The sequence below is a fragment of the Tiliqua scincoides genome, chromosome 1 (genome assembly GCF_035046505.1).
Source record: "Tiliqua scincoides isolate rTilSci1 chromosome 1, rTilSci1.hap2, whole genome shotgun sequence".
Taxonomy (NCBI): Eukaryota; Metazoa; Chordata; class Lepidosauria; order Squamata; family Scincidae; genus Tiliqua; species Tiliqua scincoides.
This window is the reverse complement of record NC_089821.1, coordinates 68,484,141-68,617,077: the sequence shown is the minus strand read 5'-3', so window position 1 is coordinate 68,617,077 and position 132,937 is coordinate 68,484,141. Positions and strand designations below refer to the sequence as shown.

Sequence of the window (132,937 nt, the reverse complement as noted above, 5' to 3'; positions counted from 1 at the left end):
CAGTGGCCCACCAGATGTCTCAGGGAGCACACAAGAGACCTGCATCCTGGTTTCCTGCCTTGCATCTGGCATTTAGCCTACTTCTAAAATAGGAGGTTGCACATCCCCATCAGGGCTTGTAACCTGTGATGGACTTTTCCTCCAGATATTTTCCAATCCCCTTTTAAAGACGTCCAGGCCAGATGCCATCAGCACAGCCTGTGGCAAGGAGTTCCACCGATTAATTACATGCTGGGTAAAGTGACATGCTGGGAAAATGTATCATATGCATTTTTTTCCACAGTCCAATTCTAAGCATGTCTCCTAAGAAAGAAATCCCAAAGACTTCAACTGGCCCGTCTCCCAAGTCAGTGGGGCCTATGACTGCACCCTGAGTCCCTCAAAAAGTGTGTGTGTGGGGGGGAGAGCAAAAAGCTACATTTTGGGGGGGGTACAGTCTACATTTCCCAGCGGGGATACAATAGGGGCATACAGCCCAAGCCTATGCATGTCTATTCAGGGGTAAGTCCACTTTTGTTCAATGGGCCTTACTCCCAGGAAAGGGTGGATCATAAGCAATCAGCTGCCTTGCTGGCTGTGCCCGTCTCCCTCACTGCTGCCCCGGAGTCCCGCTGGGTGGAGGGAGCTGCGGACCCGCCGCGGTGGGAGAGGGCGGCAGCAGGAGCCTCCCACCCGCTTCTCCAATGGGTTCCTTTGCCCGCCTCCTGCTCCTCCGGCGCTGGCCAACCGGGCGCCTGGGCTGGACGGGAGGGGAGCAGAGCTTCGGCCCGTACCAGCTCCGGCCCTCCACCGCCCAAGCGCTGGCGGCCTCTTGCGGTGGGGCGCAGGTTCTCGCTGCACCCATTCAAGGGCACCCTGGCCGGCCCTGCTGCTGCCTTCGGGCTTGAGAGGGTGGCACGAGTGTCCCCGTTTTGGCCCCTGCAGATCAGTGGCTTTGAAGCTTCCTGCCTTTCCATGCCAACCTCTCTGTCAAGGGAGTTTTCACGCCCGCCCTGCCCAATAGATTTTGGGGTGCAGGGGATATTCTAAGAGTCCAATCCTCTGCATGTCTACTCAGAACTAAGTCACATTATACGCAATGGGGCTTACTCCCAGGTAAGTGTGGATAGGATTGTGGCCACACTCAGTCCACCCATGCGCTGGGGAGGCCTGTTCCCATTGGCCTCTGTGCAGATGCACTAGACTGCTTGTTGAACAGAAGACAGCTGTCTTGGTCCAAGTCCAGTTAGCCTTTCATTTCCTACACCAGCTATTTTCAACCAGTGTGCCACAGGCACATTGTTGTGCCACAAATGGTCTACAGATGTGCCAAGGGGTCATTTATTAGGGTATGTGAGCCCCCCCCCAGCGCAGTGTGCCTGATCAATTGTCAAAAAACTGGTGGTGTGCCTTGCCAATTTTACCACCTTGTCAGTGGGCCATGAATAATAAAGGATGAAAATTGCTGGCCTACATGCACAGTTAGTGACTCTCCAGCATTGCAAATGGGGGTTTTCCAGCCTTTCCCTTCCTGGAGGTGCCAGAGATTGAACTCAGCACTTTCTGCCCACCAAGCATGTGTGTTCCTACTGACCCAGGGCCTCTCTATCCAATTTCAAGTAATATTTATATAACAGCAGTGTACATGGCACCTTACACTGAGGGTCCAATCCTATGCAACTTTCCAGCACTGGTGCAGCCACAATACAGCCCTGAGGTAAAGAAACAATCCCATACCTAGAGGAGGTCTCTGTGACTGCCTTGCCACCACAGGGTGCAGTGCACGCCCCATTGGCACAACTGCACCGACATTCAAAAATTGAATAGGATTGGGCCCTGAGTCAGGTCCCCAACTGAAGAGCTTACCCTCTTGCCCAGGAGTGTCAAAGATAAGGCCCACAGGCCACATGCAGCCCCCAGAAGTAATTATCTGCTCCCTATTATGTGGGTTCTCCCAGCATGATAATTGGGCTGTCTCATATCTTGAAAATAAGAACACGGTTTATGCATTTTCTCTTCTGTCATTTGCAGCTAATGAGTTTCTATGTGAGAGCAAAGTGCTTATTTCTTGCCATCTTCTGCTTAATGATGTCATTTTCTGCTTAATGATCTCACTTCCATCCCTTAGCAGGTACCATGACTGCTAACTTTGCCCTCTGTATGAAATTAGTAGGACACTGCTGATCTAGTCCAAAGAAAATGGAAGAAAAGGGGGGGGGGAGGAATGAGGCAGAGTAGACTGAGGAAGGGTGAGGGAGAGAGTAAAGATCAGCAGTAATGTCTTTTAGAAGTCGCTCATCTGTCAACTGCACTCCTCTTTGAGGAACCCAGTTTTAAAGCCATAGAGAGGAAGTGAAGGTCTAAGCTTGTGACAATAGAAGGCCAAGATTAATATTCTTGGCTGGATCAATACATGCACACACCCCTTCCACACCAAAAACTATATGCTTCTTTAAAAAAAAGTATCACAAGCTAGAGTATCAAGCTGCAAATGAGGCAGAAATAGAAGAGCCCTTGACAGGGAAGAGGCATTATACTGTCATCATGTGGTAACTTAAAGAACAACTTCTACCCAATTACCCTCATTACCAGCCTTGACTGTTAAGTGATTACCTTACTGTGAAATGCAGAGTCCACAGGGAAGTACCATATTCAGTCAGCACAGACTGTCAATCTTTGAAACATTTACCAAAGATGTATTTTTGCTTTTTATCAATAAAGTTCAATATGCTACTTTGTATGTAAGTGTTAACTGCTTTGGGTTTGAAAGCAGTCCCTCACCAGTGAACTGACAGCACAACTATTCCCAGGCTGTAGCCTCTTGGGTTCAGTCACAACTCTAGAGACAAAGAGTGTGCTGTTAATTGAATTCAGGCTGGTGGAACAGAATAAGCTTGCCTGGGAAAGCAGGCGGCAACAGAACTAGGATTGAGTTAGCAGGCCACTGGGTCAGAGCCTGTTATGTCTGAAACACTCAGCCTTCCTTGTTTCAGAAGAGGGCTAGTCCTCCCTCCAGACAAATCCCATTCCCCAAATCATGCATGCCGAAAGCAAGGAACTGTTGAGCATCAGGAACTCTTTGAAAGAAGGCCTTCTGCCACTACGTGGTCAAAGATGTTTAAACTTATGGTTTATCACACACTAATGTAGCTTTTACTAATTGGATCACAATGACTGAGTCAGTGAGACATTCAGCAGCTGTAGCGTCCCCACTTGAACCACAGATGAAGGAAACTTTTGAAGATACACACTCAAGATCGCTTCATAAAAACACATAATGATCACCTATGTGTCTTCAGGCGGGCTAGGAGTGAAGTCAGAGGACTAGTAATTTACTAAGAACTAGGAGCAAATTAATTCAGGATCCCATACTTTTTTCCAGGGGAAAATCACAAACATAGGGAAAATCATATTCATGCTGGGAAAGTGCTGCTTGCCTTCGCTTTAAGATTTCACTTACACTTTTGTAAATTGAAAGCCAAGAGCAAATTCAATCTCATCCTTAAAGCCCAAAGTGTAGTACCTTTGTTTACTGCTAGTGAAAATTCAGCTCTATCAGCCAAATTCTGTGAGCTTAGCAAGAGCAGAATTGTACAGAACAAGTTCTCTTTCAAATAATGCATACAGTGGACTCTCACTTTACAATGGTAACTGCTCCGGGGACACTACTACAGCATTTCTCAAACTGTGGGTCAGGGAATGCATACTAGCTGAAAATACAGGGAATGGATCTGTTGGACAGGGTGGGCTCCTGGTGTGAGAGAGACCTGGTGCTTTGCCCAGAATAGATGGGAAGATGGGATGTTGGAAAGGGGGGAGGGCTGTGTGGTTTGAGAAGGATCCAAGTCTGCATTCTACTTTGACTTCCAAACTGGAATGTTTGCATTCCAAGCTATGCAAAATAACAGCACAAGTGAGCTGTGTAATAGGACCTTTGCTGATCGAGGCTTAGGTTTGAAGCCAAATTGTTGATGTCACTTCTGGCAATGACATCACTTTGAAGTTAATGACATCACTTCTGGTGGGTTCCATCAGATTGTCATTCTAAAAAGGGGATGCTGGTGTAAAAAGTGACCACTGCACTACTGTATTGTGAAAATATTGTAATGTGAACCCAATAACATTGTTTTTTGGTAATTTGTTCCAAGACCTCAGACGATGGAAGTACCTGCCACAGAACTAAGCCATTTCTCTCTAAAAGGTGCCTAATGCATTTTATAGGCACCATAGTTATCAGTTTATATTGTACAGTAATTATAAAACACAAATTACAAGGCTGTCTCCTTTCCCCTATACACACAGCAACATTAAAAGCCTTGCTACCAGCTTAGACAATACCTAGAAGGCTTGTGCTTCCAGCATCATTCACATATGCCTATATCCTCCCTCCAGACACAGTCACAATGTTAAAAATACAGCTGTTGACTGAGATGCTATGAAATGCTTGCATGTGTCACTGATTGGATGTATCACCCACAAGATCCTGCTGACAGTAGGCTCACAATTGCCATAAAGTGGATAATTGCATAATGAACTTTGTTTTACTTTGTTTACAGAGAGTCCATTGTAAAGGTGAACTTATGCTTGTAAAGTGAGTGCCCACTGCACTTGATTTCATAAACCCCTGAAAAAATCCACATCAACCATTTTGGATCATGCTTTACATATTGGGTTAGATCAGGGGTTCCCAAACTTTTTAGCATCATGACCCTTTTTAAAATGACAGTTAGGAACCACTTAGCTTTATGAGGCTTAAAATAGTTTCATCTTACCAGCTGCTCAAGCCTCTGGTTTTTAATTCTTTTTTGTGGGGGGCTAGCTTCTAGAGCATTTGTTGAGCTCCACATTCATCAGATTGGGACCATGCTGGTGCCTTGCATTCCCTTGGCCTAGCCTTCTCATGAGTAAACACATGTTGCTTAGTTTCACTTTCCATAGGGCTCAATACATTTTCCTTATCAGCTGGGTGGCAGTCTTCCTTCTAGACCAGTGGTTCTCACTCCTTTAGCACTGGGCCCCACTTTTTAGAATGAGTATCTGTCAGGACCCACCAGAAGTGATGTTATGACTATAAGTGACATCATCAAGCAGGAAAATTGTTAACAATCCTCAGTTGCAATCCTACCCACACTTACCCAGGAGTAAGTTCCATTGACTATCATTGTTAAAAGCATCTTCATAGTAGCCTGTTAGACGTACAGGTCTGTGACATTTCCCCAAATTCGGTCACTTATGAGGGTAGCATCAAGTCTAATATATTAAAAATAAAATATTGAAATATATGGTGACCCACCTGAAATTGGCTCATGACCCACCTAGTGGGTTCCAGGCCCACAGTTTAAGAAAATGTTCTAGAGTGTTTTTGGGGCCTGCATTAATCAGATTGGGACCATTCTGGTGGCATTGCAATCCTCTCAGCTTGCTCTTCAAGGTGGACTGAGGCACGTTCACCTACTGATTAGTAATGCACGTGTACAACTCAGTTTCACTTTCCATAGGACTCAATAAATTTTCCTAGACAAGCTATCAGCTTGTCAGATTCCACAGCCACCAACAAGCAGGTTGTGGCTCACTGATGGATCCCAAAGCACACTTTCGGAAACACTGGGTTAGATACTAGGCCTAAAAATAGATACACAAGCAGCAAGTTTGACAATTTGATGGTCCAGTCATTCATTTGGAGATGTCATTCAAAAATTCATGTAGACAGATGAATTCAAGAAGAAAAAATTAAGGACTGAGTTGAGGTTATGTCATCTTCGGTGATCTCTCTAAAGCAGTCAGTTGCCAGGCCCATCTTGAGACGCTGAAGAATCTAAGTCAATGGCAGGCAGATATAACTAGGAAGAGCCCTTGCCTTCAAAGTATTACTGTGACATCAAACCAGATATCAAGACAGGCAGGGCAAGCAGAGATCAGAGTGTAGGTGGTTAGGGAATGGAGAGGAGTAGGGCTGTCAGGAAAGAGATCAAATAACTTATACAGCTGTACTGACCAGCCCTTTCGTAGTAAAGGTCACAACTGCAGGAAGAAGAATGACAGTCATCACCTACTGGTGGGCAGTAGGCAAAGCAACTGGGACTGGACTTGAATGGCAATTGCAGTTCTTAGTCCTTCCTTGCAAAGTTCCTCATCAAGACCTCCTAGAATTCTGGTCTTGGACATTTGAGTGGATGCTGTGCTATTTCCTTTCTTGCTGTTCTCTCTGTAGTTTGAGGAGCATGATCTTGGACATGAAAACAATGGTCTCTTGAAAGGGTCTTCAAATGGCCTCTGTACACTGCAGTAATGGGAGAAGTTACAATGGCCAAACCTCCCCAGGCCAAGGCTATTGCAGAAACTGGTGCTCAAAGCTAACACCTCTGGATATGTCTAAGAGGCAGGGCAATTGCAGAAGAGCACTGCATGAACTTCATTTCAATAAATAAAAGGTCTACCTCCTACCTTCTCCAATCAGTGTAGCTACAGAACAGACAAACTTCATTCGCTCGCCCTCCCATTTCACTATGAAGAGAGTAATAGTGGAATAGCTTGTCTGGCTGATGCTTTAGCTTTGTTAAATATACTTTTAAGAGTCAACAGTATTTCAGAAAGTGTATACAAACACTAAGTTCTTACAGAGCTCACCTCAATAGTCCTTGCAGGATTGTTGTAAAATCATCCATGTTATCTTCATGTGAATGGTTGGGCTGGGGTGCAGCCCTACTGAACTCATGTCTTAAGTATCTGAACCAGAAATTTCCATTGTTCATAATACTACACTGAAAAAAATTCAGTTTCAACCATTGATATACATGTACTGGAAACCAAGCTTTGCCACACACCCCTTATACCAACTCACTCTGAATTTTGATCCATAAAAATATTCTCAGTTTTTGGCAAACTGGCAAAGGTCCAAATTGGTGTTGTCAATCTAGTTGAACTAAAATCCAAGATTCAGGTATGTGCTTATCAATACAACCAAGCAATTGTCATCAATAGTTAACCTAGGAGGCCAATTCCTCAAACTTGTTCAGACTGGCATTCCCACATTTCCTTTCATACTGTTTGTTTCATGTCAGAACTAAATGTTAATAGAAATAACCATAGAAAGTTATAAGAATGTCAGGGAAACATCTATGAGATTGCAATACTTGAATCAATATTGCTCACTCACAAGTGAGAAAGATGTCTCCAAGTCTACTTTCCCTTTTAACAGTAAAGCACCAAGTCACTTTGGGGAGTGGCACAGCACTTTTGGGGAAGGATAATTATGGCCTTGATAAGGCAAATTTGCCTCTAATTAGGAAGGAATACTAAAAGCTCATGCCACAAGAGATATTTGTCTCCGAAGGTGCCACAAGATTCTTGCTTCTGCTACATCAGATTAACATGAATTTGGACTCTTCTTGAAGGTTGTACACAAAAAGCTTGCTAGGCAGGCCTAATCTATACATCAGTGCACCTCAAACAACCATAGACTGGACTTTCATTAGACCTTGAGAAATTACTCCTGAACCTGCATAATGGTAGAGCTTCATTAAGACAGAGCAGAGGCTGCCAAGTGAGGCCCTGAGAAAGAGGGTTTCTCTCTTCTCAGCATACCCATGCACTGTCTTCAAGGCCCTCCTTTCTCCTGTAATCTTTTTCAAGGTATCACTTCATGCCCTTCCAAATATCTTCCTCATTAGTGTTCTCTCACATGCACAGCATATGAACATAAACACATCTAGGCCAGCCCTGAGAAACTTGAGCTTTGTTCTTTACTAACATCCCATGTGGGGTCTCACCAAGGTGAAAACTGCAATTCCAACATTAGATTGCCTTGGTGTAGTACAGTTCATAGACTCTAAAATAGCTCTGAGTGAATGATAAGTTACATCTATGTAGGATATGCCATTATAGAGCAGGCAACCCTCCTATCCTTCCAATTTAGTCCAATAACACAGGCCAACACACATTTTGCTTCCTTAAAGGTTACACCAATTCCTGAGTATATTTGGGGTGCTGATTCCAAAAATGGCATCGGTTTTGCCCCATCACATCTAGTTTTGGAGACACAGCATAGCCTCTTTAGTGAATGGTTCAAGCAGCTTCCTCATGAGGAAGCCTACACCATGGCTTCCTCATGAGGAAGCTGCTTAAACCATTCACTAATGAGGCTATACTATATCTCCAAAACGAGACGCAATAGGGCAAAACAGATGCAATTTTTGGAATCAGCGCCCCAAATTCATATCAAACCACCATAAAGTTAGGAAAAAACTTTTCTGACCCTCAATTTTGTAGGCCTGTGTAATTTAAAGACATTTTATTGGGAAATAAGGTGGGTATCAGTAAAAAGTAGCAGGGTAGACTAGTACTAGTTAATACCCTGTCAACTTTATTTTTTTAGTTTCAAAGACACTGCTGCCCTTGAGTGAAGCTACAGGACAGAGCCAGCACAAAACCTGGCAGGAAAAGGAAAGGACCACAGCAGTGTGATAGGTTCAAGTGATGAGCCATGGTAGAAACTGGCAAGCTGTAGATAAACAGAAACTGTAGCTTGTCACATCTTAGGACTGGTTACTTTAAAGAAAACATGGCTGGACCAGTAAATATTTGACTGACTGGCACTCCTCTATGAACTCGAAGAACACCACAGATACATTAAGGGAAGATGTACAATTTTTTGCTGGTTATTTTGGCTGTTATTTTTTAATATAATTACTTTGTACTGTAATAGTAAGATGTAAACAGTTTAAAGAAACTCTCAGGCATTAAAGTAGCCTAGAAACAATACAAACATACACTTGCAACACAGAGGGCAGGGCTGGGACAGGAGCCACCAGTGACAATGCCCTGGCATTGTCCTGCCACCTGTTTTCAGATGCATCTCTCTTTCACGTGTCCTGGTGCAACACACATAGTGGACACATTCATCATAGATTGAAACTAGAATGCTCCCAAGTTCACAACACAGCTAGGAGCTAAAGGAAGCTTAAGAGTGGGTCTCAAGGGACACTTATCAATGTTCTGGTTTTCAGAGAGTGCGCTTGAATTCAGCAAACTATACTGTCAGGGTGGGGGGGGGTGTCTGAAGTCACTGGATAGGGAGATGATGAATAAGGCTTAATAGATGGCACTTCCCCTCAAAATAAACATACTGATGAACAGACTTAAAATCTCAAACTTGGGCAAACAATGGCAGCATACAACACTGATTGGGGGCAAAAAGATGGGATATAAAAGAAGCTTAATTACTGCTAAAACAAGCAAGAGAGTATTCTAACAGACAGAAGTAAACATAGGACATTGAGAAGCTTTTAAAAATGGAAGTTACATTCATCTAGAAAATCTGCACATTACAGCTAAGTTTTATGCTATAAATGAAATGTAATGTTTTAATGCTGCAGTGGTAGATACTGGAGTACATATAAAAGGCATCTCAAAAAATGTACAGATTTTAATGAGCTCTCATACATACATTGTAGAAATCTGCAGCACTTGAACATTCCAAGGGAAGCTATTGAAGGGATGTGTGGAACCATCCTAGAACACGTTGGTGGATCTCCATAGATCCCTTAATCAACAATAGCAGGGGTCCCTAGGCACCATTAGGAAATATTCTGAGCACTTAGTCTTATTACTTAATTGGGTCAAGAAACTGCTTTTGTGTACACCAAATGCATATATTTGGGTATATGCATTATAGTACTGTATAATACTATATACTGTATGACACTATAAAGTGTGCATATTTTATTGAGACACCTTGTACAGTAAATGATGCTATCCTAGGTAGAGTTGGGCCATTGCTCTCACTAGCTCAGAGGTTGTGGTTCACCTCAGGCACAGGCCTCTTCCATCCCTGTGACTCTCACTTATGCCATCTGATAAGACAAAGTCTCTCAAACCTGTCTTAACAGGGCATTGCATGCCATCTGCACAACTCAACAATAACCCCAACCCTTGATGTTTGCACCAGTCTCTCTGTGCTCACTTCCATTTCGATATAAATTAAACAGATGTTGTCAGAAGCAGCTTTTGATACATCATTCTTTTATGAAATACAGTAGATGTACACAAAATAGATGGCTTCTACTGATCTGTCTGTAAAGTAGCTATAGGTTGCTTGATATTTATAGAGGGAGAGAATTACAATTCTACAGATCTGAAGAGGGCAATGTCTCACATGATCCATGTTTTTCTTAATAGGTCAGCGTATTTCATGCTGCATTTCCTGCATCCAACCCAAAGCCCCTTGCCGAGTCAAGACATCTCAAAAGTGCCTCAATAACTGTTTGCTCGCTTCTTCAGTAAGCTGTACCAATTAGCAGTTTTTCCTACCAGGAGAAATCTTCACCGCCTCCATTTCCCTGATTTTCTGTTTTCAGCCAACAGCCTTCATATGCTTTTTTCTGCTCCGAGCTGGTTTTAACTTTCAAGATACTATATATTCCAGATTAGCTGTAATTAGAATTGCTAGATACTAATCACAATCCAGTTTTCCTAAATCCTTTTGAGTTTTCACATTTTGAAAATTGGGTCCTATCACTTTGGGGCACACTGATCTAACAGTTAGTTACCTTTGACCTAGCAGTAGATGCAGTGGAAACTAAGGAGAATGGACTAGTCCAGCAGTTCTCATCTTGGGTAGCTGAAGGGAATGATGTTTGAAAGATGATCAGGAGTTCCAACAAAAAAGCATAGAAATAGAATCTAAATTGCAATAGTATGTAGAGTATCTGCTATGTTGCCTTAGAAGGAAATAAACTGTTTCATGACAACTGTACATGGACAAACATGGCAATCTGGAGAGAGCCCAGGTAACCAGAGCTATGGCTTCCATCCTTAGTGGAAATCTAGCCACCTGCATCCTTCTATTGGAGAATTCTCAAGACTTTTACAAAAAAGGTACAAGCTTAGAGCCCCATACATACTTTTCAATGCAATATAAGCATGGCAGTGTGTATGGGAGATTCCACAATTCAGTACTCTCGATCTCAGGCTCCAGATTTCAGAGACACTCCTAGCCCTCGGAGCTCCAAAGATATGCTTCAAACTGCAAGGGGGTGGTGTCTTGCTAAACAAAAGCCAAAGGATAGATGAATAACATTTCAGAATCAGGCCACTGTCCCTTCGAGTTTGCAGAGGTGGAACTCAAGCACTTCCATGCACAGAATCTGGATTGCTTGAATGCAGAACTCAAATAGCCTGAAGCACACTCAGCCCTAGAAATTGGGAGGACGAATGCATGGAAAGAGGTTACCCCTTCTCTCTCATTCAGCCTGGGATCCCCTGCAATTTGAGCTCACATCACAATTAATATGCAGACCCACACTTTTTGCTTGAAATTTTTATTCCAAAATCCACCCCATGAAACAAAGTTTCCCTTCAGAGGCTGGTATCTTTTCTCTCCCCCCCCCTCATTCCTGTGGTAATATGTTGGAGGAAAGATTCTCTAAAACCATTATTGGCAAGTGATTAGAAAATGAAAAAACCCAACTAGCTCCCCCCCCTTTAGCCCCAAATACCCCCCCAACCCTAAACATGTCAACCGAGAGAGCGCAAGACTTTGTTTCTTTTACCCTTAATGCTTACATTTAATTTTAAAGCACAACATTGGAGATTGACTCTAAGTTAGCAACAAAAAATATATATTTACAATTTCTTCAAAAAAACACAAAAGAACAACCAAACCCTTTTAAACAATAGTGACTTTCTTAAGGGAGTTTTATTAGGGAGCAGGGTTTTTATTTTTAAATCACTAAGTGATTTTATATATAATTTCTCTTTCCTTTATGTCACCACTTGCCCTCGAAGGTGGTGGCCAGTTTAGGTAATGAAGTTTCACAATTTGCTTTTAAGTCTCTTAAGCCACAGTCTTTTAAGGGCCACGTTTGAGAAGGCTGTAGGACAGCAAAACCTAAACCCACAACTCTACCCTTCCCCAATCAGTCTGCTGCTTGTTTCATCCCCCTTGCTGTAGGACGAGATTCCTCCCAGACTAATGCTCCCAACATGTCAACTTGCTGCAGTTCAGCACTCCTTAGGTTGACCAATGCATATGGAGAGTTGTGAAGGTGCTCCCACTTTTAAAACAACAAAAACAAAAACAAAAACTACCCAGAGCCAAAAAAATCTCCCAGGTAGGAGTTATCTGGGCAGATGCACTTGAATCTCCTATTTATGGCTATTCTCACCTTCCTCTTTTGAAAGAAAAAAAACCAAACACAAAAACCCAAGAGATTGATTCTACATTTTTTTTTCCACAGGAGCCAACACAACAAGGCAGAAAATTTCCACTTCCAGGAGAAGATGATCAGTGGCCATTTTTGCAGGAAAAAATTCAAATTCGCAGCAAAGCTCCTGTGTACTGAGGCACTCTGGAACTCATCACACTAGCATTGTCCTCTTGGCAAAGAAGCCTGCTCCTTGTACAGAAGTGTGGGGGGACCTCTGGATTTCAATGGATCTAAATAGATATTCCCCCACTCCATCCCCAACAGTGTAGGGGAAGCTGCTCTTCCCTGAGGCTCAAGTGCCACAGCATTCAATGCAAATGGGCCAGGCAATTTGGAGAGATATAGGGTAGATTCCTCCCCCTCCCTTATTGCTTCAGAAGCAGCAAGGGTGCATTGGCCTTTCCTCCGATTCCATAATTACTCTCCTTCTTTCCCTTGCTGCACAGACACTGGAGAGCCCTCTTCTCCTGTGTGAGGCTCAGAGGGGGAGGAGGGGGTGAAGGGCAGTCTAATTTGTGCTATCACTATGGGGAAGAGAGCAGAGTGCAAAGTGTGCATTCAAACCCTGACAAGCTCAGACAGCTGGAAGGAGTGTCCAGTCACTCAGGCAGGGGGAAATAAAATAGGAATCCAAAATATTATCTTTCTAAAGTGCAAAAAGCTCTCTGCTGCCCAAGAGAGAAGTTCTTTGGACCGGCCATTCATTGCAAAGGAAGAGAGGCAGCTAATGGGGGCATTCACCCGTCTCCCAGCTCAAGAGCCAACAGCCATGCACCCCAAGATGTAGGCATTTCTTCTCCAGCCAGCACCGTCAAGAGGACTTGTTTCAGCAGACTACACAACTTGGGACAAGCAGAGAACATTTCCGCTGGTATGAAAAATCCCCTAGATGCCTTTCAAGCCTCAAGTTCTGCTGCAGCTTTCCTTCTACAAACACTGCCATCTTTTCAGATCAGGAAAGGTAGGACATACCAGCTTGACCTCCCTCTTGGAAAGATCTTGGACAAGAACATGGCTGCCTCCATATGAAAGCTCAGCCACTCCCTCATTAGCCTGGAGGTGCCTTGGAGGTTAACCCAAGGCAACACTGAGATCCCCTCACTATGCAAGTGACACTGCCTTCTGTGGGCACTACAGCCTCTGAGTAATCAGCACAAAGCAGTAGCTGCCCATACAGCTGCTGAAGGGCAAGAAAAAGGAAGCTTAGCTGTGGCAGGCAGAAGTTACTTCCAGCCCAATGACTCTCTTGGAACAATTTCACACCAGAACAGCAGGGGAACAGGGAACAAAAGTGCACTTGTTGTACACCCTCCATGTTCTACTATCCCCATAATCTGATGAGGAAGTGAAATCTGTTTTTTGTGGAATTTATAGAGGGGTGGAGAAGAGAAAGGAGCACACTCCCCCTGAAAATGCCGCTACAAAACAAAGTTGAGCATGTAGCTGCTAGGCAAGTAACCCACAAGAGCACCCAGCTAGCAGTCTTCTCTTGCTGCCACTTCCTCAAAACCTGACCTGCCTGGCGGGCTTTCAGGTCTGCACAAGTCCCTAGCGGGGAGGGACATTGCAGTCACAATCAGGCTAGCCTCTTCCCTGCCTGTAGAAGTGGGGGAAACGGGGGGAGGGTGTGCTCTCCAAGAGGGGATGTCTAGGATCTTTCCTTCTCTTCAGTCTGTCTGTGGCAAATCTCTAGCTGATTTTCTGAATCAGCTTTTCATCAGACAGGCAATAGAGGCTGTTGATTGACAGGTCTGAGATGTAGTGCTCACACGCCTTTCGGGTAATCTGCTTGCAACCTCGGAGGTCTATCAGGGTGACATTAGAGATGCGCCGCAAGAAGAGCAGAGACTGGTCTGTAAGTTTATTGCAGCCTGTGAAGAGGATGAGAGTATTATGATTTGCACAATGCACATTTCCACAAAAGGGTACAGAGCAGCGTAAGAGATACAGAAGCACTGGGGTTGGAAGACCCCCAGGAAAGGTCAAACAGGCTTTTAAAAACAACCACCAAAAAACTGTGAAGGTCTGCAAGAAAAGTCCAGGCTAGGAGCAGTCCAGTGCCAGACCAGAATGCTTCATTAGGAAATCAGTGTATAAATTTAATTTTCCTTAGGGTTTACAGGCTGAATCAAATGCTATGGTCAAAGTGTGGTCAAATGCTATGAAATCCAACACACAACAAAAGCACTTCAAGTTGATACGAGGGACAGAAAGATGGCAGCAATGACAGGTTATTTGAAACGGGACAAGTCTGACCCCTGAATTGATAAAGACATAGGAAAACAATCTCTGTGAATCAGGCAACAGTTAAGTAGTTACAGTAGTGGTTTTGCAACTGTGTGCTGCAGTGCCTCAGGATACCATGGCCAACTTACATGAGCACCACAAGATGCCCCAGCAGTCTCTTCTTCCAAATACTCCTGGGAACCACCATCTTGAATTGCATGATACAAGATGGCAATGCGCAGCAGAGCCAGTGGTTCACAAACTGTGGTCTGTGGCCCACCAGTGGGTTACAACCCAATTTTTGGCTGGTCATGAAACTAACAAGGCAGACTAGGTTATGTGCATCAAGGGTGAAACTGGCTGGGGTGTGGGGGAGCACTGCTGCCCAATCACCATTATAGCCCCAGAGTGACTGATAAAGTGAAACCTTTTTTAGGTGGGTCCCAAAGCTGAAGTTTGAGAACCACTGGTTTAGTATATTCAGATTTGAATACATGAAAGGAAGCACCCAGACCATTTTGCAAACTTCAGATACAAATAGAGGGAGAAAAACCTGCCACAGAAAGGAAGTGTCTCCCAAACAGCTGTGTGACTACTGGCTTCAAATTCTTCATCTATCTCTACTATGTTTAAAGCTGAAATTTAAGTGCTATATGGTGATGCCCATAAAGTGCTCTATCAATTTAGATACAATCCTCTTTCCTCTAGTAACAGAAAAACCCTAGGGAAGCAGAAGGCCATGAAGACTTTGCACCATTAGCAGACCACAACATGTCAGGAAACAGCCAGGTTGGTGAGATAGTGATTGGCCCAAGGTCACCAGGAGGCTTCATGGCTGAGTGGGGATTTGAACCTGGATCTTCCAGGTCTAAGTCCAGCTCCCAAACTATCTCTCAGTCTTACCTACCTCACAGGGTTACTGTGAGGACAAAAGGGGAGGAACCACATACACTACCGTGAGCTCCTTGGAGGAATGGTGCTATTAAAATGTAATAATCACAGGTGCCAGAAAGCTCCCAAGTGCACCCACCTGCCATGTTGATTTCAGTCAGTGAGTTTCGTGTGGAAGACCCCACAGCTGTTAGTAAGTTGGTTGACTGGTCTGTAAGGTGATTGCAGTGACTAAGGTCAAGTCGTGAGAGCAGAGGCATGTGGCGGATGATGAGCCGGAGTGTGGCATCAGTAATGTCCAGTCCAGCCAAACGGAAGTCTATCATGTTACGGAGTTTGCTGCGATTGTCTTGACCTGCAAAAAAATATGTGAACACATTGAAAGGGATACACTCTTCCTATATCAGAGCAAAGCAGGTAAGCATTACCTGCTCTAGCACAGTGGTCTTCAACCTTTTTCATGCCATGCTCCAATAAATAATGAGACTAGGGACCCCACTATCAATCCCACACCCCCTCCCAGGACTCTATTCACCACACCCGCTTCTGTTGTCACCCGCTTCCCATCTTTGTAATGCCCTCCCAGCACTGTTTTCTGGGACCAAATTTACATTAGAGAGAACAGAAGAATGTACCACGAAGCCTAACATTAGTGAAAGCTATTTTAGCAAAATGCTAAGAAGCAGGACTAGGACACAATTTCCTGGTCCCTGAAGGGGTACACCAGATGTCTCCCCCTTTACCTGGTAGTGCTCTAGTACAGTAGTCTTCAACCTATTTCATTCCCCTAAGTTGCCAGAACCCCACAACTGAGGCTTCATTATCCCATTTGGGTCCTGACTCCAAGGCTGAAGAACACTGCTCTAGTTTGCAATCTTCCCCTTTAGAGGCTTACATGACACCAAGCTGTACCTCGCACATGTCAAACCTGCCTGCCCATTCCCCACCTCACTGGAAGCAGACTGCTGGTATAAGGCAGACATACTGGGTTTATCTGATGGAGGTGTGAGCAAGTCCCGAATCTGAGGGTCCTTGATTCCTACTGCCCACCGAAGATCGAGGGTCCTGAGAAGCGGGCAGGTGGAGGTACTGAGGGCAGATACTGCTGACCAGGAGCAGCCTGCTAAGATGAGGTCTTTGAGGCCTGTAATATAGCAACAGATGTAAAGGGAAAACATTACAATCCTTCACTCCAGAATAATTCCTTTTCCATACTTTGTTTCTCCTTGCTTTAAGGCTTGTTTCATAGTTTTGTGGCACTGTAGTATTTTTTGCAATTTCATTGCCTTTTCATATTTTTATCTCTTGTTTTATCTATTTATGTAATTGCCTTGAGCTCCTCAAAGAGTGGGAAAGGCATGGTATTAGTTTTGCAATTACATAAAATACTCAGTTTACAATCCAACAGTAGAATCACCCCTACTATGTGCCCTTATGAAGAAAACACTCCAGTCAAAGGTTCTCAAACTGGGGTATTGCAACACCCCAGCCAGGGAACCCTGGCCACTGCCCCCTTAAGGCAGCGGTTTTCAAACTCTCAGGTAGAGTTTGAGCCTCTCTAAGTTCTTGTGGGGGCGGGGGGAGGCAGCAGGGGCAGGGGAAGGCAGAGGTACAATCCCCAGGATCGCGCCCAGGGATGTGGGGAGCCCTGCACAATCTTCTGTAGGACTCCCCACAGCTTCACAAGTGAAAGTGGAGCGATTACGCTCCACTTCTGCTTTAGTGGAGGTGGGGCGTGAGTGCTCCACTTTCGCTTTCAAAGCTGCTAGGAGCCCTGCAGAAAGTCTTGCAGGGCTCCCCATACCCCTAGGAGGCTGCAGAAGGTTTAGGTAAGTGGACACAAGCCCCTGCAGCCCCCCTGAGCAGCGCAATCCTGGGGATCACGCCACTGTCTCCTCCCTGCCTCCTGGCAGCCCCCACCCCTGAAGGGAAAACAGGCCAGGGTTCACAGGCTGGGGCTTGGCGAAGCCCCCAGTTTGTAAAGCCCTGCCTTAAGGGGGGGGCAGTGACACAATCGTGTTGCTGTGAAGGGGCGCAGGGGCTTGGCTGGACTTACCAGAGCCTCCTGGGACCGCAGGGAGTCCCACGCCAACTTCTGCAGGACCCCTGAAGGGCACTGACATTGAAAATATCGACCGCAACCATTTGTAGTTGCTATTACAAAACCCGAAGTGGGTCACGATCAATATTTTCAAAGAAAGCGCGCTTTCGGTGGCCCTGCAGAGGCTGGTGCGGGGCTCCCCGCACCCGAGAGGTTGCAGAAAGCTCTGCTAAGTCCAGTCAAGCCCCTGAGCCTTTTAGGGCTTTAAAGGTCATAACCAGCACCTTGAATTCAGCCCGGAAATGAATGGGCAGGCAGTGCAGCCGCTGGAGTAGCGGTGTGACAGAGTCAAACTGCCGACCCCCAGCAACTACCCGAGCCACCGCATTCTGCACTAGTTGTAGCTTCCAGACCGTCTTCAGGGAGCGCGTTACAATAATCTAATCTTGATGTCACTATGGCATGGGCCACCGTGGCCAGATCCGCCCGAGATGACCTCTCCCAGCAGTTTCATGTAGATGTTAAACAACATGGGGGACAATATAGAACCCTGTGGCACCCCATACCTCAAGGGCCAGGGTGCCGAGCAGGAGCCCCCCAATACCACCATCTGGGACCTGTTGGCCAAGAAGGACTGGAACCACTGCAAAACAGTGTCCCCGATCCCCGCCTCCGCCAACTGTCCCAGAAGGACACCATGGTCAAGGGTGTCAAAAGCCGCTGAGAGGTCCAAAAAAACTAGCAAGGATGCACTCGCTCTGTCCAGCCCTCGGCGTAGGTCATCCACGAAGGCAACCAAGGCTGTCTCCGTCCCGAAGCCAGGCCTCAAGCCAGATTAAGAGGGATCCAGATAATCTGCTTCATCCAGGATCCTCTGGAGCTGAGACGCCACCACCCGCTCCATCACTTTGCCCAGAAATGGGAGGTTCAAGACTGGCCGATAATTATCCAACATAGAGGGGTCCAGAGAGGGCTTTTTCAAGAGGGGGCGAACCACTGCTTGCTTTAATGCCAGGGGCATCACCCCCTCCCTCAAAGATGAATTTACTACCCTCTCTGTCCACTCGGCCAGTCCCTCCCAGGCGGATGGCCTCACACTCCAAAGGATCCTGTCCACATCCTCAGGTTCTACAAGCTGAAAAGAATCCCACAAAACAGGATTGACAGGTGCCACGGGGACACCACTAGACATTGTCAACATGGAGTCCAAGTCGTGGTGAATCCAAGCGATTTTATCCGCAAAGTGCCTGGCAAAGATGTTACAGCGAACCTCCATGTGGTCCTCCTGATCCACTGATGGGGTCTGATGGAGGAGAGCCCGCACCAAACGGAACAGTTCCGCTGGCCGGCTGTGTGGACATGATAGTGGCAGAGAAGAAGTGCTTCGCTGCCACTATTGCCACAGAGTAGGCCCTGTAGTGGGCCCTAGCCTGTGTCTGGTCGGATCTGTCACGAGTCTTCCTCCACCGTCGCTCAAGACGCCTACCCTGCTGCTTCATCATTCGAAGCTCCTTGGTAAACCAAGGAGCCACTTTGACTCTGTTGGCTGGGAGGTGCCGCTCAGGAGCACTCTCATCCACAGCCCTGGCCATCTCTGTGTTCCAGAGATCAACCAGAGCCTCAGGTGAGTCACTGGCCTTAGCAGCAGGAAAATCCCCCAGAGCCCTCAGGAAACCATTCGGATCCATCAGTCTATGAGGGCAAACCATACAATAAGGTCCTCTGCCTCTGCAGGGACAGGAGGCCGCAACAAGTCTAAACCTTACCAGGAAGTGATCTGTCCATGACAATGGAGTGATGTTGATCTCCTCCACATCCAGATCACCATCCCTTTGCCCAGACAAAAACACCAGGTCTAGCATGTGTCCAGTCTCATGGGCTGGGGTAGAGATCTTTTGTAACAAGCCCATGGTTGCCATGGCAGCCATGAAATCTGAGCTGCACCTACTTCTGGGGCCTTGGCATGCAATTGAAGTCCCCCACCACCAATAGGCGGGGGGCCTCCAATGCAACGTCCGAGATCAACCCATTCAGCTCAGGCAGGGAGACTGTTGGGCAGCAAGGTGGACAGTACACCAACAGAATCCTGATCCTGTCCCGCCCTTCCAACAAGACATATAGACACTCAAACCCAGTGAATTGCCAGACAGGGCTCCTGGCAAGAGAGATGGAATCCCGATAGACTATTTCGACCCCCCCCTCCCTGTCCCTGCAGTAGTGGCTGCTGCAGTACCTGGAAACCTGGATGACAAGGCTGGGAAAGATTCACTCCTCCCGCTTCATCCAACTAGGTCTCCGGAATACAAGCCAGATCAGCACCCTCACCCAGGATTAAATCCTGGATGAGACAGGTTTTATTGATGACTGATCTGGCATTTAAGGGCAGCAGTTTCAGACCCAGGGTACTACTGCCAAGGCCTCCAGTTGTCAGAGAGCTGGAGGGAAAACTGGAAAGAGGGACGATCTGTCTACGATGGACCCCCCCTTACCCTGGAACGGCCAGTCCTTGCCCCACCACCATATCTTCCATGGCCGATCACTCTGTTGATGGTGGCACTATTCTCCTCCCCATAGCTCCCCTTAGAAGATAAACACATAACTTACCGGCGAGGCCCGCCCTAAAAGCCACTATAACAATGCACCTGCTCAGATTAAAAATTTGACACTAGAAAAGTCCACACCCACAGTTAAAAGCCAGAGATTTGGAGGGGGGGAGGGCCCTAGTCTGCAAGGTCCAACAACCCACTCCCAAACCACCTCCCTTGTCCAATCCAGTCCCAATAGCAGTGCACCAAATCATTCCCCACCCCTCTCACAGAGGTGCAAACTCACCCACCTTCCAGCTCCTCTCTCTCACAGGGGTAGCCCTACTCATCTCTTACATCCTGCATCAGGACTTGAATATAAGACAAGGGAGGAGGGGGCACCAACTCATAACATTCCCCAAAAGGTGCAGTAAGGGTAAGAAGCTAAGGAGGACACTTAGTCACTGGACTCAGTAACCGCCAGGTTAAATTACTGCAATTAATTCTGTTTGGCGCTACTAACTGCAATCATTTCAGAAAGAAGCGGCTGACTTGTTATCTGGGCCCTGAGATTGGAACCCATTACTCCAATCCTTTACCAATGAGACTGGTTATCAACTTTTTTCTGGGTTCAATTCCAGGTGCTGGTTTTGACCTCTGAAATCCCAAATGGCCTAGGACCAGGTACCTTTAGAACTAAATCTGAGATGCAGCAGGTAGGCACAAGAGAGGGCTTTCTCAGTACAGTGGTCCCCCGCCATTTGCAGTTTTGGTATCCATGGGTTTGACCATCTGCAGATGGTGGAGAAACACTTCCACTCAGGAAACACTTCCATGATTCATTCTGATGCATGCCAGAGCAAGGGAGAGGGTTGTGGGCCTCGGTGCGACATGGAACTGGCTTCTTAGAGTGCTAAAGACTGCCTTGCAGCTGATGCAGTTTGCAGCGCTAAGGTAAGGTAAGCCTTAAAAAAACTTTTTAAACTGTTTTTAAGGGACCCCAGTATCCATGGATATTGGTATCTGGGGGGGAATGGGACTGGGTCAGTCCAGGATTGGATCCCCTGTGGATATTGAAGTGTCCAGATTATGGAGATCCCTCTCCTAAACAGGGGAGAGATGGTTATAAGTACAATGAACTCTATTCTCTCATGTTGTTTTAATTAACTTGCTGATGCAAGTTTATAATTTTATTAGTGTGTTTTGATGGTGGTGGTTCAATATTTTTAATTTTTAGTTTTTTATTTGTTTTATTACATGTACTGTAACCACTTTGAGTGGAATTTTATTAGAAAAAGGAGGGATATGTATCATAGTGATTTGATGTATGTGCCCATGTCATAGGACAGTTCCTGCGATATACAGTGAGCCTTTCCAAGAAGCTTAGTGTTTGTCAGACAAGGGGTAATCTAATTGTTGGCTAATCTCTAAACAATAGAAAGTTTGTGTATTTACTGAACAGCTTTAATGAACAGAATTTGGGTAGAGTTTGAATTAACTTAGGTGTGTTTAAATTGGACAGAATGGTGTACTCATCCACATTAGCAGACTCACTCACCTGGAAGTCTGTTGATAAGCCAGGTGAGCTGTTTTCTGGAAATATTGGTCCAGCTGAGGTCAAGGCTGACTGGTTGCCTCCTGATTATGCCACCCAGAGCTAGAGGTGTGATGGATTTGTACCTGCTCAAGTCAATTTTCGTCCACAATCTCCTGTCACCACACCTAACACACACAGTTCAAAAACAGAGTTAGACAGAGAATACTACTTCTTTTGTAGAAGAAAAATGATCAAACAAAAAGATCTCTCTTGGGGATGAACAAGTGACTGAGCAGTTGACAGACGGGTTTTGAACCCAACCTCTGAAACTGAGGTGCTGAAAAGAATAGAGAACATGTCCATCTGGAATAGGTAGTAGTAACTCTTATTCTCTTTTGTCCTGGGGTCTTTCGACTTACTTCTGGTTCTCTGTGTGCTTGTGCGAGAAATCTCCTACAGTATCTGCTATTCACAGACCACAAATCTTTTTCTATCTGCAAGAACCAGCTCAGGGCCATCTCTTCAGCTATTTCTCAGTTGCCTGCATGACTATGAAGGTTACTGAAGATTAGCGCTACTAACACTGTCACTGTCTATGAAGCTTTGTAGTGCTCAAATACAATTTTGCCCCTGCTAATTAGCCATTCTGTGTATTCCAAGGAAAAAGCTTGAAGGTAAGTACAGAGATGTTTTCAGATAGGAAGATGGAAGTACCTCATAAAAGATGGTGAAATAACTGTATTTGTAGGGCAAAGAAAACCAGATTCGATGTAGGGAAATGAGAATGTTTGCAAGCATTTACAACTAGTTCAATATTTGCTATCCTAAACTATAATTTTTTTTTGAGGAGAGAAGAACACAGCTTCTTTAACAATTTTACTGTCCTCCTTTGAGTCTTAGGATGCCCAGGAACCTTAGATAAGGAATTTCACAGGAGGGCAGAAGACCAGCACTAAGACAGTTTTGTGGGTCCACTTGCCACCTCAAATTTTTCAGTGGTAGAAAGGCAGAGTGAGTGTCTCCTGAAACTAGCCTTATCCATGCTTTTGTACTGAGGGAGGCATATTGCCCATACTGAACATAGGATCAAGTTGAAGGCTTATCATGCTATTTGCTACTAGCCCAGAAACGTATTCAAGATGCATCCTAGTTTTGGCATAGAAAGACTTAAAGCAACTGTCTGATCCATACGGTTGCTACCTAGTTGCCATCACATGCACAATTGCACCAAATTTTGCCAATGAAGAAGATTGTTCTGGCCAGCTAGGGTAGCAAGAGTCTTAGTACCACAATAATTAGACATTTAAAACCACAACGGTGTGTTCTGGCTTATATGCAAGGGTCCAATGGGATATATGCATTGTTCTTTGCTCCTTTGGAAGAGCCCATACTAGTTAAAAAAACCATGGGTACACATTGGTGGAATGGATGTTAGGACAAGTCTGCTTTACATATCCTTTGGTCATAAAGCTATCACATGAATGTGGGTATAAGCAGTTGGTGTTGCAAATATCTGACCAGCCCACCCCCCAAAAAACTTGCTCTTGTGTCAACTAAGGGAAATGGATTACTCCTGTAAAAATTACGCTAATGATTAATGTCCAGCTATTTCAGCATTCTGTTTCCAACAGTGACCAGACCGATGCATCTTAAAAGTTTAAAAGTAGAATAGGTTTATGATAGGCATCTAATGCTGGGGATAAACATGAATGTGGTACTCCCGAAGGTTTTTTTTTTTTTTTAACCACTATGAGCAATTCATCCCATTACAACTAATTACAAATGAAGTGAAGAACCACAAGATCTAGAACAGTGGATCCCAACCTGGGGTATGGGTACCCCCAGGGGTACTTGCCATGACCTTTATGGGTACTTGAAAAAGAATTGAATAATGGCAGAAAAAGGTAGGTCAGTTAGAATGCCTTGCGGGGCTGACATTAGAATGCCTTGCAGGGCTAACATGAGGTGTACAATTTATGGAAATGAGCTGCCAAGGGGTATGCAAATGAAAAAATGTTGGGAACCACTGGTCTAGAAAACAGAACTGTATTTGAGACTTGGGGGATTATAAAGCATTCTGAAAAATGGGAGTGCTGTAAAATAAGTGAGTATGACTCCGATAGCAACAGCAGGTACACACTTACCATTTGTACCAGGTTTTGCACACACGCATACATTCACAGAGCTCCTTGCGAGTGAGATAGCGGAAGACAGACATCCACACCTCCTTCTGCATCCAGATCTCCTCACCATCTGGTGCCCGACCTCCTTGGCCATTCAGTCTGGCTGCCCCACTCTCCTCCGCACTCTCATCTTCTTCCTCTGCGCTCTCATCCTCATCTTCTTCCTCAGCTGCCTCTTCATCTCCACTCCTCTGGGGTGTTCTAGTTGAACTTTGGCGCATGACCACACGGGGAGAGTGCCGCAAATTGGTGGAGGAGGCAGTGATCGCCTGCAGCTTGGGCACGATGGAAGTGCCATGCATGTCTTTGGTAGGTCTTTGTAATGTTACTGTAAGGTAAGAGCCATGCAGCTTGGCCTTTTCTACCTCTGAAAGCTCTTTCTTGCCACTAGGGTTGTTCTCCTTTTCCCGTACCACTGTGCGCTCTGTGCCTTGCAGTCGAAGAAGCTGGCGTCTCTTGAAGCGCTCATCCCGGCTGGCACCATGATGATCACTAGGACCTGCCCCTGGGGAGGACCGTGTCACTATGCTCCGTGGTGACACAGGGTCATGGATCAGCTGCAGCATTGGTGTAGGCGAATGTGGTGGAGGAGTCAGAGGTTCCTCACAGCTTCTCAAGGGGCGCAGAACTTTGGTTTGGACTGCATCATCATCTCCATCATCCATTTTCCGCTTCTGAAGAGTGGGTAGCAACAAGTTATTCTTGATATTAGTCTGTAAAAGGTTTTAGGTTGGGAACTGCTAAAGGACTCTGGATTACGTTGAAAAGGAAATGCATTAGGACAGATATAAACAGGATTCTGATTCTGTTACACATCAAGGGTACAAGTGCCTCAGTGCTATAATTACAAAGAAAACCTTTACTTTCCTGTTGGACACAGTGAGAAATAGCCAATATCAAACCACACTTGAGTAACCAAGCCCAACATTTCCTGGAGTACTTCACTTATAGCTGATTTGGTTGATGAATTGGTTCACTGTTGCTGACCTCTCTCTCTCTCTCTCTCTTTTTAAGTTGCTACTTCTACTGGCATTTCACTATTTTAATGTTGATACATTGAACTTTTAACTTTTGGGGGAGCTGCCTTGGATGCCTCTTCAGGGACATAAATACTCTAAAATCAATATTTGGGTGGTGTTCATATATGACAAATTTCACACCACCTGGTTTTCCTTAGCCACTGACAGTCCTATCTTCTGCAAGCATTTCTAAGGCCCGCTGCATCTTCCTATTTCACACCTCTTCAGGTTGGATCCATTTATTCTCTTGGTCACTTGGTCTAGTCCAGAGGTGGCTAAACTTGCCACTGTTGCACAACAGAAAAGTGTTCCCCGTTCAGACAGCACCTTTCTGTTCCACCTGGGCACCATGTGCACTTGTCCATTGTCGGGGGAGGGGGGAATCAGGGACACTCTGGGCAGTTGCATCTGCTGTCCAGCATCCCAGAAGGTTGCGTGACAGGATACCCAGGCAGACATGACTGTCCAGAGTGTCCCTGACCCGACAGTGGAGGACTACATGTGATGCCTGGCCGGAATGGTAAGGTCTGCTCACCAGGTGGACAGAACTGTCTAAACCTCAGGCCCTGGGCTGGGGATTGAGCAGGTCAGGTCTAGTCAATACTTGGGACCAGATAGCGATATTCCATTTTTCACCACAACAGCAGACACATACACAAGCACACCTTGCAGCCACAAAGATATATCTTCTGAAAGAAAAGGAAGATCACAGATTGGACATACCATTAAGTGAACTCTTCTCAGGAGAACATTGTCCTACTCTGTAATAATACAGATAAAGCTACTACAGGGTTTCTTAAACTGATTGCGATCTGATTATGGGTGGGATGCAAAGTTGCAACTGACAAATTGATAGCAGAGGAGCAAAATGCATCGAGTCATATGGAAAATGAAACTGAGCCACATCACAAGTTTACTTGTGAGTAGACAACCGTGCCTTAGTCCTACAGTTCTCAAACTCTCAGGGAGTTTGAAGACCGCAGTAATTCCTTGCAGGGGAGCGGGGAAGGCAGCGGTGCAAACCCCAGGATTGTGTCGCTCAGGGGGCTTCAGGGATTAGCATTTACTTACCAGTCCCTGCAGCAGCCTCCCAGGTGTGCAGGGAGCCCTGCATGAACATCTGCAGGGCTCCCAAAAGCTTAGAAAATGAAAGTGGAGTGATCGCTTCCCACCTCCGCAAAACCAGAAGTAGGACGCAGTCTCTCTGCTTTCACTTTTTGATGGCTGGGGTGCCCTGCGGAGGCTGCTGCAGGGACTGGTAAGTACATACTAGTCCCTGCAGCCCCCTTAGCAACACAATCCTGTGGATTGCATCGCTGCCTCCCCCTGCCCTCGTTCCTGAAGAGGGCAGAGGCCAGGGTCCTCAGGCTGGGCATTGCGACGCCTTAGTTTGAGAAGCCCTGCCTTCGTCCATTGTGAAGGGCAGGTAGAGAGGAATCTAATGCCACCAGAACAGTCCCAATCTGATGAATGCAGCCCCCAAGAACAGCCAAGGAGGAAGTTCCTCCCACCAAGCTCATGAATGTATTGAGCTCTACGGAAAGTGAAACTAAGTGACACAGTCACATTTACTCACAAGCAGGCAACTGGACCTTGGGTTGTGGAAGGTCAGGCAAAGGGAAGTGCAAGGCTACCAGAATGGTCCCAATCCGATGAACATGGAGCTCAATAGGTTCTCTAGAAGGCAGCCCCTCTTGTTCTGGTAAGGCTTTTTTCTTTTCTAGTCTTGTAAAACTAGGTGGGTCCTGATGATGTGTAATTTTAAAAAGTGAGTTCCAGTGCTTAAAGGATTGGGAACCACTGCTTGATTGGAAAGGGTTGTCGTCTTTCCAGATTCCTGCGGCCCCAAAATAGTGGTCTCATTTCCACTCCTCCTCTTTCTGGGGTTTTAATGTTATTTAGAGGGAAATTTTCAATCTCAATCCAGCCCAAACAAAAAACATATCGGATTTTAAACTGATTTTGTCCCAAATCACACAGAACTGGCTTAAATATAAAAACTGAACTGGACACTGAATAGGGATGAAAATCTTACTGATTTTTTTTTGGGGGGGGGGGCTTGAGGTTATTGCAGGCAGGCTATAGAGAGAATTTACTGCGTGGATCAGGGCTGGCTTCCCCATCTAATCTCCCCTTCTTTTGTTTTACTATATGTATTTATTATTATTCATTTTAATTTATTTATAGTTTGTCTATCTAGGGAAAGTGGCACAATTTCAGTGCTTGCTGCATTCTCGTGAAAGCGCTTCTGCTTGATGATGTTGCTTCTGGCCATGACAACATTTTCAGGTTAATGACATCATTTCCAGTGGGTCCTGGACAGATTGTCATTACACAAAGTGAGTCCTGGAACAAAAAGTTTGAGAGCCACTGAGCTACAGGAAACCAAGTTTCTGCTGGATGGAACCAAGACAATGCTAGTCTACCACTGCTGCGTCTGACTGACGTACTTAATACAAGGCTGAATTTCTGTTCTTTTTCAAATGTCATCTATTTTGCAAAGCTCAGTCTAACATTTTTCTTGAAAGCGAACATAATGTAAAATGGTTGCAGAATTCCTCCCCTGTATAGCCTGCTTGGTCCCCTCAAACTAATTTTAAGTATTTTGTCAAGAATACCTTGTTTCACTAGTCTTACAGCTTGAAGTGAAGCTGTTTTTGTTCTACTGCATTTCTTTTGTCCTTTTTAAATGTTTTGATGTTTTAGTTTGACTGTATTGCTGAACACTAGCATCTCTCAATGTTTGTCCTCATACCACTTTGCATGGTCCACCTATTGGAAGTACCATGGGAAGTAACTGGTGATGATGTTAATCGCCACGTACTTCCAAATTGGGAGGCCTGAACCAAAGCAACAAACACTGGTAAGAGGCTCAGGGCAGACAGGAGGGCTTTTTCAAGCGTGTAAAAAGCACATGCTGGAGCTCTGCCTGCCAAGCCACCTACTGCTTCTAGTTACAATGCACTGCTCACTGCCAGACGGCAGGGGTCTGGGGGCCCACGCATACCACTCAACACCACCTTGACTACCACTGGTTGAGAAACGCTATTGCACACCATTCTGAATACAACCTCAAGGAAAGGTGGTTTATCAATAGTGCTATAAAATAAAGCTAATATTCCCCCAAAGTTTTGGATGTTATGGAAAAACTGTTTTTTCACTACAAATACACACTCTTCCACTCTGAATATTCAGGTGGATTTGAGGGGCTCAGTTAACTTATTCAACATGAGACTTAAATCCTATGCAGTTTATCTTAGTATGGATAATAGAAAATGAACCACCTCTCCAGTCAGATGTAATTCTCAAACATGTACCAAGAGCCATTTTTTGTCTGCTGACCTGCAGCTCATTTAAAAGCAGAAAATCCTAATATTTGTAAAATTCAGAAAAACGAGCATTTCTTGAACCAGGTGGGGTGAGGATAGTCCACAGGGCACCAGCAATTGGGCGGGTAGAACACGAAACAATTTTCCATATCATGATGGTTATGAACCAACAGTCAAGGTAGGTATATATTATGCAGAAACTGGACTCAGGGTCATCACAGGCCCCTCACTGCTATGGTCCAAGCTACTCATGCTGGAGATACAGTGTTGCAGAATGTGTTGGCCATCTCTAGAGTGCTATACTAATATAACTTTAATTCCATTTGGAAATAATCCCTGTGAAAATGCTCCCCATCCCTCCAATTCCCCTTCTTGCTTGCCTTCACTGGAGTGCTCTCTGCTGGAATAGCAGGCACAGTTCTGTGCAGGATCTTGTAATTATATTTCTGTTGGGGCACCACTGTCAGCTTTTGCCACCAATATATTCGCTGTTTAGTAGATCGAAGATGATGCCGCTGCCCTCTCAGGAACTGCTTTTTCTGCACGACGCCCATGTTTATTTGATGATGAGCTCTCTGTAGGTGCCAGCAAGGTGGCAGGGGCAAAGCTGTAAAGTGACTTCATTATGAACTAACAGAGTATGGTGTCACCAGTGCCCATTTCCAGATGGAGGTATTTTGCTCAATGGAAGTGCTCCCCCTAGTGCTCACCTGCCAGACTATGCCTCCTTACATGCCACCAACTAAGCCTTCCCAGAGTGAGCAAACCAGTTCGAGACATCTGAATACCAGAACCACCTGATCTCCCCAAATACTTGCAGAAAAATGGAGTGTTGAGCCTTTCCAGGTGTGTCAAGAGGAGTGTGCAACATACAGACACCTTTCTATGATAAAAGGGTGCTGAATATTCACTTCCTACCTGGCCTTTCTCCATTTCATCTCCCTTGTAACACTTCGGACACTCCCAGCAGTTGGGCAATTCATCATTCAACAGGCCCTCCCCATCCATCTGCAGAGAGATACACAAACTTCATTCATTTCCAATAAGGCATTTGTTTCTGACATTCCTATACTGAGATGAACAATTGCTTGTAAGGATGAAACTAGGGTGGAGTCCACATTTTGGCTTGCCATGACAAGTGTTCCATTTCCTTTGGCAAGTGTTTCTCAAGGTGCTCCAGTCTCTCTGGAGCTAGTGATGGGGGGGTTTAGAGCTAGTGATGGGGCAAGGACCGCCCCTACAGCTGAATTTGAGATTGCACAGCAAAAATGGAAAAAGTTTCCTGCTCCCCTACCTAGCTCTGTCTGGTGTGGTGGCAGTGGGAGGAAACAGCAGCAGGGACCATCTTCAGAATGGTGGTGGGCTTTGACTGCAACTGCAGGGATAACACTCTTCCCCTTTAAACTTTCCGCTAAAGAGGGGAGCAGTGAACTGCTTATGGCCTCATGCAGAGATACAGCATATGACCAGAGACAAAGGGAGGAGCTAGGTCATGGCAACCAACTTTTTTTTTGGTTTGGCCATCAAGAACAGTCACAAACTGTTGACCCTGAGCTTAGGCCTTCTTACCTGTAGACAGCCAGGATGAACAATCTCATTGCAGATGCAGCACTCCATTAGCTTCTTCTCAAAGTCTTGTGAATCCTCATTTTTATCTACTTCTCCACAAAGTGCACATGTAACAGAGTGAGGCAATCTGGGCTACAAAGCAAAGAGTGAAACAAGAAATCATAAACAACTTCCCTCTAAGTTTCAGAGATGGTGAAGGTCAGTTTAACCATCTGTTTGTGCCCCACTGAAGGATCCTCCTATTAACCAGTTGTCAACTGCCAGCTAGATGAGTTCAAGGATTTAAGCTGACTCCTCGTTTCTTTTCAGTGCCAGATTTCACTTGTCTCTCAAAACAGACTGAAACCAACACTGCCATAGACATATGTAGCTTTCCTATCCAAAATGTCACAGGACTCACCGCCAAGCACTGTCGCAATATGCAGGACTGCTTCATACGTCCAGGCCCCCCAAACTTCTTCATATCCCTGCAGTAGTGGCACATGCCACATTCACCCTGCAGGCAGGCCTTGCATTTACGACATCGCACTCGCCTTCTGCGTGCACCAGACACTATAGGAGAGACTGTGGGTCTCACAGTTGCAGGCCGTGGAGCTGGTTTCATGGTATGTGGCTTGGTGATAGGGATTGTAGGTAATCTTAATTTTGGCCGAGATGGAAATTTGAGCTGTTGGTGAAAGAAGGCGAAAAAATTAGGGGACTCATACAATTAGCAAAAGAGCAACAGTCTCTTCAGAAGTTAATGACAATGGATGCATGGAAATTCAAACCCAAGGTTTGGGAACTGATCATGCATAGAGTTAGACTTTGCTCCCAGAGGCAGAAGGTCTGAACAATGGGCCTGCGTTTATCATTAGCAAAATGTGAGTTTTGGCTATGAAAAGTCCTCGAAAGTGAAGCCTCTGTTATAACCCTTCCAGTTTATTATAAATTTTTACTACGCTTTTAATAAAATTTCACGATGCTTAGATTTTCACTATGCAATCTGTTTTCATATTTACTTTCCCCTTAAGCTACATGGGTAGAAGCAAAATTCTTCTCTTGATCCTTCAGTTTAATCTATAAAGGTTAAATCATTGTAGCTGCCAAAACTTCCCACACTGCAAGATCCATGTTTCCCAAATTAAGCCTCCAGCTATTTGAGCCAAGCTACAGATACATCATTTACCTTATCTCTCTTTGGCCACTGAACTATAGGGTTTCCAGTAAGTGCCAGTTTGGGGTCGCTGTTTGCATACTCCTCCAGCAGCAACTATAGCAGAAAATAGAAATACATATTTTATACAATGTTTATGTGGTTCTTGAGGCTGCTTAGAGAGTGGTTTATTTAGGTATTTTTTATCCTGCATTTTGGCCTCCAAGACAGTTCACAACACAAGGCAACCTTTTGAAATGGAACTATTAAAACTAGCTGAAATTGAATGACTAGAAATGTACAGGTCCAGCATCATTATACACGCTGGATTTTTTAATACACGGATTTGACTCAACACGAACGGCCACTGCAAATGAGAAGGAATGTGCTGCTCCCTGGAGAAGGGGAAAAATGCATCCTTTTAAAATCAGAGTTTAAAAAAAAAAACCGCTTTTCTTACTGTTGTAGAGAGAGGTCATGCAAGCCATTACAGGTATAACCTAATCATTCATAGATATTGTCTCTCAATGCAATGAGAAGTGCCCTTTAAAGTAAAGGAAAACTGGTTTAACAATGAGAGAGAGAGAGAGAGAGAGAGAGAGAGCGCGCGCGCGCACACAATCCATCAATCATTCTTTCTTCAGGCAGCTTCAGCCCAAGACCCCTCCCTTCCCCCTGAGCAAGTGAAAGAAAGATACTTTGCACTGGTGAAGGGAGGGGTGGAGTAAAGCCTTTCTAAGCACCTTGAGAGAGACTGATTGAAGGACTGTCTACTTAATGGCTCTTACATCACAAAGGCAAGGCTGCTTTTAAATCACCAGAGCAAAGGAACTTTTTTTTAAAATTGATTTGCTTTAGTTGATGAGACTCAACCTGCATCTCTCCCAACCAAAACAAGTTTAAGAGCATAAGGAAAAAAGGCAGACTATTATTATTTGACATACCTGGCAAAACAAAACAGTCTTTGCCAGCCACTGAAACATTGAGAGGGTTGACCAAGTTCCATAAATCCAGGGGTTGCAACCAAAAAGACCCCAAATCGTGTTACACTAAACAGAGCCCCTGCTGGTAAGGGGACAGGACTGAGTGTCAGGTGTTTGGTGAAAGTGGCAAGCAGGTTCATACAGGAGAGGGTAACTGGCAAGTAATCTGTAAGCAAGCCATTTAGGGCTTACTTTGAATTGGTAAGTGAACTGGTAACCAGGGTAAATGATAAAGAATGGGAGTTACATGACCCAAGCATGGCCTTAACCAGAACCTTGGCCACTACATTCTGAACTAAATGAACCTTCTGAACAATTTTCAAGAGTATTCCCATGTAAGGTGTTTTACAGTAGTCCAATTTCAATGTGACTAAGACATGTTACACCAAACAGATCTGCTTTTGCCAAAAAGTAGGCACATCAGCCAAAGCTACAGATAGGCACTACTAACCACTACCTGACCATCCAGGAACAAAGTTGGATTCTAGGAGTATCTCTAAACTATGAAACTGATATGTCAGATGGAGCACTACCCTATCCAGAACAGATGGACACCCAATTTCAGGTCAGTTCTTTTACTGACCACGAACATTTCTGTCTTGCTTGGATTAAGCTTCAGCTTGTTTTACCACAACCAATCCCGAGCATGCCCACTCAGAAATAAGCTTCACTGAGTAACCGCATTTACTACGAGCTAAATATGTACAGAACTGCAGCCTAAGTAATCTTACAACTCTAACATGGAGCAATGTTATTAGCCTCTTATCAGCCATACATGGATGAAACACAATGTCTTGCTTAAAACATTTAATAAAATCATGCTTGAAGTAACTTTTGAACTGTCTGACTTACAGTTCACACTCATAAAAGCCACTACACTAGCTCCAATAGAAGAATGCATGCACAAGCAGAAAACCTGGAACATGTTTGGATCAGGTGTGATTCTCTCCAAACTGTCTCAGTGCTTTTCATCCAACCCATGTCTTATCAGATGCATCAGTGCAGAACTATAGTGCTCAGACCTGTGTAGTTGGGCTCTGTTCTACCCAGAAATTAGATTTTCCAAACAGCAACAGACCACAGAAACAATCTTTATCTCTGCTATTTTAGCATCCCTCTCACATGCACCCCCCCCTCCACTTCTATGCCAGCCACCTATGGTCAAGCATTAGCAATGAACAGTTACAAACCCAAGAAATTCAGGCACCTTTTCTTCCTGGTGCTTCTGCTGTCCACCCCACCCACCTAGTCCTGACTGTTTCAGATCAGCTTTATTTACTTGAGGTTACTATGGTTACATTATTGGCATCCCCTCCTGTGGGGAGTGCAGCGTTTCTCGCTGCCAAGAGGAAAAGAACACCGCATGGGTTGGGCTCACTCTCCCTGGCACTTAAGCAAGGGGATTCATATTTTCATAAGAGGTCTCTACTGGGAAGCTCTTGAATTCAGTGATCTTGTTAGAAAGTCACCAAGAAAAAGGGCCAATTCAAGCCACTGATTTAACTCATGTTTCAAACTTAGCATACCTATATCCTAATCCAGTGTTTCTCAAACTGTGGGTTGGGACCCACTAGGTGGGTCGCGAGACAATTTCAGGTGGGTTCCCATTCATTACAATATTTTATTTTTAATGTATTAGACTTGATGCTACCATGATATGTGACTGCATTTGGGGAAATGTTATAGACCTGCACTTTTAACAAACTACTCTGTATATTCTTTTAACAATGATATTAAAGGAAACTTACTCCTGGGTAAGTGTGGGTAGGATTGCAGGCTAGGATAGCTAAAAAATTTTCCTGCCTGATATAACTTCCAGTCATGACATCACTTCCCAACAGATTCTCATTCTATCCCAGTGGGTTCTGGTGCTAAATGTGTGAGAACATGTAGTGTTCTCTGGTCCTGGTGCTAATCTGTTGCAATAACTATCTAACATACCTACTTGCAACTAAATAAGAACCTAGTAAAATGGAGGATGTAATCCAAGGTGCATAACCCCAAATCTGGGCACGTAGCCCACATGCATGCATTTTACACTACAAAATGCGTATACCTACTTAGGAAAGCAATTATGAATTTTCTATTTAATTCTTTCTACGAATATGCAAGGACACTAAGCAAGTTCATTCTCTTGCAGCTCAAATCCCCAGAGAAGTTCAGAAACAAAACTGTGGAGAGACATTTATACTGTTTTGGATCACAGCCTAAATGTTCATGATGCCTGCGCCCAAGTTGCGTCCTGATCCCTGGCTTGTTATTTTACATAATGCAGCAACTCAAGGTGTGTTCGAAAAGTGCAGGACTCCAGTTTAAAGAGATGTGCAGACGCATGTTTCCATGGAGGTGTTTTAAAACAGTTTGTCTGCATGATTTTCACCCAATCTGCTTTGCAGCTGCTCCTCCACCCTTCAAGAAAAGGTTGTGGGTGGAAGGAAGTGGCTGCCTCGGCTAGCCCAGCAGAACGTGCAGTCTGCACGCCCCGCCCTCTTCCCTTCAGCGTCTACTTGTGAGGAAAGGTCGGCATTCGAGGGCATGAAGACACATGCTCCACGGAGCAGAGGGGGAAGCGCGTTATACGGCAGCCTGGGGCACTTGAGGGGTGGCTGCTCAGGCGTACGAACTCTGGGGATGCGAGCGCCCAGCTCCACCACTTCTCCCAGCCACAGCAGTCCTGCCCTTCCCTCTCCGGAAGGAGGGCTCACGAGCCAGAAAGCGACCACTGCCAAGCAGCTCGCATTCACAAGCCCACTTGAGACAGGGCTCAAGGGCCCCGCGCCCCTCTGCACCCCCCAAAACCAGCAGCGGGAAGAGAGTCCCGCAGCCAAGCCGCGACCACAGAACCCTGCGGGACTCCTGCTCTGCGTTCCAGCCCAGCCCCAAAGCTCGGTGCCTGCCTGACCTTGCGCGCTCCGTGCCACTGACGCTGCAGAGACTCTCCGGGGAAGTTTCCAAGTCCCTTTGTTTTCTGCGCGGCCAAGTTCCGCGGCTCCGCTGGAGATCTCCCTGCAGCACACAGCCTGCTTCAGCAAAGCCCTCGCCCTCCAGCAGCCCGATCGCTCCGGAGCTCAGCCTGCCAGCCCAGGCGGCTGCCTCCCCGGACGCATGCTCCTTCCAGAACCCTTCGGCGGAAGCTTCCTGCGCCTGCAAACAATGCTGCTGCGTCACCCACATGCAGTTCCCAGCAATGCTTTGCAACGGAAGATGGCAGGAAAAAAGGAGACCGAGCAGGCGAGCTAGCGAGGCGGCGGAGGGGAAGGCACAGCCGTTCTGCTGCAGAGCTGGGAGGGGGCCGGGCCAAGTTGCTGGCTGCTGCCCGATTGGCCGCCCGAGCAGCTCCCCCCTCCCCCACAACCACTGCAATTGGAGAATCCAGGGCCGGCACTCCGGAGGGCCAAGTGTGGCAGACTTTACAGAACAGCACAGAAAGCTGGTCGGTCACCCAGTCGACGTGCTGCAGCTGCGCGCCGCCGCCCCGCCTGCAATTTGTCCTTGTCTCAGTATTTTCATTGGAAGCAACTCATGCTCAACACAACGAAAACCAGCAATGACATTTCACACTCTGAAGAGGTCACATCCCTCACCTCCATGCCCCAAAACACCAAGCGAGGGAGACACACTTTCACTGTAACAGATTAACCATAGCCAGCCTCATACACTTTCCTGCAATCGAGAAACCTCACTTGTGCAACACATCTGAATAATAGTTCCTCCCTGTCGCAAACCAACTATTTTAAAGTTGCAGAATTAATCGCTCTTGCAAATCTATGGTCAAGTACTCAAGGCAGGCAGGCGCCATGCTAGTCAAACAGGTATGACTGGATGGTGCTGCTCCACTACTAGCTAGTTGTGAACTCTTCAGTTATAACAGTCGCCCACACAGAAAGACAGATTTCAGCATGGTAAAACAGAGGCATCAGGCGTATGCATCTGTAAAACTTAATCTGCAATGGTACAAGAACACTCTAGGTCAGAGGTGTCAAACATAAGGCCCGGGGGTCGGATGTGGCCCCCAGCAGCTTTTTATCCAGCACTTAGGCTCTCACCTGCTGAGGTGTTACCACTGCAACAGAGCCCACATGAAAATTGGGCTTTCCCAAATCTTGAAATATGATCAAGATTTGCGTATTTTCTCTGCTGTCATTTACAGTTAACAAGTTTCTATATGAGAACATGCTTCTGGCTAGCTGCTTAATGACATCACTTTCTGCCCTCAGTAGGAGCCCTGAATGCTAACTTCAGCCCTCTGTATGAAACGAGTTTGACACCCCTGCTCTAGATCATGAGATTTCTGGGCCTTAAAGGTATCTCTATAGATACTAAAGTCCACTGTCAAAGAGCCACAATCACCTATGCAGCACAGCCAATTAGATAGGTACAACATTTGGTATACTAGTACAAAAATATTGGGTAGAAATTCCTTTCAATATATGCTCTTCATTCCTCAACTGCCACTTCATATATATGTTGTGAACTTGAGAACATTTACCAACAAGTCAGTTTGGGTGAAAACTGGACCTCAGATCATGTGTATGTTATTGACAATTTCCATTTGTACATCAGTGCACCACTTATAAGTGACAATGTTTGCATGTATTTGTACCAGAGTTACGTGCTGAAGTATATAAAGAGTAACACATGAAATGAAGTGGCCCCGTATAGCTCTTGCAATTGCCCACTGAATTAAAGAACATCTCCCAGAAACTTTGGATAAATTGTAGCACAAGTGGAACTGACATCTGAAATTAACTGGTGTCATCAATTGCTTGAACTACTCTTTTGAAAGCCTTTTCAAGACTACGCTAGTTCAGACTCCAAGCCTGAGGTTTCCAGTGAATAGGTAGTCAAGATCTTCTAGTAGATAGATCAGATGAAATCACATCACAAAGTGGAAGTAAATACCAGGTAAGCAACTGGCTGCTTTTATAACCTCCAGAGAGGTGGGAAGCTTGCAGTTTTACTATTTATATTCCTCTTAGCCACTACTTCCAGTAAGTTGCTTTTAACACATTTATACCCTGCCCTTTTTTTGTGTCTAAGGCAACAAAGAATTACTAATCATAAGCAAGATGAATAAAAAAAAAACACCTATCTTCATACAGTGGAGGAGAATCCCTGTAAATGGGTTGCTCCTCTTGTTTTCTCCAGGTACCTTGAATCTTCAGAACTCCCAGAATGTGAAGGAAGGTAGCTACATCCCCCTGGTTCTGGTCCTGTCTTGCTCCAGTACAAGATACCGTACATTACTAGTTGGAAGAGAATTTTAGTTGAGTAATTCCTCCTTGTCCCCATTCCTTCCCTTCAGAATTAGCAAGGGTGGAAGGGGAGTCAAAGCAAAAACTCAACCACAAAAGCCCCAATGGAACAGGGCAAGAAGTGCCAAGACTGCAAGTGGAGGGTCAGATTGGTGGAACCCACAACGAAGAGACATAAAGGTGACAAGGAGGTGGTGGCAAAGAGATTAAAGGCTGGTCACAAGGCCTGTCCACCCCCATGGGCTGCCAGAAGAGAGGCATAAAATGTAGCAAAGCTTTGCTACACTAAGATGCCTCCCTTCCTCCCCCTGCCTGTTAGCTACCATGTGGGTGGCAGCATAAGGTCAGCAGACACAGGCAGCCTTAGGATGCAGTTGCAAAAGAAAGTAGGGAAGAGGGTCAAGCAAGAAAGGAACAGCCCAGAATGCTAGGAGTCACAGGACAAAGTCTTGGTAAGAGGGCCATGAGATACAATCTCCATCTCAACTTGGGCACTATGATCACCTTCCACATAGGCAGAACAGGTCCTTTTCTTCACCATCATCTGCAGCATTGAACCTAAAGAGGTAGTGATGCCAGAGTTGGAAAAGGAACTTTTCTCACCTAGAATCAAGGAGGCATACCACCACAAGGAGGCACAGGTACTCAGATGATTTCTCCTGACCTACATTAAGCCAAATCTCGGGGCTGGGGAGATAAAGAAGCATGAAGAGGATCAGTATCAAGAGGCTGCACTCTAGAGGCAGGAATCCAACTAGCCTATCCCCCGCCTTCATTAATTTTTCACGGGGGGGGGGGGAGAGAATCATGATCTTTTGTCAGAAATTTTATAGGAAGCATCAGATGTGGAGGCTGCAGAAACATCACAAAGGAGGAACAGGGCATGGCTTTTCATCTCTCTAGCAGGCTGTTCCCATTAGAACATAAAAAGATCCCCACTGGATCAAGACCCATCTAGTCCAGCTCCCTGTATTTCACAGTGGCCCACCAGATGTCTCAGAAGAGTCTGGTGTACTGTTGAGCAATGCTTGCAGAATTTCAAATTGGAGGAACAACAGAATCAGGGGAAGGGACAGAGGTGAAGTCAGAAAAGCCAAAATGCAAATGGCCTGTTCATAATTTTTTTCAGGAGTACAATAGCTTCTAAATGGCAAGCACCCTGAGGAGCACAAGTCATAAAGGGAACAGCAAAAAAAACTTTTATATTACCCGAGACTGTTAAAGGTTCCCTTAGTAAATGGCTTCTCTATGAGCTCTCTATGGAGAACTCGTGCAAGGAAAGCGCCCTACAGGTAGACCACAACTGCGATACAAGGACATCTGCAAGAGGGATCTGAAGGCCTTAGGAGTGGACCTCAACAGGTGGGAAACCCTGGCCTCTGAGCAGCCCGCTTGGAGGCAGGCTGTGCAGCATGGCCTTTCTCCGTTTGAAGAGACACTTGGCCAACAGGCTGAGGCAAAGAAGGAAGGCCCATAGCCAGGGAGACAGACCAGGGACACACTACACTTGCTCCCAGTGTGGAAGGGATTGTCACTCCCGAATCGGCCTTTTCAGCCACACTAGACGCTGTGCCAGAACCACCATCCATAAAGGCTTCAACTGCAACATCCCTCATCACCTCAATTCTGTGAGTCACACTTCAGTCACCACTTGTCAACAGAATTCCAAGCTCTTAATAAGCTATCCAAGACCATGGCTTGTTATCTGGATGCAATGCAATTCAATGCCAGAGCAATGGTATCTAATGTAGTTGTACAAAGGAACATGTGGCTCAAAAACTGGAAAGTGAATTTCATATCCCGAGCCTATCTTGTAACCCCTTCGGGGACACAAGCTATCTGGGGATGCCCATGAGGTGGTCCTTGTGACATGTGCAATAAGGCGTAATCTATGCACTCAAGTTCCAAAAAGGATAAGAAAAGCTTTAAGACCATCACTAATTCCTGTCAGTTTGATTCTCCTTTCAGAATAAAGGGAGGTTGATAGAGCCACCTGACAGAGTCTATGGCACAGTAGATACTATTGCCTGGCACCTGAGGTGGTATGCCAAATACTGCCCCTCCATACCTGGTGATGTGTCAGCCTTTCCTTCTCCCACACCCAGAATTGGAAAAAGTGAACGGAGCAGAAGAAGTGCTGTGGAAGGTCCATTATGTCTAGGTGCTCACCTCCACACTTCCTCTTCCACCACCCCACTTCTTTTTTGAATCCAAAGAGTAGGAGGAGAGGAGGAGCGGTGGAAGCAAGTGGAGGTGGGTGCCCCCTAATCTGCTGCCTGAAGCAACTGCTTCAGTTGGCCTTATGGTCAGTTCTAGCCAGAGGGTAATTCAGTCCTACCAGGGTTGGTAATTGACAGAAGTTAGTGACCATCAATATCAGGCCTTGGTGGTGGTGGGGGGGTGGAAGACTGCAGCTATTCACAATGGAAGAAGTCCACTACCAACCAGTGGGCTCTCTCAACTGCTTAAGAATGATATACCCTGGACCTGGGACTAGAACTGAATGACCATTTCTTTACTGATATCTTGAAAGTAGGAGAAGCACATATTCATCTCACTGATAATAAGTCATTTGCCAGATCATCATGGCAATTAAGCAAGTGCTTACAATAAAAAAAGAATGAAAAGCTATACTGGATCTGAAACACCTAGTTCATATGCAAAAGAAAGTTCCACATGGAAACCTTACATATGATTCTGGTGTGACTGCAGCAAGGAAACCAGATGTGGTCAATCAACCTTACTGAAGCATATCTAACAAGTGTCCATTTACCAAGTACACAGGTTATTTGAGATGCATTTATGGCAAGCAACACTTCCCATACAAAGTTCTCTCCTACAGGCTTTCATCTGTGCTGAAGGTGTTCACCATGCAAATTATGGCACATCTGAGATCCCAGAGGCTTAGTAATTCATTCCCATCTGGATGATCACTGATAAGCTCAAATCTGGTACGAAGAAGATTCAGAAATTTTGACAGCCTTGACATGCCTAACAAACATGGGTTCTTGGTCAACAAGACAAGTTCACTGCTGCCAAGTCAAAGAATTCAGTGGGCTCCAAGTCAAAGATGGGTCAGGTATACATCACAGGAAAGCCAAGGGGAAAAATTCCCAGAAGGCCAGTCAAGGTCCTGTTTGGAGAGACAGGAGGTTTCATGGACTAGCAGGTCTTAAGGGCTCCATGACAACCTATGTGGATTACAATCCATGGGCACATCTCAATAACTTCAGTAGCTTCCTTTATCATTCCATTTGGACAGTACATTGCAAAGACTCGTATTCATCAGAACATCTACCAAGGTATGCCAGTCCTTCCAATAGTCAAGAGCTTTGCATGATAATTTGGCAATTCAAGAACCCTGAGGGATCCAGGTGATTACCAATGACAGCTTTTTGGGTGGGTGGTGGTCTGTGGCAATGATAGCACAAACCAGGTGGACACAGAAATTGTTAAGTCACAGTGTCAACTAGTTGGAGCTCCAGGTATCTGACTGGCTATCCAGGAATTCCAACCTAGATTGAAGAGTCAACATGTCCTGGTCCAGACAGACAATACTACAACAACAGTATTTATATACCGCTTTTCAACAAAAAGTTCACAAAGCGGTTTACAGAGAAAATCAAATATCTAATGGCTCAACAGTCAAAGCACATATGAACTGTCAAGCTGGCACAAGAGTGTGCTCATTCATGCAGGAGACTCATCAGCAATTCAACTGGATAAAGACTCTGCTTCAATCCCTGGTAGTGGAACACAGAGGGATTTTTAATACCAGAGCAGACTAGTACATTTTCCAGGATTTCAACCAGTGAAATGGAGTCTCAGCAGTCTTGACCCATGTCAACAGTTTCAGCCTTCTGACAGTAGATCTATTCACATTACCAGCCAATCAGGAGCAAGACTGCATATCCAGGTGCGAGGGGGCTAAAAAGGCTGACATTGTCAGGTTGACCTACTGGACTTCTGTACACATAGCTATCTGAGTTTTTGGATTCTTACCAGAAAAACAGCAAAGTGGCATACATGGCACCACAATGGCCAGGGGGGCCTGGTTCTCAGATCCAATCCAGCTGGTGCCCCCCCCCCATTTCATCTTCCAGTTGCACAGGATTTGCGAAACGAGGAACTCTGTCACATCCAGATTCAGGATGATCAAGATTGACTATGGTGGTTGAGCAGGAAATCAGGAGTCAACCAAATTATTTCATTAGCGTTCTGGACATGCTGACGGCCTGCTGTAAAGAGTTTACCAGACACATTTACCAGGGAACATGGTCAGCATTTGCACAATGGTGTTGATCCAAGGGAGAAATGCTTTCAACATCCTCTGTGCAAAACAATCCTTTAATTCCTCTATGCTTGGAAGCATATTAGTGTTCCAAATACACTTAAATACCATGTGGCAATTCTCCACAGCATTGTGCACTGAAGACAGACACTCCCTGAATATCCATTGTGTTCTCCACTTCCTGAGAGGGGTTTCTCCCATCACGTCTCCCATGGTTCATGGGTATTCAACATGCATAAGGTCCTAAAGGCACTCAGTGTCACTTGAGTCTCGATGAAAATGAATCTTATAATTGATTTCCTAGAAGGTGAATGTTCCTCACAGTGATCACTATCACTGACTGGATACTGGAGCTAGGTGCACTCTCTGATAAGGAAGGAGACATGTCTGGTGTATCCAGACCACAGGGCGTTACCTATGGATATGACCTTTATTCTTCATGAACTCAATATTCCATCACTTCCAGGAATGGATGCTTCTGTCATTTTGCCTACAGTCCAATCATTAGAAAGACAGTGAACCGCATAAACTAGACATGGAGGGTAATTTGTCTACCTTAGGCAGACTAAGCCACTTTAACAGATTCAAGCTTTCTATTCTCATTCCTTAGGACAGAGTGTGTCTAAGGTCACTCTGGGGTAGTGGATTAGAGTATGCTTTTCTCATGGCATCAAGGCTTAGGGTGCAATGGTAACTTGATGGCAGTGTAGAAAATTTAGCAGCATTTGCCTTATAAACACCTTTGAAGAACATCTGACAGACAGCTACTTGGTCTTCCATGACATTTTTTGTTCTACAATGTAAACTGAATGGGTTTGCATCCTCAGAGGCATCTTTTTGGCACAAGGGTATTTCAGGAACTGGATGCATTAGGAAAGCAATGAAAAACCCTCCCTGGGACAGTACTGCTGTTGAATAGTACACTCATGGTTACCCTTCTCCACCAGAAAGGAACAAAATATTGGAACTTGCATTGGAATGAAATAAAAAAAAAATCTAACTTGTTCACAGCTTCTATACTTTTAAATGGTTTTACCAGGGTGTGGTTCTACAATGGGTGGCCACTGATTTTCAGAGTACTTTATGAAGTGTTCAGTAGTATCAGGGGGTGCGATGGGGAGGGAGAAAGTTGTGTCTGTCTATATGTTACAGATCAGGGGTGTCCAGACTTTTTGGCAGCAAGGCCACATCGTCTCTGATACTGTGTTGGGGGTCAGGAAAAAAAGAATTTACATTTCAAATTTGAGTAAGTTTACATAAATGAATATATTAGCGATGGAAATATGAATGAATGAAGGTCTTTTAATAGCTCAAGGCCTATAAAAGGCCTTGCACAAAGCAAGGTCAGCTTTTCCTTTGCTGCTGCAGCAGCATCACAGACATGAAACAGCAAGCAGTGGAGGAAGTCCTCATCCCACAGCTTACACGAGAGATCAAACAGTTGACCTCATGCTGAGAGCAGCGCGGCTCCAGCAAGTCTCTGGAGGACCAGAGGCTCATTGGAGACTGGGGGATCCCTGAGGGCTGGATTGGGAGTCCCCAAGGGATGCAAATGGTCCCCAGGCTAGGGTTTGGGCACCCCTGTTATAGATGATTCCTGTTCTTGTATTCAAACCTTAATATTAACAGGTGAAGTTTTTTTTTTTTTTTTTTTTTTAATTCTGGTAGCTGAACATCTGCAACCAGAGGCATGACTGCCTCCTACTGCATTTATGGCCTCCATCTTTGGAGTAAGTGGGACAAACAACCCATTGATGCATTCTCTTAATTCCAGAAAACATATGAGGCAAGTCCCAATGTTCTATTTCAAAGACAACCTATAACTCGCAGCTAAAAATCCAAGCAATCCCATCCAATCACCACTAGTCAAATATCAATTTCCCATAAAGCAGTGTTTCTCAAACTGTGGGTTGCGAGCAAATTTCAGGTGTGTCCCCATTCATTTCAGTATTTTATTTTTAATATATTAGACTTGATGCTACCATGTTATTGCATTTGGGGAAATGTTACAGACCTCTACTTTTAACAAGCTACTATGTATATTCTTTTAACAATGTTAGTAAATGGGACTTACTCCTAGGTAAGTGTGGGTAGGATTGCAGCCTAGGATTGTTAAAAATTATTCTGCTTGATTTCATTACTTCCGGTCATGACATCACTTCCAGTGGGTCCTGAGAGATTTTCATTCTAAAAAGTGGGTCCTGGTGCTAAATGTGTGAGAACCACTGCCTTAAAGGTACTATGAAAAGGCCATGTTTTCACACATGCCTGAAGGAGAGTGAGTGGGGGCCACCTAGGCCTCTATAGGGACAGCATTTCACAGATGGTAGCATGACCAGTGAAAATGTCTATTTCTAGTGGATGCCTGTCACACCTCTGAGGGAAACCATACTTGGAACCAAGATCTCAGATAAAGATCAAAGCATACAGGAAAGCATGCACAAATTAAAGTAGTCCTTAAGCTATCCTGGTCCCAAACTTCTTAGAACTCTAGGGCAGTGGTTTCCAAACTGGTGGGTCGTGACTCACCAGGGGAACCAGAAATAAGCCATTCCCCTCAAAGGAATGGGTCCCTGACGGTGCCACAGCGATTGCAGCTCTGCAGGGACCCAAGGACATTGTAACATGCAGCCTCCTGGAGGGTCCCAGAGGCTTGCAGCCACCTCTGAGACCCTCTGCGTGCATGCATTAAGCTCCAATCTGCTATCTGCACGTTTTGCACGATCGCAAATGGGAAGTGAGCTCTGATAGCAGATTGGAGCTCAGTACAGACACAGGGAGCGTTGCAGAAGCGGCTGCAAGCCTCCAGGACTCTGTAGGATTCTCTGCAGAGGCTGCAGGATGCCCCCAGGCACGTTACAATGCCCCTGGGTCCTTGCAGTGCCACCGTTACTGCAGCACCATCAAGGTCATACCCATCCCACTCTTGCCCCACTCCCGCAAGAACTTAATGTGGTCCCAAAGTCCAAGTGGGACTTTAGGAACCACTGCTCTAGAGAAGTGGTTCTTACACTTTTAGCACCGGAACCCACTTTTTAGAATGAGATCTGTCAGGACCCACCGGAAGTGATGTCATGACTGGAAGTGATGGAAAATTTTTAACAATCCTAGGCTGCAATCCTACCCACACTTTCACAGGAGTAAGTCCCATTTACTATCATTGTTAAATGCATATGCAGAGTAGCCTGTTAAAAGCACAGATCTGTAACATTTCAGCAATGCAGTTGCATGCTATGGTAGCATAAAATCTAGTATATAAAAAATTAAATACTGAAATGAATGGGGACCTACCTGAAATTGGCTTGTGACCCACCTAGTGGGTCCTGACTCACAGTTTGAGGAACACTGCTCTAGAGGCAGTAACTAGCACCTTGAATTAAGCCCCCAAAACAAAGTCAGTAGTGTTCTCCCTGTGTAGCTAAGTAGCTCAAAGCTCAGTTGAACGAGAAGTCAGCGATGATGTAATGACATCACTGAACTCTGGGAAGCCGCTGCAGTGCCACTGCACCGCCATGTGTAGGATCTGTGCAATGCAGTAGTTCAACATGGACACAACCAGCACATATGACTACAGCTAGATAAGATCGCCCAGAAAGAAATCAGCCAAAGTTGATACAAGTTGTTCCTTGTTACCAAGATCATCTGGGCCTCCAAGAGCAGTTCCAGATAAAGGAAATCTAATTAAAAAAAATGTTTATTATGGTATCAGACCAGCAAATCAGATAAAGCACCCACTACACTGTGAACCTGTTTTTTGAGGGGGTGTGTACAACCCTCTCAATTAGAAAATCAGATCATTAACACATCCAACTAAACACCTCCATCTTGTCTCTATTTCCTTTAGGTCTCCCCAACTGACATTCTACTGCCTGCTGGGATCAGCTGAAAAAGCAAGATAGAGCTGGTACCAATGTACAGATGACTATAGCCCAAATCTCTATACAACTTCACTCACGGCGCAATCCTATGCATGTCTACTCAGAAGTTGCATTATGGTCTATTGAGCTTACTCCCAGGGAAGTGTGTATAGGCTTGCAGCCTCAGACATTTTTTGTAGACTCTGAAGAGCACAGGGGACAAGATGGAATCTAAAGAATTATCTCCTTCAAAACAGCAGAATGCATTCTTCTCTCAAGGGGGTGGGATAATCTCTGCTGCCCACTTGCTTAGCCCTAACCTTGTTGATATGAAATACCCAGGATAAGTAAGGACAGGGCATGTAGGTGATTGGTCACAGTTGAAAATATACTGTCCATGTCCTTAAGTAGAACAAATTGAAATGAAAACCTGACAAGGAGGTGCTCTGGGACTCCTGAGTGGAATGAAGATATTTTACCAGCAAGTGGATAGCATATTACTCACAGAAGACTGTATCTGCTCTCCCCCACACCACAGGTCAAGCTTCAAGAAATCCTTCAGCACTTGAACCAGCTCTGCTGGACAGCACTTGAGCTGATGCAATTGTGGCAGTGAAGAATGATTTCTCTGCTGCCATCATTGCTATGAAGCTGGCCTAAAGATGAAATGAAACAGTAAAGGGAGGCCTTTTCTTTTTAGTACCAGCTCTGACCCATGTTGTCAAGACACTCTGAGCACTTTCACAATGCAGTGGTCAAATCGCCCCCAGACATTCTCCCAACCTTGGTGCTGGTGGCTGACAACTACCAGGGCAATCCCCACCTGCCTCTTCAACAACAAGATTGGAAGGAAGGTTGGGAACCATTGTGCTCACTGAACAGTCACAGCTTATTCACCATGAAAAGCAAAAATGTGTAAACTTGTGCATAATATGTCTGAATTAACTTTAGCAGTACCCTGGCTAGAGCAACACAACACAGTGCCTGAGCTCCCTTCAGTCCAGAATGCGGTAGCTCCTTACAAAGCAACATGCTACTACCTGTTCCACCTTAGTGGACTTAAGCCATGCTTGAGTGGAAAAGCAGCATGTTCCATCTCTATCCATCCAGTCTGTCCCAGTTTAAAGTTATACTGCAAAAAAAATAAGACAACTCTGACTTCACCTCATACCTTTACATCTGCAATAAGGGCATCCTCATCCTCTATGCCTGTAGGTACACACTTCTTGTGTAGAGGCAAAGATTCCAGCTTGTCTACAAGACAGCGAAGGCCCTCGAGTTCAAATTGCGTCAGGTGCACCTTCTTGCCCTTAAGAGGGCTGTTGCTGAGAGAATCCCAGGCCTGGCCATTGTGAGACCCTCGGCTGGACTCAGAATCCATAGACAGAGTTCTCTTGAGACCTGGCAAATTCCGGCAAGTTTTGTTTAATTCCTCATAATCTAGATTAGCACCATTGGCCACAGGGCTAGTGAGGATTGACCGTCTGGTGACTGGGCGACGCAATTCCTTCCCTGCTGCGGCATCTTCTTCATCCACATTTCCTGACTCCGAGCTGCACAGTTCCATATCTGACAGTAAAGGACAGAACAAACAGTGATTCCAAACAGAAGAGGTCTGCCTATGTATCAGATTTAGAAGGAACTAAGGTGTGAACAGTATAAATGTTGTGAAACACACAACAGCTACAGCAATGGGGAACACTGCTGTAAGAGGGGTCCTTAGGTGGGATATGTATTTATGTATAAATAATAGAACTGTGTCCACATCTCTCTTGGCAAGAGATGAGTGAGCATGTAGCCATAATACTGACTGGGGGGGGGGGGAGAAACAATGCTGTAGGAGCTGTGGTCTGTTTGCCACTCAACTGTCAATTGGGGCAGTTTCTATTCAACTCAGACCACTAGAAATTGCAGGTATATTGTCTGTATTCCTGTATTGCCCTGACAGGTTTCATAGCAACACCATCTCGTAGTGAAGGAACCTCAACTAGCATAACAGCAGCATTTTGAAGCCCATCAAAGTGGTCACAGTGTTACAATCAGAAGGTATTTGAAAGCAAATGAAGTAATGATTCTCTTTCTAGTGTCAATCCTGTTGACATATGAGTGGGGGAGGAAAAGTTTTATGATTTCACAGGAGCAAGAAAAGGTGAAGTTACATGAAACCTCTTACCCATGTTGAGAGACTCCTTCTGAAAGTCCTTGGTTAGGTGGGAATGGTTTGTGATGCAGTAGACATAGCGTTCCAGTACATACCAGCACATTTCATAATAAAAAGGATAGCGAAACTTATTTGGAACCTGTTGAAGGGATGAAAAGACTAAGTTGAAGAAGAAAGTCAGTCACACTCTTTTGTGCATATATCCTCTGTCATTAACCTGCTTTTGGAAAGATAAAAAAGGTTGCAAGTAAAAAGAAAGGTGCTGTGCAACAATTCAGTCCAGGACTTTTCAAACTGGGTTGTTGCGACACCCCAGCCTGAAGGTCCTAGCCTCTACCCCCTTAAGTGGCAGAGACATCAAGGAGGTGGCTAAGGGGGCTGCAGGGGCTTGGCAAGACTTACCAGAGCTTCCTGCAGCCTCCCGGGGGTGCAGTGAGCCCTGCGTGAGCATCTGCAGGGCTCCCCATGTCTTCAAAAGTGAAGGAGCAGCGATTGTGTTACACCACCGCAAAACCAGAAGAGGAGCGCGATCACTGCACTTTCACTTTTGAAGACATGGGGAGCCCTGCAGACACTCGCACAGGGCTCCTCGCACCCCTGGGAGGCTGCAGGAGAGACTGGTTAAGTCCAGCCAAGCCCCTGCAACCCCGCCGCCATCCCCCGCCTCCCCCCCACAAGGACTTACTGCGGGGCGCAAACTCCCTTGGAGTTTGAGAACCACTGGTTCAGTCAATCAATGTTAAGTTCTCTGGTATTTTATTCTTCACTGTTCAGTACTAGGTTTTCCATAGGTTATCAACTAAAAAAACATGAACCTCACTGAAACCAGTCTTATGGGAAGGTAGCCAATACAATACCTTTTTTTGAAAAAGAATCCAGAGAAATGACACACTAACTTCTGACTAGACATATGGATAGAAAACATTAAGGTTAGAATTGTTCAATATGTATAAAAACCAGGCTTTACAAGGGAAGCACCATACAAGTTTTCCAAAGGGAAATCTTGTCTCAAACCTTTTAGAGTTGCCTGAAGCTGTCAAGTATGCAGATTGAGATTATCTGGTAGACATATAATTTGACATCATATACTTTGATATCAGAGTGCTTCACAAAGGTTCCTCAGAAAATTCAGCAATCATAGAATAAGACGACAGATCCTTTTATGGAGCTGGAGCTAAACAGAGAGCACTGATGTTATCGTCATTAATTGAACCACCACCAAAGACAGTAGCTCTTGAACCCTGACCACTTAACTAGCCTTTCTTCCTTGGCATTTAGTGCTGCTGCCACCACCTTCTCCAATGAGTGGTAGACAGAATGCTGGGAATTCCCAGCATTCAATCTGCAGCCGCCACCACTTCCTCTAATGGCCAGAGGGAATGCAGGGTTCCTAGCAATCCTTCCACTGGCCACTAGAGATGGTGGCAGCAGCATGAAAAAAGGATGGAGACAGCGTGGACACTATGGAGGTGGCAGGCTATTGTCTGTTTTAATTTTATTTTACTTTTTATTACAAGTAATCTTGAGCACCTCACCAACAGGAGAGGAAGTTTAAGATAGAAGTATTTTAATAAGTAAATGAAGTTTACTTTGTTTGCTGTGCTGCAATATGATTTGTATGATTTGAGCACAGTCATTACCAGCCAAATACACAAGAACATCAGAAAGATAGTTAGCTTGCCTTCTAAGCATGGGTCAGTGCCTCCACAAACTCCATCAGAGCAATATACTGCCTTGTATTAGCATAAGTTCCTCAGAGTGAAAACATGTCTTCCATTTCCCCCAACAGTCAAGTTTTATGAAGAGTTATAGTACCGGTAACAGTTATTCATGCATGAGAGCCTTCTTTGAAGCTTCTTACCCGTGTGCGGTCTTCAATGCTATAGATCCGCAGCTGCATAGGGATGTTGAAGCTATGCAGAAAGTTACCCCCAAAGACCAGGGTGTCCATAGGAGTGTACACTGCATGGATCCAACCTGAAGTGAAAGTTCACAGCTTAAATTTTCCTGAAGTTGCATAGCTGAGATTCTTACAAGTGGGGCACACAATTTCTATTGTTTTTAACCTCTAAAACCATGTTTTTTTAAACCCTAAGCTGCCAAGAAGTGCAGAGAAAGGGGACTGCCATTGATCGCAGCTCCTTGTGATGTTACAGAAAATTACAATATTCAAAGACATAACAGCATGAAATAATGCTTTGACTTGCAACAAAGAATACCACTTTTGCAGTTCCTCCTCTTCCACAGTTGACTAACTGGGTAAAAAATTTTTAAAGTGGTGGTCCTCTTACACTTAGAGCAGTGCTTCCCAACCTTTAGGAGACTGCAGACCACCAAGGCAAAAATTGGAATCATCGTGGGCCGCATGCAGTTGTGGGAGGTTTCTGCTCTCTCTGGTCTGTTTCCCAAGTACTCCCCTACAGACTATCAGGGAGGACAGAGAATGGACTGCACACAGTCACAGCTGACAAGTGGTTGTGGCTGTGGGCAGTCTCCACCTTCTTTGGTGGTGAATGCTTGCTCAGCAAGACACTGGAAGTGATCAAAATGATTCCCCACCCCCCAACCTTGCAGACCACTTCTCAGGGTCTCACAGACCACCTGTGGTCCCTGGACCACAGGCTGGGAACCAGTGACTTAGAGGAAAGCAACTATCCCTATTCACGCCAACAGAGCACCTTTTCCAGTGACTGTTGCTGGTATTTCTTTTGTGTCTTTTGGTAGACTGTGAGCCCTTTTGGAACAGGGAACCATTTAGCTTTGTAAACTACTGTGTGAACTTTCTTGAAAAGCAGTATCTAAGTATTATAATGCCCCTTGAACCCATTTTCATACATAGGGGAATTGTCCATGTAGCAAGCAACCTCACTGGGTCTAAACAGGCAACAATTGTTAATGTTAAGACCATGGCACAAAAACAAACTGTCAGAAATATTTTTTCAATGCTTCAAGAAATGCTTATTATTGGAACAGAAGTTTGTCTTCAGCCACATACCTGAGGGTATGACAAAAGTATAGCCCTGCTTGAGTTCAATACGCTGACAATTTGACACTCTGTCACCAAGAAAAATATCTCCTTGTTTTCCTGAGAGCAGCCAATTTTCATACAATTCAAGGTTTTGGGGAGTGGGTGGGATTAACCAGAAGACCTGCAAGGGAAATATAGAGTAGAGAGACTCTCCTAAGCAAATATCTATTGAGTGCCAAGACTCAGTATTTGCATCTCAGCCTCAATTCAGAGCAGCATTTTAACTATGCGATAATAAGGGATCAAGGCCTGTCAAAGCCAGCTTCAATGACCCTTCCCAATGATTTGAAGGCAACTTGATGCAGCAGCACACTTGTTATGCATACTGGTATTTACATTGGGTTGGCACTGTGGGGGGCATTGTGGCAACATGCAGCTGATATGCACCACAGAGTGCGAATGATGGATTGCTAGTACATGCCCAGTTTGGGGGCAGACTTCTCAAACAAGTCTTTAAGGGATCACCAGCTTGCCTAACAAGTAAACTGTTGGGTTTTAAAAGTCTGAATCTAATACACTGCTTCCAGGGTCATGCTGACACCATAACAACTCTCAGAAACAGAGATAGGCATTTTCTCAAACACAGACACAGCAGTGAAGCACTCACTCAGACTTCCCCACAACTTTTGTCTGCACTTCCACTGCAGGAAGAGCAAAACTATTCACAAGATAACTGGATAAACAATTTGTTGTATTCACAATTAGGTGTAAAGAGCTTTCATAATTAGAGAATACAGGCTGCTTTCCAACTTACTACATTTCTAATGTAAGAACCTTGTCGCCGTATTTTAAGGCTTTACTTGCAAGAGACACTGTAGCCACCAGTCCTTTTTAGTTTTTCCAAGCATTCACCTCCATGTAAAGAACCTTCAAGACCTAGTTTTCCAACAAGGTCCATCTTGAACACTGTTCAGCAACTTACCTATACCTCCTTCCAATTCTAACTACCATGTTGTCTCTAAAACTACCTTCCACATTACTTGATATGTTGTAAATCTAACGCCCTCACTCCTTAAGCAAGGGAATATCACTTATCTTCCTGGCTGTGGATGTAAAATGCTGAATACGTAATACCACCAATTATTGTAAGAGGTAGCCTCAATGTCTTGAAAGATGTGGGGACTGCCATTTGTGCGGTATAGTATGTCTGGATTGCAAGGCCAGTATTAATGCAAAAGCTAGAACAAAATCTAATGTTGCATAAACAGTGCATAAGCAATGCTGCTCAGAAAAATGAAAGACACTGCAGCAATATATGCCATGCCAAGAGTGGGTAGAGTTGAGGAGTACAAAAAAAGCCAGACCAACATTATGGAGACAGTGAGTGGGTGAAATTTTATGGCTTACATTTTGTAGCAGTAGTCAGGCTGTCATATTATGCCACATTATGCCTTTCAATGTTAAAGAATAGAATGGTAAGCTGCAATCAGGATCTAGATTTAAGTAATGTGCTTGGAGAAAAATTCTGCTTCAACATATTCCAAAATCTAACAAACTTTTTTAAAGTGGGGAATGGTGTGTACACAAACACTGGCTTGAGGAAGAGAGAGGAACAGTAGTGAAGATATAATATGGACTAGCTAGATATTCAAACTCAGATAGCCATTATAGCTTTCACAAACACCTTGCTATGAAGGATATGATAGCAACAATTTTGTTATTTAATGGATGAAACATTAGAGGAAAGACCTGTAAACAAATCACAAGGCAGTGGTAGGAAGGAAAGGCCAAACTGACTGGAGATCTTACAAGATTATACCAGGATGTGAGGCCCCACCCTATTCCCCCAATAAAAAGCTTAGTTTTGAAGATACAGTCAGTTCTTATTATCTGCTAGGGTTAGGTTCCTGGAAAGTCTAGTGATACCAAATTAAAGGATACTGAATCATTGAGCCTATGGGAAAAATGGGGTTAGGTTCCATGGGACCCTCTTCATCATAGGCTCTATGAACTTTATGAACCTGAATCTTAGCTTGAAGCTTATGGGGCTGGATGATAGTGAGGGCTTATCTACATCAACATCAACATCTGATGCTTCCTTCTCCATGCTGAATATCTCTGGATGTGTTGAAGGTTGTGGCAATGGCAATTCCTCCATGCTGGCTATTCTTTGACTTGCTGAAGGTTGCTGGCCCAACAAGGACTCAGAGTTCAACGTGGGGGATGGGTTGCTTCACTCCCCCTCCCCCTGCCTCTTGGTTCCTTCCCTCGGCATGCCCCAGCCCCACAGCAGCCCTCTTGTAGCCTTCCAGAGACATCATCATCACCAGGTTTGTCAAAGTTCAGCTGCAGTCCCTGAGATGGTAGGGCAAGTCTGGAAGTGGACACAAATGTGTCCAATGATTCTTAAAAAGGCCAATATACCAATGCCCGTTTGAGGCAAATTGACAACTTTTTAAAAAATGAGCATAATTGCTGGACATGATTACTTCCCTCGTTGCTTGTATACTGTATGGGCGTTTCTTCCTCTCCCCTGCATGGCACCAGTGTGACCTTCTGCTTGTAAGGAGACCATTGTCTCTTTTCTTCCACCTCCTGCAACATCTCTCACCCCTGCCTGCATGCTGTACCAAGCCCCCCCCCCGCCCTGAGTGCACAGTATTAGCAGATTACAAGAACAGACTTACAGATTATGAGACGTAGGTGGCAATTCTGCTCCTTGCAGATAAGCAAATTCAAACAGCAAATTCACATATAAAGAGGACTGTACCACTAGACATGCTGAATGCTCATCCTGTCAGTCTCAAGAATCATCTCACTGCATTATTCACAGTTGCAATTTTATTCATTTAAAATATTTGTACCCCGCCTTTCCACCAGAAGGTCTTCAAGGCAGCCAGTTTAAAATGCAACATTAAAAATACATCTGCTTCATTAGCCAATTTCTACATATCTTTTTCAATTGCTCATATTTTTAGTTATGTACTGCACCCACCAGGGAATCCTGCTCAATAGCACAATGAGCTGAGATGCCCTAGTTTTATAGTGGGGTGGCCAACACTAAGGAACAACATGCGGCTTGCCAGGTAACTTAAGTGAGAAGATTAAGAAAATAGCAACTCCTTAGTAGGCTAGTGTGCTACAACAGAACCTTGCTTTGGCCACTTGAAAGCTCTCTGCCCTTCCTTCTTTTAGTCAAAAGGAAGCTTTGAAGAAAGCAGAAGCAGCTTCATGACTTGCAAAGTACAAATGCCTGACTTGTCACTAGAATGGAAAATAAGGAACAGAGTTGATGAAGATAAATAATGGACTGAAGGCAAAGCTAGAACCACCAACAAAATATAGGAAGGAGAAATGAAGGCACAAAATTAGTATGGTGTGAGCTATGGAAAGTCAGTGCAAGAGCTACCTCAGCCTCATGGAGAAGTTTTGGTGTCAAGCTCACAAAATCTTTGATTACTCATGTATAAAGTCCATGGCTTCAGAATTCTAGTTCAGATCATAATTTTAAATCTTAAGTATTTAAAAAATTCCTTCCCCCTCAGTCTCTCCCACAAAATGCAACTTGCTGGAATCATTACTATACCTTTCCTCCTCTGTGAATATGATACCATACAGAAGTGCCACCGAAGTCCACATGGAAATCTGTATAGCAGCCCTTGACACTCATTAGACAGTACCTGAAATGAGAATTAGTAACATGAAGCTACAACAAATCACATCATTGTACTTGGTAATAAGAGTTTGCTGGCAGTGCTTTGTGGCTAACTGAATCAGAGCATCAGTCACCCAGGACCTACACATTCAGGATCTCTGTGCCAAATAAACATGGAGCTACTAGAACCATCAGGCTTAACAAACATATTTGGAACACTTATCAAAGTGTGTCAAAGCACCAGTAACAGGGTGCAAATTTCCTGTAGTGGAAAGTATCTTACCTTTGAGGTACCGTATTTTTTGCTCCATAAGACGCACTTTTTCCCCCCCAAAAAGTGGGGGGGGGGGGAAGTGTGTGTGTCTTATGGAGCGAATACTGCAAAAAAAACACAAAAAAAAAACCTCCGCCCCTGGCCCGCTCTGCTCGCCTTCCCAGGAAAGTGTGGGTGGGATGGCAGTCTTGCTGAACAAGCCCTCCTGTCTACTCAGAAGTAAGTCTCAGAGTCACTGGGGCTCACTCCCAGGAAAGTGTGGGTGGGGTGGCAGTCTTGCTGAGCAAGCCCTCCTGTCTACTCAGAAGTAAGTCTCAGAGTCACTGGGGCTCACTCCCAGGAAAGCGTGGGTGGGGTGGCAGCCTTGCTGAGCAAGCCCCTAGAGCAGGGGTGCTCATTATGTCGATTGAGAGCTACCAGTCGATCTCCAGGCGAAATGAGTCAATCACAGGCTTCTCTCCCGTCCAAGCATCCCTAGGAGTGAGCCCCTGGCAGGCTTGTGAGCCCAAGGAGGGAGCCTAGGGAGTGAGTCCAGGGAGCCCAGGGAGTGAGCACCTGACGGTTCTGTGTGGTTCTATGTGCAAGGGGTTTTGCACTGGTCTTGCTGTGATGTCTATACAGAGATCTTCCCTCCCCCACACTTTTCCCCTGCTTTTGCACTGGTCTGTATAGAGATCTGCTTCCCCCCCCCCCCTTGTATTGGAATCCAGGAAGATCTGGTGAGGAGGTAGATGTGGTGTCAGCAGTGGCCCCTTTAAGGGTAAGGCCTGGGCATCCAGCAGAGTGTGCTGCACAGCTGCAGCCACTGGAAGGCAATAGGGCCCTCAGGGATATAAGGAGTACCAGAGGCAGAAAGGGTTTGTGGGTTTTGAAGGAGTGCAGGTTGGAGGTAGGAGAGGAGACTGACTGAGTTTATTGAATTTGGAATCTGACTGTGGATTGTGACTGGACTTGGATACCCTGATGGATTTGACTGACCTACCTGGAACCTGACCTTGGACTGTAATTTGGCTTATTGGCTCTGGACTCTGATTTGGTAACTCTGGTTGATGGGACTGATTTACTTGGCATCTGTGGACTGTAACTGGACTCACTTTTGCTTGCTGCACTGGTGAGTTGCACGAGGCCCAGTGGTTTGGAATTTGGCAGAACATCATTGTAGCAGAAAGATAATGTGATCCCCTACTTGTGTGCACCTGCTTTTGTGAGCTTCATAAATTCTGACTCTAGCAATGATGAGTTCTTGGGGTTTCCAGAAAACTAGAATACTCAAACCTTTAAGTCTCTCCATTTGTTAATGACAGTGATAATGGTTCTTAATGCCACTGTTGACTGCTGTTCACTTTACATGGTTCAAATGTTATTCTGTTATAGTTTATTAAATATTTTATTACACTATTTGGTTCAGAATATTTTTTCCCTTGTTTTCCTCCTCTAAAAACTAGGTGTGTCTTATGGTCAGGTGCATCTTATGGAGCAAAAAATACGGTACTTCTAATTTAGACTACTGGTCTTATTAAAATGTTTGTCACCTTTCCCCAGTAACCTATGGGATGGTTGTTCTGTGCTACTTAGGCTTCTGACAAAGTACTGAAAATAAAATTTTTGGTGACACAGAGCACATGCCGCTGCAGTAGAGACTTCTTTCTGAAATCTCATCTCAGTCTTAATACACCGAAAGGTATATGTATACAAACTGAAATTACTCACTTCTGCACCTTTGGATACTGCATATCGAGAATAGCATTTGTTGATTCTGTCTGGCTTTCCTTCAGATGCCTTGGCCACATGTTGTCAACCCAATCAATCAAATCCACCTGAAATCATAAATATTCAAGTGTAGATATTAAAACACAGAAAGTAGAAGTAGTATTCATGTGGCTTTGTTGTCCTAGAACGTTTATATACTGCTTTTCAGCTGAAGTCCCCAAAGCAGCATAATTTAATAAAAAAAAGAAGTATTCTGAGACTGCCTCAAACACTTCAGGTATTTCATATTTTTGAAGAATCCAATACGAAATGAGTCATAGTAAGGTCTTAAAAAATATTGTCACCATTAGGATAGAATCACTTAATGCCATGACACACATGCAGTTGCTCAGGAATGAATACCTCCAACCTATTTACCTTTAACATTTAAACGTTTGCTGGCAGATTCTAATTTTAGTGAGTGTCCATATCTTTCTTGAAAACAAACCAAGTGCTAAACATTGCTACAATCAGGTACATAACAGTTCCAACAAAAAAGGTAATGGCTTTCCTTCCTGACCAACTCAGTTTCTCTAAATGACAAAGTCTATAATACTTAAAACCAGCTAGGGCCAGCCACCATGTGTTACTGCCTACTCCAGAAGCTGTAATTATGGATTTCAATTTTGTAAAACATTGCAAAAGCCTATGTACTAAGTATGCTGGTTAGAAAACATCAAAAATATACAGATCTACATGTGGGAGATTATATATATGCGATATATAGTGAGTTATTTACATTTTTTGGCAGCCAAAATGTACTCACAAACTAAAAAGACTGGGTTCTGCATTACAACTATTTGTTTTTCGACACTGCTCTAGTTCATAACCTGCCAAATAAACCTCCCATACTCAAATATTTTGAAGTGCAATTGTTAAAGTTTCAATTATCTTGGAACAGGAAGATAGCTGCACAATCTAACTGGCACTACTGTGGTCATTTCCATGTAATTTACATAAGTAAATCAGTTAAAGGGTACTAAGAATGTCAAAGATGAAAATATGCATTATCATCTGAATGATACAGAAAAAGTAGGGTGATTCTACCAGGGAAAGGAAGGGGACCTACTGACCGTAGTTGGTCTCTGCACCAAGTTCTCAAGTCGGGTGTGGCTGAACTCCAAGCTGATGACATTATACAGCTTCTCTCGCTCCTCTTCTGGAGTTTCATAGTAGCGTGCCCACTGTGCCATAGTCATCTCAATGTCCCTTTGTGTGTTCACATCCATAACATCCACCATCCTCCGACTCCCTATCAGGGCAGAGATACATAGCTACTTTGGCTACAAACTGTTGCAGAAAAAATATGCGCAGGAAAATTGGACAGACTAGACAGACAACACAAGGGCAGGACAAGGCACAGAATCCCTGCTCATTCCCAGACCCTCTGAAGAACCTTCAGCCCCTATCACCAACATACTGTATTGGCAAATGTTTTCAAAATTTGAAAGTTCAATCAAAATCAACTGTATCAGCTGCCAGACTGCACACTGTGTAGGTATTACACACACCCCACATATGGATCACTTGATAAACTCAGAACAGGAGCACTTAATTACCTACGTAGAGTCGTACATCATTCACGCTAAAGTCTGGATCTGGCATCCTGCAAAACATATTAAATGCAGCAGTTAATCCAAAGACTTTTCCTTCCTGCAATTTTATATTGGGCACTTTAGGTATATACCACAATATCTAAGGGGATTCAAGGCAACAATAGTCTATTCCAAAAGAATGCTCCAGTCTTGCAAACACTTACTGAGGTGGAGATACATCTCTTGGGCATCTAGCCTTTCCTAACTTCTTTATCGGTTGCTACTAGCTCTTTTACAGTAACCCTTGATTAGAAGCCGCATTAACAGCCTGGCATTGTTTTAGGTAGCCTCAATACTTCCTTTCTTCAGCCACAGGTGAAACCATATAAGTGTTGTCCCATACTGAAGCCACAGGGCAGAGCTTGGCCACCTACACACAGTCTGGCAATTTGTTTCTAGAACAGTAAGCACAGCATTGTTTCTCCACTTAGATTCTTGTTTGCAACTGAATATGCAGTACATATTAACCCAAGAATAAGCCCCAATGAACGCAGTGGGACTTAGGGTGCAATCCTAACCCACTTTCTAGCACCGACATGAGGGCAATAAAGCTTTGAGGTAAGGGAACGAACATCCCCTTACTCTGAGGAGGCCTCAGTGACTGCCACCCAACTGCAGGATGCCCCATACATCCCATTGGCACAGCTATGCCAGTGCTAGAAAGTTGGTTAGGATTTGGGCCTTAGTAGATGTGTCTAACTGCACTGCATTCATCCCAGACAAGAAGCAAAGCTTCACTGCTCTACACTTCTCACACTAAAAGCAGCATTAATGTTTTTCACAGGGAGTACTTTGATCTATATCAGGGGTGTCCAAAGTTTTTGGCAGGAGGGCCACATCAGCTCTCTGACACTGTGTCAGGGGCCAGGGAGAAAAAGAATTTACATTTGAAATTTGAATAAATTTACATAAGTTTACATAAACGAATATATTAAATATGAACTTATATGAATGAATGAAGGTCTTGCAATAGTTCAAGGCCTATAAGGCTTTGCACAAAGCAAGGCTGGCCTTTCCGTTGCTGCCACTACTGCATCACAGATGTGAAACAGCAAGCAGTGGAGGGAGACCTCATCCCACAGCTTATGTGAGAGGTCAAACAGTCGCCCTCACACTGAGAGCAGTTGCGTCAGGCCAATGTGGGCTCCAACAAATCTCCGGAGGGCCAGAGGCTCATTGGAGACTGGGGGCTCCCTGAGGGCCGCATTGAGAGGCCTCGAGGGCCGCAAGTGGCCCCAGGGCCATGGTTTGGGCACCCCTGATCTATATTACAAGCATCGTAAAATGAGTCTTAAATACTGTACAAGTAGAATGATACTGTGAAAGCAACCTTAAGCCTGGCTAGCAAATGTTGGGTCAACAGACATAGACAAGAGGCATTTGTAAACTCTACGTGAAAAATAAGTTGGAACTCAGTCCTAAAAATTCACTGAAATTTAGCAAAGCGATGCTAGGCAAAGAAATCTCAAACTTCCAGTTGTAAAACAGAGTGGATACTAATGGAAGATCTCAGTGTTGTATTAACTGAGATACAGAGTAGTCACTAAATATTAATGTTTTAAAACTAACATTAGAAGCAACAACTAGGCAAGTACCTTCACAAAGGTTAACAAAAATGGCTTTTTATTCAAATGCAGAATTCTTCCTCTCTCCATGTGCTTTGCAGATGGGTGGGGGTAAAAGGTTGCAACAACAGATCTAGCACCTTTTATGCTGCTCCTTGTGCCATGTAAGCTTCTGAATAAGCAGGTGGATCACACCCCCATGCGGGCACATGTGACAGGCAGCCCAATCCTGAGCTGCTTGTTGTGCTAGGATTGCTGCAGTGCTGAAACAGCTGCTGCAACATCTTGTGTGTAACCGGGCAGCCGCCAGCAGCTCCTTGGGGAAGGGGACTTTTGTCCCCCTGGGTAAGAGAAGTAGCCCTGCAATGGGATGACTTGATTCTGTGGCAGCCCTTGGGCTGGTGCAGAACCCTCTATGTCGGACCCAACACAAAGGCTCTGGATGCAGCAGAGCTCCACTGGTCCCTCCTCCCTCACTCCCTGCTCCCTCCCCTGACAGTTACTTTCAACCCTCTCCCCAACTCCCATGTCCCAGAACGCCTCCTCCCCACTCACCTCTCCTCTGCCTGGTGGTCTGTGCAACTGCCAAGTGGAGGTTGCCACTAGCGATCCACCAGTGCTAGCCCAGTGTTGACTGGTGTAGAGTTACCTGTGGTGCTGGGCTGGTGTTGAGGGCCACAAATGTGTTATATGGCACGTTTGCGACACTCACCCCCAGTGGAGTGCTGGCAGTATGAGCTGAGAATTGGGCTCTACGTCAATTATTTTTGTCTGTACAATTGTGCTAGTATAAGAGCTGCACAGAAAGAAGGTGTCCAGCCATGGACTCACCCACTTGCAGGAGGGTCACACTTCTGAACTGCTGCCCTCAGTGGCAAGGAGAAAAATCTGGCCAGGCTACCAGGACAGGCGCCTGACAGCACCCACCTTGCCTTCGTAGCAACACAGGTTGCTGTGGAGCATGTTCACTGATTTTGCAAGACTGAAAGTGCAGGGGCAGGGATGAGACAGGAGGACAAACAGCATGACCCTCACTGAGGGCGCAGATTATGACAGTGGCCCAGAGGCAACGATCAACTCTAGACCCCTCATTCTGAAGAGGGCTTAACAGTCCAGATGTGACGAAACCCAGAGGGGACCTAGAGGGGGAACAAGGAAAGGATGGGGAGGAAGAGAGCAAGGGGAAAAAAGGAGATGGAACCAGAAGCAGTGGGGAAATCTGGGGTGTGCAGGATTAAAAAGCCAAGACTGGATCAGGAATGAGAGAGGACAACTCTGGAAGACTATCTGATCCTCCTGAAAAGCAGGGAAATCTCAAGGCCCAAAGAAGGGCTGTCTCAAGGTTGGAGAAGTAGGTTGAGTGCTGGAACTCTCTCCCTGCCTCAAACTCTTAAGAGCTTGCACTACACAGCAGCCAGGTAAAGGGCTGGCCTGGGAAGAAGGGCTCTTCCTCACAAGTCTCCCACCAAGCAGTCATCATGAGGAGCAGCTTACAGAAGAACCACTGCACTTATACCACTGCACAGCATGGCAGCACATCTGCTCAAAGCATAGGAACTTCTGCACTGTACTACTACAGTCCCTTGAGATGAGGGAACAAGTAATATTAAGTTCTTTATAAGCACGGCCAACTATAGCTGAATGCTTTCTCATGGCCAAAGTACGTAGTTAGGAGAGAGCTGAGTAACAGTATGAGCACACAGCTCCCTATGGAAGGAAGAGGGGAACATAAAAACTTTCCACTTATAACACATATAAAGGACTCTAACGACCCTGCTGCATTAGAACTCCTTTGACTCAGAGAAACATGACCATGAAGCGTGGTGGTCATCAACCACTTGCTTAAGTGTTGGAGAATTTAAACAGAATGAAAATGCAAGTGGACTGAACTGCAAACAACTTCCTTCGTAGGTTCAGTATTCAGCTAATCAGCGGGGAATTGATCCTAATTTTGAATATGAAAATTGAAAGCAATATAGAAAAGACATTCTGGGAACTTAGCCACAGATTCTCAAGATTATTTCACTAGTCATTGAAAATGTCACTGTTCCACACACTCACTTTATTCCTAGTCCATCAGAATTCTTGAAGATCAAAGGGTCTCTTAATCCACCACGCTGAATGTATTCTACAGTGAAATCTGTCAAGGGAAGAGAATACTTGTTACATCAGCAGCTGACTAATGAGGAGTAGAAAAATGTAACGAAAATGAAAAAAATACCAGAAATCTCACCGACACTGTCCACAGGAACTAATTACTAATTCACTGTCCTTCTTGCAAAGGTATCATATGCTTTTAAGGGCTTGATCAAGTCTAGCTAAATCAGTTCTTTCTCCCCACATCACTCTCATCACCTCACAGCAACGGTTCCCAAAGTTTTTTGACCCACAGTTCCCCCGACCAACTGGTCATTGGCTGCGGCTCCACACCATTACTCTGAAGGGGGGGCAAGGTAAGCCCAGTACTTCCATTTATCTTACCGCACGAGAAAGTGACCTAAGGCAGCAAGGGACAGTGCCAAATAGGAATTTCATGGAATTTCTTTCCTGGAGGTTTCTGACTGACAAAGTCATAAAACTGCTGCTGCTGATAGGCAAAGAAATGCACACAGGTTTCACTGTAAAGGGAGGAGAGGAGGTGTGTGGGCAAAAAGCACATGCAAGTGTTAACCTGCTCTGTGTCAGCTGCTGATTGGAACCTCCCTTCTCACTCTAGTCAGTTGTGCTCACATTACAGGGCAGGTTGAAAAAGCTGCTCCATCACTTGGCATGTCTGGCTGAACACCCAATTCTCCTGGCAATCACAGCTAGGCAGCACTGTGAGGCAGACAAACACAAGCTAACAGCGCCCTGCTTGGTTGTTTGATCTTCCGCGGGCCCCCTGCTCCCTTTCTACTTTTTTCTCAGTTTTTTCCCCCCAAAAGGAAAACACTTGCATCTCCCTTCCAACACCACCACAATTTTGGCAGCCAATGACAACAGCGGCGGTGGGCACAGAAGCAAATTTTGCTTGACCACTCCTGTCTCTGTAAACCAGAAAAACCTGAGATGCCCGCAGCCAAAGAAAAAGCACTTTGCAATCACCTCCTGGAACACAGATCAGGGAAAGGTGTTCAATGTGTCAGTCTCTTGTCTCCGTCCCACCTGTTTTCCCGTGATTCACCATTGTGAGGGCACCTTTATTGCTAACCACAAGCATCCCGAAAGTAAAGCAGAAGTGGAAGCCACAATTGGGCTCAGGCAGCATCAGTGAGTCAAGAGGAATGCCTCCAGCTCTTCCTCTGAGAATGCTGGCTTTGGGGAGCTTCAGGGGATGATCCCGCAGCTCCTTGGATGCTTTCAGTGCCTTCTCAGGGAGCCGGTGCTCAGTTTGGGAACCACTGCCTTACCAATCCTCAGTTTGGGAACCAATCCCCAAGGTGGTAATCATGGTCAAGGAATGGGCACCATGAAGTTATTGTTCCTTAAATCATATGGGAAAGTGTCAGGAGAGGGTACACATTTTTCCTTTCCCATTTTCATTGGAATACAAGAAACTGCCTTTTACCAAGTATCATTGCTCCATCTAAGTCAGCATTGTTAACAAATTATGGGCAGCTGCTTTCCAACATTTCAGATGAGAAATTTTAATCTGCGGTACGTGGAGATGCTGAGGACCTTTTGCATGTAAAGCAGATGCTTGTCCATTGAGCTACTGTCCCTTCACCCACTGGAAGCTCTGAACTGTCTTTGTGTTACAAGACAACAGGAATATACTGCCAGAATTTTTCTGCAGGTCTCCACATGTTCCTTCCAGTATTGAGCTTGATGGTCTTAGGCTAATCAGCTGGTAGCAAAACAATGCCACGCACAGACTAGCCACTAGTTTTTGGATACTCAGGCAATTCTCCAGGTACCTCAGGAGAAGTAACTGTACTGCTGCAGTTTGGGGTCTACAGAAGCTTCCTGCTCAACTAGCGCCAAATGTCAGACTTCAACAGTCTCACTGCTGTGCGGCTGAATTCTGGGAAATTAATCTCCATGTGGGCCAACTTGTACTCTACATATTGTAGTTTAGCATCTACTATGTGGACAACAAGCTTTTGTAAGTGGTAAATGACTGATCAGAATATGCAAATTTGAGCAACCCTTAGACTGTAGGTTTTTACATCATCAGCAAAAATGCTAAATGCATTCATCAATGTAATGATCAAAACCTCTCTGCAATTATGTGGCATACCAATACACTCCTTTAAAAAAATGTCAAATGAGTAAGAATTCTAATATACTTGATGTACAAGGCAGGATAAGGAACTGAACCATATACTGCTTATTGTTGTAATGAGGAAGAAACCTCACAAGCACATACAACTCTAAAAAGCATTTGATAGAGCAGGGGAAGGGATACTCACCTTTGCCTTCCATGAAGACTACAAAGTTGGCATTATACTTGTTGGTGGTAAGTTTTTCTTCAAGGTCAAATGTACGCTTGCCCTCAATTTCATCATCTGAGATTCCATCATCCTCATAGCGTCTTCTCATAGCACCACGCTATGGAAAAGAGATATATTATTACAATAGAAATTGCCACTGTCAAAAAGCAAGCAACTGGAAGACACCAAACATGCAAGGTTATTATTTGATTACTCAAACCATATGTAAGTAAATGCTGTGAAGTATTAGACAAATTACAACATCCCATAATACATAAAAGCAGTAGTTCTCAAACTGGGGCGGTGCAATGTCCCAGCCAGAGAGCCCTCTCCTCTGCCCCCTTAAAGGGCAGGGAAAGGCAGTGACATAACTGCCTGGCTTGCGCTGCTTTGGAGGGGTGCAGGGGCTTGCTGCCACTTACCAGAGCCTGCAGCAGCCTTCAAGGGTGTAGGGAGCCCCCACACCAGCCTCCACAGGGCTCCTCAACATGCAGAAACCCTCAAAAACACGATTGCAACCACTTTCGGTTTCACAAACAAAACCGGAAGTGGTCTTGATGGCGATTTTGAGGGCCTCCGCATGTTGGGGAGCCCTGCACAGGCTGGCACGGGGGTTTCCCATCCTCAAGAGGCTGCTGCATGTTCTGTTCAGTGGCAGCAAGCCGCTGAGCCCCTCCAAAGCGGCACGATCCAGCCGGTCCCGTCACTGCCTTCCTCCCACTCCCGCACACACTTATTGTGGCTCAAATTTTCCCTGAGCATTTGAGAACCTCTGCATAAAAGGAAAAAACATTCCCTGTTGGGCTAGTTGTGCTGAAAATGATTACCTACATGAGGCATCCATTTCAGCAGAGGTGTCACTCTTTGTTTAATGTTTTCTCCCTGTAGCTTTGTGATCAGCTGTGGCACCATAATGGCAGATTATTTCTGATCTTTTAAAATGAACTGGATCCATTCTAAAGCTAGTACCGTTATTCCATTCAATGCCACAAACATTCCATAAGAATCTCATAGCCCACTGTAAAGTCACTGAGATTCCAACAGAGCTGTCTTACCCTAACCCATCTCCAGGAGGAGACTATTCATTGGAGTTACCAAAGCATTCACAGTACCAAACCAAAGTCAGAAACAAGAATGAAACTGAGCAGAAAGAGGAAAATGGTCACCCAGAAAAGCCTGAACTTGCAATGCAGCTAAAAATTTTATTGAATGTGTTCACTTAAGAGGGCCCTTTTTAGTACTGCCAATCGTATTTCCTCTCTTGGCTTCAAAATGGTCTCAACTGCTTTACATTTCAAAATCAGTGTGAAGTCACCTCAACTCTTGGTTCTTCTTTCCAATATGCCCAACCTACAACAAGCTCTTGCTCACACATGGCCTGAGGTACCACCTTCTCTGCTCTCTTCCAAGCACCCCAGGCAGCTACTTTATTTCAATAGCCTTATTCATGTGGGTCAGCCTCTCGATCTCAGTCCTTCTTGCTTTCAGATTCAATTGGAAAAGTTTGCTCAGTATTATGTTACTACTGGCCACCACTTGGTGATCAATTTTATCCACAGTGGCTACAAACAGGTACACTGGCTCAGTTCAGACAATCCAACAAATGAAAGCAGTGGAAAATAAGAAAACATGCACAAAGGTGTAGCTTTTAAAAATGCATTCAACTATCTTTTAAGGCTTTAGACAGCACATAGTAGACAGCACAACCTGAAAAAATTAGAAAGGGAAGGTACAGTGGAGGCAGGTAACTGAGATAGAGTTTGTGGATTCAGTACCCAAAACCTCCAACTCCACAGTCCCGCTTAGGGCTGTGGAGTCAGATTTGTGGAGTCTGAGCCAGAAGCAATTTTGAGTGAGGTCAGAGTCAGCGGTTTTGTGGACCAACTCTATAGCCCTAGATAGCTCCCAACTCACTTTATTAACTAATGATATAAGTAGATAGCAAGGTACAAGAGGGAGAGAGGATGTAGGTCTTGGAGAGCCAGGGGAACCTAGACAGAGTGACACCTCTGGACTCTAATGGACTTAAGTACCATTTCCAGCTCTCTCCAATAATGCAGAGAAACTGAAAATCGTAACTTTAGAAGCATATAACAGATTTTAAAGTAGTAAGCAAAAAAGGCACACTTTAGCAGAGGGCTTGAATTTTCCTTTCAAACTACACCTCTAAAAAGTTTAGAGAAACCTGGGATTTCTCCAATAAAAATAGAAACACCAGGACCTGGGTACACAGTAATGCACACTTTCCCAATAATGTTAAAAAGTAGCTTTTTAAACACATGAACACTATTCAGGGCTACACATCCAACTTGCTCTGTTTTACTGATGGGCTGTTTGTTATCTATTAAAGTAGTTTAAAATCTTGTGTCTCCCTTTGGTTATGCTTTCACTCCGGCCCAAGAAAGCAGAGCTCCAATAAGAAACATGGGACAAAGTGAGAAAGGAGCACTTCTATTGCTGTGTTCTAACAAAGTCATCTGCAAAGTCCCAAACTTACTTTCACCAGCAAAAAGGAGAGCTATTACTTCAGACCTTACTTGATATCTCCTATTTTACCTGGTAATCTGTGTTTAACAACATCTGAGGTATAGGTTGTATGCCAATATAAATCTTGTGATAGCAAGCAATGGTATGAATTCCATGCTTCAACAAATCTACAAAGTAACATGGATCACACAAGGTAGGCTGCAAGTTGTAAGCGGAGAAGTTTTCCTAAAAGAAGTTAATTCAGGAATACAGTGGGCACTCCATATTTGCAGAGGATCAGTTCCAGGACCCAGTTATGTCCGAAAGACTTTCTGAGATGCGGGGAGGCCACATCATGTCTGGGAGGTCCTTGCAGCCCTCCAGATGCAGGCCTGGCACCCACAGTGAGTCAAAATCAGCAGGTGCTGAACCTGTCGATAAGGAGACTGTAGGAGTCGATCTATAGTGTTGTAAATTAAGACAGTTGATCTGAGTTACTATGTCCAATAGCTGAAGACTCACTGGTATTAGCCTAATGAAGCAGTTTCCAAACTTAACATGGTCATGGCACTCTTCTTCCCAGCTCTCCTGGGTGCTGAAATCTTAGATCATGTGAGAATCATAGGAGATCTCATGCAATCCAATATGGCAGTACCTGGGAGAGCCAGGAAGAAGAGGCTGCTAGGGAAATCTCACGGCACTCCTATGAGTACGCTGTAGTGCCTAAGGGCACTGCAGCACAGTTTGGGAACCATTGGCCTAAAGCATTCTAAAAACAAAGCCCTACAACATCCATTCCAGAACTCTAAAGCTGATATCACATTATGGAAAATGATTGTGTTGTCAATTCTGCTTGTTCCCACTCAGCACTGTTTTGTGTTCCAGGATAGCATGCAACTGGCTGTGCTACTTTGAAATAAGAAAATCTAAGGACCTGATGATCTGGGGTTAAGTGCAATACTTTTCACTAAGACATGAGACACTGGGTATTGAAATTTAACCAATACAGTATAAAGTCTTCCCTGAATGAGACTAGCTAGCACATTATCCTATCATCAGGCATGGTTAACAGCACTGCTTCTCCTGTAAGGAGCTACAGCATTCACTGCATACTTTCCCTTTTCATGACAGTACAATAATCTGTCTTAGACTTGCCACACTACAGTGCCCAGCAAATCTCAAGAAGAGCTCAGGAAAGAATTCCAGAGACTGCCAACACGGAGGAAATGTGAACATTCTCCCCAAGCACTCACTTGCTCATTGCATCTTCCATCAACCATCTCCCTTCACCTTCAAATTTGTCAGTTTATCTAAGCATCAATAAAGTTTCCCAGTGTCTTTCTGCTTTTGTCCCATCTTTTAATATAAGGACAGCCTCAAATGTTTGAATTCTTAAGTTATCTTGTTTTTGTCAAGCTCTTAGAGGTTCCTTAGAGATTCAGAGAATCTCTGGCTAGAGAATTTCCTTTTTGTGGTATGGGTGTGTGCTTGTTGCTGTAGAAACATTACTGGATGTAAACAGAGATGTTTCCTTTAACTAAGCTCTCCTTTAAACATCACACCTGAGAAAGGTCTAAAGGGGAGAAATTAATGGACTTTCCCAAAATTTTTTCCTCAGACAGTTCCCCAAATTCAAAGTCAACATAAAAGATAAGTGTTCTTGACAACTTATGCTTCTAAACTGCAAGCTTCCATATTTCCATTATCCTGATTTCTAGGAATTAGTATTTCCCTAGTTCTACAAGAAGGTCAGCAATAGTACACTAGGTATTTTCTAGTGCTCCAAGCTTTAAAATTAGTTAATAAATGCAATTATTAAAATTAATTTAAACTCAGATTATTATAGTTTGTCCAGTGGTTAATAGGAAGGGCAGCCAGCAAGGCCTCTAAGACTCAAAACACTTGAATGGCCTCCTGCCACATTGGTCAGGTGGGTAGGCAAGCTCCTTCTTGCCCATGTTACAAGGAAAACCCACCTATTTTTTCCTCATATCTGACAGTATTGAATACCAACTAATTTGCAAAAGTATTGATTCCATTCAAGGAATTATATGCTAATGATGTCAAGAATGCCCAGCTGAGGTAAAAACCTATGGCTAAATTCAGACAATAAGCAGAACCATGGTTTAATCCTTATGCTCAGACTGGCTCAAAGGGAAGAAATTTTCTATTTCTGTTCTCCAATTAGATTGTGTTCAGTTCTGGTCCCCACATCTTAAAAAGAACATAGTGGAACTAGAAAAGGTGCAGGAGAGAGTGACCAAAATGATTACTGGGTTGGGGCACCTCCCTTATGAGGAAAGGCTGCAGCGTTTCAGACTCTTCAATCTAGAAAAGAGAGGCCCAAGGCATCATGGTTGAGACATACAAAATTATGCAGGGGATCGACAGAGTGGATACAGGTATGCTCTTTTCCTTTTCACATAACACCAGAACCAGGGGACATACACTAAACTGGAGTGTCAGGAAAGTCAGAACAGACAAGAGAAAATATCTCTTTACACAGCAATATGCTTTTAAAGCATGAGCTTCAAGATTTAACCTGATCTGAAGGCAACGCTGTATCCATGATACATTTTGTCTTGATTTCTGGAAATGAATTTCTTCTTGGTATTTGACCTCTGATTAAGCTCTGCAACATGTCTTATACTGATACGGTGGCTCTCAATCTGTAGACAAGTACATTGTGCAGCAGTGAATGCTACATAGTATTGTAAAGCAATTATGGAATGGGGTAGATTTGGACGATTACAATTTTTCTACTTTCCCAAATCCTTCCTAGATTGTAGTTCTTAGCACAGAACAAAGTAGAGCAGTAACCTAGCAAACACAAATAGAAAAGATGCCTCAAAACAAACAGTTAGAGTTAGAACAGACAAGAGTTAGAACAGACAAGAGAAAATATTTCTTTACTCAGCGTGTGATTGGCCTGTGGAACTCCTTGCTACAGGATGTGGTGACGGCATCTGGCCTGGACGTCTTTAAAAGGGGATTGGACAAGTTTCTGGAGGAAAAATCCATTACGGGTTACAAGCCATGATGTGTATGCGCAACCTCCTAATTTTAGAAATGGGCTATGTCAGAAGGCCAGATGCAAGGGAGGGCACCAGGATGAGGCCTCTTGTTATGTGGTGTGCTCCCTGGGGCATTTGGTGGGCCGCTGTGAGATACAGGAAGCTGGACTAGATGGGCCTATGGCCTGATCCAGTGGGGCTGTTCTTATGTTCTTAAACTAAAATGTAAATAAAAACTCAAATCACTGTATTTACACCAACAGAAATGAAGTCCATTTGTAAACAGGGAGGTGCCTTCACTCAGACAACTGAATCTTTCAAACAGTGTTGTCTTCATACTAAATTTGAGACCAGTACTTCATAAGAGACTGCGCCAGTTAGGTATTAGTGTATTTGCTCTACTAGTACAACTATTTGCAGATAGCTTCAATTGAAAAATGATGCAGAAGCACAAGAAAAAGCAACCTACCACGCCTGTCCCACACAGAATGCATTTCACAAGTTGCTAATACTAGAAACCACTATCAATCTATTGCAGTATGGTGAAATGCAACTGGCAGTTGGTCTCAAAACCAGTTCTTCAGGGTTGGTACCTATTACCCAAGACCTATTAGAACTGCTGGAGACTGGATATGTGAATTTGGACATGCAGAACATGGATTTACTGACCTATGGCTCCAGCCCAATCCATTTCAGTGAACCCAGAACAAATAAGACAAATTATGCGACACAGTACATGTTATTGGGCACAAAATCTCCTATAGAAACATTCTAAAAATTTTAATTACAGACCACTTTCAAAAGCACATTGATTCACAGAGTAGCAATAAATTACTATAATCCCAGTGAAACTGGACACTTTCAAAGTTCAGCATATATTTTTAATATATCTCAAACACATATTGTCTAGTCACCTTGAGTATCACTAATGGAAAGGTAGGATATAAATATTTTAAATACATATTTTTAAAAGTGTCAAGGAATAAGATTAAGTGAAAACCGAAAGCGCACACAATCCAAACATACTAAAGCAGATCCGAGTCTATTTAGGAAAACTCACACCAGCACATATAATTCCTCAGTTCTTTAGTGTGTTTTAAGAATGACACCATCTTAAAAGCTGCTACTCTATGAAACCTGCCGAGTTTCATAAGAACATAAGAACAGCCCCACTGGATCAGGCCATAGGCCCATCTAGTCCAGCTTCCTGTATCTCACAACGGCCCACCAAATGCCCCAGGGAGCACACCAGATAACAAGAGACCTCATCCTGGTGCCCTCCCCTGCATCTGGCATTCTGACATAACCCATTTCTAAAATCAGGAGGTTGCACATACACATCATGGCTTGTACCCCATAATGGATTTTTCCTCCAGAAACTTGTCCAATCCTCTTTTAAAGGCATCTAGGTTAGACGCCAGCACCACATCCTGTGGCAAGGAGTTCCACAGACCGACCACACGCTGAGTAAAGAAATATTTTCTTTTGTCTGTCCTAACCCGCCCAACACTCAATTTTAGTGGATGTCCCCTGGTTCTGGTATTATGTGAGAGTGTAAAGAGCATCTCCCTATCCACTCTGTCCATCCCCTGCATAATTTTGTATGTCTCAATCATGTCCCCCCTCAGGTGTCTCTTTTCTAGGCTGAAGAGGCCCAAACGCCGTAGCCTTTCCTCATAAGGAAGGTGCCCCAGCCCCGTAATCATCTTAGTCTCTCTCTTTTGCACCTTTACCATTTCCACTATGTCTTTTTTGAGATGCGGCAACCAGAACTGGACACAATACTCCAGGTGTGGCCTTACCATAGATTTGTACAACGGCATTATAATGATGAAGATGGACCCTTCCTGCACACCTCCAATAACAGAAATTAGAAGAAAACAGGTAGAATGAAAAGCAAAGGGGAGTGAGGGGAAAAACAGAGGATGTAAAGCAATTTCACACATCATACATTTGCATTAGGGTCCAATCCTACCATAGTACAGCCCAGGGTGTGCAGTTTTGCTAACAGAACACACACTAAGCTATGGGCCTTTTACTTATCTTTCAGCCCAGGAAAGATAAGTAAAAAAATTCACTTAACTCTCTGTAGGCTGCCTGGTCCCCAATGGGTCTTCTCAGACCTACACCAGCTATTTAGCTGGCATAAATCCAAGGAGACTCAGGAGGCAGATTCAGACCAGGAAACGGGGATAGGATCTCAGGGTGCAAGATCTGCCACCATAAAAACTGCATGGGATTGGGTCATCAGTCAAGAAGTTTGTGCTTTCACGGTGTTCACAGTCATACTATATACTGCACAATGCATATGCATATGAATTGTATGTATATGAATTGCTCTTTTACCATGAAAAGTCTGTCAGAACATCTCAGTGGCATAGAAATGCTAGCTCTAATACATTTCAGTGCAGTAAGGCCAAGCATAACAACTGCATATCAGGATCAAGTTTTACACATGTTACCCTTTATGTGCATTTTATACAAAATTTATTATTTCATTTAGGCTTATCTAAGAGAGTACAGAAAAACCACCATGTTATCAGCAAAATCAAACAAAATTTAGTGCTTATTCAAAAGCATGTTAATGAATGCACTTATCCATATTTACTGAAGAGTCTAGTGCCATACTAGTTACTACTGACTAGGTGAGGAGGCACTCTGGTTCTTAAACAAGGTCTTTGAGGGGTTAAATGATCAATGATTCCAACAACCTCACCACGGATGCAATCCTATACACACTTTCCTGGGGGCAAGATCCACTGAACACAATAGGAATTCATTCTGGGTAGACACGCACAGGATTGTGCTATACAGCTTCTTAAACTACTGGATGGCAGGCTCAGGTTGTTCTATAAAGCAACATGAACTGTGACATTTCTACACACCCCACGACAATACCCATTGCTGACAAAGCTTACAATACACTTTCATCATTCTAACATTGTTTGAGTTAGCAGTAATTGCCTCCATTTTCTCAATGAGTGCTTATTCCTTAACTTATGTGGCACTGGCTTTTCGCTCCAATTAGTGCCGAAGCAATTTCTTCTGATCATATGGGCAGTTCCCAGTTCATGCCATCTGATAGAGAATCTGAATGGTTGAGCAAAAGTTAAGCACTAAAAGTTCATATTAAAATGTTAAACACCTGAGGGCCCAATCCTAACCAACTTTTCAGCACTAATGTAGCCGTGCCAACAGAGTGTGTGCTGCATCCAGTAGTGAAGATGTAGCCCCAGAGTCCTGCTCAAGGTAAGGAAACATTTGCTGCCTTACCTCAGAGCCGCATTGCAGTTGCATCATTTCTGGAAAGTTGGGTAAGATTGGGCCTTTAGTCATTTTGGATCATCACCTGCATAAAATCTATTCATTTTATGTGAGAAACTTTGTTTTGAGCTTTTGCGCCATTCAATTCCTGATTTACATAACTGATTTCACATAGTATAAAAATCAATCCAAGATCAATTGTACTGGGTCAGCCAAATTTGTGACTGTACATTTTCTTTCTTTAGTACTTCTACGTTATCTGAAAAGCTGGATATAATGGTCTAACAGCCCAATCCTAACCTGTGCTGGAACAGACAAGCCGATAGGCCTGTGCCATATCCAGAGTAGGTTAAGAGGTGGCTGTGGCATAACTCAGAATAAGGCGATATCTTTCCCTTATCACTTATCACTCGCCAACCTCTCCATGGGGCTTCTCAGATCTGCACAAGCAAAACAGATGATGCAGATCCAAGAAACACAGTGTAACACCTGGTTGGCCAGCAGGAGAATTAGGATCCAACCTAAGTTGGCAAGGCCAGTCCCACCCCCTTCCCAGGCCCAGTCCACTCATCCTCCCCTGCCTCAAAACACCCTGTTCCACCCTGCCATCCTCTCCAACCCCGCCCCCCAATGCCAGCCTACCTCAACTGGCGCTTACTTATTGGCTTGGGGCCTCGATCCGGGGTGGCTGGTGTGCATCCTTGCACTGGCTCAGCCAGAGTAGTTACAAATGTGCTCTACAGCATGTTCACAACACTTCTGGGCCAGTCCAAGGGACCTTGCACCAGCCAAAGACAAGGTAATGATCGCCCCTAAGTTGTTAACATATCTCTTTTTCAATATTGAAGATCTGTTAACAAAGATGACATTCTGGTTCTGCAGAACTTAAGTCTTATTTATATTGAATCAGTTAGCAAATGTCAGTTAACCAAGGTTAAAACAAAAATGAACTTCAAAGCGATGATCAAATTATCTTATGCCGATCATTGCAGTTAACCTGCAGTACACAAAATGTAAAAAGGGAGCTTAATTTACTACTTGTGGAAAACAGGCTTCCAATGTCATGCACAACTGAACGTTGAAATGAAACCTTGCTACACATGATTGGAAACAATGCCTACTAACTGATATAAAATCTGACATCACCAGGCTCTGAAGGAATGGGACAATTTATATTAAAAAAATCAATGAAGAATTTTGACAAATAAGACCATGTATTTGAACCAATGTACTCTAACACTTCCTAAAGCACAATATTGGTAGTTTTGAACCTGTGTTCCAAAGAATCCTAGAGTTCCTTGGAAAACGGAGATTCATCAATGAGAATAATAATGATAGAGAAACTTTTGTAAAATAACTTTACCTACTATAACTATCTCTTCTAATGCATAGCAAGGTGGGAGAGGTGACAGTAAAGTTCATTCCAGGACACAATTTGTATGGGGCGACTGCTAGAACAGGTCTAATTAGTACCCCATAACTAAGTAGACACCCCATAACACTGTGGCTGAACCAATAATTAAGGGGTTCAGCAGCAGATGCAGAGTTCCTCAGTAAACAAGCTGACATGACAAACGTTGCAGAGTTTAAAAACCACCACTCTATAGTCATCCCTTTCACTTTTTTTAAACACTAAGGCCACAATTTGCAATGTGATATACTTTCCATCCTTTTTTTCTACTAACATGAACTCCAACCCCACACCCAAACACTTCTATGCATAGACAGGGGTGGGGGACTGGAGGGGTGCTACCAAAGGCTCGCAGACGAGTGATGAAAGATGCAAAGGGACAAAATGCTCCATTGCAAGTATAACAATACACTGATCCTTGCTTAAACTTTTTTTTTTTTTAGGAAAAGCCTAGGGTGCCTTTGAACTTTTTTTCTTAGCAGTTGGATCAGATCCTAGTCTTGTTATTTCAATAACTATTCTGCTACATCTAAATACTGTAGTTATTGCCAGAGAAATTTGCCATTGACACAGATTTCTCACTTTGTACACAGGTTGGTGGGAGGGAAGGGGGAAGAAGAAATATATCCCATATTTTTTACAGCAAGTAATAGAATTTGCAGAGTTTAGTAAGGTGGCTGGCTATACATTATTATTTCTTTGAGAGGGTAGAACTAATTACTTAGGTCGCCAAAAACTTTCACATCATATTTTTAGGGTTAGTTTCCTTCAGATTCTCAAAGACATTGTTAAATCCTCCAGCAATAACTTAATACTATTTGACGCTAAGGAATCTGATACTTAATGCAAGAAAGACAAGTGATAAAGTAGTTGGAATAATTCCCATGGTATTTCTAGCACCTTATACCACAAGACCTAACCACAATTCAATCTTCTATACTAACTATTAACCCTGCTGCCTTCAAGACCACAACAGTTTAGCTGTGACAGGGAAAGACTATGTTCTTGACTTCCATAAAACTTTATGAAGCTGGCAATTTGTAGCAGCCAAACAGGACCAGCATGCATAGTGTAGCACTCCTCTTTTCATCATGTAAGAATAATTCAGTCATGCATCTGCAAAAGCTGACAACTTGAACTACACCAGTTATTTAACCTGTATTTCACATGGACATTTTGTTATTTTTTCAAGTAACGTCAAGCACACTTCAAAGTAGGTAAAAATATCTTGAATTATACAAGTTCTAGCTTTGCCCACAAGACTATTTGCCTATTTTTACAAGTTACTATACAATGAGAAACAATAATGAGTAATTTAGAACTAAGAATTACCATTCTAATCTAGGTTATTTATGAGAAAATTAATTCTCAAAACACTGGCAAGCAGATTTGTACTTCCATTTTACTGCAAATTATTAGTAGACAAGGATTTAACTAGTCACTACAAACCAGCAGAAAAGGGCAGGGAAGATTTAAATATAACTTAAATATAAGCATCATTACACCTTATTTATATCACCCAAGGAAGTTAATAACTGATTTTAGCCACCTATTTTATTTTAAGTTTTAATCCTGCCCTTTCCCTTCAAACAAACAGAAGTGCTTGAGACTAGCACCCTTACATCCATCAGCTCTGACTTTTCTTCATCTCTTTATGAGAAGGATGTGTAAATTTTCAGATTTCTCTGAACACCACCACTTCCAAAGAAAATTCAATGGACTTTAGCAAATTATGTTTAACTTGGTGCACACAAGCACTCACACATTCTCTTAGCTTTACTTAGTTCCTTAAGAACTACTAACAGGCTATTCCAGCAAGAGCAACAACCACAAGTCTATCAAATGTCATAAGCTTATTCAAGTTCCAGGATATATGCTCTTACCAAAATGCCACATTTGTATGATATGGGTTGAAGTTTATATAGTTTGATTTGAAACCCTCCCCACCTCAGGAACTCAGTACAGGTAACATTAAAATATAACTCTCTTAAATAAAAGGGACTTGCTTTAGATACAGTATAAATAACTTAAGACCCATGAGTCAATTCCTATCAAGGAAAAGTCTTCTTGTGCCCCAAAACATACCTTGCTGAGACGCTGGAAAAAAGCTTTCCATATAGCAGCTACCTCAATATACTCAGCATTCCTCAGTACAACAGCATCACTACTGTACTCTAGTATATCTAGCATCAAGGTTATGGACATGAGCAATTCTTATTAAGTCCAAGCAGGAGAAACAAGAGTGCATACTGACCAGTCTTTTGCTATAACGGATCCGCTCTTCTTCAGGCTCCATCTCAGACTCTTCTGATGTGAGTGAGAAGGAGATATCTGAACTGCTGTCTTCCTCTTCTTCCTCCTAAGATACCAGAACAAGAAAGTAAACTGTGTCACAACCTCCTTCCAATTATTTTATTTCCCTGCTTTTATCAATAGCAACAAGAGATGCCATGAGTGAAGACTGGGAAATCAATAAGGCCTTTGGAGTAATTCTGAGCTGATGTAGTATAGTAGCTAAGAGACAGAGTTATTATTATTAATATTATTAATTATATAGTTATTATTTATATAGCGCTTTTCAACAAAAAGTTCACAAAGTGGTTTACAGAGAAAATGAAATAACTAATAACTCCCTGTTCCAAAAAGGCTCACAATCTAAAAAGATGCAAAAGAACCAGCAGATAGCCACTAGAAAAGACACTGCTGGGGTGAGGAGGGCTGGTTTACTCTCCCCCTGTTAAATAAAAGAGGAGCACCCACTTGAAAAAGCGCCTCTTACTCAGTTAGCAGGGGTTATGAATTAGGACTTGCCTGGTTCAAACCTCTCTTCTCCATTAATTCACTAGGTGGCCTGAGATAAACCTCTCAGCCTCAGGTGAAACATGAGAATAATACTTGTCATACCAAAAATACCATTTCACAACAGGAGCAAAGATGTACAGTATATAACACTTAAAGCTTGCCAATGGTCTTTAGTATACCTTATCTTCTGAATTTGCTTTAATCTAGGACAGAATTTGACAAACCTTCTCTACAGCAGAACTGCACATTCAACAGCATGAGATTTTAAAAAGGCTAAATGCAGACCCAGCAAAGGACTGCAAGTCAGTTGCTTCATGATGTATTCCATTCACATCTTCACTACTTCATGACTATGAAGTGCCTCATTATCCACTAATTTGGTATCCACTGATATGGGGGGGTCTATCTTTAAATGCTTTGTAACAAAGAAAAAAGGGCCAAAATCCCATTTCCTACCTTTGTGCTATTAAAACTGCACAGGTTGCAAGCTTCTTGGGGTTAAAGATCACTTTAAAAATCCACTACTAGGTTTTGTGCTCCTCCACTATCACCCAAGAATACATTGGTATAGAGCAAGAAACCTAGAAGTGGATCTTTAAAGCTATTTTTCTACTGAATTGGTATCCACTGGTTTTTTTTTAATGCACTGAGAGTTCTGAACAGAACCCCAGTGAGTAACACGGCATGACCTATACATTGTTAGACAGTGAAATAGAACTTGCTCAGATGAAACAAAGAGAAACATAGACAGACCATATAAATAGCCTACTTTAGACTCCAGCTTTGAAATGAAGACAGAAATGAGTAAAAAGTTTTGTGTATAGCTTTAAATATACAGCAGCAAGAGAGAACTGGGTGGGGTTACAGAAACTTAGATGCTTCTACTAGCTCCTGTTCCCAATCAGCCTCTTGCCCAGATCTGGTTCCAAACAATCACTCACAAAAAAAACTCTTAAAGCCAGTAAAATGAGGTACAACACACCACATGACAGCCCAACTCCATCCCAGTAGAAGACAGGAACAAATTACCAGGCAGCAAAAACACGCCTGGATTTGACGCCACAACATTACAGAGTCTACAATGACATAAATATGAACGTACAGGATGCCCTGGCTTTCAATGGGGAAAGTAGAAAGGGTACGAGGCTGTTTGCAAGGTTACAGAATGTAAATGAAGTCAGAGCTTACCAGGTCTCTGGTTTTCCTTTGCCCCTTTCTAGGGATGAAAGAGTGGAATATAACAGATTAATTCCCAAGCGAGTTTGTCTTCTGCCCTGAAGGCTGGAGAACTTTAGGATCCAGAAAAGTCAACAGGCACACACAGCAACCCCCCCAAAAAAACCCAGTCCCGGGGGGGGAGGTCCTCAGGTGGCTCTCAGCAAGGCCACACTGGTGAGGGGAGGGCGCCCTGAGAACCACAGTCACTCTCCCCCCTGGAGTGACTTCACCCGCCCTCCCAAAAGGGAGCCCAGAACAGCAAGTGCTGGCAGGGGAAGCGGCTCTCCCAGCTCTCTCCCTCTCCCAATCAGACGTGGGGCGGACAGCTCTGGGTGCTGCTCCGGCTCAGCCCCTCCGGGTCCCGTCCCGTCCCAGTCTCGCACTGGAACCCCCCGAAGCCCAACTTGCCTGCTGTAAACACTCACACCCCCTCAGGCGCCTCCGCCTCAGCCCACTCGCCTCGCCTGCCTCCGCCGGCCCAGCGCCTCCCCCGCCCAGGCTCGCCGGCACCGGCCCTCTCCTGGCTCCACCTGGGCTCCCAAACTCGCACACCGCCCCAGCCCTGACGCCGCTGCCCCGGCACCCCCCGGACACCACCGCAGCCTCTCCCTGGGCTGCCAGGCGCCGCCGCGCCGGCTCTCGGAGCCGAAGGCGGCCCCTGGACGGCGCCCCGCGCCCCGCCGCCGCCACTCGCTCCCGTCCCGCCGCCCCCAGACTCTTCCTCTCACACAGAACTAGCCGCCGCCATTTTGAACCCGTCAGACTCTCACATACACACATACTCGGCCGCCATAGTGCGCCTGCGCGGCGTAGCCTTCTCTCCCTCACCCCCCCACAGGCAGGGCCCTCCTCTGCGCAGGCGCACTCCCCCCCACCCATGAACCGGCCTCAAGAGCGCAAGCGCACAGCCCAGACGCCTTTTTGGCCTAGTGCTAAGCAGAGAAGACGCGTGCGCACTAGGTTTTCTTACGCTCCACGCTTGACCGGAGTCTTACGTAAAACTGTAGTTCTCGCAATCGCTCTGCCTATGGGAACAGTGCAGTTCCTTGCGCGTGCGCAGTGGCAGCAGGCTGGTGCACTATTTAGAGTGGGTTAGACCTGGGGGGGGGGGTCTGGTTGGGGTTAATTCGAAGTGGTAAGTTTTGGGATTGTGTTTTAGGTGCTCCTGGAAGGACAGGCTGAGACTTCAGATCCTCGCAGGCTGCACGTCTGGAGAGACTTCGGCTCTGTGCAGGGATCTGCAGGGCACTCACTGGTCCCAGTTCCAGGCCCATTGAACAACATGTGTTGGGGGGACCTTGTCCTTTTCAGAACGGGCCAGTCCACTTGTGCTTTCACCAGTCCACTTGTGTCCTAGAGGTGGAAGGTGTGTGCACACGATAAAACTTTCAAAGCACTGTCTGTGTGCCAACTACAAAGAAAACAAAACAAAGGGGAAAAAATCCCATTCAGGTGGAGAATTTTGCTTTTCCTATTTTATGTTCCCTGTATTATTTTTTTTTCTGGGGGGCAACATCAGCCACACAAACTGTTTGCCAAGGACTAAGGATACCGTCCTATACAAGTCTAAGAAGTGACAGCCCAATGCTAACCACACTTTCCTGGGAGTAAGCCCCATTTACTCTAATGGGGCTTACTTCTGTGTAGGTTATGCATAGGATTGGGCTGTGAGGCTGCAATCCTATCCACACCTACCTGGGAAGCCCCATTTACTATCATGAAACTTACTTTTGAGTATACATGCATAGGACTGGGGCACAATCCTGTGCATGTCTACTCAGAAGTAAGTCTCATTGGATCCAATGGGAATATGCTTCCAGGTAAGCATACACAGAATTGTAGCCTAAATCCTATTGTATTCAGTGGGGCTTACTCTCAGGAAAGTGTGAATAGGATTGGGCTGTCACTTCTTAGACTTGTATACCCTGTCTCTGTATACCACTGTTTTGCATAGTAGAGAGAGGGGCAAGGATGTGGAGACTCATTTTTTTCAGTCTTTAAACGAATTCATTGAACTCGATTGGGGTTTCATGTACGGGTTGGGGTGGGGTGAATCTAACCTGGTTTTATAAATAAGAATAATTCTGCTCCCGTCTTCTAGAGTCAGAAAGTGAAGCAACAACAGTGAGAAAGCCCCTAAAACAAACAAACCAACAAAAAATCCAGTGGCCGTACAGTCACTATGTAGCAAAACTAATTATCCCCCGCCTGCGGGCTGCAGACAGTATAGAATTACTTGAGCGTCAGTAAATGTTTAAATGAGTTTCTTAAGAGCGTGATGATGTGTTTCCCCCCCCCCCCCCTAAACCCAACCCTGGAGGTGGGACATTTTCATTACAATCAGCCTTTCGTGAGGGTGATGATTAAACACTGTTCATTTAAAATACGCCTACACGAGTTTAGCTACGCTTTGAAACACACTTAGAGCCCAAGCCTGTGCGTGTCTACTCAGAAGTACATCCGATTACAGTCAATGGGACTTACTCCCAGGAAAGTGTGGTTAGGATTGTAGCCTTAAAACACCAGTGGGGCTTACCTCTAGGAAGGCATGGTTAGGATTGCAGCCTTGAACCCTAGTGGGGCTTAATCCCAGGAACGTATGTTAGGACTGTAGTCTTGAACACATGAGTAGGTGAGTCTAACAGTGAAAGAGGACAGCTTCTCCTTTTAGTGCTTCCTGCAGCTCGATCTTGTGCATGTTTAGCCAGAAGTCCCAAGGGAATTTCCTGCCCAGTAATCATGCAAATCTTTCTCTGGTGCTGAAAAAAGACTGTTTTAGATACTGGAATCCATTCAGTTTACACCATACGAAATCAGGGTACGTGTGCTGTACGGCTTAGGATCCCAATTCTGTAATTTAGATGACATTTCAGTTCCATTTTAACTAATGAGACGTACAAATGGAGTGAAATATATTTAAGTTCATTGAAAAGATTGAAAGGAATGGATCGACACACCATGTGGCCACAGGCTTGGCGCTGCCTTCGCCAACACATGAAGGAGAAATACGTTGCCACGGATATCAAACCGTGGCTTTAAGGCAATTAACAATGCAATGCTATGTTTACTCAGAAGTACTGTTCTACTATGTTCAACGTGGCATACTTCCAAGTAAGTGCATAGGATGACAGCCTTAACACCATACTCATTTTGAAGGTAACCATCCCTGTTTGGTGAAAGAGAACCTTGTTTTGTTTGACTTTTAAGTAGAAATGTAAACCAAAATCATTCCATTTCAGCTTCTAAAAGAGAGAGAGCGAGAGCAATAATTTAAAACACAATAATTTTAGTAGCTGTTAAAGTCAACTTGGAATGTTTTGATTTAACTATATTTTATTATCATTGGTACAATTCACAAAGAAGTAAAAAAAAAAAATACAGGTGCCAGCAGCAGTGCCCCTCCCTTACCTGGAAGGGTGTTTTGTTTTGTCTTTTTAATTATCACGCAGAGTACATCAGGGTGTAGCAGCCTGCAAAGGCTCTCAGTGTTATAAGCCTTCATATTTAAATTGGTTCTCCCTAAACTGCTTTGCAAATCAAGCTCCAGTTTAATCAATAATGAGGACAATTTCGCTTTTTTCCTTATCTCTTTTGTGCCATGGATTCAGGGAAACCTGCTAGGAACTGGTGATAGGGAGGTGCTTGACTTAATAAAGGACAGTATAGAATGCCTGTGCCACAATATACATTAGCCTTGAATGTGTCACAAGTCTCTTCCCCCATTGCTTCCAAAAAGCTTGACTTTGGAAGGCGAATCCCAAGCCTTGGCAGCAGACAGAGCTAAGAACAAAATCAGTGGAGACACGCTTTTATCCACAAGCATTCAGGCACTCAACAGGTGTGCTAGGAGGCTAAGCAAGAATCAGCTCTGTCTGCTTGTTTCTTTTTTTGCCTCCCCACTTCTTCACCTTTGCTTGAAGAAAATCCCTGTCAAGTTTGAAAGTCGGTAACTTTTAAGCAATTTGTTACAGTCAGACACACACTATTTACTGTGGTTTAGAATAAAATAAAAAGTGAGATGTTGTGTTTAAAGGATCCTGCCTGATATCTTGAAGGAATGGTCATGTGAAGTTGATGTCAGATCAGACCATTGGCCCGATGATGTCCGTACTGTCTACTGCAATGACTGGCAGCAGCTCTCCACCGAGCTCTTCCTAGAAGTGCCAAATGTTGAACTTGGCATCTTCTGCGCTCCACACATGAATGCCAACATTGTGCTCCACCCCTACCCCGTAGCTCTCTAGGGCAGGATTTCAGGGTTTTCCCCAGCATACTTGGAGGTGACAGGGAGTGAACGGGACCTTCTGCACACAACACAGATGGGCTGCTACTTAATTTCTGCTGTTCCCCACGTTGTCTGATTTGGGCTGGAATCCTAAACACACTTACCCAATCCTATCCAAAGCTGGCGCAGTGGGGCCATCGGGCCCACACTGAATCCAGCATTGGATTAGAGCAGGCAGGAGGGGTAAGGGAAGATTTGTTCGCTATTTAGGTAGCACAGAACCCTGTGTAATGCTGGCAGGCCCAGGATGGGACCTAGGATGTGGCAGAGGCCTGATCCACCATCCCCGGGCCCAGTCTGCCCTCCAGCCCACCTCCTCCCCCCATCCAGAAACACCCCTCCCCACTTCCAGAATGCCTTCCCACAGTGAAGTTGTCACTGTCAGTTGCCACAGTTACTAGGCAGAGCCTGAGGGGTGCTATGCCAAGGGGGTACATGACTGCTCCTCAGGCTCTGCCCTAGTTATGAGGAGGCACTGTTGACTTTGCAGCCCCCCCCCAGTTCCTTCTCTTTCAGCCTCCATAGGAGAAGAAACAGGAGGTGCAAAGCTGCCACAGCAAGTGCCCCCTCCTCCAGGGCAGGTAGATCTCATACTGGGTGGCAGAGGGGCAGGGACAAGGTGGCGAAAGGGCAGAGGCATAGCACACTGCCCCAGCACCTGAGGCAGTGATGTCATGGCATCCCTATGATGTCACTTCTGGGTTTTCTCCTGAGGAGGAGGCGCTGGTGGCTTGATGCCTCCTCCATTCCTTCTCTTGTGGTGGCTCCCCCAAGGGGCGAAGGAATGGGGGCACGAAGCTGCAGCAGTGAGCACCCCCTCCTCCAGGAAGAATGCGGAAGTGACATGATGGTGATGTCATGACATTACTGCCCTGGGTGCTGGGGCAGTGTGCTATGCCTCTGACCCGCCCCCCGGCTTTCCTGTCAGTGTCACTTACTCACTTTACAGCACTTTTTGACATCCAGAGTCAGCGTTGTGGCTGCAGTGCTGGTACTCTCATTCCATAGGATAAACTTGACTGGGGAAAAAAACCAGACACTTCAAAACTGTGCTGTTGGAAGCTTTTCCTCTATTACTTATTTTGCAGATTTTTTTAAAAATCCATGTTTTTGAATCAGGTGCCTTATAGATCTGGCGGAAGTCCAAGCAGCCCTGTATAAGGCTGCCTGGTCCAGGAGAGAGGATAGGATACATCGGAGGAGGGCTCTGCTGATCCTGCCCTCTCCCGGGCTGGATCTGCCTTCCCTTGTCCAAAAACACCCCTTTCCAACTCTATTTTTAACCATATCTGGTGAATAAGTTGAGAATATTTATGATATTTTTCTTGCAATTTATAACTTGTCTTTTAAAAAAATCTCAGTTAAGCTTCACTTCCAATATGTAGTCATTTTCTTACAGATCTGCCAAATGTACAGGCGGCCCTCACTATCAGTGGGGGTTCTGCTCCCAGAACCCCTATGGATACCAAAATCCGCAAAAGAAGATTAAATCTGTGGATTAGGGGCCCCCAAACCATACGAACATGGCTGGAACTATGCTTCTGGAGGGTGTTCTGAGGGCCAGGAAAGCTACGCACGGCCTCCCAGACCCTCAGGTTCCCAGCCCATTTTGGGGGGAAAAGGTGACTTCTGGTTTTTCGGGGGATGCCTTTTAAGGCATTCTGAGGCCTGGGGAAGCCCTGCACTGGCACAGCTCCATATTGCACTCAGAGGGTCCAGGTGCCCCCGCCCCAGGTTTGGAACCCACGGATGGTGAAATCCGTAGGTGCCGAACCCATGGATAACGTGGGCCCACCTGTACATGCAATCAGCTCCAGAAGCATTACCCCTCCAGCAATTATCCATTATGTTCAGAGCCCAATCCTATGCATGTCTACTCAGAAGTAAGTCCCATTATAGTCAATGAGGCTTACTCCCAGGAAAGTGTGGATAGAACTGTAACCTTAGTGACATTTTCTTTTATCTTGGGGGGGGGGAGAGAAGGAATAAACCACATACAAATAGAGAAAAGAGCCACCTCTATCACAGATTCTAAGATATAATTTAATTAGCACATTGATACTGTGCTCTTTTCCAAGCAGCTCAGTGGGAGCTACTCTGTTTTTCAGTAGTAACCTGAGGCCCATCAACTGGAGCCAGGTGCAAACCAGAGCCTCAGGGAAGCAGATTGATACATAGAATGAAGAAGTTGGATGCCTCTGAGCACATGCTCAGTCCAGGCATTTGTTTAGAGTACCAGAACTGTGTCCACAGTTCTTAAGTTTAAAAAATTCAATTGATTTTCCCCAAACTCTCTTCTTTTCAGCGCTCAATATTTTTTTGGCTGGGCAGGGGAGGGGGAGTCATTTTGTTGTTATATTAAATCCTCATTATCTGCTGATTTCAATCCTGCAGATTCATGTATCTACTTCTATAAAAGTGTAACTCATTTTGCCACACATGTGGTCTCTTCATGTTCATTCACAGCCATGTGCAGTAGCAAAAAAATTCTGAGAGGCCAACTGTGCAGTTGTCAACATGAGCTCTTCTAAGGGAAGCTGCGATATTCATAAATTATTTTTTTTATTATTTTAAAAATTTCTGCCCTGCCTTTCTACCAACATTGGGGTACCCAAGGCAGCTCTCAACCATAAAAACACAATATAAAGTAAAAGATTAAAACAATATGAAAACATAAAACATACATACATACATACATACATACATACATACATACATACATACATACATACATACATAAAACAATTAAAACAATAAAGCAAATCAAACCCCACTGGATCACACTGCATGGTTGGCAACCTTCAGTCTCGAAGGACTATGGTATAAGCCTACAGCACCCGGTATTCCCAGGTGGTCTCCCATCCAAGTACTAACCAGGCCTGACCCTGCTTAGCTTCCGAGATCAGATCTATTAAAACTACATTCATTAAAAAGTGCTAGCCTATCATGTCAGCATGCATCTGCTCCAGAAAGTGCTGTACGTACTGTTGTATGGGAAGTGTTCTTTACAAGAATGGTACATGAAATGATGTGTTTATGGTTACAAGTAACGAAAGAGTATAGGAAAGAGGGTTGTAGGAACCTAACCCCATTTTTCCCATAGGATCAATACTTCAGTAACCATGGTTTCCATTACCATGGAGTTTTCCAGGAATGTAAACCTCATGGTTAATGAGAATTGACTGTACTTTAAAGCAATTGAGAATAAAAAAGTCCTTACTGATGTACATCTACTACAAGTCATCCAGAGGTCTCCTGGTAGATTCTGACCCATTTCTGTAGGCCTTGTAGGGGTGCACAACACATGGATCAGGGGCATGTGTGCCACTAGTGGCATGTGGACACTTTCTAAGTGGCACATACAAAGTCCCCATATATTTCTGAAGAAAAAATTAAATAATAACAAAGAAATTACCACAGCAGTTTATAGTTTACTTGATTTCTTTGCTAATCCTTACGCAGACTGCCCCCAAATTTCTACCATTGCAATGAGCACACTCAGGGTGCCATGCCTGATTTGCTCTGGTTGAAAAACAGGGAGAAAGGCAGGAAAAGAATGTTGGAGAGGACAGAAAGCCAACAGGGTGAGTGGTAGTGAGCTATATTCCGCTAACTGGTAGGTCACATGCTTACCCAAGAAGACCAGATTGGTAGAGAGCTGAAGAGGTAAGGAAGTGGCAGTAGAGGGTGGTGGGGCTGAGTGAGGCAGTACAATGAGATAACCAATGAGATAAGCAATCCCAGGTGACCCAGCCAGTGGAGAAACCACCCTTGGGAAAATCATCTGCAAAGAGATCCCGGCTAATATCACTTTTGAGGACAAGAAGGTGGGCAGGCAGAGGGGGCTGGGCAATGCAGAAGGGCAATGAACACACCTCATAGGAATCTCAGAACCAGTCCTGCTGGGCTGGACTAAAAGTTCATGCAGGCCACCTTTGGGCCTCATCAGCAGTCAGCCAGGTGTCTTTGGAAAGACTAAAAAAGGCAACAGTACTCTTGTCTTTCTTGCTCTGTAGCTTCTGGCAATTGGAGGTATACTGCCCTTGAACTTGGAGGCTCTATTTAGCTATTGTGTAAACACTAAAGGTGACGTTAAGGTGGAGTGACATGTTTAAGACTCTCTACATGAAATATGGCATGTGGCACGTTGCCGGTTGTCCACCCCTGAGTTGGACTGAGAGATAGTGATGTGCCATTGCCCACCAGGTGAGTTTCATGGTTAACGGGGGATCTGAGGCCAAGTCTCCTTGGCTGTGTTGTAAAAGCCGTGAAGAAATGCTGGCATTTTGTCAGAGATGGTCACTCTTCCACATTTATATCCAGTGAAGTCTAATCTACTAAATAACGGAGGTATTTCTTCATAGGTGTGGGGTGACACTGCCCATATGCCTGTGGTTGTATTTATACAACCACCATACAACCATAGCGAAGACTCTTCCTGGGGTTAATATAGCCTAGGAAATCTAAATAACAAAATGCCTCTTTTTTGTTTGTGCCACCCATTTGACGTCATGATGATTCAGTCCAGCTAGGGAAGTGTTCCCTTGTCTTCATTTCTCTATATTCAAAGAGATTTTGCACCATTAGATGATGATCAGTATGAAGCGATGGGAATGCTCTATTTTCCTCCAAGGGAAAGAAAATGCTGATTATCAGAAAAGCACGCAAGCCTTCTTGGATTTGCGCCTGCGCTGTCTCTTCTTCATGCGACTCAAGGCTGCTCTGGAGGCCTCTGCAAAGATGTCAGCGATGTTCTCTTGGAAACGGGCTGAGCATTCAAGGTAAGCAACTGCATGAAGATGGCGGGCCAAGGCCTCTCCCTGCAGAGGAGGCGGTGAGTGGAAGAGAAGAGAGTAGACTTGGTCACAGCCTGAACTTAGGGAATGGGTGGAGAGCAAAGCACTTACTAAAAGGAAGGCATGCAGCCTCTTAGTACCAGCAATGGTCAGAAACAAACAAACAAAAAATAAAAATCCAAATACTGTCCAGTCACCTCCTCTTCATATGTGGGAAAAATATAATAAACTGCTCTTTGCTCTTTAATGGTACTCCCAAACCTACCACCAGAGATGGGCAATCTCAACTTGCTTAACAGTAAGACTGGCCATGCTTAATATACTTCCATTACAAAGAAATAAGTTACAAGTTCCCATCCATTGCAACCAAACCTGCATTGTTCAGCTTCGTTTTCATTGCCATTCCTTGTGACTAGCACCTTGCTGGAGCCCTGGCAAGGATGGATTTACAGATGGAAGTGAAGTAGCACATCTACTACATCCTGGAGATTTGCTAGTGGGATTCATTTTATCTAGTATAAAAACCCACTGATGCTGTTTCAGATTGTGGATGTTGCTGCTACAGAACTGCGGCAGGTTTGAGGAACATACCTGGGGATGGTTTGTTGTTTGTATTACCTTTTGGTATGTGATGGGCTCCAGTTGGTCCTGATGGAGTTTCCTTAGCAGAACCTTGTCTTTTCTTAGGTCTGTCTTGCAACCAACAAGCAGGATCGGTATCCCCCTACAAAAATGGTTTGCCTCAGGGTACCACTAAGGACAGAAAGAGAGATGGAGATAGTGATTAATAGAGAAGGAGAGATTCTGCTATAAAATGGGTAGAAAGGCCCCTTTCTGAAGAACCACCGCCTTATAATGGGTCCATTGGATAAATGGGATCATGTCTGCCTGAAGAAGACAGCCAAAGACCATCTGTTGGATGCTGCCTTTCCACTTCTCCCATCCCCTGTTTCACAGCTTTTGCCTGGCTCACCAAATCGCATCTTCAGGCAGATACCCCTCTTTAATTCAGTACTAGCGTCTATCAGTTGCCAGTGCTGTGAGACAGGGAAATACGAGTCCTGGCATTAGATTAGCATTCCCAGTGAAATTATAATGCCAGCCTGCTAAAGTTTGACTATATTTACTGATTACATTTATATTTTTGCATGTGTGCCCCACCTCCCCAAGTGGTGACAAATTCCAGGGGCAGCACTGATTGAATTCTGACACTGACTACCCAAGGGAAAGGGAAAGGTCACCTTACACCTCAACTCCTCCCCACAAGTGGAAACCTGCAATTTTCCCAAGCTCCAGTGGAGCCTCCCATTCTTCTAGGAAACTTCCCCAAAATTAAGGATTCTGGAAAATTAGCAGTTGTTAACTCTTTAGTCAAAACTCAAGCACACTGGCCAGGTACTATATGTCAAGTTCATTCGTACATCACATTCCCACTTTGCAACAATATTGTTCCTTCTAATAGCAAACTCTAATAGCAAAAAGTGTGTATACACACACACACACACACACACACACACACACACACATTTGTACATTTTCTTTTAAAGGCATTTTTCATTCCCTCCCCCAAAATGGCCATGTGAACTCCTAAGACCTAGAGAATGTTGAGGCCTCTTGAGCCAAGGTCTTAGCTGGTTAAAAAAACAAAGAAACATGTAATTGAAAGGGGGAAAGAAAGAGAACTGGCCTGCTTGAGCCTGCTCAAGTGCAGGGCTGGTATACAGCCCTAAGTCTGACCCTTTAGTTCTCTAGAGCACAAGAGGAGATCGCCTCAAGGGAAAAGGAAAGAAAAAAAGAGTCCTTTTTCCCTCCTCCCCTACCCTCACAAAGCCTGAACGGCACTACAAGGCTTCTGTTTCAGCATAGCTGGAAACATGCAGCAACATTGTTTTTGCAAATCCCAGTTGTCACATATTCCACAAACTCTAGAGTCAGTTATTTTCACTGAATTCATAGATAGTGTTGTTACCTTTGTGAGGATGTTGTCAAAGCTGGGGGGGTTGGTGACATCATAGCACATTATAATTGCATGAGCCTCACTATAGGAGAGAGGTCGGAGCCTGTCATAATCTTCCTGTCCTGGGTGGAAAAGAGACAAAGTTAACTGCATTGCTTTCACTTCTTCATTCATATACCTTCCTTCATAATCAAATGCTGTCTGTTGTCTGCAAATGCTTTAAATATATGGTTCCCTCTCCCAGAATTCATGTCAAAATTTCACTGTCCAAAATATCCACAGCTAGATTCATCACTGTCACAAGGTGTCTTCAGGCACCTGGAAGGGGCACATTGGGGGATGACACCAGGAGTCGGTCAGGTCAGGCAACGGCTGAGGGCCCATGCCCAGAAAAGGGCCTATGAGTAGGCTGACCCCTGACTCCCCCCTGCCCCCAGTTGCAGTAGTGATGTAAATCAGCTGAAGGACTTGCACTGCTGCTGCACCTTGTGGGGCACTGGGGCCAATGTCTTATGGGGAAATCAGTGCCTCAGGACCTACAGAAACTGGGCATGACACTGGGACCTTTAATATTGACATTTAGTATTCTAAACACACTTTATGTGTGCATACACATACATGCACGATGGAGAAGGGAATCAGATGATTGCACAACTGCTGCCTTTCACATTAGTGTAGCAAAAGTGAACATACTGATACTGGCACTCCATCTCCATGCCTGTGCTGAACGGCAGTGATAAAGCCAATAGGTGACACTCTGTCTTCGGCAAATGCTTTGTTTTCCTACCTAGAGTCTATCCACTGGCATTTCAAAGACACACAAAATGGACCAAATCTGGTCCCTCACCAAAGGCTACTGAAAAAACTCCACAGTCAGGGAATTAGAGGACAGGTCCTCTCGTGAATTGAGAACTGGTTGGAGGCCAGGAAGCAGAGAGTGGGTGTCAATGGGCAATTTTCACAATGGAGAGACGTGAAAAGCGGTGTGCCCCAAGGATCTGTCCTGGGACCGGTGCTTTTCAACCTCTTCATAAATGACCTGGAGACAAGGTTGAGCAGTGAAGTGGCTAAGTTTGCAGACAACACCAAACTTTTCCGAGTGGTGAAGACCAGAAGTGATTGTGAGGAGCTCCAGAAGGATCTCTGCAGACTGGCAGAATGGGCAGCAAAATGGCAGATGCGCTTCAATGTCAGTAAGTGTAAAGTCATGCACATTGGGGCAAAAAATCAAAACTTTAGATATAGGCTGATGGGTTCTGAGCTGTCTGTGACACATCAGGAGAGAGATCTTGGGGTGGTGGTGGACAGGTCGATGAAAGTGTCGACCCAATGTGCGGCGGCAGTGAAGAAGGCCAATTCTATGCTTGGGATCATTAGGAAGGGTATTGAGAACAAAACGGCTAATATTATAATGCCGTTGTACAAATCTATGGTAAGGCCACACTTGGAGTATTGTGTCCAGTTCTGGTCGCCACATCTCAAAAAAGACATAGTGGAAATGGAAAAGGTGCAAAAGAGAGTGACTAAGATGATTACGGGGCTGGGGCACCTTCCTTATGAGGAAAGGCTACGGCGTTTGGGCCTCTTCAGCCTAGAAAAGAGATGCCTGAGGGGGGACATGATTGAGACATGCAAAATTATGCAGGGGATGGACAGAGTGGATAGGGAGATGCTCTTTACACTCTCACATAATACCAGAACCAGGAGACATCCACTAAAATTGAGCGTTGGGCGGGTTAGGACAGACAAACGAAAATATTTCTTTACTCAGTGTGTGGTCGGTCTGTGGAACTCCTTGCCACAGGATGTGGTGATGGCGTCTAGCCTAGACGCCTTTAAAAGGGGATTGGACAAGTTTCTGGAGGAAGAATCCATTATGGGGTACAAGCCATGATGTGTATGCGCAACCTCCTGATTTTAGAAATGGGTTATGTCAGAATGCCAGATGCAAGGGAGTGCACCAGGATGAGGTCTCTTGTTATCTGGTGTGCTCCCTGGGGCATTTGGTGGGCCGCTGTGAGATACAGGAAGCTGGACTAGATGGGCCTATGGCCTGATCCAGTGGGGCTGTTCTTATGTTCTTATTGCATTGCCACCCAATTGACTAGTATTACTGCCTGCTTTGCCAACCAGCTGATTGGCAGTGACCTGTATTCCACCACCTGGTTGCCCGGCAGGACATTCTCCTCTCTCAGCCACCTCATCTGGCCTGATCAGGGCTCACAAGGTGCAGAAAAGAACTTTAGCTAAAGTAACTCACTCATCATCCCTCTTTGACACGGTGCTGAAATAACGCTCCCTGCAGTGAGGTTTCACTATTGCTTATGGATTGGTAAACAGATGAATTCTTACGGGGTGGTGACAAATTCTGTATTCCCTGACCAAGCTCAGAAATGCACACAAAATAGCTTCCTCCCAGAATCCCAGCCAAGGGCTTCCCAACCTGGTTGAGAATACACTGAGAGCAAAGAGCTAAAGTCCCTCACCTCATGCCACAGTCCCAGCCCATTCCCCCCCCCCCCCCGCAATTGCTCTTCATTACTCAAACCATCACATTTTATGTAATGTGTAGGTTGGCCCTTGTTCCAGTTACTAGGTCACAGTGGAGAGAGACATTGGAAGAAAAATCTAATCTAGGTTTTGTAATGATGAGATCTTATAGATAAAGAGCTGTATTGAAACTGGGCCAAGAGGACTGCTGTTTGGTCTTTGTGCATTCACAGAAACTTAGGGAAAGTACTGCCTGAGAATATCTAGGGCTTTTGTTTGCCCAACTGGTAGTGATATATGCAAATATCTGAGTTACACCCAGTTTTCTGCAACCTGAGTATATCTGTATAACTTGAATGCTTGTTGATCCTAATAATCTTATCTGACTTAGTAGACAGGGATTACCTTGCTAATTTTTCTGCCTCTAGTTAAGTATAACAGAATAACATTCTCTTTCAGTTCCACATATTCACATACAAACCTGCTGTGTCCCACAGATTGATTTGCACTTGCTTGCCGTTGATGTGAAAGGGAGCAGAGTACTTCTCAAACACAGTTGGGATGTAGACCTAGAAGAACAAGAGGGAGAAATAAGTCCCTGCTTTATTTATGTGATATATTAACTGAGTATGGGCGCAATCCTAACCCCTTATGTCAGTGCTTTCCAGCACTGGCATAGCGGTTCCAATGGGGCATGTGCTGCATCCTGCATTTGGGTGTCACTTACAGAGGCCTCCTCAAAGTAAGGGAATGTTTGTTCCCTTACCTCGGAGCTTTATTGCCCTTATGTCAGTACTGGAAAGTGCTGGTATAAGGGGTTAGGATTGCACCCTATATCTCATAGGGCTCTTTGGTTTCTTGACTTTCCCCATTGGGAAAAGACACACAGTCTGACTCCCAATGCCACCCAAGTGTGTGCATACCCCCCCTCCCCAAATCTAGCCATTTTGCAAAGCAGGATACCGTATATTCATTTCCACAAAACAGGAAGTGCAGGACTACACCTTGCTTCCTGAATTGTTTAAAGGGACTGCATGAAGAAGGAGGGAGGTCTTGGGTGGGGGGGAGGAAGCAGGTAATCCATTCCTGCTCATTGTTAGCAAATGAGAAGCAGATAAATGAGGCTCTATCCACTTCCTCTATCCAAAGAAGGCAGCTGCAGACTAGGGGTGAAGAGCAACCCGATGCTACTGCTTTCTCTGCCATCAGCTAGTTGACATGAGCCACATCATGTGCACCATGGATGAGCTGGCTGTGCCTACTGCTGGCTAGTTTGAGTACTTTAGTGAGAATGCACAGAGATATACACTAGGAAATAAGTGACATTTAAAATTGGGTGCCAATTTTCATTGCAGCACTAGTTTTCATCTGTTAAGGCAAAATGAAGTGATTGTAAGCAAGATTACTAAGGGTGCTCTTCTACATACAGTATCTGCAAGTTCTTGTTTTATGCACTAAGTAAGCATGTAGTCATTAAACAACTTTAGGGGGAAGAGATTAAGCTATTTCAACTTCTTCTTTCTTGATAGCTGCTCAGGACAATTTTGGTTGCCTGATAAAAAAAGACATCTGTTATTTGCAGTTTTGCTCTTTGAGATTATTGATGGAAAAAAATTAGTGACACAAGGAAATTAACAAGGGTTAACTCAGACCTGCCCCAGCTCAATAGCTGGCACAAGTTCATGTCAACCCACAAAGGCAAATCAGGCCCAGGAAGGGGGATAGGATTCGGCCAGTGCTGCTGCCTCCAACCTGTCCCCCAGGCTTGAAAAGCCTGGGGCCTGGGCTTCCAGGAAGCCCAGGCCACAACAAAACAACCTATACAGCACAAAAAAAATTTATTACAAAATAGATTTGGGTACCTCAGTCTCAGCTTATGCAGGGCTGTGTTTCCACTACAGCTTTAGGCTGCAATCCTGTGCACACTTTCTTGGGAGTAAGGCCCACTTAATTCATAGGTTTGTGCTGTTAATCCTCTTTCAATGCACTTCTATTACCCCAATGCATTCTGGAGACCGTAATTTGTTAAGGGAAGCTCTAACACAGGGGTGTCAAACTCACACAGAGGGCCAAAGTTAGCAATCATGGTGGCTGCTGAGGACCAGAAGTGACATCATAAGCAGAAAGTAACATCATTAAGTGGAAGATGGCCAGAAATAAGTACTTTGTCCTCTCATAGAAACTCATTAGCTGCCAATGACAGAAAACAAAATGTGCAAATCTTTTTCATATTTTCAAGATATTGGAAAATCCAATTATCACATTGGATAACCTAATTATTATGGAGGCCAGATAAATTGCTTCTGGGGGCCAAATTTGGCCTATGGGCTTTATGTTGGACACCCCTGCTCTGTCAGCTCTCAGATTCCTTAACAAACTACAACTGTCCAAGAATGCATTGGGGGAACTGAAGTGCATTGAAAGTGGATTAAAGCTCTCATGAAAATGCAGCCCAATTCTTCCCTCAAATCACCAACATCCCTGCAATCTGGGTAAAGGGGCATTTTCCAAGCGATGTTCCTCCTACATTTAGCTGGGGGAGAGTAACTGTCCCTTTTCATCCCAGTCCAGTGTCTTTTCTAGTGGTTAGTAGTTGCTGGTGTTCTTTGGCATCTTTTAAAATTGTGGGTCCTTCTGGGACAGGGAGTGATTTAGTTATTTGACTTTCTCCGTAAACCATTTTGTGAACATTTTTGTTGAAAAGTGGTATATAAATACTCATCATCATCATGTATTAGTACAATTCAAATATGGGAAAGTGAAACTTACACCTAAAGAGCAGAACTACTAGGCCCCAGTAGTAGGTCACCCACTTTAGTTGGCCCCAATAGTAAGCTCCAACCCTTCATTTTAGTGTGTGTCTAGAACATATGGCATTGGATAAGTCTAGATCAGGGGTGTCCAAAGTTTTTGGCAGGAGGGCCACATCATCTCTCTGACACTGTGTCAGGGGCTGGGGGAAAAAATTAATTTACATTTAAAATTTGAATAAATTTACATAAATGAATTTATTAGAGATGGAACTTATATGAATGAATGAAGGTCTTGCAATAGCTCAAGGCCTATAAAAGGCCTTGCACAAAGCAAGGCCAGCCTTTGCTTCGCTGTCACTGCTGCATCACAGATATGAAACAGCAAGTAGTGGAGGGAGCCCTCATCCCACAGTACAGGTGAGAGGTTGAACAGTCGTCCTCATGCTGAGAGCAGTTGTGTTGGGCCAGCACAGGCTTCAACAAGTCTCTGGAGGGTCACAGGCTCATTAAAGACTGGGGGCTCCCCGTGGGCCGAATTGGGAGCCCCCGAGGGCTGCAAGTGGCCCCCAGGCCATGGTTTGGGCACCCCTGGTCTAGATTTTTTTTGGCTTTGTTTGAAGGTGAAATTAACAATATGGGGTATAAATATAAGTCCAGAGCACAGATGAGAAAAGAAAACAACAACAACAACAGTATTTATATACCGCTTTTCAACAAAAAGTTCACAAAGCGGTTTATAGAGAAAATCAAATATCTAATGGCTCCCTGTCCCAAAAGGGCTCACAATCTAAAAAGATGCAAAAGAATGCCAGCAGACAGCCACTAGAACAGACACTGCTGGGGTGAGGTGGGCCAGTTACTCTCCCCCTGCTAAATAAAAGAGGAGCACCCACTTGAAAAAGTGCCTCTTAACCAGTTAGCAGGGGTTGGTAGAAAGAGAAACAAAACTAGAAAATTAAAAAAAAGGAAGCCAGGCAAGTTTATTTCACCTGGCTTTGTTTCAAAATCATCACATAGTAATGAGGGGGATAGTGAAAGCCAGTCCTTGGATGCCCATGCATTATTAGAAGAACAAAAAGCAAGTGAAGAGTACTTTGCTGAGGTTGAAGAAAAGAAATGCAGTAGCACTATTCAAAGTAAAGAAATCATCCCATTCTGATAAATGTTTTTGTTTAGTTCCAATCTTGCTCATGCTAAGTTAAGACCGTCAATTAAAAAGTTGTTTTAAAAATGTAGTGACATCTGGTTTGTAGGAAAATTTAGGAAGGGGAGGCCCAAACAGGCATCTTGCCCTGGGTCCAATGCCAGCTCTTAGCGGCCCTGCCCACCCCTCCTCCTGGGTCTGATCAGTGCTCCTCCTCACCCCATCCCCATTCTACCCAACCCCCATCTACCCTCCAATCTCCCCTTGACCATTACACCCCCTGCATGGCCTTACCTGCACTGGCAGGTGTCCCCAATTCATCGGAGCACACACCTGGCTGTTCACCACTTGTGGTAGCAACCAGGCCGCGCTCACTGGGATAGTCATCTTTGCGACTGCTGTAAAGTGTGTTATGCTGGTGGAAAGCACATTCTGCCAGCAAAACACGTCCATAGGATTGGGCCATAAGTCTTGTGATCATCTTTGCTACCACGATCGGAATCTTTCCTACTCTATCATTATGTGACATTGGCCAATACTTTTTGTCTACCTGTATCAAATGTAGATCTGGCTAGTGAATACCATCAGTTGTATATTTTATTATAACCTAGGGTTAGCAATGAAATAAAAGTTTAGAAAAACCCGTTTAGTAACTCTAGGTATGGTTGGTTGCTGCTGAAGCTTTCCGTATTAAACTGAACCGAACTACCAGTAATCTTTCAGAAGTAATTCAGAATGACACCATACCCAGGGACACATTACTCACCATTCTAAAGGAAACAGAGGGGACCGCTAGGGCTTCCTTCTATTACTACAGTTTAACATGTCAGATCAGCAATTTCAGCATTCTTCATCTCATGGCACACTGACGAAGCACTAAAATTGTCAAGGCACACATCAGTTGTTTTTTTTTTTCTACAAGGCACACCATGCGGCTGGTAGGGGGCTCAAATGCCCCAATTGCCCTGCTAATAAATGACCCCACAATTGACAAGGCAATAAATGACCCTACAATAAATGACCATACAATTGACAAGGCACACCATGCTGCTGGTAGGGGGCTCAAATGCCCCAATTGCCCTGCTAATAAATGATCCTAACCCAAATTCCTGCGGCGCACCTGTGGACCATCTGCGGCACACCAGTGTTGAAAATTACTGTGTCATACGTTCACTTAAAGGACAATGACCTCTAAGAGATAGCAGGAAGGGAGCTATGTGCAAGGAACGTGCCTGCATGCTTTGCTTTGGATAGCAAACATCATAGGAGACACCAATAAAGGTTTGTGGACAGAATATGGGTATAGGGGGGTCACCCTTCGGGAAGAAGGGACTTACCTTTGGGAATTCGCCTTTTGCAAATACCATGAGCAGTGATGTCTTTCCACAGCCTCCGTCTCCCACAACGACAACTTTGATCTCAGTTATTTCTTCTGTCCTGCTGTTGGCCCCCAACTGGTCTGGAGCCTTTATTCTTCCTTGCATCTCTGACACTCCCAGAGCTCCACAATAAGGTATGTTTTAGCCTGATCCAAGGGAATGAACAATGAAAGAACTCTTCCCCCCGGGAGTTGTACTGCAGGGTTTCTCCACCTTGAGATCTCTGTCTTGTTCCTTTTCTGTGCTAGATCATGAGACATACAGCCCCGTGTCTGCAAGCAGGACAGGGTGGTGACCAAGAGCCAGCATAGAAGGGCAGGTGTGGCTGGAATGTACAGGAATTGACTGGCACAGGGTGGAGAATGCAAACAGGGACACATTGTCAGAAGCATCCACCCACAACGTGATGAAGAATGGAATGGTAGAAGATAAAAAATTGATCTACATAAAAGCATTGGGTCATGTAAAAAACAAAATCCCAAGCCTTGGGCTTTTCCACACATTAGTTTTCAGGCATATGTCTAAGAATTTGTAAGGTTCGCCAAAAAATGTGAAATCTAAATGGCAACAAACACGCATATAGTGAAAATGCAGCAGGTTCTGGTGTGTCCTGTGTAGTATGAGATGGTAATTGTACCTGAATGACATCTGCTTAACCGTTTCAAACAGTGCAACAAAATTTCCATAGCAAGTTAAGGGTATCATATTTAGACAATGTTAGAGTCAAACATGTGAATCAGATACTAACTTTATTACATATATATGTGAACACCTATGTGAACTACCGTAACACATTATTAAGAGCCCAATCCTAACCAACTTTCCAGCATCAATGCAGTCGTGCCAAGGAGGCACTGCTTCCTGCAGTTGCGGGGGGGGGGGGGGGGGGGTGTTACGGAGGCCTTCTCAAGGTAAGGGAATGTTTGTTCCCTTTCCCCAGGGCTGTATCATGGCTGCATCAGTGCTGGGAAGTTGGTTAGGATTGGGCTATTATCAATGAAGTCCTCAAAGATAGAGAGGGACAGAAATGATATAGACAGAAGCACACACTGAATTCATGTGTACTATGTCTCAGCATCATGGGCACACACCATATACACCCAGAGCATTTTTTGTATTCAGACACCTGTGCCAGACATATACACATGAACTGTTAATTGCATAGTAATGTAATTCATATATGTATTCATATCCAAACTTAAATTTCATCACTATTTAGAAGCAATTAAATACCTTCCATGCTTTTATCTGCCTCCTACAATGCAGGACGCTTCCTTCCTTGCTTCCTTCTTAAAACCCACCTTTTTCATGGCCTTTTGACACCATGCCTTAGCCCTCTCTCCAAATGTATGTGCAACTGAAACAACTGCATATACTTCCCCTCTTTCCCCACTTCCATACCCTTCAACCCTTCCTCTTGTGACAGTATCTAGATCAGGGGTGTCAAACATAAGGCCCAGGGGCCGGATGCAGCCCACAGAAGCTTTTTATCTGGCCCGCAGGCTCTTAGCTGCTGAGCAATGCTAAGCAGTTACTGCTGAAAGGGCAGCCTACATGAAAATGGGGCTCTCCCATCTTGAAATTTGATCAAGATTGGCATATTTTCTCTTCTGTCAATTGCAGTTAATGAGTTCTAAGTGAGAAAAACTGCTTATATTTGGTTATGACCTGTTTAATGACCTCACTTCCTGCCTAATAACATCACTTCTGGCCCTCAGCAGGCATCCTGAATGCTATTCAGCCCTCTGTATGAAATGAGTTTGACACTCCTGATTTAGATTGTAAATCCCTCAGGGCAGGGACCTTTCACTTTATGTGACTCACCATCTGATGCACCACAGAATAAATAAATACACCATCATCCTAACCATTTTAGTGAGCAATTTGTTATTTACTGATTCCCTGGTAACATGGTCATCTGATAGAAAGTCTGTGACATTGACAGCTGCAGGACTGTGCAGAAATTCAACCAGCCTGGCTGTCCTCATCATTGCATATCCATTTGTATGATCTTCCTTTGTATCATGAGAACCTGTGGCCATAGCTAGATCACCAAAGCAAGCCTCATTTATAGCTTATACTTGCTCTACTTTTGCATACCTCTTGGAGTTCAACTTGAATTAACTGCCCTGTTAATCCTAATGGACTGTTAACCTTGACCCTGAGCTATCCTGGCTGATGTTATTACAATCTGATTATTTCTTTCTAATCACAGATGCTCTGATCCTCAAGCCTCTTTCCTTAAAGTAATAGAAGAATAAATGTGATTTTAGAATTCACAACCAAAGTGTCAGAAGGAAGGCAGAAGAAAAAAAAAACAACACAGACTATTTAGGGGAAAAAAAAATTTAAATTGTCATTCTGCCCATAAGAAGTCCAAGACAGCTAACAAACAATGTACTTCTGTAACAGGGGTGGCCAAACTGTGGCTTGTGAGCCACATGTGGTTCTTTGACATAAAATGTGCAGCTTGCAGAAATATGTTCTGAGCTCCTTCTTGCATCACAATTCTATAAAAGGTAGAAACTGAGAGTCTACTGGATTAAAACATAAGTATAATGTTCATATTCATAGGTAAATATATATAAGAATTTAAATGCCCTTTAAATTTTGCAGCTCTCAAACATCTGAAGTTTATTGTATGTGGCTGTTCTGTGAAGCAAGTCTGGACACCTCCTGCTCTATATGGTCTATTTCATTAGAACATGCATGAACTATGGGTTGCCAGATCCAAGCTGAGAGGGCTTCTGGGGTTTTAAAGGTGGCATAGAAACCTGCATCTGGTGAAAGCCTATATTCTTTGCAGTTCTGAACTACACAGAAGCCTTTCATGCAACATAATACTATAACTAATGGTTGTGACACATTTTCACGTCTCTTTTCCTGTGTCTTTCACAGCAGCATGGCAGGTAAAAATACAGTTGGTGAAACTTTCACTGTCAGTCATTTCCCTGCCAAATAAGTCTCTCTTGCTACATGTGTGTGTGCTGGGCTGCTGTTAAAGGCTCAGGAACAGGGCCAGTAAAAACCTTGCAGCCCTATATATGATTAGGCAACATAGGTTGAACAGAGCACAGTGTGCACAAATACTAGCCATAAAAAGGAACAAATAGTTCCTCAGATGCCACAATTTAGTTAACCCAGGATCATCCAGGAGCAGGGTGCCAAAACCACTGGCCTCTGCTCTTGGGTCCTGGATTTGTGCAGGTATGTACAAGAGGTATGGTTGATACAGCATCGAAAATTGCCAGGTTACGATCTGGAGATTTCTGTTTGAATTTACAAGGCAGCATGTGATAGTCTTATCCTGTCCTTCCTTCAGTCTTTTCACTAACTCCCCTGCCTTCTGAGGGGCAGCACTGGTGTGCTGCTTGCTATAGGAGATAGAGGGGGATGCTGGGTGGAGTGCAAGTGGTGGGATTGATTGACAGGAGTCGCATCTGTACCACCTGCTTTATCGCTAGCAGCCTTGTAACCTTCCAAAGGCAAGACCAAGGCTTAGAAACCCTAGAATCAGTCAGCTCATTTTTACAGTTCCTGGCCACTCAAATCACCAACACCAGCCTAATGAACCAAAGTTCAAGGCAGAACCTGGGTGACTCACAGCCTAGATGTGCATATCCACAAACCTATTTAATGACTGGGCAACCCTTTGTCTCCCCTCCCACTAGTTGAATGACAGGATTTACTGGATGCTCCAGAATGCCCAACCCCAAATGAGAGTTCATGTCTTACTTTCACTGTGCCTCTATCCTCCTCCTCTCTAGCATCACGTTGCAAAAATTCCAGTGCAGTTAGAATTGCCAGGTCCAGACTTGGAAAGAGCTCTTATACCTTTAAAAATGGCACCTTTAAATGTACCCTATAATACCTTTTTTAAAGGTGTCATTTCCCAGGTTGCAGCCATTTCCATCAGAATTTCACAGTTGCACTTGAGGGAATTTTTCATTTTAATCAATTCTCTCTGAGTTTGGGTTTATTTTTATGTACAATGTGTGTCGCTTAACAATGGTTTGCTTAATGACAGATCGCATATATGACGGTGGTCAAAGCACAACAAAGATGCTCTTAATGAAGCCATTGCATCTCCCATAGTCTGTAGCACAGTGTCTGTTTACACAGCAGAGAGGTTCTTAATGCAAAGAATAGGCAATCTATCTCTAGTAGCTTGTGCACCCAGCTAGTGTCTGTTTACACAATAAAGACAATAGATTGGGTTGAATGTTCACTTAATGGCCTAATCGCATAACGGGAATCAGAGAATGTATCCCTGTCTTAAGTGGTACACACCTGTATTTCTTTTCACATTTTTATACCACCCACCCGAGGAGCTTGGGCAGCATACATAATTCCTTCCCTCCTTTTGTCCTCACAACAACCCTGTGAGATAGGTTAGAATGAGAGACAGTGATTAGCCCAAGGTCACCCAGAAAGCTTCATGGCCGAGTGGAAATTTGAACCTGGATCTTCTGAATCCAAGTTCGACTCCCAAATCTCTACACCATTTGGCAATTCTATGGGCAGTCTGAGGAAGAGTGTGGTCCATTCAGCTGCAACACTAGCTTCAAATATGGCACTAAAGCAGCACTCTGGTTTTTATATTGGCAAATTAAAAGTGTAGATGAATGGCTCCATACCTTGGAAGCACACAGTGTCTAACTGTGTGTTTATTATGAAGGCTCCTTGGAAGTATGCTTAAGATAGACATTAAGGAGTTTTTTCTTTGGGATTTGCTGCCACCTTGTGGTCAAGATTATATTTCATGTCCCCAATTTCTTCTCTATGCTCTCTTAATTCATAAACCAGACAAGTGGTTCTCAAACATTTTAGCACCAGGAACCACTTTTTAGAATGATAATCTGTTGGGACCTACCAGAAATGATGTCATGAACCTGGAAGTGATGTCATGGCAGGAAGTGACATAATCAAGCTGGAAAATGTTTAACACACCCCATACGACAACATTAAATTAATTAAGTAAATTGAAAGTTTACAATTAGTGTAAGTTAAAAAAATTATTTAAAATAACAAAGAACCCTCCTAACCCTCCCAAGCACTTACTGATCTGTTTTTAAAAATTTCCCAAACATCTGGGAGGCTGCAATCCTATCCACACTTACCTGGGTGTAAGCCCCATTAACTATCATTGTTAAAAACCTATCCATTGTAGCCTGTCAAAAGTACAGATCTGTAACGTTTCCCCAAATGCAGTAACATACTATTGTAAGATCAAGTCTAAAAGATTAAAAATAAAATACACACTGTAATGAATGGGGAGCCACCTGAAACTGGCTCATGACCCACCTAGTGGGTCCCTATCCATAGTTTGAGAAACACAGATCTAGACAAGGGGTCTCTAAACTTTTTGGCCATAGGGCCACAACAAATATCTGGTGTGGTGTGGAGGGCGGGGGAAAAATTTAAATATAAAATTTAAATAAATTAGAGATGCAACTTAGATGAGTGAATAAATGAATGAATGGGCTCATTCATTCAACCTCTCTGGCCCTCAGAACACCCTCCAGGCACAATCAGAGCACAGTTCTGGTCATGTTCAGTTGAGTGGGCCAGAGGCTTTCAGGGGACAAGAGGTTGGTAGCGGGTCAGAAAGAGGCTTGCTGTGGGCCGCATCTGGCCCCTGGGCCAGGGTTTGGGGACCCCTGATCTAGACTATAAAATGGGGAAGGTGAAGGCATTTTGGGGGGGAATTAACAGCAACTTTCTCAGAGCCCAATCCTGAGGTCCGTGGCACAGCTCCGTGCCGCGGACCTCAGTTGTGGGGCTTACTGCCAGGCTCCCACCAGAGCTAGCCCAGCTCCGACCGGCACTGGGCTAGCACGTGGCGGTCGCCGAGTTTCCGCAGCTCAGTGGTCTCCGAGACCACTGGGCTGCAGAATGGGAGGTGGGGGCATGGCTGGGGATGTGGGGGAGGTGTTCTGGGGAGAGGGGAGGCTGGCGGGAGGCATTGCTGGGGGCGGGCAGGTCGGGGGAGGGAGCGAGGTGGATCCATGGAGCCAAGCTCCGCAGGATCCAAGGCACTCAGGTAGGGCTGCACGCCTACCCGAAAATAGATCCACACTTTCTTGTATAGGATGTGTTCATTCCAGTTAACTGGGATGTATTTTCTCCCAGTTGAAAATACAGTGAGGTTTTCTGTGGTTACTGATGTATGAAATACAATCACAGCCAGCTTTCTGCACACCAGTACATGAAAATCTGCAAGCAAAAGTGTCCATGTCTCCACAGGAAACTCGAATTGTTTCGCAAGGAATGTTGGCTGTGTTTATTATTAGGGAGTGTATCACCCACCTCATGTGATGCCTGGTGAAGAGTGACATCTAACATGTCATTTGTTGCTTTTACCTCATATGGATCAGAAAACGCTGCAGGTATTACACTGACCTTGTCAGTGAGTGCCCTTGCAATTCATTTTGTGACCAAAACAGTGGCAAGATCTGCTTTATTATCAGTCAATGCTATCAAGTTCTTCCAGTCTGGGGGAAGAGGAACTTCTTTATGATAGTCACTATGTGTATTGGCCTGGTGTCTTTTGCTTGACGCTGTCTGGTTGAACTTTAAATTTAAAGGGACCACATGAAGAATGAGAGAGGTCAATCAAGCGTCTTGCCGCTGCCCCTGGAGTTTTCTTCAGGTGCAGACATTGGCAATCAGCTTCCCTACACACTCATCGTGCACCTTACTTGCATGTATACATTTTAAACCTTCCTAAATTTAAAAGTAGCGTATGAGGCAGGGAGGTGCATGGGTGGGGTAGTGGAACCGGGTGATCTACTTTGCTTGCTAAAAGTGAGTGGGAAGCGGGTTGATGTGGCTTGGTCTGCGGCAGGTTGGAGGGAGGTAGTGTCAGACTTGGTGTGATGGGCAGCCTGAGTCTATTCCCTTTTCACCACTTGCCCCTGATCTGAGCCACATTGATCTCTTTAAGGCCAGATTGTCCCTGATTTCTATATTCTCAAAACATCCTCAGAAGAACGTGCCTGTAAGCCCATCTTTCTCATAAAAGACAAATGTATGTTTGCATAGCACTTTCTGAGTGTGCAAAGGGCTACACATATATCATCTTGTTCTTACAACCACCCTGTATAAGGTGAACAAGTATTATTATCGCCATGCAGCAGCAGAAGTTGAGAGGCTCACCTAAGGCCACCTAGGCAGGTGGGATTGAAATGGGCAAAGTCCCAATTCGCAGCTCGGTTTCAGCTCTTTAACCAGATTCGCTAACAATTTTGGTGTGATGAGGTAGTAAAGACTTGAAATCAATTTTGGAGAAAAACATTCTTCCTCATATTTTTAAATGTTAATTTGCCCATGGAGCACTATAGCCATACTACCAAAGAGTTTTGTAGCATCTTGAAGGATGCTATAGGAGTTGCCTGTGTTGAGCATAGGGATGGACTAGATGACCTTCAAAGTTCTTTCTAACTCTAACAATCTATGATCGACTAACAAACCCATTTATTTATTAATTTTAAATGTTTCAATCCTGCTTTTCCTGTCCCACAAGGAGTTGCTCAGGAAGGCTAACAACATATTTAAAACACAATAAAATCAAGTAAAAAGAGATGCAATATAATAAAAAAGAACACTGAAACTGTATATGGTACCAGAAAGAAAGAAAATCAGAAAACTGTAACTAAGACACAACGGATGACTGCAAACTTAAACTCAGAAAGGCTACATTTGAAACATGGTAGAGAAAAAAATCTTAGCCATTTCTGGAAAAGTGCGTGTGAGAGAGCCAGTATTATCTCCAGGAGCTATTGAAGAGAAAGTCCTCTCACATGTCACCAAGTGCAGCTCTATCAATGATGGGACACGCAAGAAGGTCCTCTTGAGTTTATTGTATTCTGTATATTAATTTTTTTAAAATATTTTTACCCTGTACTTTCTATCCCAGAAGTGGCCACCAGAGGTCCCAAGAACACATTTTAACAAGCATTAAAGCAATTAAAACAAAATAATTAAAAAAACCTTTTTTAAAAAAGCACCAAAAGGCACGCATGAGCAATACATGAGTTATAACAAAGCAATGGCTGAGATAAAAAAAAGAAAATACTGTAATCAGTCAAATGCTAACTGAAAGAAGTGACTTTTTCCTGCCTGTTTACATGCAAAGAGCAACTGGCCTGGGAAAAGGAATTCTGCAATCCAGTTCAATTCATGGGGAAGGATTCTGCAGTCTTGGTGCTGCCACCAAGAAGGTCCTGTCCTGGGTCCCCACCAGCTGTGCTTCTGACAGTGCCAGTGGAGCAGGGCAGAATTATCACTACGGTTTTTGTCACCTGGTGTGAGAGCACATTGCGTCACCTCCATGATGGACCTCCTTCCATACCAGACCATACAGAATACATAACAATCTCATATGCACAGCCTAATGCAGTGGCATCTCTAGGGTTTGTGTAACCCCCATTAATGTTTTTTATTTATTTATGGGCAACCCAATCCTAACCTGCCCTGCTGCAGGCAAGCCGGCAGGCCTGTGCTGCATCCAAGGCAGGATTGGGGCTGAAAGCAGCTCAGCCCAGAGCAAGGGGAATCGCTTCCCCTTACTCGGGTAAAGTGGCAGCAGCCTCCAAGCAGCTCAGGGTTTCTTGAGGATTCAATAAGGACCAAGGTTCTTTTCTTTTAGATCCTATTCCAGATGTTAAATTAGCATAGCACTGTTATAACCGGTGTTGTGAATGGTCACTACACTTGTCCTGTGTCAGTGGTGAACCACCTGTTCAGTTGATGCCCCAGGTGCGGAGCCTTGCATACCTTTAGGACCCCATAGAAACCAGTTTAAAGTGTCAGGGAACCTTCTGGAGGCTTCCCTGACGTGTCCTGGAGTTGTGCCAGGCACTGTGCACTCCAGGTAAGTGGGGTGGGGGGATGGATTTGCGCATGGGGGTGGTGGCATCCTGCAGTGGGGCCATTGTCAACCTTTGCCCCAGGGTGCAGAGCCGGGGAGGTCCACCACTGTCTTGTGTTGCACTTTAGCTTTGTGTGGAAATGCTGCAGATATTCTGACCATAATGTTGATCATTTTTCTGTTCTTTCTATATTTGAGGTGCAGCAGATAACATTTCATATATCTGAAGACGTGAACTCTAATCCACCAAAAAATTTAGCCAAAAATAAAACTTCTAGGGCCAAATTATACATTGCATGAGCTAGTTAATGTGGATGGACTTGATTTTTCCTAAGTAAATAACCAGACTGGGGCCACCTAGATTGGAACCATGACAGTGGGAGCTTTAACCTTTGACCCAGATTGATCCCTTTTGAGGCTGCCTTTGATGGAAAACATCCATCAGCATCAATGGGGGCCTAATCTGGTAGTTTACTTAGAACAAAATCAAGCCTGCAGCCCTAATCACTGGCTAAATGTAATAAGTCATTTGGTCCTTCATCTTCAAGGCACCACAGACCTCTCTTGTTTTTACTGCAGCAGACATAATGCAATTACCCCCTTGAAAGGTGCATAAAACAAATGACCACATGATGGCAGCAAAGCCTCAAGTATGACTTACTTCATTCCTATGACATCTGTTCTGGAGGTTGCTTTTAAGGTCGCCCTTGACAGCCATTGGTTGCAGAAGCTCCAGAACGCTTTGTCTGAAGGCAGCAGTTCCAGTGTTTCAATATTGCACTTCTTCAACTGAGAAACTCCAGTACTTTCAGTCCTATTTGTACTGCACGTGAAAACAATTGCAATCAGACAAATTATGCTGCATTAAATCGAATCAGGGCATTAATCTATCTATTTCAGCATGGGCCATACTTTTGTGTGGTAGCAGCTCAGCAGCATCTCAGGAAGGGGTTTTCCCCAACGCTTCTACCTGAGATTCTTTAATGGGAGATGCCAGGGATTGAATCCGGGATCCTGTGTATGACAAGCACATACTTTAGTATAGAACTACAAATCCCATTCAACAGAGGCCAGTGTAAGTCCTTATGCCAGGGTTGGCCCGAGTCCTCCTGAAGCCTGTGGTGACATGCCAAACGCTGCCTCTTCCTTACTCAGTGATGTGCTGGCCCCTGACCTTCTCACTCTCCAATGCTCTGTCTCAGCACTTTCCTCACCACCACACTTCCTTTTCAATCCAGGGAGTGGAAGGACAAGGAGAAGCAGTGGAAGCCACCAGTCATGCATTAGATTGTACTGTTTGTTGTTGAGGATCATGTCTAGTTTAAACCTTGCTATCTTAGGACCCAATCCTACCCAACTTTCCAGTGCCGATGCAGCCACGATGCATCCTGGAGGAAAGGGAGCAAACATTCCCTTACCTGGAGAAGGCCTCCGTGGCTGCCCCCCTACCACAGGATGCAATTCATTCCTCATTGGCACCAGTGCCGGAAAGTTGTGTCTGCACCATTGCTGCACCAGTGCTGGAAAGTTGGATGGGATTGGGCCCTTAGACTGAAGATATCAGGAACTGAGTGTGGGATTTTCTGATGGAAGGCCTGTTTTGTTCCACTGGGCTATATACCTTCTCCTTCTCCATTTGACCTGACTTCTATGCCAAGAAAAACTGAATCCTCTGACCTGTACAAATCTGTGCAAATTAAGAAATTTGTATACACCTCTCATTTTGCAATTTTGCACAATTCTTTCAGGTTTTAACTATCAAGGGAGAGACCAGCACATATGCAGGGCACTGAAGTCCCCTCCCAACCACTGGAATTGTTGAGGTATCTGCTATGATTGTATCTTCATGTCCATAAAGAGGAGAATCTTCCTTAAAACAATTTAGGGTGCAATCCTAACCCCTTATGTCAGTACTTTCCAGCACTGGCATAACGGTGCCAATGGGACATGTGCTGCATCTTGCAGTTGGGTGTCACTCACGGAGGCCTCCTCAAAGTAAGGGAATGTTTGTTCTCTTACCTCAGAGCTGCATTGCCCTTATGTCAGTGGTGGAAAGCACTGACATAAGGGGTTAGGATTGCGCCCTTAAGGTAAAATCTGTAGCCAACACCATATTTTGTGCTTTTTTTGGTAGTCCCACAGAATCGTGGCCTCTACACAGCCCTGAATATTCTGTTGCTGATATGAAAATTCAACCTTGCTCAAATCCCAGTGGTCAGGTCCCTCTTCCACCTCAAAAGAAGACACATCTGGCCTACCTGGGTATCTTACTCATGATCACTGTACAGGGAAGTGACCGAGTTCAAAGATGTTTGACCTTGTTGATCCAGTAAATGCTTTACATGCAACCCTATGCGTGCTTTCTCCAGAGTAAGTCTTACTATATTCAATGGGGTTTATTTCCTGTTAAGTGTGTACTGGACCTGACTGCAGCCTTACAGTGCAATGCCATACAGATTGATTCAGTGGTAGGCTCCACTGTGCTCAAAGGACTTATTCCCAGGAAAGTGTGCATAAGATGGCACTAGGAGTCTACTAAGAATGTGTCTCTTCATTGAATTTTGCGTTGCTGCATGGCACATATGTCAAGAGTGGCACTGAGGCTGAGTAGCCCAGTGGTTATCAAATACAACAAATGAAGAAAGAACAAGTTTCAACCAGTGTCAAATGTTGCTGTACTTATGAAGCAATCTGCCCACACAAATCTGCCTCTTATTCTAAAATGTAAGTTGTGCAAGCATTTAATTCACTTCGAAAATAAAGCTTGAAATCTACTTGAACTCCACAAAGGGTTATGTGGAAGAAGCACAGTGCTGCAATGGAATCGGATACAAGTACCAGTACTACAATACGCTAAGCATCAAAGTTGACAGAAAAGCCAACAGACAGGCAAATCAGTAAGATAGCACTTCTCAATGTTCATTCCCTGCTGTGCCACTTTGCATGGTCCACCTTTTGGAAGTAACTGGGGATGAAATCATTGCCAGTTGCTTCTGGATTGAGAGGCCAGACGCAACACAGCGAACACCATTAAGTGGCTAAGGGCAGATGGAAGGGCTTTTTTGAGCACATGATGGAGCTTTGCCCACCAAGCCAAGCCTCCTACTGCTGCTTGTCATGTTGCATTGCTGATATTGCTGCCAGGTGGTGGGGGTCTAGGGGTCCCACGAGTATCACAAGACACCACCTCAAGTATCATCAGTGATACAAGTACCACTGGTTGAGAAACACTCCAGTAGGAGAAAAACAACCTTGCCTTGTGTGTGTGTGTGTGTGTGTGTGTGTGTGTGTGTGTGTGTGTGTGTGTTACATATATTATGGAGGAAACAGTAATGAAATCCACAAAGCCCATCTCTGACTCTGTCCAGTTTTAGACAAATCATATAGCTCCAACTTGTAGCCTTGTGAAACAGTGGATTAGAGGGGGGAAAGCCCACATGCTCCCTCCCCTGTAATTTGATCACTGTGTATCTGTATCCTCTCATTTGTTGAATGGATAGGGTTGATCTCTGGACAGAGATTCATTAGAAAGAAAGAAAGAAAGAAAGAAAGAAAGAAAGAAAGAAAGAAAGAAAGAAAGAAGTTTTTGGAGTTCAGGAAGGGAGGAAGGGAGTTGGAGGCAGTGTGGCAGCAGGAGAGGGGAGAAACAATATACTCAACCCCCATCCATCCCTGGTACCCCCTCCCCAGTTGGCAGGATTGGGCCCCTGGATGTGCTCTTCTAACGCCCAGGGGTGGAGCAAGGGATCCAGGCAACCAGGTTTTGCACCCCTTTTGGAGAGGGAAACAGGCAGCATCTCTGCTGTCTTACTGCAAGCTGCCCACTTGGGGAGAAGCAATTCCAGAAGTTGCAGCACAGGCACCACCGTAGCCAAGTACAGCAGGTGTAACCCCTGACTTTTCCTCCCCAGAGAGCAGCAGCAGCAGCTTTGTCCATGGGGAGCCCTCCCCCACTCCACACTTGGCCAGTTCCCCTATCTCCTCAGATTGCAATCCTTGGAGTAAGCCCCATTGACTATAATGGAACTTACTTCTGCGTAGACATGCCTAGAATGGGGCTGTTAGTCACACTGTGGCTGTGATGGACTTCTCCAGAAATTTCTCTAATCCCCTTTTAAAGGCATCTAGTCTAGACACCATCATCACATCTTGGGGCAAGGGGTTCCACAGACTAATGGCAGAATAGGCAGCTGTTGTTTTGTGACTGCAGCCTACCTATAGGCTTGCTCACACTCTCTAGCTGCAACCAAAGTAGTCCACAGCTAGAGCATGATGGCAATTAGAACAGGAAGTGGCTTTTCCCCCCCTAAAGACCTTGCAGTGCACACCAAAAGGACTTTTCTTCCTGAGACATTCAGCAGCCATTCTGAGATGTTGCTCTGAGCTGGTGCTTCTCCTTTAGGACCAACCTGCCTAGATTGTGTTGAACACTTTCCTAAGGACTCTGGACTCACAAGTGGGGGGAGCAGGGCCAGGGCTGTGTAACAAAAGGAACAGTGGAGGGATGTGTGTGCTTTTTGTTGGCTCATTTAACTACCTTGCATGACTTGTCTATAATCCTCTTGTGCTTACCCTCTCCCTTTTTGAGGTGTTTTTCCACACTTAAAAGAGGCAAGGGCTGTGCATAATGTGGTCTGGTGTGGGGGAAAAGAGACTGGATTGAATTGGGTGGGTATGAAAACCTCTGAGTTGGGGGGGGGGAATATTTTGTGTTCCATGTATACCATATAAACCCAAGACTTTCACAGCTAGTGAAGCAAACGTAAGCACAACCATCACATTAATTATTAAATAATCTTTTTATGTATTACAAATTTAATTGTATTTTTTGTGTGCAAGGGTGGGGGGGGGGTTGCATGTGGTCCCCGCCGTCTCCAAATTATGCCTTCTTGGTCCCTGGGCTCCTAAAGGTTGGGAACCACTGATCTAGAAGCTTTTTCCAAATGTCATCAATGTGAAGACTACAGTCATTCAGCAGAGAGAGAGAGAGAGAGAGAGAGAGAGAGAGAGAGAGAGAGTTACATTCTGCACTTGCTTAGGGACACTGTAATTCATTATTACTTCTTATATTTCATATTACTTCTTATATTTCAGGTTTAAACTTGCAGGTATTATGCTGGGTAATTAGGAGTTAACATTTTCCAGAGCAGATCTGTTGTGCACTTTTCTTGCAGAATGAAGGAAGAATTATATAGTTAACTTGGCAAACATGATCTCTGAAACCTGTTTGCTAAGGTTATGTGAATGCAGGGAAGAATCAGCAGGTTACTTAATCATGTCTTATGCATTTGACCATCCAGCAGTGGCTTATTGCTAGTCTTGGAGCCCAGGTGGGTGTTGAAGAAATTAATTAGACAACACACAGTTGGAGACAGAAAATTATTCTTGGGTTTATTAAAGCAGCACTGGAGTGAGTGCATCTGACCAAGATTTTAGGAGTTCTACGGATCTTGTAAGATAAGGAAACAAAGGGATAGCAACAGAAAAGCATGCTTGTCAATTAATTGTAATAAAACAAGTGAGTGGGACACGACTCCAAAGCAGTCTGCTTCTTGTCACCAATAAGTGTCAACACTCCTTCAGAACTAGATTTCGCTGACAAGCTCATCCTGCACATTCAAAAGGGAGGGCTAAGTTATGTTTCTCTGGTTCCCAAAGCAATTTCTAAGGTCACTGTTATGTGCCAGCCTCTCATATAGAGAAATGGCTGGTTTACTTCAAACAAGATGGGAGTTGAAGGCTGGTGTTTTTTCCACAGGGAAAAGGGCCTACACATAGGACAAATACAACTTAATTAAAGCAAAAATCAATTTTTCTCTGTCACAGGGAAAAAAATGGGTTGAACGTGGCATAGGAAAGAATTGTCTTGCAGGAGAAGCCTTAAAGATCTCTTCCTGCTGCTACCCACACTGGTTTTGCAAAGCAAAGAGAGATTTGGGAATCTCACATTGTTCATAAGCTGTAGTTCAAGCCTGAGAAAAGACACTTTGCAAGCCTGAAGCTTCTTGACCTTGGTTCTCCTTGTCTAGACTCAGAGCATCTGAAATTGTCAATTGGCTAGCAATAATCCCTCACATCATAACGGCAATGTTGCCAAGGTGAGCTATTGTGACTGACTTCACTTACAGGCTTTAAATTTTCTGCATGTTATGAAGTTCTGCAGAAAAAAAAATCATATTTGAGACATGTTTAAGCAGCAAAAACCTCCTACCCTCTGACACAAATCCTGGGTCGAGAGGCCCCGATTTCCGCACTTGCTCAACGTTCTCCCAACTGAAACAGTCAGTGTTTCAACCAACGAAAGGAGGCTGGCAGAGGAAAGGGTTGCAGGTTCAGGCTTGGAGATTATGTCAATTCTGCACCTTTAAAAAAAACTGCTAGAAAGCAGAACTTTCTCAGATGTGGATTCAATCCCATCTAGGTCATGGTCATTTGACTTGCCACCCACCTGCCACTTGCCGTGTGGCTGAAGCTCTCCTGGCAGGTGACACTTGAGGCAAGCATGGCCAGCAGGTACTTTAGCATGCAGGTGCATAGCCAGTAGGTGCAGACCTGTTCACTGCACCTTTTGTTTTCATTTCAAAGTGAAATTCAGGCTTAAGAACTTGACTGAAGCAGCGGTGCTGGGAGAGGGGTGTTTAACCCTCTTCCCTGTCCCATTTCTCTAATATACACCATTCCTAAGAGACTGTCAGCCCCATGAGGGACAAAGCATTCCCCCCATACAGGACTAACAGCTCAGGATAAGCTCTCCCCATGCCACAGCCCTCCTCCTTCCTGTTAACTCCCCTGGCATCTCAGATCAAAGACAGAAGGGGCTTCAAAAATCACTCTATTCTTCCTCTACCCCTTTAGCTGCCTCCTCGCCAAAAGCACAGCTATCCACCAGGTTGTTTCCTCCCCACTGCCTTGTCCCTACTGGCCTAAATGGGCTGTGATAAGTCATACATCTGCAGGCTGCCAGATCTCCCTTTCGCAAGAGGATAACTTCTGATGATACCATTTGCAGACTCATCATCTCTGTCATGATAGTGTTGGAGATGGTACTCTTCCCAGCATAACCTGCCCCAGTTGGCATTCCTGTCTTGGATTTCTCCCTGTTGCAGTGATGGAGAGTGACTACTATCTGCTGATTGGACAGGTCTGACCAATCTCCAGGCAGATCCCAGAAACCAAGGATTTTAAAAAGGCAGAAAGGCCACAAACACTGAAATGCCACAGTTTGGCAAAAACAATTTTTTTTTATTCTTCAGAATGAATGATGTCACTTCCGGAAAAAAAGTATGGACATACCCAGAATGTTTCTGATAATGCTTGAAAGTATAAAACTGTATTGCTCAAAAGGAGATAGTCGGATGATGCAATTTTGATATATCCATGTATTTCTGTATATTTCCAGCTCAAAAAATACATTTTGCTTGTGACATGGCATCCCAAAGCAATACTCTTGATTAAAAAAAAAAAAATCTGTCCCAAATTCTTCCTTTGGTGCAACTGCATTATAATGATGAGAGAAATGACCTGCTGAAGCTGTTCTGCTCACAGCAGACTGCTGAATATGTAAACCTTCACCAGAAGACCAAGAAAGATCAGAGAGGAGGAAGGAAAACGTTAACTGAAATGATTATTTTCTCGATTGTGACCCTGTGGCTTCTCTTTCCAGCTTTCCATTTCCCATATCTCCTGCTAATTCCCAGGATGGCATTGATAGCTTGCATCCCTGCCTCATTATCAAGAGCAGGCATTTAACAGTAACCAGGGCTGTCAAACTCGTTTCATAGCATTCAAGACCAGGGATAGGAACTCAAGTCAGGTGACTTGGGTCTGAGTCGTGAAAATCAGTGTTTTTTGCTGACTCATGTACACTCGAGTCAGCTGTGCTGATGACTCAAATCTGAGCCACTGACTCAGTACTCAGTCCCCACCCATGGCTGCTGTGAGCTCCGTTGTTATTTGGAAGGAGGTATGAATGACCACTGAATGACCAGTACAAATAGGACTTTCTGAGTAGAGCTGCAAAGGATTGGGTCATCCTGGTAATCCCCGCAGCTGCTGCACATGACCCTCCTTCCTCTTGCTGCTTCTCTCCCTGCTCTCACACAGTCTGTCCCACCCCTTCCCACCTTGTTTACAGATGGGATAGGCACTGGTGTAGCTAGAGGGGGGGCAGAACACTAAGTTTTGCAGGGAGCCTCCCTGCAGCATGCAAGTGGCCCCCGCCACTTCCCCTCCCCTTGGGAGCCATTTGCCTCCATTTTGCCCCCCCCATGGCTCCAAAGGGGAGGGGAGGAGCCGCTTGTACGCTGCGGGGAGGCTACCTGCAAAACATAGTGCTCCACCCCCCTCTAGCTACACCAGTGGGGATAGGGTCAGCAGGGGAACGTTTAAAGAGACCTCTGACAGACAGACACACACACCCCTCAGTAGCAGCCCTGTTTTTTCTATGGTGGGCTTTTTAAAGGGAACAACTTGAGACTTGAGCTGTGAAAACACTGTGGGCAACTCTGAAAGTGCCCCTGTTACCAAAAAGGGCTGTTATGTTTTTAAGGGGAATTATTATATTACCCTTTTGGAAACTTCAGGATCGCAGGCTAGATAACAAGACAGCGTAATGCAAAGAAATTCCTTTTTAGCTTGAAAAGAGACTGGGAGAAAGATAACTTTCAATAGGATTATATTTTTATTGCAAAAACACACAGGTATACATAATGCACATGGAAAATGGTAAGTATATGTGTCTTGGTTCCTAGTACTTGGATCCTGTGTACCTAGCTTTATGGTGGCTGCATGTGCCGTGTATTTGGTGCATCCAAAGAAATTAGGAAAAGGGAAATTTGTAGGGAAGGATTTTAGGGGTCCCTAATCTGCCTAACCCAGTTGCTAACTAAGATGGGGAGAGAAGGGGAGAAAAAAAGGGGGGGGGAGAAGGGAAAAGATTCCAGACGCAAGATATAGTTACCTTTCCTGAGAAGCAGTTGGATAGGAGGGGGGGGAAGAGTCCTATGGAGGACCTCTGCCTTGGAGGGCAGCCAGAGAGAGAGAGAGAGAGAGAGAGAGAGAGAGAGAGAGAGAGAGAGAGAGAGCGCGCGCATGGCAGCCTTTCTCTTTTAAGGGTTTTTGCTGACCTGAATGACCCGGATGTGGCCTCCTGGATGCGCATGCTCACTACACACAGTGGGACACATGGAGCATGCAAGAAAAGGATGATCGGAAGTTAGCTATCAGCCATGCTGGCTTCCTATGTGGGGGAACTCGGCCAAACCCTGGAGGCAGTTTGCATAGGGTACTTAAGAGTGATTGAATTACAACAATAGAACAATAGACTTCTTCCTCCGGAGGTGCATGCCGACTTGTTTTGCATACATGGTGAATGGATCAGGAGACACTTTTGCATATAGCTCTTAAAACAATACAATGCATACATTGACCTACAGGGAAGTGGGGGTTGTGCACTCCATGTGCTTGTGGCTTGGCTTGATTGTGGCCTGTATGTTGATGTTTGGCCTACATGATATTTTAGTAACCAGATATAAATTCACAACTTAAAAGGAAAAAGGGGATTTTCACGTAACACCCCGTCATGACTTGTTTTCGATTTGAGTCATGGGGGGCAGAGACTTGTGTCTTGACTTGAGTCAAGCTGCACCTGACTGGCTCATCCCTGTTCACGGCACCTGCAGAGGTGATCTTGAAAAAGATCTTGCAAAATATCAAGAGGCAACCTTTTGTCTATGTATGCAGTGTGTGTGTGGTAATGAAAACCCATAACTGTCACATTTTCCTATTAGTTTGTTTTTCTGTTAACCAGGCTATAAAAAAATCTTCACTGTCAAAAAAATCATACTACAGGCTCATGATTTTCTGTTATCCAGGGCAGCTAACAAAAAACCTCAAATTATCAGCATTTGCAACCACAGTGTAGACAAAATTAGACTTCCCCATTACCGTTTTTAATGCTTACCTCCCCAAAACTGGTATCAAATGTTTAATGTTCTTGAAGGGATCAAAATGTGACAGGCTGCTGTTTTTGACCCACAAATTCATGTCTGTCAGCATCTCCCACCTGCCACATTCCTGTACATTTCAGCACAGATAAGGCTCAGCATGTGCATCACAAAGCAATAGCCACAATGTAAACTGCTTTGTGAACTTTTGTTGTTGTTGAAAAGTGCTATATAAATTCTTAAATAAATCAAATAAAGAAATAGCTACTACATCAGGCAAAAGATGATGGACTTTTCTGGAGGAAAAGTCTGTCACGGGTACAAGCCATAATGGGTATGTGCAACCTCCTGGTTTTAGAAGTAGGCTGCCTCAGAATGCCAGATGTAAGGGAGGGCACCAGGATGCAGAATTCTTGTCTTGCATGCTCCCTGAGGCATCTGGTGGGCCACGGTGAGATATAGGAAGCTGGACTAGATGGGCCTTTGGCCTGAGCCAGTGGGACTCTCATGTTCTTATGACAGGACCCCAAAGAGGGGTCTTCTTCCTCTCAAGAATGGTGCCTCAGTGATTCTTTTTAAGAACATAAGAACTTAAGAACAGCCCCACTGGATCAGGCCATAGGCCCATCTAGTCCAGCTTCCTGTATCTCACAGTGGCCCCACCAAATGCCCCAGAGAGCACATCTGATAACAAGAGAACTGCATCCTGGTGCCCTCCCTTGCATCTGGCTTTCTGACATAGCCCATTTCTAAAATCAGGAGGTGGCACATACACATCATGGCTCGTAACCCGTAATGGATTTTTCCTCCAGAAACTTGTCTGATTCCCTTTTGAAGGTGTCCAGGCCAGATGCCGTCACCACATCCTGTGGCAAGGAGTTCCACAGACCAACCACACGCTGAGTAAAGAAATATTTTCTTTTATCTGTCCTAACTCTTCCAACACTCAATTTTAGTGGATGTCCCCTGGTTCTGGTGTTATGTGAGAGTGTAAAGAGCATCTCTCTATCCACTTTATCCTTCCCATGCATAATTTTGTATGTCTCAATCATATCCCCCCTCAGGCATCTCTTTTCTAGGCCGAAGAGACCCAAACACCGTAGCCTCTCCTCACAAGAAAGGTGCCCCAGCCTAGCATTCATCTTAGTTGCCCTCTTTTGCACCTTTTCCATTTCCACTATATCCTTTTTGAGATGCAGCGACCAGAACTGGACACAATACTCCAGGTGTGGCCTTACCATAGATTTGGCATTATAATATTAGCTGTTTTGTTCTCAATACCTTTTCTAATGATCCCAAGCATAGAATTGGCCTTCTTTACTGCCGCTGCACATTGGGTCATGTTGGTCTTCTTACCAAATATGGACAAGGCGTTGTTGTAAACGGCATTCTTGAAATGTTCCCATCTGTTGGATGCGTTTGCATCGACCGGGCCTGGAAGAGATTCCTCAAGCGCTCGGGCAAATTCCTCCACATTTCTCTGATCCCTGGTCTTGCTGGTATCAATGCAAGGTCTCCTTCCTTTTTCGTGTGGTACAGTCGCTTTGTTTGCAGTTTCACACTGCTGCACACCAGGGAGTGGTCGGTGTCTTAGGCAGCACCCTGATAACTGCGTGTGATCTTGATGCTGGGAAGGCTGGAGCATCTGGTGAGAATCAGGTCGAGCTGGTGCCAGTGCTTTGATCTTGGGTGTCTCCAAGAGACTCTATGTTGGGGCTTCATGTTGAAGAACATGTTGCTGACACAGAGACCGTGATGACAGCAAAACTCTAGCAGGCGTTGGCCATTTTCGTTCATCTTCCCAGTGCCGAATTGACCTAAGCAAGTGGGCCATGAACTGTTATCAGCACCAACTCTAGCATTGAAATTGCCAAGGATGAACAATGGCTCTTTTACAGGGATCTTCTTGATAGTGGTGGCCAGGTCATCATAGAATTTGTCTTTGGCTTCTGCTGGAGACGACAGAGTTGGTGCATAAGCACTGATGAAAGTGACAGGTCCTGCTGATGACTGGAGCTGCAGGGACAAAATTCTTTCACTTCCCACAGTAGGTGGTATGATGGATTTCAGCAGGGTATTTCTGACCGCAGAGCCAACACCATGTTCCCTGGTTTCGTTTGATGGTTTTCCCTGCCAGAAAAATGAGAAATTTCTCTCCTTGACAGATCCGGAATCTGGCAGCCTAGTCTCTTGAAGGGCGACAATGTCCATCTGCAGTCTGCTCAGCTCCATGTCGATGACAGCTGTTTTGCATGCATTGTCTATTTCTTGCAGGTCATCAGAGAAGCCAGGTGTCATTGTCCTTACGTTCCAGGTGCCCAGCTTTAGGGCAGGAGTTTTCTGTTTTCTGTTGCATGGTGCAGAGTTGTCGATCCGCTTGTCGGTTTTCACCCTAAACCCCACGCACCCCGTGAGGTTAACGGACCGTGGCGAGGCAACACCTTACTGGCTGGGGACTGCCCAGGTTAAGGCGGGCGGTAGCTGCCCAATGAGATGCAATGATCTCTCCCACTGTCAGAAGCAGCCCCTGGTGTCACGCTCTACGCCAATCGAGTGAAGACTTATAACCGGTAACTGCTGCTTCCCGTGTTGTGCTGACGCCGTATGGCGAAGTTGGAGTGTCCTCTCCAGTGCGCGAAGCCTGGGTAAAGAAGGTATGGAGGATAGGCTGTTACCCATGCAGCAAATCCCCCCTCTCCACATCGCTGGAATGGTCCAATGGAAAGGCAGAAGCCAATACAGTTGGTTCCAGCGGCGTCGCAGGAGTTGCCAGAGCGTAACTGTGTACAGCCACGAACTGCCTCAGGGACTCCGGCTCCTGATTTTGCCTCGAGGTTGACTCCTGAAGCCTTTTCCACAACTGGATGTAGCCACAAGGCAGTGGAGGTTTGGGATCAGAGTTTTCCTTCTCTCAGATGAGCTGCCTTTCCAGGCTGACGAGGCTCATCTACCCGTTGGGGAGAGAGAGCAGTGTTCAGACACTGCTGAGACAAACGGTTTTTCCTGATACCCACAGGGTTTCTTCCCCCTCCCTCCTGCATCCCGTTTGTCTCACCACTGCTCCCTCTCCAATTTTCTGATACCCACAAACCCCTCTCTTCCCCCTCCCCCCTGCATCCCGTTTGTCTCACCACTGCTCCCTCTCCAATTTCCTGATACCCACAAACCCCTCTCTTCCCCCTCCCCCCTGCATCCTGTTTGTCTCACCACTGCTCCCTCTCCAATTTCCTGATACCCACAAACCCCTCTCTTCCCCTCCCCCCTGCATCCCATTTGTCTCACCACTGCTCCCTCTCCAATTTCCTGATACCCACAAACCCCTCTCTTCCCCCTCCCCCCTGCATCCCGTTTGTCTCACCACTGCTCCCTCTCCAATTTCCTGATACCCACAAACCCCTCTCTTCCCCTCCCCCCTGCATCCCGTTTGTCTCACCACTGCTCCCTCTCCAATTTCCTGATACCCACAAACCCCTCTCTTCCCCTCCCCCCTGCATCCCGTTTGTCTCACCACTGCTCCCTCTCCAATTTCCTGATACCCACAAACCCCTCTCTTCCCCCTCCCCCCTGCATCCCGTTTGTCTCACCACTGCTCCCTCTCCAATTTCCTGATACCCACAAACCCCTCTCTTCCCCCTCCCCCCTGCATCCCGTTTGTCTCACCACTGCTCCCTCTCCAATTTCCTGATACCCACAAACCCCTCTCTTCCCCTACCCCTGCATCCCGTTTGTCTCACCACTGCTCCCTCTCCAATTTCCTGATACCCACAAACCCCTCTCTTCCCCTCCCCCCTGCATCCCGTTTGTCTCACCACTGCTCCCTCTCCAATTTCCTGATACCCACAAACCCCTCTCTTCCCCCTCCCCCTGTATCCCGTTTGTCTCACCACTGCTCCCTCTCCAATTTCCTGATACCCACAAACCCCTCTCTTCCCCTACCCCTGCATCCCGTTTGTCTCACCACTGCTCCCTCTCCAATTTCCTGATACCCACAAACCCCTCTCTTCCCCTCCCCCCTGCATCCCGTTTGTCTCACCACTGCTCCCTCTCCAATTTCCTGATACCCACAAACCCCTCTCTTCCCCCTCCCCCCTGCATCCCGTTTGTCTCACCACTGCTCCCTCTCCAATTTCCTGATACCCACAAACCCCTCTCTTCCCCTCCCCCCTGCATCCCGTTTGTCTCACCACTGCTCCCTCTCCAATTTCCTGATACCCACAAACCCCTCTCTTCCCCCTCCCCCTGTATCCCGTTTGTCTCACCACTGCTCCCTCTCCAATTTCCTGATACCCACAAACCCCTCTCTTCCCCTACCCCTGCATCCCGTTTGTCTCACCACTGCTCCCTCTCCAATTTCCTGATACCCACAAACCCCTCTCTTCCCCTCCCCCCTGCATCCCGTTTGTCTTACCACTGCTCCCTCTCCAATTTCCTGATACCCACAAACCCCTCTCTTCCCCCTCCCCCTGCATCCCGTTTGTCTCACCACTGCTCCCTCTCCAAATTCCTGATACCCACAAACCCCTCTCTTCCCCCTCCCCCCTGCATCCCGTTTGTCTCACCACTGCTCCCTCTCCAATTTTCTGATACCCACAAACCCCTCTCTTCCCCCTCCCCCCTGCATCCCGTTTGTCTCACCACTGCTCCCTCTCCAATTTCCTGATACCCACAAACCCCTCTCTTCCCCCTCCATCCCGTTTGTCTCACCACTGCTCCCTCTCCAATTTCCTGATACCCACAAACACCTCTCTTCCCCCTCCCCCTGCATCCCGTTTGAATGCCCACTCTGGTTTGAAAGACTGGTTTGAAGCCCACTCTGAGGAGCTGACACCAGTCACTGAGGAAAAGAGGAGAGCTCAAGCAGCATACAAGGCCTGTCCCAGTGAGCGCAACCTGCAGGTCCTCCAAGCTGCTCGCAGCAAAGTACAGCAGATTGCCAGGAGATGTGCTAATGACTACTGGCTCCAGCTCTGCTCCCAGATACAGATAGCAGCTGACACAGGCAACATCAAGGGGATGTATGACGGTATCAAGCAGGCCCTAGGTCCAACGCAGAAGAAAATTGCCCCTCTGAAGTCTGCCACAGGTGAGGTCATCCAGGATCGGACGCAGCAGATGGAACGCTGGGTACAGCACTACTGTGAGCTATATTCCAGAGAAAATGTAGTCACCGAAGAAGCGCTGAACAACATTGAGTGCCTGCCTGTGCTGGAGGAGCTTGACAGTGAACCAACCCTAGAAGAACTTCACGTGGCCCTGGACTCCCTTGCCTTTGTCAAGGCACCTGGAAAAGACACCATCCCTGCTGAAGTCCTAAAGTGCTGCAAAGTGATCATTGCTACTGAGCTGCATGAAATCCTCTGTCTCTGCTGGAGAGAAGGTGGAGTACCTCAAGACATGAGGGATGCAAACATCATCACGCTGTACAAGAACAAAGGCGATGGGGTGACTGCAACAACTACTGTAGCATCTCTCTCCTTAGTGTTGTAGGAAAGCTGTTTGCCCAAGTTGCACTAAAGAGGCTCCAGGTATTTGCAGAGAACGTTTATCCAGAATCACAGTGCGGATTGTGAGCCAACAGGTCCACCACTGATATGGTATTCTCCCTTAGACAACTGCAGGAGAAATGCAGGGAACAACGACAGCCACTCTTTATAGCCTTCATAGATCTCATGAAGGCCTTCGACCTGGTCAGCAGGGATGGCCTCTTCAAGATTCTCCCTAAGATTGGCTCCTCAGCATCATCAGTTCCTTCCACAAGGACATGAAGGGCACTGTAGTCTTCGATGGCTCCACATCAGACCCCTTTGACACCCGAAGTGGCGTGAAGCAGGGCTGTGTTCTTCCACCAACCTTGTTTGGGATTTTCTTCGCTGTCCTGCTGAAGCATGCCTTTGGAACTGCAACAGAAGGCATCTATCTCCGGACCAGATCAGATGGAAAGCTCTTCAACCTCTCCAGACTGAGAGCAAAGTCCAAAGTCCAGCTGAAATGTCTGCATGACTTCCTCTTTGCGACGATGCAGCTGTCACTACCCACTCTGCCAAAGATCTCCAGCAGCTCATGGATCGTTTTAGCAAGGCCTGCCAAGATTTTGGACTGACGATCAGCCTGAAGAAAACACAGGTCATGGTTCAGGATGTGGACTCACCTCCCTGCATTACAATCTCTGCACATGAACTGGAGGTTGTCCATGACTTTGTGTACCTTGGCTCAACGATCTCCGACACTCTTTCTCTCGATACCGAGCTAAACAAACGCATCGGTAAAGCAGCTACCACGTTTTCCAGACTCTCAAAGAGAGTCTGGTCCAATAAGAAGCTGACGGAACATACCAAGATCCAGGTCTACAGAGCTTGCGTCCTGAGTACACTTCTGTACTGCAGTGAGTCATGGACTCTTCGCTCACAACAGGAGAGGAAACTGAACGCTTTCCACATGCGCTGCCTCCGACGCATTCTCGGCATCACCTGGCAGGACAGAGTTCCAAACAACACAGTCCTGGAACATGCTGGAATCCCTAGCATGTATGCACTGCTGAAACAGAGACGCCTGCATTGGCTCGGTCATGTTGTGAGAATGGATGATGGCCGGATCCCAAAGGATCTCCTCTATGGAGAACTCGTGCAAGGAAAGCGCCCTACAGGTAGACCACAACTGTGATACAAGGACATCTGCAAGAGGGATCTGAAGGCCTTAGGAGTGGACCTCAACAAGTGGGAAACCCTGGCCTCTGAGCTGCCCGCTCGGAGGCAGGCTGTGCAGCATGGCCTTTCCCAGTTTGAAGAGACGCTTGGCCAACAGTCTGAGGCTAAGAGGCTAAGAAGGAAGGCCCATAGCCAGGGAGACAGACCAGGAACAGACTGCACTTGCTCCCAGTGTGGAAGGGATTGTCACTCCCGAATTGGCCTTTTCAGCCACACTAGACGCTGTGCCAGAACCACCTTTCAGAGCGCGATACCATAGTCTTTCGAGACTGAAAGTTGCCAACACATTGGGTCAACACTTTCATTGACCTTTCCACCACCACCCCAAGATCTCTCTCCTGATCTGTCACAGGTAGCTCAGAACCCATTAGCCTATATGTGAAGTTTTGATTTTTTGCCCCTATGTGCATGACTTTACACTTACTTACATTGAAACGCATCTGCCATTTTGCTGCCCATTCTGCCAGTTTGGAGAGATCCTTCTGGAGCTCCTCACAATCACTTCTGGTCTTCACCACTTGAAAAGTTTGGTGTCGTCTGCAAACTTAGCCACCTCACTGCTCAACCCTGTCTCCAGGTCATTTATGGAGAGGTTGAAAAGCACCGGTCCCAGGACAGATCCTTGGGGCACACCGCTTTTCATCTCGCTCCATTGTGAAAATTGCCCATTGACACCCACTCTCTGTTTCCTGCTCTTCAACCAGTTCTCAATACAGGAGAGGACCTGCCCTCTAATTCCCTGACTGTGGAGTTTTTTCAGTAGCTTTTGGTGAGGGACCGTGTCGAACTCCTTCTAAAAGTCCAGATATATAATGTCCACGGGTTCTCCTGCATCCACATGCCTGTTGACCTTTTCAAAGAATTCTAAAAGGTTTGTGAGGCAAGACTTACCCTTACAAAAGCCATGCTGATTCTACCTCAGCAAGGCTGGTTCGTCTATGTGTTTTGAGATTCTATCTTTGATGAGGCATTCCACCATCTTACCCGGTATAGATGTTAGGCTGACTGGCCTATAGTTTCCCAGGTTCCCCCTCTTTCCCTTTTTAAAGATCGGCATGACATTTGCTATCCTCCAATCCTCTGGCACTGTAGCTGTTTTGAGGGACAAGTTGCATACATCATATTAAACATCATTAACATTTTAAACATCATATGGCAAAGAAGAACTGACAGAGGCATTCTGCATGTGGTCATAGACTATGCATAATATTGAACTGAGCCATGTTATTTTTGGAAGCTCTCTGTGATAATCTGCAGCAAGATCCAGCAGAAATTAAAAAAAAAAACTTTTATATTTATTCATATTGCTAGATGTGAGGGGAGCAACCACTTGGGTATCTGAGTGGCTGAAGTGAAGTTGCTAAGTTCTGTTTCAAGCATGGTAGCCATTCTTAACACCTGTGGGTTCAATAAGAATGTGAGGCTGGGTTGCTAACTTCCTGGGTTGCTTTTGAGATGAGCAGCCCTTCATACTGAAGTCAGCAGTACAGCCCCATCAACACTTGTATCTGTGAAGCACACTGAATGAATCCACCATATATGAAATATCCTGGTGCAGGAAGTACCCTGAAAGAATAACTTTGTGAAAAGCATATTCAAAGTTGGGCACAAGGAATTAAAGAGAACATTGAAGCCAACTACAAGTTCTTGTTTGAAGTAATAAAAAGTTTTGCATTTACTTTTGCTCCTGTCTCTCTTCTCCTTCTATGGCTCCTGGGATCTTATTATCCTGGTTTATGATTTACTGTTAGCATCTGGTAGAGTTTATCTTTTGGAACTTGGCAAGCAGGATTGTGACGTCTTCCTTCTCCACTACTCGCCTCCCCAAAGATGCTGTCAGTTGGTAGATCTTTGATAGTAATAGAGGAAGACTAATGAACATCTTCCCGGAAAAATTAGATATGCTGTGCATTTTCAGATGTACATGTATAAAAGATGACATTCTAAGGGGTTTAATCATCCTCCATTTGTACAGAATTTATTAACGATGGTATTACTATTCAACAAGGCATTCAATTAGCCCTTACTGGTGACTTCTGAGAACTACACTCTCAAATGCAGGTATTTGAAGAAAATTTGTAGATCAAGGAATTTCCCACCAATTAACTATCTAGTACCAGAAAAGCTGCCAGCTCTGCATTCTCCAGATGCTTTTTGCTTTCAAGGAAGTACATCAAGGACAGCAAGAAACAACAAAGACAACCTAAAAAACCACATCAAGCTATTGGAAGATGGAAAACAGCAGCTACAAGCAAGGTGGGTTGTTCCAGAATGGATATTTGTTCTTTTGATAGTATGTTATACAGTATTACATTCTTTTAAAAAAATGTGTAGACACATTCCTAATCAATGAATGCTTCACTTTGGCTGGATCATGCCTTTTAATTTTAAAATACACTAAGAGAGAAAAAGGAAGCCAGTGAGCTTGGATTAACTCTTAGGCAATCTGGCTACAAGGCCATTGTTAAATTGGCATATGCATAATTGATATACTGTTAATGGAACAAGTCATGATAATATAGAAAAAATGCAATACGACTGGCCTAATAGGTCATTGCAATAATACAACTGACCAGGCTAAATCAGTACATTCCACAGGGGAGATATGAGAGCCAAAAAGTCAGCACACCAGCTCATTATAGTCTACCACTTGTGCTTGCACAGGCCTTCTCTTCAAATGTAGTGCTGCTGCTGTAAATATGGCAATCCTAAAGGTAACATCTTTCTCAACTACCAGAGGGGTAGCCATAGCAAAACTAACCAAGAGTCACATAGCACCTTTATGAAGATTTATCTGCAGTCCAGATGCATATTTTTTATTTCATCATTGGTTGAATCATAAAGGAAATCGTGATCCAAACTTTTCACACTATGCTCATTACAGAAGTGGAAGAGAGTAAAATTCTTTTTAAACCTGCCTACGGTGATGCCATAACTTGTGGGGCCCTGCAAAGAGAACTAGAAGATAAATCATGGAAATACCTTTGGAGGGCACCAATCATTTTAAGATTTTAACAAAATGAGGATAATCCTGAGATGTGAGAAATCACCATTATAATGTTCTTTACACTGTTTATTTTTATTTGGTGGAAACTTTAAGAGATTTGAGCCGACCCCCAAATTACAGTTCCTTATGTAAATTTTGGGAGCACTTTCCCCATGAAAACAATAAGTAACAGGGAAAATTGACTGCTTCCTTCAACATATGACAACATATGACAAATTGCTTGGGCTGATTAACCTTTCCTTTCTGCCAACCGCTGGTGCAGATGTGGCAAAAATGGGAGTGCTGTATCTAGTGGGGCTGGTGGTGGTGGATCTGGAGGCCTTGGAGGTGAAAGGCAATTTAAATCCCCTTACACCTCCATAAGCCTCTTGCTCCGCTATGGGTCTCCTTGGATCTGGGCTCGTGATTTTGCTAGTGCAAGTCCGAGGAGAGAAAGGGAGCAGGGAGGCTATGTACACACACATATGTATTTGCTTTATGTACAGGTGTATGCCATTTAATGACAGGGATATGTTCTCTGATTCCTGTTGTTATGCAATTAGGTTATTAAGTGAACATTTAGCCCAATCTAGTGCCTCTGTTGTGTCAACAGTCACTTCCTACCAGTCACTAGCTGGCTGCACAGGCTACTGGAGACAGATTGCCTCCTCTTTGTATTAAGAGCCTCTATGTTGTGTAAACAGACATTCTGCTGCAGGCTATGGGAGATGCGATTGCCTCATTAAGAGCTTCTTTGTTGTGCTTTGACCACCGTCATATATGTGATCCATCATTAAGCGGCAGGTTGTTAAGTGGCACATGCCTGTATTTCTCAGATTTAAAGATGGCTATTCTACAAAGCATCCATAGGTGAAAGACTGGAGGGAAAAATGCATTAATACTATACTCACTTGTAGTTAAAGATACTTCATCAGTCAATTCATTCTGAAATTCACTGAGGTCTGAATTCATACATGTAGCAGTTGGGTGGACTGTACCACTTCCAACTATTGATAGGGAAATTACTTCTTTGAATATTTCCTTCTGTAAAACATTTTCAGCAAGTCAAACTGTAAAACACTGAGGAGGGGGACAGGCTTAAAATGCTCCTCCCCGCTGTCCTAGGTTTTGCTTTAAAAAAAAAAATACTTGCAGGGTCCTTTTTTAAATGTTCCCCCACATGCAGTCTGAAGTGGTAATGTCTATTCTATCTGGATTCCCCCACTGGATTCTGTTGCATATGTCAACTGAGTCCCAAATCATCAACAATAAATATCATGTACTGAGCATCTTCTTTCCTCTTCATTACAGGAGTTCAAGACTTGGTTCTCACATCCATGATGCAGAACATAAATAATGTGACTGAATTTGTCCTCTTGGGTCTCACCCACGGTGAAGAGATGCAAAAAATATGTTTTGTGCTGTTTCTGTTTTTCTATTTAATCATATTAGTAGGAAACCTCCTCATAGTTGTTACTATCATCTTCAGCTCTTGCTTGAACTCTCCCATGTATTTTTTCCTCAGCTATTTATCTTTTGTTGACATCTGCTACTCCTCTGTTACAGCCCCAAAAATGATTGCAGATTTTCTCGTTGAGAAGAAAACTATTTCTTTCATAGGCTGCATAGCACAGCTCTTTGGGGTCCATTTCTTTGGCTGCACAGAGATCTTCATCCTCACTGTGATGGCGTATGACCGATACATTGCCATTTGTAAACCACTCCACTACACCACCATTATGACCAAGCGGGTTTGTGGCCAGATGGTGGCAGCCTCATGGGCTGGGGGATTGATGCATTCCATGATACAGACTCTGGCCACAACTCAGCTCCCTTTCTGTGGGCCCAATGAGATTGACCACTATTTCTGTGATGTCCATCCTTTACTGAAACTGGCATGCACAGATACCCACATTATTGGCATTATAGTGGTCGCCAACAGTGGGATGATTGCTCTGAGCTGCTTCCTCATCCTGGTTGTCTCATACATTGTCATCTTGGTCTCTTTGAGATCTCACTCTTCTGAAGGGCGCCGCAAAGCTCTTTCTACCTGTGCTTCCCACATCACGGTCGTCATTTTATTTTTCGGACCTTGCACCTTTACCTACATACGCCCTTCCAGCAACTTCTCTGAAGACAAGACCGTGGCTGTTTTTTATACTATTGTCACCCCAATGCTGAACCCATTAATCTACACATTACGAAATGAAGAGGTGAAGAACGCCATGAAAAAACTATGGAGCAGGAAAGTGATTTCTAGTAAGAAAATAAAAATATAAGCTTTAGGATTATTTTCGTTAAGCCATGCAGGTAAAAGCAACATATATGGCAGAAATGGTGTTTTAGCTAAGATAAGTAGCTCAGGGCTGCTATACTCTGAAAATGTCTATCTCCAAAATGTATCAATGTGGCAATGGGACCAAGGAGAAGAACATGCACAAGCAATATCAAGAACCAACTGCATGCGTGTGACACACACCAGCACTTGGAAAGACAAAATACATGCAGAAGTTTCCAGAGAATTAAGATCAAATTAGATGCTTGCAGGAATGTGTTCTTATGGGGTGTTCTTCCAAATCAGAGGGCCTCTTTTACACAAAAAAAGAGCAGTGAGGAGGCCAGCCTGATTGAGACCGTGGTGTGTGGGGTGGGAAAAATTAACCCTTTCCCTTAAAGGAGTCCTCTTCCTTTAAAAATTGCCCTCACCAGCAACGGTCTTTGCTCCCAAAGTAGCTATTTGCATTTAAGGGGCCAGCTGCAGCCTAGGGCTGAAAAAGTACAACAGTATCTTTGGTATGAGCATCAATATTTTAAGTGCTGATGCAACCTGAGACTTACAGCCTGATTCTAACTACAGGAAGTGCAGGTGGAATGCAACTTCCACAAAAGCATCATAAAGTGCTTTGCTGCAGTGCAGGGAGATGGCACACCGGTAGGAAGGTTGGAGCCTTCCCACATGCGCTTGGGGAGGGATGGAGATCTGCCAGAACAGGTAATCATGGTGTATGGGGCGGAATGGAGTAGAAGGAGAGTGGAATGGGGAGGAGATGGGGCAGAGGTGGATGGAGCGGGCCTGGGGGTGGGTTTGGCAGCAGTGGTGCGCATCAAATCCCAACCCCTTCCCGGGCCTGATCCATCTGCACAGAACAACACAGACGTGCACCAGCGATACCACTGGCGCAGGTCCAAGTTGACCCATTATGGCAGTTGCATTGCTAGAGGAGGGACACAACGCTTAGTTTTGCAGGTGCCTGAACATGCTGTGCAAGCAGCCTCTCCCCCTCTCTTCAGAGCCATTCCGGGTGACTAGAGCAAAACGGAGGAGACGCATTGCAGCTGCTGGGGCTTACCCTTGGGCAAGGGGACAAACGTCCCCCTACTCTGCTGAGACCTCCAGCAGCTGAAAATCCCCCGCAGGGTGCAGTGTACTCTGTCTTGGCACCGCTGCATCACTGTGAGGCAAAGCAGGTGTAAAGCAGGAAAAGCGTGGCTTAACACCATGACAAAATCAGTCTAGACCACAGAAATAGATCATGCTTAGGGGTTTAATGAATAGCTCCAATAAAAAACATGAAGACACACACACTCACTTTTCTTGATGTCTTGTCCTTTACTAACTGGTCCTTCCCACATCATAAAATGGTCTGTACGAGTTTTTATGCTAGGCTGATCAGTCATCTGTTGTTGCATTAAAGTGCACTAAATATCTTTCCAGCACCCAAGATACTGACACATGGAAGTAAACATGTAGAAGAGTGTGAACGCCTGGCTTATCTGTATTTTAAAATGTTGTGGAATAACTGAAAAAAAACAAACCCAATGTCTAGGTGATTTCAGAAGTGTTTATTTGGAATATTTTGCCATTTATTGATTCACTTCCTTAATTTAGCACAGTAAACTTTAGGTGTATTGCATTCAAGCTGATCTTGCTAATAGATGCAGTCCTGAAAAAGCTTCCTTGATATTTGAAAGATATTTAAATGTAAATAGATGTCAGGTCACAATAAAGGATGTATTCTGGACTAATAACTTCTCAAGTGTTATGCAAAATTTACTGTTCAAATATAAAGAGAGGTGTTCTGAACTATTCTTTAAGGTTCAAGCCCAGAAGTTCTCAGGAAGCTATAGTGTAGGAGGGTGATCAGAAAGTCAGTCAGTGGTATGTACATTTTTTCTTGACTCTGGATAGGCTTTCTGGCTGCCTGTGGGTCTCCTAGGACCCATGCCCGCTATTTTGCTGCTGTATGTCCAAAAGAGAGGAAGGGGGCAGGCGGACTAGAATATCAGGAATAAGATCAGGCATGCACTTTGGCTACTGAGATCCACACTCTCCAGCCCATTCTCTGCCCCCTGCCCTCCCCACCCTAGAATACCCCGGACTTCCCTCTCCCCACCCCTGATGCCAACCTACCTATGCTGGAACAGCCTCCAGGAACTGCTGACACACACTGCACCTCTAGCTATTTGTGCTAGATAGGTCACCAGATAGGTAGATGTGTTTGAAAACGGTGTCATTTATTTTACTCAGAATTAAGCCGATTGTGTTCTGTAAGACTTAGGCTGCAATCCTAACCACACTTTCCTGAGAATAAGACCCATTGAACAAAATAGGACTTACTTCTGAGTAGACTTGGTTAGGATTGTGCCCTTAAGCTGTCATCCTAAACACCTCTACAGATAGGTCACCAGACAGACAAGGGATGCAGGAGAGATACAAGCATCTGATCATCCAGAATTGTATACCTTTGTGTCCCATAGAAACCTATGAGATCATTTGTGGGTGAGCTCAACAAGGGACCTTCTTGTATGACTTGATGGCTCTTGATTGCTTATCTCTGGTCCTAAATAGGCAAAGACGCAACAAAGGCAAACTCTGGAAGGGGGAGGCATTCCAGGGAGGGGTGAGGCGGGCAGAGGGCAGTGAGAGGGCGGGGAGGCAGGGAGAGGGCAGGGGAAGGTGTGCCAGGGGGAGGGAACAGGCAGGGAGGGAGGCAGGACCGGTGGAGCAATGTTCCATTGGATCCTGAGCCTTCTCGTCAGGCTTGGCACCTGACATGAAGGCTCTTACCTCACCGCCAACCTTTTCGGTGGTCGGTGGTGAATTGAGTAGCCCCATTGCGGGGTGAATCCCTTTACTCAGGGGAAGGGGACAAAAGTCCCCTTCTCCTGAGGTGCTGCCTGCAGCTGCCATGGGAGTGCAGGATGCGGTGGCAGCCGTTTTAGGTGCCGCTGCAGCTATGCACCCCGGAAGCTCAGGATTGGGCTCTGAGTTTTGTTCATAATATGCACCCCCCTCCCAAAATAGCAGTAGAATAAGGAGAAAGGCCCCAATCCTACCCCCTGCCACCAGATGTAGCCCCATCACTGTACCCTGTGGTGGTGGGGATTGGACAACCTGCAGGGGGTAAGTAGAAACATTTTGTACTTACCTCCACGTAGGCTGCCCAAGCCCTCAGACTGCCTATGTGTCCCCTTGGAGATATGCAACTTATTTTGGTACAGATGACTGAGAAGAGAAAAGAGGCAAAGAGGTTTTCGAAAGAGGGGATAAGATCTGGTGTACCAATTGCCTCTAGATCAGGGGTGCTCAAACCCCGGCCCTGGGGCCACTTACAGCCCTTGAGGCCTCTCAATGCGGCCCTCAGGGAGCCCCCAGTCTCCAATGAGTCTCTGGCCCTCCAGAGATTTGTTGGAGCCCGCACTGGCCTGACGCAACTGCTCTCAGCATGAGGGCGACTGCTTGACCTCTCGTGTGAGCTGTGGGATAAGGGCTACCTCCACTGCTTGCTGTTTCACATCTGTGATGCAGTACAGCAAAGGAAAGGCCAGCCTTGCTTTGTGCAAGGCCTTTTATAGGCCTTGAGCTATTGCAAGACCTTCATTCATTCATATAAGTTCATCTTTAATATATTAATTTATGTAAACATATGTAAATTTATTCAAATTTTAAATGTAAATTAATTCTTTTTTCCCCCGGCCCCCAACAAAGTGTCAGAGAGCTGATGTGGCCCTCCTGCCAAAAACTTTGGACACCCCTGCTCTAGATCCATCCCCTCCCGCCTCCCCCCTACCCCTGGTTGCTCCTCTCTCCCCACCCAGTTCAGTTCAGTTCAGTAAGACCTTTATTGGCATAAAATACAGAGAAAGAACAGAACAAGACAGGAATGTACAAAGACAACACAACATAAGCAAAAACATCAATCACTGCCCAGAGTCCCAGGGCTCTGCCTGGCTATTACCCCAGATAAAAAGGAAGCAACATTATCCAGAGTCTCAGGATCAGGAGTGGACAGGAGAGACTGAAGCATGGTTGAATCCTCCCAGCCCTGCATCCTAGCTAGCAATGGACCTAGAAATTTCTTGCGTGACACAACATGTAGTGGGCAATAAAAAAAGGTATTCATTAAAGTCTCAACACAATCCCTACCACACTTGCATTTCCTCTCTAAGTAGGGGATACCGCTGAACCTGCCCGTTAACAAGGCTGATGGAAGAGCGTTACACCTTGCCAGTGTAAACGCTCTCCGGGCCTGTGGGCACACCAGGTGGTAAAAGAAGGAGGCCGGTTTCCCAAAACTGACTGGAATATGAAGATGGAGTGGAGAACATGTGGTTCTGGCGGCACTAAACAGCTCTTGTTGTTCAATATCTAGAATTCTTCTTTTGACAATTCTGTAAGCTGCATCACAACCAATCATACCTAACTCTTCAGTGTCCAGCCCTATTGACTTAATTTTAGTTAGAAGATCAGTGATCTCAATAGGCAGGACTGGATCCGATAATAATTGTTGCATTAGATCAGAAGAGGTCCCCACCCAGAAATGCCTCCTTTCCTCCCACTCCCTCCCCATCCCTCCCACCGCCTACCACCATTCCTGTCTTACTTGACACTGGCAGATGGTATCTTTGACCCTGGTAAGCACACACGTCTGCCAGTGACTGTGCTGGCCATCTCATTGCACTTGATGGTGGTCTCAGCAAGTGTGATCATGTTGCATGATGTGTGCTGGACCCTGGCACTTCTGCTGACAGACCATATAGAATTGGGCTGTAAATATTGCAACTGTGACAGTTACAGCCACAGAGACTGTGGCAACCCCACTACTGTCCACCAATCAAATGTTGCTCACTGACAATGCTCCCATGCGCAACCATGAAAAGTGGCTTCACTCCTGTGGCTGTAATACCTAGTCATATTGCTTACCAGCAACAAGGAAAACTGCAAGTGTTCACTTGAAGCTCTTTGAAAAGGGAGTGATCTTGAAGTTTTGAAAGTTCGATTGAAATGTGTGTCTTGTACATTAAAAAGTTGAGTTGATTCTTCAGGAACTCGTTTCCCATTGGGAAGTAATGAAATGCTTCTGGGAGGTTATTAACAAGATCAGTGATGTGCTAGCAGGACACGGTCCCATTTAAATATTTCTGTTCTAAGTTCACAACTTGGAGAGGGTCAATGGATTCTACTAGTTTCCTCCTGCAAAGGGGAGAAATAGCCCTTGAGGCCTCCAGAGGGAGAGAGGATTGAAAATGAAAGGCATTTCAATCCTAGCTTAGCAGAGACAGAACTGAACAGGGAACAGAAGGTATAAAGCTGTTCCTGCTGGTGGATACTTTGGACTAGGAGACACCGTCCAAGTAAGTCTTTCCAGACAATTGAGATCTGCGGTAACTGGCTTCAGTGTGCAGTTGGCTGACTATCTAAGAAATGTTCATCAGGATTCCTCTCTGTGTCAAGGTTTGCTTCCTTCCATTCTTCTATTCTGAGTGACTTTATTGTTTGAATAATTGTATACATCATGTAGTGCTTCCTGATCCCATTTAGAGCCCAATCCTATGCATGTCTACTCAGAAGTAAATCCCATTTTAGCCAATGGGGATTACTCCCAGGTAAATGTGGATAGGATTGCAGCCTTATTCTCACAACATTCCGGTAAGGTGGATTATTATGACTGTACTCCCATTTCCTAGCAAAAGTGCTGGGAAGCACTGTCAGCTGCTGTGACTTCTTGCAAGGCAGAAATGGGTTCAGAACACTGATGGGAATAAA

The 132,937-nt window shown here is 44.8% G+C and overlaps 3 protein-coding genes across 6 annotated transcripts; 1 reads left to right on the top strand and 2 right to left on the bottom strand.

The window, feature by feature from the left end:
* Window positions 1-11,482: 11,482 nt before the first annotated feature.
* Window positions 11,483-78,398, bottom strand: KDM2A (lysine demethylase 2A). 4 transcript variants are annotated; one of them, XM_066611464.1, is made up of 22 exons: window positions 78,363-78,398; window positions 77,551-77,578; window positions 75,815-75,919; window positions 63,385-63,523; window positions 61,055-61,133; window positions 57,393-57,439; window positions 56,907-57,085; window positions 55,795-55,901; window positions 53,742-53,835; window positions 50,183-50,336; window positions 49,049-49,164; window positions 47,200-47,326; window positions 46,198-46,595; window positions 30,674-30,757; window positions 29,906-30,172; window positions 29,506-29,637; window positions 28,855-28,944; window positions 23,550-24,262; window positions 21,427-21,590; window positions 16,288-16,446; window positions 15,442-15,657; window positions 11,483-14,056 (listed from the first exon to the last, which is right to left on the bottom strand). In XM_066611464.1, exons 1-22 carry the CDS (start codon window positions 78,371-78,373, stop codon window positions 13,875-13,877), a joined length of 3,591 nt encoding a protein of 1,196 aa, XP_066467561.1. In that variant the 5' UTR covers window positions 78,374-78,398; the 3' UTR covers window positions 11,483-13,874. The 4 variants fall into 4 exon arrangements, with proteins under 4 accessions (XP_066467561.1, XP_066467562.1, XP_066467560.1 ...); XM_066611465.1 differs by having other exon boundaries at window positions 78,355-78,363; XM_066611463.1 differs by lacking the exon at window positions 78,363-78,398 and adding an exon at window positions 78,309-78,362.
* Window positions 78,399-86,517: 8,119 nt separating this feature from the next.
* LOC136644790 (rho-related GTP-binding protein RhoF-like) lies at window positions 86,518-100,465 on the bottom strand. Its single transcript, XM_066620937.1, has 6 exons — window positions 100,451-100,465; window positions 96,343-96,423; window positions 91,590-91,677; window positions 88,631-88,740; window positions 87,280-87,414; window positions 86,518-86,685 (listed from the first exon to the last, which is right to left on the bottom strand). The coding sequence occupies exons 1-6, from the start codon at window positions 100,463-100,465 to the stop codon at window positions 86,518-86,520; spliced, it is 597 nt and encodes a 198-aa protein (XP_066477034.1).
* A 25,762-nt stretch (window positions 100,466-126,227) lies between these two features.
* LOC136654467 (olfactory receptor 4S2-like) lies at window positions 126,228-127,169 on the top strand. Its single transcript, XM_066631458.1, has one exon. It carries the CDS (start codon window positions 126,228-126,230, stop codon window positions 127,167-127,169), a length of 942 nt encoding a protein of 313 aa, XP_066487555.1.
* Window positions 127,170-132,937: the final 5,768 nt, after the last annotated feature.

What these genes read in the sequence shown, in the direction of transcription:
- KDM2A (XM_066611463.1), bottom strand. Translation starts at nt 78,328, where the DNA reads ATGGCGGCGGCTAGTTCTGT. An exon ending in CCCTTATTGCAGATGTAAAG is followed by an intron (nt 30,758 to 46,197) that starts GTATGAGGTGAA and finishes TTTCTGCTATAG; the next exon opens with TTGCTGCTGGAGGAGTATGC. An exon ending in ACCTCCATCAGATAAACCCA is followed by an intron (nt 15,658 to 16,287) that starts GTATGTCTGCCT and finishes ATTTTTTTGCAG; the next exon opens with GTCAAGACAATCGCAGCAAA.
- LOC136644790 (XM_066620937.1), bottom strand. An exon ending in CAAAAGGCGAATTCCCAAAG is followed by an intron (nt 91,678 to 96,342) that starts GTAAGTCCCTTC and finishes TTGTTCTTCTAG; the next exon opens with GTCTACATCCCAACTGTGTT. An exon ending in CAATCTGTGGGACACAGCAG is followed by an intron (nt 88,741 to 91,589) that starts GTTTGTATGTGA and finishes TTTTCCACCCAG; the next exon opens with GACAGGAAGATTATGACAGG.
- LOC136654467 (XM_066631458.1), top strand. Translation starts at nt 126,228, where the DNA reads ATGATGCAGAACATAAATAATGTGACTGAATTTGTCCTCTTGGGTCTC.